Below are 144,179 nucleotides of genomic sequence, written 5' to 3' on the forward strand. Positions count from 1 at the left end.
AGGTGTGGACAGTCTCCATAGCAGGGCTGTTCTAAAGTCCCAAGATCCAGATCTGTAGTAGAGAACTTGAGAAAAAGTTTGGTGAGAGCCAGGACTTCCCAGACTCCCCGTTTCTCCTGGTCACAAACTGGGAAGCTCTGACATTGTTTGTTGCCTCAGAACCATTGATCTTGAGAGTGCTGGTATTCCTAGCAGCCTGCCAGGATACCAAACAGGGTCTGTGGGAACCTGCTTTTCACTCGCTGAAAGGTTGTCAAATCAGAGATTGTCTGGGGGAAAACATTTTTCAATTAATCATTTTTCTTTGAAACAGTTTTAAAGAAAATTTTCTATAGACTCTGATATAGATTGCAATAACAGATTCTAGTTTAGACTGTACAAACTAGAGAGTTTTATTTCCATTTTAGGTTTGCATGTTCCAATAGAGGACCTGTAATGTGGTGACAAGATAAAATCAATCTGGCTGATGGAAGATTTAAAAATCAAATGAACTTCTCAACCAAACGGAGTCATTCCAAGTTCCAGAGTTTAGAAGAGAGGGCTCAAACTTAGATGTAGAGTTAGCTTTCAAATAGAAATTATTTTTAATTTTATTAATGGTATATTGCTTGTTTAGAGTGCTTAAATTCACAAAGTGCAGTAACTAGAACATCATTTGCAGTCAAAGATTTCTGGGAGTACTATCAAACACTTTATTTTATCATGCTGTATATAGATATTTAGTAGATTAAAGTAAGTTATTGTAGTCTCTCTGTCTAAGATATGGTACTAATCTATTAATTCCAAAAGAACACAAGTGTGTTCTTTCCACAACTTTTGGTACAGGTCAGTGATTCCATTAATGTCACCTGATAAGCAAGTCAGGGCCTTTATAAATGAATGATCACATGCCCTTGGAAGCCTAGTCCTTGTTTTAATTTAAAACAGAAGTTCTTTATTTCTGGAATTTTTTTTTCTATTTGGAAGCAGTCAACTGTGTATTATCTTTATGCTATGGCAGTTCCTGAATGCATTCTGGAAAAGATCAAATTCTTATGTTAGTTATTATATATAATATATTTAATCATTTCATTTTTATTTAATGTGTGGAAATACATGGCAGACTCTTCCAAAATAGATAAAAGCTAACTAACATACTAAGTAGTAAAACACATTAAAACTTGCAACTTCTAAATGAGTGTTCCTAATGCTAAAATAGTGAAACTTCCCTGTTCCCCTTATTGTTCTAATATATCTGAAAGGAGTCAGTTGTTTGGATTGGAAAGAGAATTGCTGCCAATAATAGGGATGAGAATGTAAACATGGAGAGCTTGCTATTATACAAATCAAAACTGTTTTTATTGAACAAAGTGAGCAGCTTGGTTCATTCAGAATAATTAGCAGTTTCTGTAAGAGCTAACAATGTATTATAAGTTTAGTGTTTTTGACAGGGACACATTCATAGCTTTGACTTTTTCTTGCACATGGAAATGAACAGTAGCCATGTTATTCTTATCCCTTCTCAAAGGCAGAAAGTTTTAAAGCTGCTTTAAAAGAAAAATATAAGTAATAAGCATAATTTCATAAATCTGCAACCAAAGAACCTTAGCAATCAGGGGAATTACTTTTCATAGAAATAACTTTTGCATACAGAACAATTTAAGTCATGAGTTGGGTTCAATGGGATAGTAAGTGTCCTTATCAATAAATTTTGGACATGGAAAACTTTTCATTTTGGGTGGCATATAAATGGGATAGATTCATAATATAATGTTGCATACATACGCAAGAGACTTACAAACACTTCTGTAGTCCAAAGAACTAGCACAGTTGAATACATTTGTTTGAATACAGGGTCAAAATCAGTTATTTGATACTAATGTTCAGCACCTTTGATTTCAATGGCTATTGTGCACACCCAAAAGGTTAGATAGAACCTAGTCTTGAGAAGATCTTAGTATTCTGTTTTCTGTAAGGTCAGTGAACTTGAGGGTGCTTATCACCTCAATATTAAGCCCTTAATATTTGACAAGAATACTATATAGTGCCATTAAATAGTAGCACAATAGGTACCAACCTCTTAAATGAGAAGATTATCTGTTATTAATAGACATACTAAATACAGAGCATGAGAAGTAGACCTGTGTCAAGCAGCTAGCATTTGCTTTGGATTCAGATTTGGCCGACTCTGGGGACAGTGATTCAATTTGGCCATATCTGATTTGGAGATCCGGCTGCTGCCGAATCGCCAAATCGGCCAGGTCACATCCATCCCCTGCCTACTCTCCCAGCCTGACAAAGGCTGCCCTACTTGTCCCAGCTCCTGCCACTTGTTAAAAAAAATGCTCTGACTCAGTGCTGCCTCCCACTGCCCCATGTTGTGTGGGGGGCTCTGCATGAACCCCCCTGACCCCACCCTCACTCCCCCAGCCCCCCCATAGGTGCCCCACCTGGGCCAGCTCTGGCCCTTTAAGAAAAAACAAAATAACCCCCACCCAGATTCACCGTTCCTGCCAGTGGGGGAAAATCCCTGCTGCCTCCTACTACCCTGCTCCACCTGGGGGGGACTCTTCATGAGCCCCCAAAGCCCCAGGGCTGCTGCAGGAGAGGTGAGTCCTGGTGCTTCCCTCAGTTTTTTTTTCTTCAAGGGCTGGAGCTTGCCTGGGTGAGGAACCCATGGTGGGGGCCAAGAGAGCAGGGGGGGTTGGGAGGCTTGTGGCAGAGCCCTCCATACAGTGTGGGGCAGTGGGGATTGCCCCCTCCCTGGCAGCACCCAGTGAGCACTGTGCCTTTTTTTTAAAGTACTGAGCTGGGGTGGGTGGGGGCAGCCATTGGGGGGGTCAGGAGGGGTCAGGGGGTCCAACAGGGATCCCCCCCCCCCATGGTCCCCTCCCCCAGCTCCTCTCCCCTGCCCTTAGTACTTACCAGCATGGAGTCCAGCTGCAGCTCTTTTCCAAAGATTCAGGGAGCTTTGAATCAATTTAGACCTTTAAATTGGTCCCCTGATTTGATTCAGACTTCAAGATTTGGCCACCAAATTGGGCTGAATCTCCTCCGAATCAAATCAGCACCCAAAGCTTTGCACAGCCCTAATGAGAAGGATGACCACTATTGATCACTGAAATCCAAGCTAGCACCTGCTGAAGGCCAACTCTGTTTCTCCCCAAAAACTCTGCTCTGTGACAATTTGGTTAAGCTGGGCCCTGCAGAGGGTACACACCTTACCCTATCTCGTTAGGTAACCTGAGCTGGATACATTCCTGAGGGAGGGGGGAAACCTGCTCCCTCTGCCTATGTGACTGGCATCACATGCTTGGACTCCCTGGGGAGCTAGGAACTGTCATTCGGCTGAGCAACTAGTGATGCATTTCAAATTGGTTGGCTGATAGCCAACAGGTGTTGGCTGCCATTGGACCAGGTAAATGAGGTCATAAGTTAAGGACTGCCCAGGAGGAGGGGGCAGCAGCCATGGGGGGAGGGGGAGCGGAAGCGGAAGCTGGACTATCTGAAACTTGCTCTCTCTCTCAAAACTCATGATCGAGGAACTGTCCTGCCTCCAGAGGGAATCTCCACCTGCCTCTGGATGATACTTGTGAGTAAGCTACCTGAGATCTAACTAGATATATAGCTTGCAGTAACTCAGATGTGTGATCAAAAGCTACCCAGCCATACCAGTTTGCTCTATGGGATTTCTCTGATATTGCTCTACCCTGTACCCTATTGCAACCCTACCCCTTGTAAGCAATAAAGTTCTCTTTTGTACCTAGCATGGGAGACTTATTGGGTATGGGTCTAGGAGACCACTACTTGTGCTTCCGACTGAGAGAAGCACCCCCAAGTGCTTGAAGTGAGTCAAGTACCCTTGAGGGCTATTAGGCCAGTGTTTCCCAGGGTGCACTGAGCCAGAATAAAGCCCAGCCCTGGGTGGTGGCAGTTTTTACCCCAGGCTAGTGGGTGTGCTCCAGGAAAGGGCTCAACCAGATGTGAAGTGCCCCCAGTGAGGCACTCAGAGCCTCGAAGGTGGTTGGGCACAGTGAGGTGGGTGACTCAGCACAGGAAAGCACCCCCTATTGGCCCACCACATGCAGTTCCTGCATCTTTTCTGGAAGCACAATCTAGAAAACAACCTCTTTTTGTAGCTGCTGAAGGGATACATCTTTATGTGTGAAATTCTGGTCCCTGTAAACCAAAAATATTGCTCCCATTACCTTCAGTAGGGCTATGATTTTACCCTTTGTCTTCTTTCCTATCTGGTGCAAAGCTTCATGTTTCACAATTTTGTGGATGACACTAAATTAGGTGGAGTCACAAACACTGTGAAGGGTAGGGGTAGGATCCAGAATGACCTGGATACTTTGGAAAAATGGTGTGCAATCAACCAGATGAAATTCAACAAAGCAAAGCATCCACACCTGAAGGCAGGCGGGTGATCCAGGCTGACCTGGACAGGCTCAGCAAATGGGTGGATGAGAACCTGATGGTGTTTAACACCGATAAATGCAAGGTTCTCCACCTTTTTGAGGCAAAGCCGGCAGCACCCTTATAGGATCAGCAGTGCTACACTGGCTAGCACTATGAAAGAAAGACTTGGGGGTCATCATTGACCACAAGATGAACATGAGACTTCAATGTGATGCTGCAGCTAGTAAAGTGAGCAAAATGCTGGCTTGCATCCATAGATGCTTCTCAAGCAAATCCCGGGATGTCATTCTCCCCTTGTACTTGGCCTTGGTGAGGACGCATCTGGAGTACTGCGTCCAGTTTTGGGCTCCACAACTCAAAAAGGATGTAGAGAAGCTTAAGAGAGTACAGAGAAGAGCCACGTGCATGATCAGAGGTCAGGAAAACACCTTACAATGACAGGCTGAGAGCCATGGGGCTCTTTAGCCTGGAAAAACGCAGGCTCGGGGCGATCTGATGGCCACCTATAAGTTTATCGGGGTGACCACCAGTATCTGGGGGGGAATGTTTGTTCACCAGAGCACCCCAAGGGATGATGAGGTCGAATGGTTATAAACTACTGTAAGACCATTTCAGGCTGGACATAAGGAAGAATTTCTTTACTGTCCAAGCCCCCAGGGTCTGGAGCAGCCTGCCATTGGAGGTGGTTCAAGCGCCTACATTGAACGCCTTCAAGAGTAAATTGGATGTTTATCTTGCTGGGATCCTATGACCCCAGCTGACTTCCTGCCCTTCAGGCAGGGGGCTGGGCTCGATCTTCCAAGGTCCCTTCTAGCTCTAATGTCTATATCTATAAAAGACAAGTGTGAAGTCCTGCTCTTGGGACAGAATAATTGCATATGCAAATACAGATTAGAGAATGAGTAGCTAAGCTGCAGTCCTGTGGAAAAGGACCTGGGGGTTACAGTAGACCATAAGCTGAATATGAGCCAACAGAGTATTTGTGTTGCAAAAAAGGCTAACAGTATACTGGGGTATATTAACAGAAGTGTCAGTGACAAATCAAGGAAAGTGATTCTTCCACTGCATTGAGGACTGGTGTGGCCTCACCTCAAGTACTATGTCCAGTTTTGGGTCCCACACTTCAAGAAGAATATGAACAGACTGGAAAGGATCCAGAACAGAGAAACAGGTTTGTAACCAAACCCTCGGTGTGATGCCTAATTATGCCCCAGGCTAGAGCTTCTGACTCACTGTTAGGCCTGTGCGAGTAGGCAGCTATTCAATCCAGCTTTGGATCTGGCTGCTTCGGATACCAGGGATCTGTGGCAGGGCACTGTTGGTGCCTGCCGCTTTAAGATCTAAGCCAAGCAGCCAGCAGGTGCCTGATTGTGGCAGCCATTTTAGATTCAGGGCTGTCTATATAAGCAGAGCATTTTTGCTACTGGCAGGTCAGGCAGCAATGTCAACTGGCTGGAAGACTTCATGGAACATTCTGAAGGTAAGGGAGGGGCTGTAGAGGATGGCTAGGAGCCTCCTGGTCCTGGGCATGAACTAAAACTGTTGGGTGGCCTGGTGGGGCTCTCAGTGGTGTGGATGCCCCCAGGAAATGCCAGGCCAGTGATCACCCCAGTGAAAGGTGAGAAGGGGCACTTTAACCCTAGCCCTTAACTTCAGGTGGGTTTGTATAAAATCAGAGGTAGTGGGGGCCAGGAATGGCTGCAGCCACCTGACTCCTTGGGGTCTTGCACCCCAGAGGAGGGAGATTGAGGGCCAGACATGGCTGCAGCCACCTGAGCCTTGTGGGGGTGCAAGACCCTGAGGAAAGGTAGTTGCGGGGGGAAGGCATGGCTATGGGCACCTGAGCCCACTGGGAAGGGAAGCCCCATGGCCCCAAGTGAGGGGTTGATGTGGAGCCCTAAATGAGGGAGGCAGAGGAGGAGCCCTGAGTGAAGGGGGTGGTGTGGAGCCCTGAATGAAGGGGAGTAGGCCAAGGTATGTTTCTAGACACCTCAGGCTGTAATTTAGGCCAGAGGCCATATAAAGGGGGCTCAGCCTGAGAGAGAGGGGCAAGTCCTGAGCCCAGTAAATCCTCCACCACTGGGAGGCCGAGTGTGGGTCAAAAGCAAGATCTATAGTGAGCACAATGACATGCTTCTCCTGGGGTGGGGGGGGAGTGAGAGTCCCTGTGAGACCCTGGAACACCAGTCATGGTGTGAGTTACCTCAGCTTCCACAACAGGGTGGGTTAACCCCTAGTAGGGCCAGAAGGCAGACCCAGGGGCAAGAGTGAGGGGACTAGTGGCAGAAGACTGATAGAGAATACCCTTGACTGGTCAATGCTGGGGCCAGGACCAAAACAGTCAAAAGGGCCAGGGGCCCACCTTGAGGGACTCCCAGAGCTGACGGTCCAGAGTTCTGTCTGGCTTTGGAGGTGTCTGGCAAGTTTCCAGGAGAGAGGTGCAGGGGTTTGGGGGGAACTGCACCTCAAGCTGTGGACAAGCAAAACTCGTGACGTGTGTGTGTGTGTGTGTGTGTGTGTTAAGGCACAGCAGGGTGAAGGCTGCAGGAATGGTAGCCCCTGCTGCAGCCACAAAGCCTGCCAGCTTTCAAGGAGATAGGTGCAGGGCTTCTGGGTTCTGGGGCTCTGCACCTCTAGCTACTGACAGGCAAAACTCATGACATGGGTGCCTGTGCAACTGTGTCTGTCTTGGGGCATGGGAGGGGGGGGGAAAACTACTGCAGGCCTGGCTGCTAAGCTACTGTGTTACCAGTTAATCATGATTCACTGAGGGACCAGCTCAATACACATTGCCTAGCTATCACATAATGAGTTAACAAGCAAGGATTAACATCTACAAAACCACAGACTAAGGAGAGGAAATAATCAATACAGACAATCAACTGCCTGAAGATGGGCCCTTGTGCAACTGATTGTGTCCATGTCACAAGTTTTGTCTGTCAGCTGCTAGGGGTGTAGAGCCCCAGAACCCCTCTGCACCAATCTCCTTAACAGCTGGCAGGGTTCATGGTCTCAGCAGGGGCCACCACACCTGCAGTTTTCAGTCTGCTGCATCTTAACACACACAGGGTCATCTACGTCATGAGTATTGCCTGTCAGCAGCTTGAGGTGCAGTTCCCTCTGAAACCCCTGCACTGAACTTCTTGAAACTTGGCAGGATTTGTGGCCTCAACAAGGGCCACTATCTCTGCAGTTTTCACCCTCCCTTTGATATAACACATACATGTGACATGAGTTTTGCTTTCAAGAATTTGGGGTGACATTCCCCCCCCAAACCACTGCACTGATCTTTTTGAAACTTGGCAGGCTTCATGCTCTCAGCAGATGCTACCACCCAGCAAGTTTAATCCAAATCAGACAAAAAATCCCCAAAGTTATGGATATTTCATTGATTCCCCATTATACCCTATGGCCAGATCTCCAAAGTGGCTCTGAAGCTCTTCCGAAGAGGTTCAGAAGCTCCAAATCACTTTGGAAAGCTTATGAAACCAGCGCTTCAATCCAGACACGCTGCTTTGGATGCTGCAGTGTCCAAAGCTTCTCCAGATCCAAAGCACGGTTTGAAGCCTCGCACAGCCTTACTTGCTTTACTGGGGCCCAAAAGAAACTTGCACCTTGAAAGGGATTAGGGAGAAAAATGTACTGTATTTTAAATAATAACCCAAAGAATCTGTGAAAGAGCTGAGCATAAAAAAACCACTTCTTTTGTTTCTATGCCTAGGGTCAGCACCCTTTCACTAACAGTGGGATGAATTAAAACAGCTCAGTTCTAAGGCAGGACAGAGATGGCTACTGTAGATCCACCACTAGATGGCACATTCTAGTGAGAAATTTGCTAGCAGTAGGACACAAAAGGTCTGGTGACAAAACTGTATTTTTCTGGCTTGCTTGGCAAACCAGATAACCTATTCATGGGTCATAAGCAGCCCATGGACTGTAGGTTACTGACCCATGTTTTAGACCACTGCAGGCCTTTCTAAAAGAGAGCCTAAGTCTCCTTGTTCCTGAACTTTCAAATATCCTAAGGAAAATCTCACATAGAGCTGGTTTCCTGACTTGCCTTAACGTGTCCAGTCTTCCTAACCCCTCTTTGAATGAGACTTGCCTCTTTTCAGGAAAGCCTCTGTACTGCTGCTTCACAAGCTGTGGATGTCTGGCATCGAGTCAGATCATTCATCCTGCAGAAAGAACTTACAGGACCAATTTTGTTCCTATTGTCTTGGGTTCCTCTATAGTTGAGATGATCTCCTTCGGATTTGCTTTGTGGGTAATGATGCACTGCAGAACAGAAGTAGCCTTCTGGTGTAAGCCAGATCACTAAGCCTCATCTTGCAGCTCCTGGGTGAGTGTTTGTTTGTTTGTTTTTACATCCCATCTTGTATCCTTTAACACAAAAAGGAAGCAGTGGGGCATGTAGTGTGTTTTTGTTTTCATACCTGAAGGCTTTGGTTGTCTTAGTAGTAAGGAAGGGAGTTGGTATTTCTTTATTTTCAGAAGTGAGCAGATTTTCTTTTTCTTCCTTGTGTACATCTTGGACAAGGGAAAATATTTTGCTCCTCCTTGTAGAGACCAGGGAAGGAAAGGGAACACTGTCCCAGGAGTATTTGTTCTCCCTTGGCCTGTGTATCCAAGGTTCAGGAGGGATGCTTACCTGAGTTATTAACCCAGAAGTTGCTAAGTGGGATATGCATGGAGAGACTTAGGAGTGCTGCTTCATTCTCGGAGCTTTTCTCTGCTGAAGCAGGTATGACAAGTGAAGTGTACTCATTTGCTGAACATGTTTTAGATACACTTTCAGAAATATTTGGGATTTTAAACAGAAATAATTCAAGTGGTTTTTATTTGAGGAGATCCACTCTCATTCATATGTGTTGTTCAATGTGTCTGGCATTCATAGGCATTCCACATACGGGTTAGAGTTAAATTCAGGTCTTTATTACTAGCTGTCTGAGAAGCCAGGCAGAGGTGGACAACGTTAGGAAGCCCAAGTGGCTGCAGGAAAGTGCAACATAGTCAACCAGCTCTTATTATAAACTTGCTTAGGACCAAGTTGTCTCTGTTTTGCCTGGGAAAAATATATCTGCATTTCAGCCTATTTAGTAAGTTTATGATGAGTAGGAAGGAGCAAAATGTGACCTTCTGAAGATATTTTTGTGCAGACATGAATGTGTCAGAATACTTCCTTGGGGGTCTGAACAGTAATACACAAGTACATGTACCTTGTGACTTTATAATGGTCTTTCTGGAATTCGGCACATGACACCAGGGAATGCATTTCAATATATGTCGGAGGTAATGAGCATTCATCCTTAAGCTGGATTGTTCAAGGACTTAGTTCTAGAAGCATTCAGACTCTAGCCAATGAAAACATTATTTTTGGAATACGAAAATGCTTGCTGTTGCTGTTTACATGGGAGCAAGAATAAGCCTTACATTATTATGGTGAAATTCTGCTTTTTAAGCCAAATCTAAACTGCTTTTTCCTCTCTCAAATCTAATACAGATCAGATTGTAACATTGTTAAAGATGTAGTTAGCACTAACAAACTTTAGCGAATGCCTTGGAACTGTCCTGAATCTCTTTAGCCAAACAGAAGAAAGTTATTTTCCAGGATATTCAGTACCCTTCCAAAAAACCACCAATATTTCTAAGGAAATAAATTTCTTTTCTGGGGAAGTGTGTGTGTGTTTGGAGTTGGGGGTGGTGTGGAAGGCCAAGGAAGAGATGTTATTGTACTTTGAGCGGAAAGCTAAAAATATGCAGATTTGGGGAAGTGAACTAAAAATATAATGGGTGGATTAGCTTTAGCTGTCTGTCTGCATTTGTAACACAATGCTATCCACACACCATAATTGGAGTTGCATCCTTTATGAGCCACATGTGTTATCTCTTCAGCAGATTCGCTCTATTATGTGTCTACACAATGCAGTGTGCAGTTCAAGAATACACTGCAGATGTTCAGGGATTTAAATAAGAGGTGCAGAAAAAAAATTACAGTAACCCAGGAAAACCTCCAGTTGAAATTCCCACAATCTGAACTTTTTAGAAATGATCCTGGTTTCACAAGAAAGCTGTAAAGTTTGACCTTTTTAGTCAAAAAAGATTTATTCTGAGTGACAATAGAGAAACAGTAAATTTCACTTCGCTCAAAGAAAAATCCCATGTTCCCCATCAAAGTATCTGTGTCTGCAAATGGAGAAATTATTTTCAAAAGGAAAAACTTCCATGAAAGTGAGTCTCTGTAGAAGTGAGCTGAGATGGGAATGAAAATTTTTTTTTTCTTTAATAGGTTCAAAGCAGACTGGGAATTAGAATATAATATCATAGAGCTCTGTTTTATGCAATCCCATTCAATATGTCTTATTGTCATTCAGAAGGATAAATGGAGTAAACTCTTCTTGTGTTCAGCTGCTTCAGTGCACTTCCGCAGTTGGAGGGCACTGTTGTTCTTGTTTCTATCTTAGAAAAACTGCATTGCAGATGAAGGTACCCCAGAAAAAAGGGACTTCTGTTTCTTGTTTATTCTTATTTTGATTTTTTTTTTCTTTAAAGTTCTCTGGTGTGATTCTCCAGCAAACAGTGTGATCAGAGAATTGCAGTTACTAGTACTCAGATGATCAGTTTTGGCTGATAAGTGAAAGTCATTTGTATACTTTAAAGGTGAGATCCACAAAAAGACTTGGGTGCTGCAGCATCCAGTGTTTCAATGCCTAACTTTTAGGTTTCCTGCTGCCTATGGGACTCCTCAGTTCTGCATTCATCATGCATATTGCACTGGGGAGAACAGGGTACATAAGAATGTGATATTTAAAAGCCAGAACTTCAGGTAGGGACCTCTTCAAGCTAGTCAATGGAAAATGCTTGGGACAAGAATGTGACTTAGCCCCATCACTCATAGGAACACACACCTAGATCCCTCCACTCAGGATTCAAAGCCATGAACCCTCCCGGTTGTCCCCTGAATGTAGGTGCTTAAGCCACTTCTTTCCTTCAAAAATGCAGCTGGAGAAAGAAGAAGATGGCATCCTCATTTTATCCCCTTGGCTGGTGATGGAATTGAACCCAGCTCAGTCCAATCAGGTGTTGGGTAGCATAATGAACCTGGATTTTCTACTTTACAGATCATCTGTTCTAGCCATGGGGAAATAAGTTATGATCTGGAACTTCCTTAATTCCTTCTGTTGAAACCATTTCATTTTTGCTTGGAATTCAATACCCATCACACTAGAAAGAATATGAAGGAATGTAACTCTAGAGTCTAACTGTTAGGGCACATTTACTTGAATATTCACTGAAACTGGAACTTAACCACTGGGCCATAGTTATATTCTTGTTTTTGTCCATGAAAACTTGCATCATAAAACAGGGGCAGGCACAATACAGCCCATGGACTGCATCCAGCCTGCCAGGCCATTCTGTCCTGCTCAAGGGGACCTTGTAAAACTTTAGAAAATTATTGCCTGCTGGTGACTGCCTGTTTAAAAGCTGATGAGGTGCCAGCATCAGGAGTAGCCAGCTGTAGGAGGACCCAGTGATGGCATCAGCAAGGCCCTGCCTAGCAGAGGCTTCTGGTCTGGTAACTATGGGGCTGTTCCCTCACACTCCCTCCATCTGAGAGTGGAAACTCAGATAAGTAGAGAGGGGAGGTGAGAGGATCACTAGCTTAGCTGGAGGCAGCCCGGCCCAGCTGGCACCACAAGGTTCCCGGCTGCGTGGCCAGGACCACAGGATGCAGCAGGAGCCAGCCCAAGCCAACCCAGCCCAGCCCCTGTGGCTCCCAGCTGGCTCCTGCTGTGCCATGTGGTCCCAGCCGTACAGCTGGGAACTGTGTAGTGCCAGTTGGATTGGGCTGGTTCCAGTAACACGGAGCTTCTGGCAGCATGGCTGAGACTTTCTGGCTGGCTCCTGCTGTGCCAGGCACTATGTAGGGGGTGTCCCACATGCATTCGCACCCCCCACACCCACACCTATCCATCCCCACACAATCCACATACCCCTCCACACCCTTCCATGCCCCCCATATACAAAAATAAGACTTCTTTTTAAGCTATTATGCTTAGACTTCTATGTACACTATGCAAACATGTAAATCAGGACAAAAATAATTTTTAAAAATCAAATTAATGTATTGTAACAGGAGGGTGTCCTAGGGGTTGCTGTGATCTCCCCTGATACCCCTTACCATGTCTGGTTAGTCTACAAAGAGCCCTCAATTCTTGCCAGCCATGTCTTTGATGTCAAGTATATATAATAGGGAGGCTGCCTCTTAGTCTCCCTGGACACGGTTTTCCTCCTGTACTCTGGCCCCATTTCTGTAATGGGTGCTTCTGTGCACCCCAGTCTTATGGGCAATGTGTGGCTCCAAACACCCCTTTACCATGCCCCAAGCCTCACTGATGTAATGGATGTTCTTTGGTCTTGCACACTCTCTGGTGCTTGGGCTCTCCACAGCCCTGTCTCGCACTGCCCCCTCTCTGGGGCTCAGGGTCCATGCACCCCCAATGCAGTGACTTCTCTGGCATTCAGGGTCCGTGCACCCCCAATGCAGCGACTTCTCTGGCATTCAGGGTCCGTGCACCCCCAATGCAGCGACTTCTCTGGCATTCAGGGTCCGTGCACCCCCAATGCAGCGACTTCTCTGGCACTCAGGTCCCCACACTGCTGTGGACTCCCTATGAGGCCTCCTCCATCCCCTTGTAGCCTCACCCAAGCCACCAGTAAAACAGCAAACAAAACACCAGCCCCTAGGCTATAACATAATGCCATGCCACTCAGCTAAAACATCACTCGAGCCACCCCAAGGGTGCTCCATCCCTCACCTGTATCAAGCTGCTCATGCATTTAGGCCTCTTTTCTTTCCTCACTCGGGCAGAGCTCCTTCCCCCTTGGCTGCCAGCAGGGAACTGCCCACCTGACCTCAGCCTTGGTGTTTAAATGGGAGCCAGGCCCTGCCCCTTCTGGTCGGCTGACTGCTGGCAGGTGTGGGTCACTAGTTTCCTCCGATTGCCCTAGCAACCAACATCTGGGTACTTATCCTGCCTCTACAAGTACCCCAGCTCTACAAGTAGTGCCCTGCTACATGTATGTTGTAGTAAATGTTTGATTTTTAGGATATCATTTTTTTTTCTGGTTCCAAGGTGGCAAACTCCCTTGCTAAAAGAACTACTTCTGGAGGCAAAGGGGAGCACTTCCAGTGGCAAAGTTCAGGGATTAGGGGGCAAAACTTCTGATTCCAAGATGGTGGCAAAGGAGCAGGGCACCTATCAGGGGATGGGGCTAACCTTGCAGCCCTTGACAGCTTGCCAAAACTTGTTCCAGGTGAAATTATTGCCTGCCCCTGATAGAAAAGCATAACAGTTTCAAATAGATGGAGTGTGAGATCTTCACCCTAGTATAAACTATATAGCCTGGTACAGCACTTACCTGGAAATGCAGAGAAGCAGATCCTTCAAGGGAAAGAAGGGAATCTATATTAGGCATCCCACCTTCTGGCTTATGCTATAACCACTGGATAAAATGTAGGCACCACAACCCAGCTGGCCTGTGTTTCTGTGAAGGTTTACTTGAGAATGTCTATCAGAGGCTGGGGAATACCTAGTCCATGAATCTTGACTGCTCTGAAAGTTTCCTTGGCTCTGTCAGGATTTAGACAGTTCTGGGCATGCTCAGTAGCAGGCCTCTCTGTGCCTGAGGAAATTTATTGGTGACATTTTGGATATCTGTGAAGTTTAGATGCCTTTAGGTTTTGGTGTTGGCTAAGCAGGGTTCTTGAGGACTCTTTTTTGCATATACACATTGTAATAGGTGGTTAAGTGTGACATAACTGTTAAACACTCCTCTAAGTCTATCCCCAAATGCAATATTGAGTCCCTCTTGCAACAGAAATATTTGCTTGGTTCATTCTCTTTTTTAATTTGCTCTTCAGGATACCTTTTTTTTTATTTGAAATTCCCACTAGGTAAATAAGTTTACAAAACAAAGTGCTTCCAGAAAAGGTAGATTCTTGCCTTGCAAATTAAGCCTTCATTAAACAATGTCAACATTTTCCAATATGTGAAAATAATTTAATCAAATTTTTTTCAGGTGTACTTATCACAAGACTTATAATAATTAGTGAATTCAGCTGCCTAGGAGAGGGGGCCTTGAGCTGTGATCTTATCCACACCTAAGGTACTACACTACTTACAAACACTCTGCCATTACTGTACTTTCTGATATTCTGATTTGCATATGTGACATGAAATGGATGTACCATGGTTTCAATTGCACTGAAAGAGTATTCGCATTCCATGTGATCCATTAATGTTGCACAGAGAGCAAGGAATTATAGACGGCATCCTTCAAGGGGGAAAAATACTGCAAATGGTTTGATAATCGGGTCTCAGGAGATTCAAGTCCTTCAGGAAGAATTTGAGCTTATACCTTTTTCCTGTTGCTAAATAAAAATATCGGAAAGGGAAATTCTAATTCTGCTTTCTTCCCCTATTGGATTTGTGAGTCTGAAGTTCCCTAGGGAATAGCACATATCTACATAGTGTCCCTGTGTGCTGGATGTGCATTTGCAGCTCTGATTTAGCTGAAAGATGTGTAAAACAAAAAAGAAGAAGAAAGGCAAACAATTTCCTGTTAGCTACACATTTGCAGAAGCTCAAGAGCAGAAATTCATTATTTCCAAAGTTAGTTTTAAATTAATCTTTCTAACTTGTCTATAGATTAGGCTTTTTCAGGAAGCAGGATAGGAATAATAGGTTAAACTTGGCTAATCCACTTATTTTCTCTTAAACCACCTCTGCTTCTCCCTCAGTTTTCGAGATCTGCCATCATAAACATGGAAGATTAATCAAACATTTAGAATGGAATTTGATGTCCGTCCTATAAATACATGATTTGCTACAATATTCTGAGAATCATAGCAAGGATTTTGGAAAAGTGAAGAAACTTCCAACTAAAGATGCATAAGCCTTTGCCCAGAAAAACTTGAATGGTATTTTGAAATAGATCAAGTTTATATAATGAGAGAGAAACATCATCACATTTTCCTATGGGAAATGGCAGAAAAATATAGCTTGTTACAATGGAATAAGTTGTTAGTGCTATGAAATAAATATTAAGACAAGCACATGGCACTGAAAACAAAAGAGAAGGGAAGGAGGGGGAACATGCATAGGGGAATGAAGCTGGAATCTTCACTATACAAAAAGGGAATTACTGTCATATAGTACAGACACACATCCACACGAGATGTTTTCTGTAGTTGAGTTGTAACAGGGACTCAGGCAGGAGCCCTGTTACTTAGGCAAGGTTGGGCAGGACTGACCCAACAATGAACTCTGCTAGGTGGAGGAAATTACACACCCAAGACAGGCTTGGTGATTAGCCCACCAAAATCAGCATAAAGCCAGTGGTGGGGCATTGACTGATTGCCTTTGGGCACTAGAAGATGGACTAGGAATTACTGAGATTCCAGGGAGAATACAAGGAGTCAACCTGGGATCTAGAAAGACTCTGGGAGTGCGGAACTTCAGGAGACTCGGCAAGTCAGCTCCAAGGGAGATTACCTCTCCAAGGATCCCAGCTGCACTGCTGAGTGTGGGAAGATACTAAGGCACTGGGAGGCAGATCTACCGCGATCTTAGAGAGGGATAGTGTGCCTCAGATACGGTATGTGTGGTAGGAGTTAACCCCAAACCCTGACCCCACTGGGACAGTCGACGCTGAAAATGGTGAGGCAAACTGTGGGGGAGCAGCAGGGGGCCGCTTCCAGCACAAGACGCCTGCGAAGTATGATAGACCTGGAGCAGGTATCCCGCTAATGAGGCAATTAGTGGCAGAGACTATTCACAAAGTTTCTATAAGGTATCTAGTGCAGAGATCCCTTATCTGCAGTACAGTTGTCCCTCACAAATGAGTTAATTAGTGAGATTTCTGTTATTGTACCCTTTTTATTTTGGAAAATAAACTAACACTGTGAACACTTAACACCTGGGTGGCATTTATTTATCTTTGAACATCAAAGAGCTCTGATCTCCTCTCTTTTCTTCTCAATCCAAGTCATGACAGATAAGTACAGAGGAGAGACAAAGCTAAGATTGCCCAACCCACTCTCAAGTAATTAGCTCAGCAGTAAATGTCTCACATCTACACATGCAGTGCTATTAGGCTAGAGTAAACTAATTAACTCCATAGCCATGCATGTGTAGACACTGGAGTGGCTGGCTGGGGCACAAGAGTGCGTCAATGCAGGGAAAGTCTGCTGGCTAGCCCTGCACTGGAGGACCTATGTGTCCCATACTCTGCAGCAGTTGAGCCAGGCAGAAGCAGCCCTGGGCTTGCAGGCTGACTCCCCAAGGCCCTCTTCCAACTACGGCTGCTTTGACCCAGCTCAATGTGCTGCACTCCCAGTTGTATGTGTAAACGCAGCATCTGGGAAGCAATAAACTCCGGTGCAATAAGCACTGGAGTTTATTGTTTTGACTTACTAACACCTATAGACATGCCTCATGTCTGGTATTGCTTTCCCCAGTCCTACATATGACTTTTCTTGAGTGTTTTGGGGACAATAATTAGTTTGTGAGATGTTATAGAGGGTCCAGAGGCAGGCAACAAAGATAAAGGGCTTGAAAGGCAAGTCATACAAGAAGAGCCTGAGGGAGCACGTTCAGCTTGCAGAAAAGGCAGCTAAGAGGGGACGTGATGGTAGCCTTCAAGTACCTGAGAGGGAAAGCACCTTTTCTCTCTTGCTGCAGAGAGAAGGATGTAGACCAATGGCTTGTAGTTCCAAAGTAGATTTAGATTGGCTATCTGGAAAAGTTTCTTCATTGTTAGAACTGTGAGACAGTGGAATAGACTGCCTAGGAAAGTTGTGGATGCTCCATCACTGGAGGAGTTCAACATGAGGTTGGACAGCCGCTGGATAGGCATGATCTAGGCATAGCTATGCCTATTTTTTCTACTGTAGGTATTTCCCATGTTTCTGGGTTTTACTGGTTGCTTCCCTCCCTTTTATGTTACATGTCAGGGGTTTTTTAAATTACCCAGAGGCATTGGGTATTGGCTACAGACAAAGCTAGGGACTTCAATTGTGGTGCTGATTTTTCCTGCTTAGGAGCAAAGCCAGAGGGTCTTGCCCTGCCTGCTCAGGGTCAGACTGATCACCATATTTGGGTCACTAAGGAATTTTGCCCCGTAGTCAGATTGATATGGATGGGTGGGGGTTTTGCCTTCCTCTGTAACAGGAGGTGTGATTCTCTACCTGGGACCTCTCGAGCATATACTGACAACATTTTATAGAAACAAAACACTGATTACTGTGGTTTCACTGCTTTACCAGTGGCTGGTTAGCGTGTTAGGTCTTTGTTGTGTCAGGGTTGATGGTAGCTTTATGCAGAGTTTAGATTATGGCTGGGGTCAGGATGATCCTGCCTCACATAGAGGGTTAGATTAGATGGCCTCTGGAGGTCCCTTCCAGTCCTGTTTCTCTATGACCCATTATCTGTGGTATATGGATTTTATGGAAGTTGCTCTCCATTAATCCAGGTCTTCAGTCCACTTCTGAAGGAATAATGTTATGGAGCTTGTGCTTCCTCTATATATAGTTAGAGCTCACTTGTTCCTCACACTCATGTCATACCAGAAATATTCTCTCTAGAGCTTTAAGAGGTTTGTCCAGTTGAGTTAAAAATTATGCCTCCTCTGGAAATTATAATGCTATTTTGAGGACAGAGATTCCAAATAAAGCTATTTAAACAATTAATCAACAATCTATAGAAAATATTAATCTTGCCAACTAATAAGCAGTTTTATTTGCAGCCACTCATAACGTAAAATGTTTAGCTGTTCAGCAAACCCTCAGGAATAATTCACTAAGGAAATGGCCTGTTTGCTGTCTTCATGGTCACTGTTCATTCAGTGTCAATATAAATTTCCAATATGGCTATGGTAGAATCTATAAACTTTCCTGTAAATGCAGAAGAATGAATCACTAAATAATATTCTTTCATCCATCAATCTACTGTTTATGTTCAGAAGATGTACTGCTGGTATCTTAGGCATTGTTAGGGTGTTATTTTCATGAGAAAATCATTCCTGTCACGTCAAATATAAAAATACAGAGCGTCAGTATAAATGTGGTAGGGGGTTTTGTTATAAAAGATTTTAAAAAATCATACAGGGCTTAATAAGACTCTAATTATTTTGGTTCTCAGTCTAAACAAACCGGGTAAAGATGTAGACAGTTGCACTAGAATGTGGTTCAGAGGTGGCTTAAATTCCATAGAAGGAAGGTGATCCCTGATAAATTATCATGGGTGGCAAAATATTTTCTCTTTTTATCAGTTAACTGTCTTCAACTAAACTATTCCACTCCATTTTCAGAGGCCCCAAGACACTTTACAGAATGCTTTAGAGTGTTATTTTACCAACAACCACCTTTTCAGATCAGTTGTCACAGAAAGCAGAGTTTAGTTAAACATTTTAACAACAATTAATATTTAGTGATCTGATAAGGGTGGTGGCAGGGGACGGGTGAGGCAGAAGTAAATGAGCTGGATTCTAAGGTGGTGTAAACTGGCATAACTAGCTAATAGAGCTGTGCTGATTTGCACCAGCCAAAAATCTGTCCTGTAAAAGGGTTTGTTGCCTTTTAAGGGTCAAGTGGCTTAGGGCTGCCCAGGTAACTGGGAAGAATGAACACCAGACAAGTGTTGGAAAGTCCTTTCAAGAAGAAACCTGATAAGAAGCAGAGACTAATTGAAAGCTGGTTGTAGGTCTGTGCTTTATACAGGTAGACAAGGTTCTTTGTGTGAATATGATATCTTTTATTAGACCAACTTAAATAGCTGGAAAAAAGTTTTAGCAGTTTTTCAGGTTTAAAAACCCTTCCTCAGCCTGAGGAAGTCTCTGCAGTTGGTGTGTGCTCTTCCTTTCTGTATTATAAGGTTGGCTTTTTTTCAGTGTCCTGTCCCCTCCCTCTGCTTTTCCTTATGTCTTTCTTTCCTGAAATGTTGTTGCAGCAGGTGGTGCTTTTCTGCACCTGAAGCCTGCAAATCTATTCTGAGAAAGTTAACAGCAAAAGGAAAAGTCTGCATCTTTGCTTTCCCTACTGAGTATCTCACTGTGGTTGGAGTTTATTTTGACCACAGTTTCTTAGGCAGAAAAGGAGAGGCTACTATGGCAATCAAACTATGTTATCGAGTATGTTTTGAATATTCCCTTCAGCCATATGGTGGAGCATTTTCCTTGTATAAAAAGTTATAATATCCTTTCCTCTTAGTAGGGAGGAATTTGAGGTTGGCAAAACGTTCTGGAAGTACATGAGTACTGTGGAATTTAGCAGTTATTTCTAAGTAATACCAAACATTTTGAATTAAATGTTTTTAGATAAGATTTATTACTCTAAATTTACGACCTTTTAACATGATGCAAGAGTCTAGGCCTTTATAATCATTAAGGCAGAGTGTTAATGCTCGGATATTAAAAACATCTGCACCTCAACTATGAAAAAATAACATTAATATTATAACTTGGCTGTGGTCTTTTAAAATCTGTAGAAAAGCTGAATGTTCTCTGCTTCTTTTTGCTAATAATAAAAAGTAGGTTAGACCTGCTTGTTCAGTGAAAGGATTGTCGAGATGTGGTTTCACAGTGGTTTGCAGCCCAGTGCTAGAATTCAGTGTAGTTTTACCACATCTTGACTAAGAAATCTTCGTATGTATTTTTCATTCTGCCTTTCCACCTGGACTGCTCAGTTAGAGGGATCCCTGTGGAGCTAGTCATATTTCCTCTCTCCTTTCAGTCCCTATCAGTGGGGAAATGAGGGAAAGATTACAAACATAGGCTAGTGGGTTGTTGGCTTTTTTGGTTCTGATTGTTTGTCTGTCCCACATCCCCTGCAAACTGAAATTCTCAAGGAATTATAATAGTAGGACACCAAAATGGAAGTAGTGCAAGCAGTATGGGTAAGACTCCTGTCTGAGCAAGGTCCTGAATCCAATAATACTTCCAGCCATCTGCTCAACTCATTTAAGCAATTAACATATTATGCATTTATCTTCTATCTGTGTGCCTCTTGGGACTGACTGGTGCAGGCTTGGCCTGTCCCGAGCGGCACATGGCTCCGCTGCCACGTCTGCTGGCTGGTGCAGACCTGGCCAGGCTCCTTCCATCCCCAGCAGCACATGAGAAGCTGGTTTCAGCTGCATACTGCTGGGGATGGGAGAAGGCTGGCCAGGTCTGCACTGGCCAGCAGAAGTGGCAGCGGAGCCGTGTGCCGCTCAGGATTGTGTGGTGCACACTCGTCCCATCCTGAGTGGCGCATGGCTCCGCCGCAACTTCTGCTGGCTAGTGCAGACCCAGCTGGCCTCCTCCCATCCCCAGCAGCACATGAGAAGTGGCCTCCTTGGGGCCTCCATCCACCACACGTGCGGGCAGAGCTGGCCACGCACTGGGGCAAGGTGCAGAGACAAGGAACAAGCTGCACACGCTGTCTCCAGCAGCAGCAGGACCCAGCTCACTGATGAGCCGGCCCCACAGGGGTAAGCAGCCCTCACTGCTGGCTGGGGCCCGCAGGCCAGCCCTGCCCACCTCGCCTTGCCGCTGTCTTGCCGCTGCCACCATGGAGCAGGCAACTCAGGCCAGATAAAATGGCTTGGCAGCCCGCAGGCCATATGTTGGACAAGCCTGGTTTAAACCACTAGTGTATTGGTGAGATTAATACTAAAATCATCTAAAAAGGGTTGGGGGCGGAATTAATTTGTTAAGAATTTTCTTTCTTAAAACATTCACAAAATAGACTGATATTATTTAAAAATAAGTTGACATGTTGAAAAGAGAAATCTGTTCTCTTGCTCATGGTGACTAGCTTTTAAAGAAGCTTGGTGGTCTCTGGCTTTCCTTTATCATTGGGAAAGGCTATTTTGTTTATGTCTCTTACAGAATTGTTATGAAGTAAACAGAATGGAACAGAAAGGCATAATCTTTCCTGTGGAAATGTATAGAAGTTTGTTCCTTGGGAGTTGGATCAACTCCCCAGAGCACCCAAAATTCTTAACAAAATTTTAACAATTTAGTGCAAAATAAGTGAAGGACATTTCCAGTGTCCTTTTAGATAAGCAGCATCTCTTCTGGGAAGATTAGGAAGTTGGTTTAAAAGAAAGTTGGACATGTGGTGGTAGTCTGTTTCCTCAAGGTTGATGTGTCTACATCAGGTGGTTCCATCTGAATAAGATATATAGTAGTGCCCACTGAGTGCAGTCCCCTTCAGCACTTACTTTTCTTCAAGTCAGGGTGAGCCAGTACTCTGCATACATTTCAACTTCCTCTTTACTTGCACAGCTGAGCTGGTCTTTCTTTCCCATTTCCAATGATTCCTGTTTCTTTTACAGCTTTAAATATCTGGCAAGCATCACCACAAGGAGTCCCAAACAGTTCAACCAGAATTCTTCTGTTGGCACTTCTCTCAACCTGTCACATGATGAGTGTGGCTCTACCCTTCAGAAGGTGGAGCTGGACCAAGTTGCCCTGTGCATCATCTGCATAGAAATTTTTGGAGGATCCTAACACTCATGACCAAAACACCCAGTTCCAGTCATGAGTAGGAGCTAATTGGCACAAGGACCCTTTGTGTGGAGGGTATCTGGAGTATATGTACCTGCTGAGCTGTAAATGCTCTTGACTCTGCTGAGGCCCAGCCTAATGAATTATGTAGTAAATCATGTGCCTTTTGGCTTTGGACTAATATGTTTGAGTACCTGATCCTGGAAGCGGATTTCTGTAATGGGAAGGTTTAAAGGTTTTGTGATATAATAGGTAGAGTGTAGAGATATCGATATCTTATAGCCTTATATGTAGAGAGACATATATTTTTACCAAATATATATAGAAATAAGGTAACAAAAAGAAGATAAAATGTATCAATTCTGGATGAGGTAAGTATATGGACACTATATTCAAATGACTACAGTTATGTTTATTTCAAGGTCACCTATTTTAAATTTGTACCACACTTCCATGTACTTAGAGAGAGGTTAGAAGGGTCTGCATGGGGAAGAATTTGAGGTGGGGCAAAGGGGCTCTCATATCCCGCAGACTTATTTTCCCTGCGCTGAGATACTAGAGTGCAGAAGTACTGAGGTACAAGAGACATCTCCTAGCCCTGTACTTCTGCACTTTTGTACCTCAGCCAGTCCCTCTGCTGCCTGACTGCTGCTTGGGCCTTACCCCTGAGCCTACTGCCAGCCTGGGGCTACTCCATCCTGACTCAGAATGCTGCAGTCCCAGGTGCAAGTGTAGATGCTGTGCCTGGGAGGAGCTGACTCTGGCACAAACTGCACCGGAGGTTATTTCTTCGCCTTAATAGCACCCAGTTTCTTCCGGTTCATATTTCTTGTTTAGGGCTTACTCTCACAAGCTGCTTCTTGCATAACTGTATCAGTCTCTCTTTAGGTCTTGTCTGTATTTTTCTAAGTGCTTTGGGTGTATGGAAATCATTACTATGGATGATTAAAACAGTAACATGTGGACAGCAACTCAGCAAATACTTATGAGAATTTCAAATATTGGCACGTGGGAAGCAATTTGTTTCATTATATCAAAGTGTTTAAATTACAAAGGAGATTTTTTTTCAGTCTCTTAAAAATGCACATGGTTGTCACTCTTCAGGATGTCGGCTTTGATTAGGGGACAGCACACAAATATTGAAATGTCACTTGGCTTATTATCACACCCAAGGAATTGCTTATTTCAAAATAGCATAAAGAAACAATTTTCCCAGAATCAGACCGCCCCCCCGCCAGATTTTTCATGATTCCAGACTCAGTTACCTCAGATATGTGGCGAGTACATCCCTGTGCATGAATGACTGTCCTGCAAGGATGATAAAGGTGGGGATCTGATATTATACAGAATACCATCCTATCATTTCTAATCAGCAGTATAATTACCAGGACCTGTGTTCTAGGTGGCTGAGGCAGCGGTGATTGCTGTGGTTCATATACCCCCATTAAGTGGATGTCTGGTACCCTGAACTCCCCCACTCCTTCATTATGTTACTCTTTCTAATTATGAAGCATTTGAAAGGGAGATGGGAGGGGGGAAAGAGCACACTGCTTAATGTTCATATTAAGGAAAACCAGTCACTAGAGACATTGGTGTGTACCTCCCTTCCTGTTCAGTGGTTGGCATGGGCTACTTTTGGTGCAAAATGATACATTGCCTAATGGATAAGGCACTGGCCTCCTAAGCCAGGGATTGTGGATTCATGTCTCGTGTTAATTTTTCACTATGAGGGTAGTAAAACACTAGAATAGGTTTCCCAGAGAGGTGGTGGCATCTCCATCCTTGGAGGTTGTAACAGAGGGACCTACCGGGGCTGATCTCCGCATTGCCTGCCCACCTGTTCTTGAGCTAACCACCTGCCTTCTCACTTGCCATGCCTTGGTCTTAATTGATTAATTAATAGATGTAATTAGGTGGGAGGCTGCACACAGGTGGCTTTCTCTTCTACCCTGCCAGTGAGTGGACGTGGCAGATGGCATGAAACGTGCATTGTGGAGACCAACTGGCGGGTATGGGAATGGTGCTTCGAGGTGGGCTTTGGCTTTCTCAGCCATGACCGGTACATCACGACAAGAGACATGCTTGGATGGGATGGGCTCCACCTCTCCCCTAAAGGTAAGCGTGTGTTCTCTTCTAGGTTGGCAGACCTCCTCCAGTGGGCTTTAAACTAGGCTCATCAGGGGAAGGGGAAGTTGAGGGTGGAGGAAACATCAGACTGCCTGACCAAGCAACACCCACAACTACAGCCCAGCCTAGACTATCGAGCAAAATGAATAAACAGGTAAGCGACAGGGGCAAAGGCAATGCTGGGATTAGGGGGTCAGTACACACTTCCACAGGAGGCCTCAAATGCCTCTACACAAACGCTTGTAGCATGGGAAACGAGCAGGAGGAACTCACCCTCCTGCTGGCTGATGCCAGCCCAGACATAGTGGGGATCACTGAAACATGGTGGGACTCAATGCATGACTGGGTGGTGAATGTCAAGGGATATAGGCTGTACAGGAGGGACAGGACAGGAAGGAGAGGTGGGGGCATGGCACCCTATATTAAGGAGGAATACACATCCTTGTTAATTAGTAAGGAGTCAGAGGGAGGGCACTCTGAAGTGCTTTGGGTTAGAGTACAAGGCAGTCGAGGGGAAAGAGACTGAAAGGTGGGGGTCTACTACAGACCTCCCAACCAGGGAGAAGAGCTTGACCAGGAATTCTTGGGTCAGCTCACAGAGGTAGTGAAGGCTAAGGATGTGGTAGTCATGGGGGACCTGAACTTCCCAGACATCTGCCGGGAAGAACAGTCAGCCAGGTCTGAACGCTCACATAGGTTCTTGGCCAGAGTGCAGGACCTCCATCTAACCCAGGAGGTGCACAGCCCCACCAGGGGAGACACCTCATTGGACCTAGTGCTGGCCACGGGTGATGACCTGGTGAGGGGGCTGCGGGTGCTCGACCACCTGGGCGACAGTGATCATCACCTGCTGGAATTCACCATCCAGCACAAGGTGGCAAAGGCCTGCAGTAAGGCAGCAGCCCTAGATTTCAGGAGGGCAAACTTCAACAAGCTAAGGAGGATAGTTGGGGAAGTTTTTAAGAGGAGGTTAGCTGAACACCTTGCTGGAGTTGTTTGACCCCAGTACTCTTTTCTGCCGTGGCAGGGGGTCAGACTAGATGATCTACTCAGGTCCCTTCTGACCCTAGAAACTATGAAACTATTTTCTGCCCCGCTGCTAGAGGGCACTATCTGCAGCTCCATTCCTCCCCTACACCACAGCCCAAGCCTCACTGATGACATCAATGTTCTCATACACACCAGTCCCCCACGATGGGGCCCAGAATCCAAAATGTAGGACCCCCCAACTGAGCTCCTCCCTTCAGGCGGACTCTGCCGCTGTCATACTGGGCCACATATCTTCCTGCCACCAGTTCCCCTTTGGGTGTTGTCCTCTCACTAGGACCTTCGACTCAAACTAGCCCCAGCCCACCTCCAGGCCAGTCAGGACCTCAGGCTCCTGGCTCTTGGGCATTCCTCTCGGTGTGCTTCCTTGTCCTTCTGACCCTCCTGGTCCTGGCCCCTGCCTGGGCCAGTCAGGGGAAGCTCTGGCAGGCCTTGATGTACGACTCGTACTCTTTTCCCAGGGTCCCCCTCTCTGGGTCCTCCTTTACATACAGGGGGAGCTGGGGTACCTCACACCATGACTGGTGCCTCAGAGTCTCACAGGGGATTCTTACTCCCCCCTGGGCAGCAGGTGATGGTACTACTACTGGTGTTACATTTGACCCAAACTCTGCCTCCCCACATTGGAGGACTTACTGGGGTCAGGACTCGGCTCTCTCTCTGGCTGAGCCCACTTTCCCTTCACAGGGCTCCATACGCTGCCCCCCTCACACTGGGGGCTCCATACTGCTCATAATACCCGCTTTACTCAGGGTCTCTGTGCTCCCCTCCACAGGTGGGCTCAAGTGGCCATAGCCATGCCTGGCCCCAACTCTTGTCCTCAGGATCTCAAACCCCCACAGGGCTCAGGTAGCCTTGGCCACACCTGGCCTCCAGCTCTCCTCCTCGGGGCTTGCACCCCCACAACTACCTGTTAAGGCACCCCGACTCACTTTTCACTGGGATGATCACTGGCCTGGTATTTCCTGGGGGCTCCTGCGCCACTGGGAGCCCACCAGGCCACCCACTCCCGGCAGGGTGTAGTTTCCAGTTGTACCCAGGACCAGCAGCCTCCTACCATCCCCTACAGCTCCTCCTTTACCTCCAGAGGAAACTCGGTAGCCCTTAGGCCAGGCAACGTTGTTGCCTGCCTCAGCAGCCAAACTGTCCCGTTTATATAGGCAGATCTGAGCCCAAAATGGCTGCCCTCATCGGCACCTGGAGGTTGCCAGCTCCAGGAGCCTTAAAGTGGCAGGCACACCTAGCCCTGCTACAGAGGTTTTCAAGAACTGGCTAGACAAAGCTTTAGCTGGGATGGTCTAGTTGGGGCTAGTCCTGCTTTGAGCAGGAGGCTGGACTAGATAACCTCCTGAGGTCCTTTCCAACCCTGATTTTCTATGATTTTAATAACATAGAAAAACAGAGCTAGAAGGTATTTCAAAGGGCCTTCTAGCACAACCCCCTGCTCAAGGCATAGCCATGCCTTTTTAAACCATTCCAGACAAATATTTGTCTAGCCTGCTCTTAAACTTCTGAGGATGGGGGCTCCACAATTTCTCTTGATAAACTTGTAGCACCCCCCGCCCCACCCCAGGTGGTTTTTTTTTTTTTTTTTTTTTTAAACTTAAAAATGCATTCCCTTCCCCAAACATTTCTGACTTTCTCTCTGCCCTCTCTATCCCTACAAGTAGTACCAGGTAAACTAAGATAAGCTTTTATACTCCCTTATAGTAACAAGCCCCTTTTATATTGTAAATAGTGTTCTATTAGGTTTGTATTGATTTTTACTGTTTTATATTGCATTATATGATTTAGGCTGGTGTCTGTAATGTCAAGTAATGTTAAGTTTCCATTTTGTATGTCAAGCCTCCATCTTGTGTCCTCTGCCCAAATATAACCTATTGTATGTATGTTGTAACTGTGACTCTTGTCTAACCAGGGTCATGTAAATTAGTGCCTGGATGAATGGGAATGAATGAGCGTGCTTGAGGTACAATGGTAGCAGGCCTCTACTTAATGATCAATTCAACAAATGGACCATTGCCTTGCATTGACTCACCCAGGAACCACCGACCTCACCCAGGGACAGAGACAAGACCCAGCATTTGGAAGACAAAGACCCTACAGAAACCAGCCACCCCACCATTGTGTCCCATCAGACAATGAGGACATCTGGATCTGCATGTATACCTGGACATGTCCTTCCCATAGGAAACACAGTAGCTCACCCCTCTAAAAGGGGTGGTAGAGTGTGATCTCTTTGGGATGCCGTCTCCATCTGGACCAGTACTATACCACACCACCTAACTACCCAGAGGCCCTGCCAGTGACACCCTCAGGACAACACCTTGCTGGACAAAACCTCGACTGGCCAGCAAGGATCAAATCGCAGCCCAGGACAGGTAGCTATCACCCACCTTCCTTCCCCAAGCAAAGGACCTGGACTCTATCCCCACACACCTTGATTCCAATCCCTCCACAAGCCTTTCCTCTCCTGCTACCTGTGTGTGTGTGTGTGTGTGTGTGTGTGACAAAGAGAGTGTCTGTGTGGAAACCAGTAATTTCATGGGGCTGTATAGTGTGCTGCCTGAATAATAAAACAGTTGTTTTAAAACAGTTGGGTTTCTTGGTTCCTTCTGCCTCATTCCCAGCCCTGATCTCTCAGCGTTATGCCCCACATTTCAGCCCCAATCTCCCAGCTTTCTGCCTCTGTTTCCTAGCTGTCTGCCCCTTGTCACCACTTATCTGCCTCCTGATCTCCCAGCTTTTTACCTCTGTTTCCTGGTTGCCTCCTCCTTGCCACTGGGCTTTTTCATAGTTTCATAGTTTCTAGTGTCAGAAGGGACCTGAGCAGATCATCTAGTCTGACCCCCTGCCATGGCAGGAAAGAATACTGGGGTCAAATGACCCCAGCAAGATGTTCATCTTTCCCTTGCTTCCAGCCTGGCACCAGGTGACCCTGAGTAATCTGGGGGCACATTAACCCTAAGTGACCCCAAGTAACCCTAAAGGCACCTTGGCGTCAAGTAACCCTGAGCACCAAGTTACCTCAAACACCCCCTAGTGTTAACACACAGCCATGGAGGTGCATGTTTGTGTATGTGCATATAATTGTGTATGAACCCATAGAGTGTTTTTGTAGTTTGTGTGTGTATATAATTTTGTATCATGCCCTTCTGTCTAACAGCGCAATACTGAGATCTTGAGTGTTGATTTGGCATGTGTCAAATCAATAAACTATTCCAGTCTTAACCAGCTTCATAATTTGAAAGTTTTTCCTAATATCTAATCTACATCTCCCTTGTTGGAGTTTAAGCTCATTACTTCTGGGTGTGTTCCATATATCTATGCAATTCAGCCCAAATATTTCTCTTGTTTTCTGGTCTACTTCTGAGGTTTCCTTATCTCCCTTAAATTGCTTGCATGTTTTTGTTCTAAGTTTTGTTCATAATTTTAATTAATTAAAGGGCACATGATTTGGGAGGCTGGGTTCTGATGGGTGACCCAGTTTTTGTATGCTAGGGTCCAGCATGACCTGAATTACCAGATGATACAAAAGCCATGGTTGAAAGAGTTTGTCCTGATCTGGTAAGTGACTGTGTCTGAACAGTGGAGTCTCTTTAAGGGGGCTCCAATGTGGAATCAGGTGTCATTTGAGACCTCAGTCCTTCAACTACTTCATCAAATGGGAACCTTCTCCTGAAACACAACAATGCCTTGAATTTCCCATGTAGAGGAAAGCACTCACATTCTATGTTATTTAAGAAACACATGTTTTTATATATTGAATTTATGAGGTATGAGACTATGAAAATGTAGCCCTTCAGTATTGGAAGTATTGGATTTTAAATGTGTGGTATCATGTAATGTTTGAGAGAGACTGGATTACAGCGTGTGTGTGTGTGTGTACACACATTTGTGGTACAATATACACACGCGTGCAAGAGCGCATATGCATATGTAAATATGTTGGCACCTATGACCTTTCAAGCCTTTTACATATTGATGTCTTTGGAAATACATTGCAGTCATAGATACATAATGTCATAAGCTATTTTTCATGTGACTTTTTGCAATGATATCCTCTAAGAGGTATTTAGCCTCATTTAGGATGTGAGTGTACCTCTGCTCTTACCTCCCTATGCTTTGAATTCACCCTCAATCCTCTCTCCTACACAAGCTCTAGAGAAATCAAAATGTATAACTGATATTAACAGAGCAATACTACTTTTTCCTTCTTTCGATAATCCATGAAGCCATTACATTATAAAGCTGATAAAAAATTCAGTGTGGTTATATCTTTGTAACACTGAACACCTAATTCATTTGTTCGAATGCAAAGATTTGTTAATGTTAGGCTTTGCTGAGAGTGACGGAACTAAAATAAACAGCAGAAAAGCAGGGTCATAAGAGAAGAGCAACATGGACTGCTGTTAACACATCAGTGCCATCTAGTGGTTGCTTTTATTTTAAATAATTGAAGTAGGTACGGTACATATAAAGGACTTCTATTTTTTTTTTCCATTTTATTCCCCTTTACTCCTCCATTAATTTCCCGTCAAAGATTTTTTGGACCTATGAATAAAAGCTGTATCCACTTGTTCCTTGGACCATACTCAAAGGTATTTGGGGGCTCATCTAAAATCCTTCCCCAAAGTACATACACATCTGAAACCTTCTGAAAAAAACCTCTTGCTCCAGTTCTAAAACACTCTCTTCCCTCTTGCATACTCCATTAAAAAACCCTATCATTTCAGCAAGGAAGCTGGAGAATGATATGAGATGGATGCTCAAAAAGCTGGGAGAGAGTGTATATAGGATGGTTGGGAGCACTGCATATTCTGAAAAATGTCTTCAGTAGATGAAACAAATAACAAAGCAGAACAGTTTTTTCCCCCAATCACCAAGGAATCTTCTATAAAATCCTTTATATATCTCAGGCATATGTTTCAATTTTCACTTGGTGAGTATAAAATTTGTAACATAAGGTTGAGTCATTTTCATAACTTTGATCGAAACAAAAAAAATTGACTACAATCAGTGTTGAACAAATTGCAGCCAAGGCTCCTGCTTGGTCTTTATCACACTGCTTTTCAGCCTGGTCAGAACTCTCTAAAACCTATTAGACTTAAACCATGGGTAGTTTTTCTTCCTGCTAAAGTATTTGTAGATATCCTGGATCTAAGAGATTCAGGCCTATAACATAAAAATTGATGTCTAATTTTGTAACAACTAGCAATGAAATCTGTTTTAATAATAAATATTTTACTCTCAACCAACAATAAAAAATGTTTTCTATCTGGCCAGTACCATAATATTAAGAAAATAGATATTGTAACTGTGTCAACATAATCATATCTGTTGTTAATAATATAGAATTATTCAACAGTAAATAGCTATGGCCTTTCAAAAGCAGAAGGTCATAATATCTGGCTCCAGAGCAGAGGAAATTTCTGAGCCTGCAATGAAAGCCTGGAATTCCCCCATGTAAAAATCCTAGTGCTTCCAACAGAAGGTGGAGACTCCAGTTCCTACTTCTATGGCTCAATGTTGGTTTCCAGTATTATTCAAAGGTCTCTTCTGATCGATTCATCTAGGGTTAGCATGGCCTAGGGAAATTAATCCTCCTCTGATGGTTGGGATAGATTTAGTAGCCTATTATCTTATGTGATTTAAAAGAAGGAAAATAAAACCCCTCACCTGTTGTGAAGCAAGGTTATTCGCATGTTCAATGACAGTATCTCCACCCTAGTTAATCAGTTCTTGTATGAAGTTAGGTAGGAAGTGCACTCCTAACATTGATAAGAAAGTACAGCAAGTAGCTGGCATACATAATTTTTTCCAGCTTAACCTTTTGAACACACTGCCTGGATTAGTAGAGTGATGGAAAAGCTATAACCCAATATTGTTTCTTTCTCTGCTCTGCCTGGGAAGAACCTGCGCCCGCATCAGAATACCTGGATGATTCCCTGAATATGTTCACTGTAGTTGTCTGACCTAATTCTTGGGAAATTTAGCTGCCTTTTCTGACTAAGTAAATCGAATCAGACTATGCTGGAACTGGGGCATGATAATGAGTTCCTGGGTGCTAAGAAAAGAACATACCATATTACTTCTCATAGTTGCAGCTTAACTTTCTCAGCAGAAGAGCACAGTGTTGGAGAACTTTCATGGGCTAACAGCAGCTGAGATTAATTTGAACTAGACCAGGACCATAACTGAGAGTTGCAAGAAAATTTACAAACCTTTTGTTTGTTTTAAATAAATGAGTTTTTAAATGTATTTGTCATAAATCACTTGATTAACTTCAAATGTTTTTAGTTTTGCTCAGTGTTTCACAGGAGCTACCACTTTTTATTTTTAGCATATTTCATACGCTAAATATGTTGAAAGTTAGTTTCCCTAGCAAGCTCCTGGACTTAATGAGCAGTATAAATAAAGCAATTGTGTACCTTCATCTAAAAGCCATTTGTCTTCAGGTTATGGTCACCTAATTAAAAATGACATGGAGACAACCATGTGTCTGATTTTGAAGTATAAAAAAAGCTCTTGTGATTTTTTTTTTTTTCTTTAAAACAAAGTTTTGGAAAGAATAAAAGCAGTTTTGCCTCAAGATACAAGCCACTATCTTACTAAAAGATTTTGGGAAGTAAGTTTCTTTGCCAGCTTATTATCCTATAACTGTCTATTGCTGGATTTTATTCTATTGCACCTTCCTTTGGGGCAGATGGTAATGTCTATTGCTGGAGCAGGATCCTGGAGCCTGGCAATTATTAACTTTTCTGTTTCATTCACTGTATTCAGTAAAGCTCACAAACAAAATTAGACGTTAAACTCTGTTGTCCTGAGTGAGCAAATGCAGGATGGGTTTTCTCCAGTATTCATTCTTTCTGAAAAGCATTATGTGATTAACTTCTATCTGGAGAATTACCAGATGGCGGCAGAAATAGAATTTTGTTTTAACTTCCTGTCCAAATAATGACTTTCCTAACAGTAAAGTTACTACTATCCCATGCCAAAAATATTTGTATCATCTAGGATTTCAAGAGGCTGGCTGGCTGTTCACATACATTTATTCTGAACAGAACTGTCTTTGCACTGAATTATTATTTGGGCCAATTCATTTGCCAATGTAGAAATCACTGCTGGTTAGGGGACTCTAGAGCAAATGGAGTTTAACTCTGAAAACTTAAAATTATAGAGCCAGATTAAGCCGTTATATACACCAGGGTAAATATGGAATAATTTCACTGAGGGTGATGGAAAATTTTCAGATTACACTGTGATAACTAAGATCAATCTTGCCTTGCCCTATATAAGAGCTTCAGTCTTGTTTTGGAAAGAGCTGGCTTTGCTTACACAAAGGGAGCCACATTCTGCTCCTGGCATTGGCAAAAACTTTTTACTACCAGTGTTTGCAGAAACTTATCAAAGACCAATTAGATTAAATTAACTGTGCTAGAGACTGTGTTTAGGTTGATCTTATTTTTATACTGCAAAACTAATCACCACTAATCTCTCTTCCCCAACCTTCCTCTCCCCCACGTTTACTCATTATATTAAGATGCATATAAAACATATTCACTGGGATTCTGTTCAACAACATATGCAGTAACAGAATACCAGTAAAAGAGAACTATCTCCCTTCTTAAACTTTATTAATTGGTGGATAGGGTCTGTATGTATAGTTGTGCATTAGGAATTCAGCCTTGTGTAAAAGCATCATGTTATGGCAAAGTCAAATGTCAATTAGTTAAGTATAAGAACAGAAGGAAACTTACCTGTGACCCAAGCTTCTAGAAGTTGGCTGTGCAGTTCTGCCTTTCTCACCCTTGATTCACTGGTAGTTGTTGGCCTGGATTCCTTCTTGAATGAACCTCTGATTTCTAGCTCTGCTTCATTTTTTCCAGTCTGCATGTCTGCCTGAGTGCTGAGTTGTTAACAGCCTGCTTGCTGAACAGTAGCTAGGCCACTTGCTCTTGTCGCAGTTTGCTTTCAACTCAAGACCTATGGAACTAAAGACTGTAAATGTTCAAGTGCAAAAAGATGACCTTATATAACTACTAGTGGTGCTCTGGACTGCTTGGCAGGAGTGGTGAGCTCCATGTTAGCCATAATACCCTGTTGCTTCTGCCCTGGGGAGATTTATGGGCCATACTTTGCTTAGGGATGTCCTAAATATAAATATAACCCATAAGCATTTGGATTTGGAGTAATAACTTCAGGCAATGGCACTTACTCTAGTTGGAAGATAGCAAGCCAGAAGCAACTCTGCTGGTAATAAGACTCATTGCTTCAGTCCTACCTGTCAGTTGAATATTTTAAAGAAGCAAGTGGCTCAGGATGCTCCATATGAAGCAAATTCCCCAAAGGCAGAAGATCAATGTGCTGTGTGTGTGCACATGTGTGTCTCTGTGTGAAAAAAGGATACCAAGCTACCATGAAGATTATAGGGTGCTGTAGCTGTGTGATGGAGTAATTCCAGCCTAAAAGATTTGTTGTGTCAGCTGCATGAAGAAAACAGAATTCTGAGACAATTGAGAAGATGTTTCCATTCCTTTGTGGATTTCCGAAAAACCCAAGTGTGAAGGGGGAAAAAAAACAGTTAGAAGGTCAGATATGGAAACGTTATTTGTTGTCAAAGCCAGACCTTCCTTTTTCATGAATGGATCATACCAGAGGGACTATGCCAGGAGCCACTGAGATTTGAAACCCCGGATAGTGTGGGAGGGGGTTTCACGCATTCATTTGACTTTACTAGTTTCTGTCAAGTATAATCCAGAAAATTCCCTTCAAAAGGATCAATTTTTGTGGTACGACATATCATCCAAAAACACAACCTTAATTGCTCTTTTCTTTTTTCATGTCATGCACCCTGATTGATTGGAAGAGAAATGTTGTGTGTTAGCCTTCTCTCCCAGGAAGGAAGCTTATTCCTTAGGAGAATGAGTCATTGCAAAGGCTGTGGCCATCAGTGCCTTTTAGCAATGATACGCATTAGTTACTTCTTTTCTTTGAGAAGATATAGCAATTGAGTCTGGAATCATTTGAGTGCTGTTTTCAGAGTTTGCCAACATTGTATTTTACTGTACTTGTGAACAGAAGAGATCCTGTTTGTCTGAATGGAACAGGCAGCCTAGAACTTGTTCAGAAACATAAAGTTCAGATGAGAATGAAGGTTTTCATATCTGACACTTTTGAAGCATACATAACAAATATGGATAAATAATGCATTTCAGGATTTCTGTGTCTATCTGTATGCATACATACAAGGGAAGTGTTAGCCCTTTAAACTTTTTCTTGCGTAATGCAAAAATCAACATTCTAGGACCAAAGAGGAAGAATATGATTCTCTATGTGCATATGCATGCCTGGTATTGCCAAATATCTTCTGTGGGTTTGCCCTTGAGACATTAACAACAACAAAATTGGAGCTAAAATCTCAAATGCTCGTTTTGGTATGCATGTGTGCATTAAATATACTGATGGATTGGAGATAAAATATTTTACATTCAGGAGCTACAATAGTTTTGCTGTTTTTTTCAAAGTCAGACATTCATATTGGCATTGATTTGTTGTTAATTTATTTCATATCTACAGTATAACTAACAACAGTCATAGGGCATTGGTTGGAATTTGATAAACATGTGATCCAAGAGCACTCAGAGAAACACTGCCAATGTCTGAAATTGGATACACATCCTAGAGTTTGTAGCAGTTCTTATACAACAAATCCTACTATTTGTTTAGGAAGCCTTTACCAATAGGGGTGTGCGAAAAGGGCCATATTCGATTCGGATTTGATTGAATCACTGTCCCTGATTCAATTTGGCCGAATCTGAATCTGAAGATTTGATGCTGATTCAGAGAATCAGTGATTCAGCCATAGACACAACTTTAAAAGTTTTTTCTACATATCCTGAGCTACCAGGCATGGCTCGTGAACACTGCAATGGTGGGGTGGATGGAGCAGCTCACAGGAGCGCGGGGGGGGTCCTTTATTTGCTCAGCAACGAACCTGAAAGTGGATCAGAGGTACTTCTGGTCCACATCTGGGTCCGCTGGCAAGTGTGCAGGCCCAACCCCCCAACCCCTGGCTCAGCAATTGGCTGCGGGGGGACCCCAGGTGCCTACCCAGACCCAGGAGGCACCAATTGCTGAGCCGGTGGACTGGAAGTGCTTCTGGTCCACTTCAGGGTCTGTTGTCAAGCGTGCTGGGGAGCCCCCTGCTCTCCTGTGGGATGCTCCATCTGCCCCAGCATTGCAGTATTGATGAGCTGCCTGGTACCTAGACGTATGTAGAAAATACATTTAAAGGTGTCTCTATGTTTGAATTGCTGAATCTTTCTGAATCTCTCTGAATCGATTCAGAGGGTCCTGATTCAATTTGGAGACATTAAAGGGTCTCCTGATTCGATTCAGATTTAGCGATTCGGCCACTGAATGAGGCTAAATCTCCACTGAATCAAATCAGGGACTGAAGCTTTGCACAGCCCGACTTACCAATACTTAAGACTTAATTGGTTTTGCATGAAACACTGGTGTTTTAAAACTTCATTTTAAAATTAATTTCCTTCTATGGTTTATTTTTCAGTCCATTTCAATTATTCAATTGACACCACATTTTAGAAGCTCTCACACTGTAGGGTTTTAAGGCCTAGAGCAGCTTTCAGGTAGATGGATTTCAACCATAGGTGAACCAAGCTAACCCTGTCCCATTGAGTTATATGGAAAAATTCTCATTGACTTCACTGCTATTTGGGGTTACTCTGTATTCCTTTTCAGAGAACAGAAGATGAAAGGGAGAAGAAATAGATTTTCTGCAGGGGTTATCTAAGACTTTCTACTAATAGAGCATAGGATCTTTATTTTGAAACCTACATCTGAGCTGCTTGCCACTCTTTTCTTCAGCTCTTCCACTGTGTTCGGCTATCTCTCGTTTTCTTGTGGTAGCATGATTTTCTCAACATCCTCTTCCTCATGCAGCACTAGCCATGAGTAGGGCCTAGTTTAAATCATGGGCCCAGGTCACTAATATTGTGACCTGATTGTGGTGGCAGCTGCCAATTTCACACTATGGCACTGAAATCCTACTGCCCAATTGCTTCTGTTTGCTGATGGCTGCTGCAGGATGGAGAAAGCATTCTCCAGCAGGAGCAAAAGCCTAGTAGCCCAGGAGAGGGTAGAAGGGGTGGCAGAAGGGATAGGGTGAGGAGAGAACTTAGGAATGGATAGGGGAGGTGCTCCTCCAGGCAGGAAAACTGGGGCATGTGGGGGGAGGGGAGGGGATGGAGGTGCCTGGAGGCTGCCTTGGGAGATGGACCTGGCACTGGGTAGGGGAAAGACTGTTTGCTTTACCATGTGTGTGTTCTCATGGTGAAGCACCCCGGTTTTTTTGCCTGGAGAAGCAAATAGCACCTCCCCGCCCCATTCCCAAGCTCTCTCCTTCCCCATCTCTTTTGCAACCCTTTCTACCCTCCCCTAGGCTGCTAGGCTTTTTCTGCTGGCTGGGGAATGCTTTCCCCAGCCTGTAGCAGCCGTCTTGATGCAATGAAATGCCATGATATGGCTACTTGCGGGGAACTCCCCACAGTTGCATTTTGTTGCAAATCGCGTTTTTCATGAAAATCACTTAATTTGTCACGAAAAATGTGAAATTGCAATTTAAACCAGGCACTAGCCATAAATCACAAGTAGAAGTTAAAGCTGGAACTAGGCAGAAATTTTCCAGTGAAATGGATGGTCATTCCTCCAAATGGCTTTTTCCAAACAGAGATGTTTGATGGAACTTCTTGGTTCCATCAAACTGCCTAATTTCCTACCAAGTTTCTTATTAGGTGTTTGCTTGAGTGATCCACGTTGGAGCTTTCAATGCTTCTAAGCTTCCCATTCAGTGACAGTAAGCCTGGAAGGCTTTGGGGCTTGCCTATACCACTGTAGCAGGTGATCCTGCAGAAGATGAGGCTGAGTATACTGTGACCACACCTCATCCCTCTGAGAATTGACCCAGTATTTTGTCAGTACATAGGCCTGTTCCTGGCTTGTGCCTAGAAGCTGCTGTCAGATCTCTCAGGCTAAGGGCCCAAGTACCAAATCATGATGGAAGTTTCAGGACTACAGCAGGGGAACCCTTGAGTCTGGTAGATCTGTCCAAGGAGCTCCCAAAATGTAGGGCAGTTAGCTGCTCCATTTCTTAAAACACAGTCTCAAATGGGAGTATTTTGATTTCTTTGAAACAGATGTGTTCTGGAATTTTCTAGCCTGGGAAAAGCTGAAATGACTAAAGTTCCCACCTGAATGTGAATGAAAATTTCTTTGAAATATCGGGGGGTTTTTTTGCAAAAAGACAGTTCTGAGAATTGACCAGCTGTAGTACATTTTTCTTGGAGAAGTCATTTTTTGTAGCTAGGAAATAGTCTGTCTCTTATTCAAAGATCCCATGCTAACAATGAATGTATTACCTTCCAGCATAATTAAGGCTAGACACCTTACACAGAAGGTGAATAGAGGAATAAGAGAAGGCAAAGGAGTGATTTTTTTTTTTGAGATCATATTGAAAATTTAGAGAGTATCCAGTAGCCACTCTTATCTTGAGACAAAGTCTAATTGCTTACCTACCAAATCATACTATCTCTCTGAAACGGCTAATCCATGTAAAAAGCTATAAACATCTGGCTCTACTCTATATGTGTTTTCACATTTATGCTTTAGAGTTTCTGTTATGGACTCCATTTCCCCCTGTTTAAACCTCAAGATCTAACCAGTTCTGCAGTAGGCATTTGTGTCACACCCTTCTGCTTCCATCTCCATGGCAGTGGGAGGCAACCAGGCTAAGAAGAGTGAGAGAGCATCATTCTGCAACAAGTAGAGTATTTTAATGCAGAGTGTCTCTTCTCTTTATTGTATTCATAAAAATGTTCAAGAGAAGCAGTGATGAAGAGGAGTAGCTTTATTAAAAGAGAAATAATAAGTTTGTAATGTTGTTCCAAAGTCTCTGCCTGAGATTTCTCAACAAACCTGAAGACAGATGATTAAAATAAATATGGAAGTAGCTCTGATTCAGGTGTTATTTATAATACACAGGGAAAAATTGATCCTAGAGAACATATTTGTTTATGTTCATAGAATAAAATGTCATTTTGTGTTAAGAAGCGTGGTATGAGCTGATGTTTGGACTATATTCAGTTCTGTGCAATTGCTAAGGGGTAAATTGTGACACTAGGAATAGACCTGATCAAAGATTGCAGTTGTCCCAGAGACATTAATTCTTGAGAAACCCCAAGTCACATTTCCTTCTTTGCTTACCCTTCTTGGCAGTAGGCATGGGGTAAGTAATTTACTCTTGACTTGCATTACAGTAAATTAATATGATTCCCCATCCCCAGTATCCCCACATACGCATACTGGCTTAGTTTCTCTGGCCAGTGAGTAGGGTCAGGGAGCCAAGGCTCTGCCCATTCTTCCCCCACATTCCACGAACAGAGCCAGGGGTTTGTTGAGCAGAACTGTAGGAGTATCAGAAGCTTTTGTTCAATAGTTGAAGCAAAACATCAAATCAAGCAAAACGTTTTATTTGGAGTTGAGTTGAATTTTTGTTGCTTTAAAAAAACCCACCCAAAATATTTCATTTAATTTTTGCATGTTTTACATTTTGCTTGGGGGGGATTAGATTTTGGCATAAATTCATAAATAGATTCAGTAGACCTGAAACAACTTTATGAATAATTTAAAATCTTATCCCAGCCCAAGATATGGAATGGTTCTGAGATTTACGTAGCCAAAGTTGTCGTGTGAGGGCTGCCCACTCTTATTTCCTTTACTTACTGCTATGTAGCATTACTTAAAGTGAAGGTATAGTTCAAAGAGTCCTGCTTTTCTCAGCCTGGGGGAATGATAAAGAGACTGGAGGGCAAATGTGCAAGAGAAATGAACAATGCCTGATACTCATTTGCTTTCAAGCCTAATTCAAACCTATATAAATTTAATCTAGAAAGGAGCTGGATTTGTTGAATTATTCAGCAGTACAAAGAATGCAGTTAAAATATATGAGACCCTCTTTTTCGTTCCTTCATAATATCAAGACCAACAATCTGAAGGTATTAAGTGGAGTAAATATAAATCCAATGAAAGTAAATAGTACTGTACTTGGTGTTTAGTAAACCTGTTTAATTCTATGTCAGGAAAGGTTACCAAGACTAATACTGCAGCTGGATAATTTTAAAGAGCTAATAATTTTACAGCCAAGAATGCTTTTGACTTCTTAGCTTAAAGAGAAATAATGATTCAAGAAACTTGCTGATTTGGAAACTCCTTTATTCTCTGTCATACAGTATTACACCAATGGCTAAATGTGTTACACTGGATTCAAGGTGTATGAATATTGAAAAATAGTGGTCAAAGACAGAACACCAGTACATTGAATACAATGTGGAAATTCCTATGTTCCCACATCTTTTAAAGGAGTATATTAAAAAAAGTTCATGGATTTTGTTATATAGTATGAAATAGTTGTAGCATACAGGTTTCTTAATTTTAGATTTCTAATTTTTAACTACTTAAAGATATATCTTCCACACAGGGACAAGCTCAAGAGAGGCAGTTCAGAAAATCATCCACAAAGTGTAATGTTTTGGTCTAGGATGACAATTTTGCATGGCTTGATTTTGCCACAAGATTTCCTGTCTGCATTACCTGACACACGTTCTGGTCTGGCATTATAATATGATATATAATATAGAGAGTGGTTTTACTGCAGTGCCTTTGTACAGCTACTTCCAGTGAAACCAGGAAAAGAAATGCTTCATTTTTTACAAGAAAAATAGTTTGGTTTTTTTATGAACTCCAAATTGTTTTAGTTCAATTTGAGTCTTGAGCAATGAGTCATTCCTCATCCTATTCACATGAGGCCTCTGAATTGTTCATGTCATTTCAATTTAGATTTGTTAGGCTTCTATATCTTCTGAGTTCAGTGGGTTTTTTTGTTTGTGTGTTTGCAACTCCATTAATGTCAGTGCAATTGTGCTTCTGTAAGACTGTGGAAGAATTAGGCAATAATTTATGTATTGATTTTTATGACTGTCATGATGCTCTTGTGTGGGGATCATACTTTTAAATAGTACTAAAGTATTTTTATTGAGGTGGGGATAAAATTAAAAAAAAAAGTAGTGTATATACTTCCAAATTCAATCACTAAGGAAAACTTTACACTGGGACCTGAATTTATAGGCCTAGAAGGATTACTCAGAGACAAGCGAGGAAAAAAATGAGTGGGATATAGGTATGGGAAGACACCTGAGCTTTTCAGATGGGAGTCTTTTCCCTTTATTATGTAACATCTTGTACAGTCAGAGGTCTGGACCCAATGGCAACAAGGATATCAATGTGGGGAAAGCTCATGTCTAGTAGGCTCCCGGAACAGCTACTGTTTTCATTGTATTACAATAGTGTTCTGTTTAATGTCTCAAAAGGTTGTTTCAGTGTTTGTGTGCTCCTCACCCCTTTTCTTTCTTTTCAGGGGAGCTCCACACCTGGAGCAGCCATGACATATGGGGCAATGCCAGCCTGTTAATGATGGTGCTGCAGTCAGCAGTACCTATTTTTGCACCCTTCTTTCTGCCTCACTCCCCCCTACCCCAGTTACACTGCTGATTCAGAATATAACCAGCACTTGTGAGAGGGGTAATTGGAGCCTTTTGCTTCTTGTCCCTGTCCTAGGTTCTTGAGTAACCCACTGATTATCTCTGTTTAAGTTAGTATGGAAAAACAGTGAATCTGTTGAATATGCATAGATTCCTGCATCAGTGAGTAATATTGTTGATGCAAAATGGCTACATCAGATATGCTCTAGAGAGAACTGTACCTTAAGCTGTTCAAGTGATCTGGGAGAAAGCTCTCAGGTTTGTTCTTCTGGTAGAAAATTTTACTTAGAGACTCATGAAGAGACGTTCAAATGCTGAGCCTCTGAGGAGCAGCAAGCTTGCAATGATGACACTGGACAGCTAGGGAGCCTCTATGTATACATCTCAGTGCTCTGCAAACTCCTTCTGTCTGCCTGGAGACAGAATGGCAGTAGTGCAAAGGGCAGCCCTGACTGGTCAGAGTTAGCTTGTGTATCCCTACAGCACAATCAGGAGACCTTGAAAGGAGCATGTTTTGCTCTCTGCTTGGCTGGAGCAGTAGAGGTCAGCAAACAACACACAGGTACAATTGCCAACCCTGGAAATCTTTAAGAGGAGACTAGACAGTCACCTTGCTGGGGTCACCTGACCCCCAGCTGTCTTTTCTGCTTGGTGCACAGGGCTGGACCTGATGATCTTCTGAAGTCCCTTCCAGCCTTACAATCTGTGAGTCTTCCTGGGAGAGTGGGACAGGAGGACTGTGGTGTGGCTTCTTTCACAAGGGAATGCGTATAGACATTCACTCTTCCAAGAGCGATTTAACTTAGGTTGTTCCCAGGTTTTTTTTCTCTTGAAACAGCTATTTTTGCTCTTGGAGAAAAATCTTGAATACACATAGTTTCTCTTGGGATAGCAGCAACTCTCCCAGGAGAAACTGAATGTCTGTTCTTGACTTAGTAAAAAGAAATGAAAGAGTTAAAAATACTTCTGAAATTTTAAGTCCATCAGAAGGCCTAAAACTAAGGTATTTTGGTGGTTTGTAAAGCCATGCATCTCACAAATTCCAATTCTTTCCCCTTATTTCCAAAAAATGCTCTCAGAGTTGCAAAGCTGTTCCATATCTAGCTATATGCATGGTTAGACACCTGAAAATTATTACCAGAAATGTATGTGTTGTTATGAATTACTCTCCAGTTTAACAAGTTAGACAATATGGTGGGGGGAAGGGAAGAAACAATATGATTTGATGGTAAGTCATATAAACAAAATAGGAAATCATTAGAGCAAATAGTTTCCCAACAGCCCATAGTATAATGCTATTCATCTGTTTCTTTATAAACACTTATACATTCTAATCATTCTAAGATTAAGCTTAGTTAGTGATCGGTTTGCTAAATGGAAAAGGTCTATTTAATGATGGATCATGTTCACACGTGTGCTTAAAAATACAAGCATGTACCCACATGCATATTTATACACAAATATTCTTGTACAAAGTGGAGAAGCACACTTGGGGATTGGCCAGTGGGTTTGCTTTTCTGGGAAAAGGCAGGGAAGTGGGAGTGAGTGGGAATTGGACAAAGTATTCAGGCTTTAGGTTGTCATTTGGGGAATCTACTGCTCTTTCTCTGTGGGTTTTTAGTTATTCATGTTAAGCCTTTCTGGATAGGGTTATTTATGTTAAGCCTTTCTGGATATAAATTTAAATTAATAATTGATCAACCAGCATTGGGGATGGTGGTAGATGAAATGTTCAGCTGTTATATATAATCTAATCTTGTCTGTAAAGAACTTCAGGAGCTATCTAGATGGAAGAAGGAATACAGTGTTATTACTTTTGTTTCACAGGAAATTCAGTGAGCTTTACTTTTGTTAAAAGTAATTCAGGATTGAGTATGCTATGAAATTCACAAATAGTACTTGTGTTTGCACAAAGGAGCTAGGAAAATGGAACAAAAAAGTACAAGAGGGCTATAGCAATATGCAACATGCAGCACTTCAGTATGAAGTCGTGTATGGCATGTCATGTCATTTACTGTTGCTTTGAATGACTCAATCTAATGATCTAAAGTTTTCAAAGATGAAGGTAACCAGGAACCCCCAAATCTGAATACAGAAACATGCAGTTGAAGGTGCAGATTGGGTAAGTGGTAAATTAGGATCAGTGCTTCCCAGCCTGCCTTGCAAATGATACTTCCACACACAAGGGGGGGGAGGGGCAGGGATACTTGTGAGCATGGAGACTGAGAGTGCATTTTTTTGGGAGCTGCCATTTTGGCTCAGAAATATTAGTTTTAGCAAGTACTTTTTATATCACTACCTTAAAGCCATGGCACTGTTTTAAATAATTAAATAACAACGCAAGGACTAGAGGGAAGAGCTGTCACAGCCTAACTGAAAGCTCATTATAGTGCTTATACCATTATCCTAAAACTCTTTTATAGTGTGTCTGTAAATGTGCAAATTAGAAATGTGCAAATTAGAGGTAATTTTGTATTTTATCTGGATATAAAAAGATTTTGAAATTATCATCTCTTTCACAGTTAAATAACTTTAACCTGTACAGTGACCTTTTAATATGCAAATAGCAGAGTTTTGTTGGATAGAATATATTGTGTTAATTGTAAAACCATACGTGGAGAAAATCTGAAGAAAACAGGAATTCACTTTGAAGTAATCATAGTTGAAGTTTTATATGATAAGGAAAAAGGAAATGTTTTATATTTATGTGCAGGCTCTGAATAATGATTGTCTACTTCTGTTCAAATCTGTGACTCTGCAGCTGTAATCAAAACCAGCAGGAGAATTTCTAACTTACATCACCAGCAGCAAACTTGGTGAATACATAATGCATGCCCAGACACTTAAAGAATTTCAATAGGTTCTTAGGTAACAGCGGTTTTTTGGTTTCTTTTTTTTCCTTTTCTTTTTTTCCCTCTGCTTTTAAAATGTTTTGGAAAGAAAAATATAGACATAGCCAAATAATAGAACAATAATTGAACATTCTTTCTCAGTCCTAAACAACCATTTTAAAGTAAATAATAGAAGTGGAAATTTGCTGCACATGGAAGTAAACTAGGAAGCAAGGTTGGGTTGGGCAGGGTGGGGGGAGGAAAAAGGTGGAGTGGATTTTAGAAGGTGCATTACTTTGCTGCATTTTATATTTTATTTTGCCTGTATGCATATGTATAATACAAGCATGCAATGACTTGGCATATACATTCTTTTGTTAATGAGCCTCAATCCTGACCCATAACTTTTCTGCTGACTTAGGCCTAGGCTGCAGAGTGGAAACATGTGTAATTGTGAAGTGTTTTTGTGCTGTTTACAATGAGACAAGCTTGTTTTCCATGTTATGCTTGTGAGCTAACAAAGTTTAATTTCAGTTCCACAGACATGAATTAACTTGCTAAGATCCCCTGCCTGTATCAATTAACTTAATTTAGTTATCTTCCCAGTACAGACTCAGAACTGCTATCACTAAAGTTCATGCAAGTTACTATTGACTTTAGTGGAAACAGTTTCAATCTTAAATTAGAAATGCAGTGTTACTGTGTTACCTCTGCAAACAAAGGTTCTCAATATCAACTTAGGTTTTTAATGAGTTGCATAACATTAGCCACAAAACACCAGATTTTGGTTCTCAGTATTCAAGAGATACCCACTTGAAGGTGGATACTAACGATTAGTGTAGATGAAATCTTTTCTTTCTTTTTGTTCATGGCTCACTGCAGATGAAAGGTAAGGCAACTGCAGTTAAAATTCATGACTAAGCATGGTAAACTTCCATTGCAATAGCAAGTATTGGGTTTTTCAGATAGCATAAGCTCTGTGGGATCATATGTAAGAGGTGATTATAGAATGTTTCAAGCTGTATTTATACAACTCTAGTTGTTTGATGCATGCTAATGTATTTTATAGGTTTCTATTTCTTTTAACAAATTCTATATTTACATGAGTGAATCCCAAGCAAGCCCTTCATTTCTCATTTTTTTAGCAGAGAATAATTGTTCTCCACAGAGCTGTAATGTTACAAATACAAATTGGTTGTTATGAGGCTGCATTGGTTGTTGTTGTTGGGGGTGGTATTTATTTTTGGGGGGTTTTTGGTTGGATTTTGAGCTGGAGCATCATGAGATTGAATTCCCTCCCCTTCCTTCTCCTCCCTCCCCTCCCCTCCACTGAAGAAACCCCCTGCTACTTTTGTCTCACTGAATCCTATAACATTTAGCTTCTTTCAGCCATAGATCTTTCTGATTACTGCAAGCATGTTATATTTTGACTACTGCATATGGATATATTTAAAGGCTGCAAACCATGCTGTCAACCAGAAAACACATCATATGAGGAAACTGTTATTTTCTGGTGTGTTAAGAGTTCTATAGATGGGGACTGGCAGTTGTAAAGGGATCACCCCTAAAGACACAGTTAGGGTAAGTGACTCAAAAAAGCAGACAATAATGTAAATATTTCTTGAGGTTGTTTTGCTAGAGTGACTCTGTTACAGCACTTTTTATGGCATATAGCATACCAGTTACCATGTACAGTATTGTGTTCCTATGCTCTGAGAAGTGCCGTAGATTATAGAAAATAAATTAAAAGGCATTCTAACAAGCAGGGGAGTTTTAAAAATTATTCAAATATATGTAACCCAGGCAGTACTCCAAGAGGTAACTCCTCTCCAATTGAAGGGATCAGAGTAGGTTTACAAGCAATGTGGGAGGTGTAGGGACTCTCTTCCACCTATGGAGCAGAGCCAGAACACTAATGGAGACTTAACCATATACCTTTTAATGAGAGAACAGTAATGGGAACATAACCAGTATAAACCAGGGGGTAAAGGGGACACTACAACGCCCCAAGGGGGCAGGATTCAATAAAGGTTAGACACTTACAATCATAGACATATTCATCCAGTTGACAAAAGACAGGGTTAACAAAATATTAAACACAAACAGCAGAACAAACAATACTGGTTGGCGAAATATAAAAGGCACAAAATATCAAATAACAAGGAATATAGGGCCTAGGTACCTGGAGGGGGTGGGGTGGGAAAACACAGTGACCTCTTTCCACTGCAACAAGAATTTCTCCCTGTCACTTCACTCATCCTAAGTCACCCCAGCTGAGACTGGAACTCAGATCTCCCACATAGTGAGCAGAAATGCCACCAGTGCTGGTACTATGCCAAACTGCTAGGGGTCTTGACCTTCCTAGAGCTCCTGCCTCATGTTGAGCTTCATAGCCTCTTATGGGAGGAGCTGGAAGCAGAGCCTGGAACTTCTCAGGTCATTGCTCAAATCCTTGCTGGAGCTGGGGAGCCTCTCCTGTTGGCCACAGCCTCTCACTGGGGATCCTAGAGCCCAGTAGGGAGCCTCCCCTGCCGGCCGCACACCTCTCTGCTGAGGGTCCAACTGCTGCCTGCAGGTCCCACTCCTTCAGGTTCTTCTGGGGCAACTGCTCCCGCCTCGCTGGCCCAGGTCTTGCCAGCTCTTTGAAACTGCTTCCTTGTGGTCCCTCGCTGGTCTTTCCTGAGTCAGCTGCTCTGCCCCTTTTATCTGCCTCCAGGTGACCCAAGGGGCCAATCAGGGGACATGGAGGGTGAGTCTCTGGGGCCTGATCGGTGAAGAAAGGGAATCCCAAACCCTCCAATCATCTTTTACCCTTTCAAAACCCCTGGGCTAAATCACTACCAGCCAGCCTGTCACAATATGTTTTCCTACTTCTACTGAAGAAGAATAGGTCAGAGCAGAGGTGGCCAACCTGGGGGACACATGCCATAAATGGCACAGGCAGTCTCTGTGTGCGGTGCACAGCAGACTGGGGAGGGGGTAGGCAGAACAGAGGCAGATAGGGCTGGGAGCAGAAAGCAGAGCAGCAGACTGGGCAGGCAGCACTGAGCAGGGAGCAGAGAACAGAGCAGCAGATAAGGCAGGGGAAGGGGATTGAAGTGGTCCTCAGGGAGTGTATTGCACATAATTTGTGGCACAGCTGCCAAAAAGTTGGTCCCCACTGAGTAAGAAGATGAGCACAGGAGCTTAATTATGACTAGAAAACAATCCCAGTCAGGCTTCATCTCTGCCTTTGTTGTCTTCCTACACAGTTTAGCCAGATATATTCCCTTTACTATGAGATTCCCCTGCCCCTCAGCCATTTTTCTTAGGCTTGCCTCTCCTTAGGTTACATACAAGCATACAATGGAACTGGGGCAAATTACTTTCTGGGCCAGAATCTGCTACCATTACTCAAATGGAGTAGAAGAGCACCACAGGATCCGCAGGAAAGCTGACAAGACAAAGGTACCCATCAAACATGGCAAAATCTGGCTACACGTTGTCCTGACGTCTTACTCCTTGAGATGTTGTGCAGAGAGTGTCATTTGTAAACAGTCAGATTATTCTTTACAGAAGAGACTTCCTACATATCTTCATGTTACAGATGGAAAAGAAATATGGTGTTGGAAGATGACTTTGTTCCAGAGAGTAATATTGCACAGTAATAATAATAATATTATTATTAATAATAATAACAATAACAATAATAATATTGTACTGGGTCCTGGGTGACATACATAAGAATCTTTTATCACACTAAGAAAAATAGGCCTATCCCTACAGGAAAGTCCTAGACAGTAGGATTTCAAACATAAAACATTTGCATCAGGTACCCTTAGTAGCTTCTGTTTCTGCCATATTTCACACACTTGTAGGTGAAAAGTCAGTTGGGTTGGAGCCAAAGCCTGTCTTAGGGATGTAATTCAGTTTCCTGTAGCCTTCTCTTGCGTTTGGCTCCCACGTAACAGAAGCCAGAGACGAGGGGTTAAAAGTGGTGGTACTAAAGAATATTGAATATATAAAGAAGCTTTAAAGGGCACGAGTCTTTTAGAGAGGACTAGGAGAGAACAACTGAAGAAAATTATGTGTCCCCACTGCCTCTCTTTTTTCTAAAGAATATTACTCCTCACTGTTCATAACTTATTTGGATGACCTTTTCACTCTCTGCAAGGAGCAGGAAAGTGTGTTTACAGGAAATAAAGCTCAGAATTCAAAATTATTCAAATAAACTGAATTTTAGAAGAGAGTTCAAGTGCAGCATGAAAGTTTATTGTTAAAGATTTGAAACTGCACCTTTTTGCCATTATTGGCTATAAAAGGAAAGACATGTGCTAAGAGTTCATGTGATAGACTGACAAGAAAACACATTGCTTTTGTTTGAGAGTGGCTCTCTTAAAATGGGAATAGAATATTATAGAGCTGAATAGGAAAAATATGCTTTTCAGCACCATACGTTTGTGATATAACATGAGACGCTTTCCTGCCAAGGTATCGCATAACAGTGGCAGGCTGCCACTACCTTGTCTCCCCTTGTTAAAAAAGAAATTGAGAGAGAATTCTCTCTTATGAATCAGGTTACAGCTTTGTTATAAATATGCACATTCCACTTGGGGTCATTCAATAGGTTGGGTGCCTCTGGAAGGCAAATCCCTTTCACTGCAGCTTACTGGATAGAGTATTGGCTTGGCTTGTCCATCTGCTGTATCAGCTGCTGAGATCTTCCTCCTTCAATTTTGCGAACTCCCTTGGAAGGCCACAGCTCAATATTCCTGCACTACCCCACCCTGCTAAGCCATATTTTTGGCTTAATTTCATCCCATAATATGTAAAAACTCATTCTTCTTTTGGATTCTTCACCTATGTAAGGGCATCCCAAGAAGACCTAAGACCAGATGCTAGATTAATGGAAGATCTATGAATTCAACACAATTTAAGTATGAATCATGCCTACCTATTACTAAGTTACTTATTTCACAGGATTTTTTAATAGCATTTTCCTCTCCCCACCCCCACTTTTCCTTTTGTCCTACCATAATGCTAAGGTCAAATCACATCTCCCTGACAAAGTTTGATATACAGCCACATACTGTAACTTTGCATGGCCTTTTATACTTTGTATGAGCAAACTATACTCTTTCTAAACTACCAATATTGCAAGGTACCTTAGGAAAAATTACATGGATAACCTTGGGAGCAGATAGGAATGCAGCTCCCCAGTCTAACTCATGGCACTTCGTAGAAAGTGCCATGAGTTAGACCAGTGCTCCCAAGCCAACAAACATTAGGAGGGTGGAGGATTGGTTCCATCTCTGCAGTGTCCCTCCCCTAGCTTGGTCCCCCCTCTTGCAGCTTTAGTCCTGTGTCTTGATGGGAGGGGGGCCAAAGACAGGGAAGGGGACTCATTCTGTGGGTTCCCCAGCTGTGCTGGAGTGAGGGAGCAGGTGGATCAGAGCCCCCTCCCACCTTGGCAACTCCCAGAATGAGCTCCCTCTTCTCCCTTTCCTTCCTTCTATGCTGAAAGCAGTGCAGGGAGCAGACCTGGGCTTCCTCAGCAGAGCCCTGCTCCCAGCATGTGCAGACAGAAATGAATGAAGGCACTCTACTTTGAAGCACCTGCATCTAAATGCTCATGCAACCCTTACATAGGTGAAGAATCCAGAAAGAGTTTTAATGTTCAGATTATCACAGGATGGAGCCATTTGAAAGTGGTCTGCAGCTGTGTACTTGTGTTTGGTTATGGCTGTAGACCACTTTCTGGGGCCAGATTGGGTAAAACTTGTTATGTCTATGTTATGCCCCTTGTGTATCTGAGGAATCTTTATCTTGCTAATGCTGATCTTTAAGAAATTATGGCTGGTTGCAGAGGTTAACCTCTCCCTCCCCCAAATGGTGCTTTATTTTAAACTTGGTGCATTACAGCAGTGAGCCCCACACATGCCCAGAAGAGGAAAAGCCTTAGTTCGACCCAGCTTGTCCAATGTTTGTAAAGTCTGGCACTTTAGTGGGGTGTAAAAGAGTAGGGAGAATGGGAGGAGAAAAATCTATGCTCGCTCCCTTCCCCTTAGTATCTGGAAGTCAAGTGGCCCCAACAGTAAAGGAGCAGGCCACAGGAGCAGCTGAAACAGGGGAACTGCAGATCCAGCTCAGAGGCAGCAAACAGAAGAAGCTTCTAGCAAGATCTGGGAGCATGGAAAGGAGTAAACCCTTACCTGCAGAGCACTTTCAAGTGGAGGGGAGAAGTATCTTAGCAGGGAAAGTCTGTGTTGCAGAGAGCCCCAGGAGAACACAGAGATGGTTTGGCCTCCTTAAGGTTCCCACTGGGAAACAGAACCCCTGGAAAGGGAATTTCATATTTGGAAACACTAAGATGGGGCTGGAACAGCCCAAGCTGTTTATAAACTCAGGGATGGAGTCATTTGATGTTAACTCAGCCTAGGTGTCTCCCCTCAATACAGGACAGATGAGCTACAGCTGGGGACCAGAAACCAGATAGGTTGGGACTGCAGGGTAGAGAGCCCAAAATGACACAAACAGTAGTGAGAGGGGAAACCCTGCACTGGAAAGCAATGGAGGTCAGGGGTGAGGGATACCCCAGACCATATTTTTGCATTTTTTTTCTAATGGACTGCAGAGGCTTCCAGGGAGTCATCCAGGAAGGTACAGATTGCTACTCCTAGCTGCGATGCCTTAACAATAGGAGACTATACTTAAACCTGAAGGACTGTGATGTGGGTACTGGGGTTGGAGGAGCCCCATGTAAGGTCTGTGAGGCCCTGCTACAGGCCATAACTGATTATTTTTTAATATTAGACACAGCCCTGATGGTGGAGCCAGTTTTTCCTTCTCGTGGAGAGAATTCTCCAATTATTACCATCAAGTCTGCACTGGTCTGGACCTGCACGGAGTGAACCAGGAAAGCCAAGGCTGCGACTGAACTCCAACTAGCTACAAGTATCAAGGACAATAAAAAGTCTTTTTTTAGATATGTGGGGAGCTGGAGGAAAAGCAAGGGTAACATTGGACCCCTGCTAAACCAGATGGGACAACTGACAACCAACGCCTAGTAAAAAGCCAGGTTGCTAAATGGGTACTTTGCATCATTCTTTCACAGTACCATAAGATGCCCCTGTCCATTACAGGATGGGAAGGCCCGGGTGAGGGAGATTTCTTACCCTCCATCAATGCTAACCTTGTGAAGGCACACCTTGAGAGGCTGGATACCTTCAAGTCATCCGGCCCTAACAGTTTACAACCCAGGGTACTCAAGGAGCTGTCAAGTATCATAGCTCAGCCCCTAGCATGGATCTTTGAGAACTCCTGGTGCTCTGGTGAAGTGCCCGAAGATTGGAAGAAGGGCAAAGTGATGCCTACCTTCCAGAAAGGGAGGAAAGTAGATCCAGCAAACTGCAGGCCCATCAGCCTGACCTCTATCCCAGGTAAGGTCTTAGAAAAGGTTATCAAAGAGGCCATTCTTAATGGACTGGCCAATGGCAACATCCTGAGGGATAGCCAGCATGGGTTTGTTGGGGGTAGGTCTTGCTTTTACAACCAAGTGACCTATAACCAGGACAAGGGAGAAGAGATTGATGTCATATACCTTGATTTTAAAAAAGCCCTTGATCTGCTATCCCATGATCACCTCTTAGCAAAACTGGCCAACTGAGGCCTCAGCTTCACCATGATTTGCTGGCTAAGGAATTGGCTCTGTGGTTGGACCCAGAGGGCGGTGATTGACAGAAGTCAATCATTGTGGTATGTTGTGACCAGTGGGGTCCCTCAAGGCTCTGTCCTTTGGCCTATACTATTCAACATCTTCATTAATGGTGTGGACACTGGTGTCAGAAACGGACTGGCCAAGTTCACCGATGACACCAAACTTTGGGGTAAAGCATCCACACCTGAGGACAGGAGGGTGATCCAGGCTAACCTTGACAGGCGGATGAGAACCTGATGGTGTTTAACACCGAAAAATGCAAGGTTCTCCACGTTGGGAAGAAAAACCCTCAGCATGCTTATAGGCTTGGCAGTGCTATGCTGGCTAGCACTATGGAAGAAAGAGCCTTGTGGGTCATCACTGACCGTAGATGAACATGCACCTTCAATGTGATGCTGCAGTTAGTAAAGTGAGCAAAACACTGGCTTGCATCCATAGATGTTTCTCAAGCAAAATCTCAGGACAGCATTCTCCCATTGTACTCTGTCTTGGCGAGGCCACAGCTGGAGTACTGCATCCGGTTTTGGACTCCAAAATTCAAAAAGTATGTGGAGAAGCTTGAGAGAGTCCAGCAGAGAGCCACATGCATGATCAGAAGTCAGGAGAACAGACCTTATGATGAAAGGCTTTGAGCTATGGGACTCCTCAGCCTGGAAAAGCGCAGGCTGAGGGTTGATCTGGTGGCTGACAATAAGTTTATAAGGGGTGCTCACCAGGATCTGGGGGAATATTTCTTCATCAGAGCACCTCAAGGGATGACAAGGTTGAATGGTCACAAACTCCTCCATGACCATTTCAGGCTGGACATAAGGAAGAACTTCTTTATTGTCTGAGCCCCCAAGGTCTGGAATAGAGGTGGTTCAAGCACCTAATCTGAATGCCTTCAAGAGACATTTTGATGTTTATGTTGCTGGGATCCTATGACTTCCTGCGCCTGGGGCAGGGGGCTGTACTAGAAGATTGACCAGGAGTTCTCCTGGGAACTGACTGAGGCCGCTTGCTCCAGGACCTTGGTTGTCATGGGTGACTTCAATTACCCGGACATCTCGTGGGAAGATCGCTCAGCTAAATCTGAGCGGGCGCAAAGCTTTCTCTTGTGTGTGGATGACCTCTACCTGACTCAAGAAGTCTATGGGCCAACGAGAGGCAAAGCGCTGCTTGACCTGGTACTGGCTATGGGGGACGACCTAATCGGCGACCTAGTGATTGATGGGAAGTTGGGTGACAGCGACCACGAGCTGATCACCTTCACTATCCGCCGTAAAGCTGGCAAGTCAGTCAGCAACACAGAAGTCCTTGACTTCAGAAAAGCCGACTTTGACAAGCTCAAGAGGCTAGTCGGTCAGGCCCTCAGGGACCATGACCCCAGGGAGTTGGGAGTTCAAGAAGAGTGGTTGCTTCTCAAGGAAGCGATCCTCAGTGCACAAGCTAAATCTATTCCAACACGGAGGAAAGGCAGCAAGAAGGCACAGCAGCCCCCCTGGCTCTCCAGAGACCTAGCGGACCTCCTGTGGCTAAAAAGGAAAGCCTACAAAGGATGGAGGACGGGATTCATCTCCAAGGAGGATTACTCCGCACTGGTCCGGTCCTGCAGGGACCAAGCCAGGAAAGCCAAGGCTGCAACTGAACTCCAACTAGTTTCAGGCATCAAGGACAACAAAAAGTCCTTTTTCAGATATGTGGGGAGCCGGAGGAAAAGCAAGGGCAATGTTGGACCCCTGCAAAACCAGATGGGGCAACTGACGCCCAGGAAAAAGCCAACCTATTAAATGGGTACTTTGCATCAGTCTTTCATCAGTCACACAGGATGCCCATGCCTGCTATGGGACAGGGAAATCTGGGTGAGGGGAATCCCCTACCCTCCATCAATGCTGACCTCGTGAAGGAACACCTTGAGAAGCTGGATACCTTCAAGTCAGCTGGCCCTGACAACCTGCACCCCAGGATACTCAAGGAGCTGGCGAGCGTCATAGCCCAGCCCCTGGCACGGATCTTTGAAAACTCCTGGCGCTCTGGTGTAGTGCCCGAAGACTGGAAGAAGGCCAATGTGGTGCCGATCTTCAAGAAAGAGAGGAGAGTGGATCCGGCTAACTACAGGCCGATTGGCCTGACTTCTATCCTGGGGAAGATCTTAGAAAAGTTTATTAAGGAGGCCATCCTTGAGGGACTGGCCCAGGCTAACATTCTAAGGGACAGCCAGCATGGGTTTGTTGCGGGTAGGTCTTGTTTGACCAATCTTATTTCCTTCTATGACCAGGTGACCTATCACCTGGACAAGGGAGAAGAGATTGATGTCATATATCTTGACTTCAAAAAAGCTTTTGATCTGGTATCCCATGATCACCTCTTGGCCAAACTGGCCAGTTGTGGCCTTGGCTACACCACGATCCGCTGGCTGGGAAATTGGCTTCGTGGTCGGACCCAGAGGGTTGTGATTGATGGCAGTCACTCATCATGGTGCCCTGTGACCAGTGGGGTCCCTCAAGGCTCTGTCCTGGGACCCATACTGTTCAACATCTTCATTAACGATGTGGACATTGGAGTCAGGAGTGGACTGGCCAAGTTCGCCAATGACACCAAACTTTGGGGCAAAGCATCCACACCAGAAGATAGGCGGGTGATCCAGGCTGACCTGGACAAGCTCAGCAAATGGGCAGATGAGAACCTCATGGTGTTTAACACTGAAAAATGCAAGGTTCTCCACCTTGGGAGGAAAAACCTGCAGCACCCGTATAGGCTCGGCAGTGCTACGTTGGATAGCACTACAGAAGAAAGAGACTGGGGGATCATCATTGACCACAAGATGAACATGAGCCTGCAATGCGATGCTGCGGCTAGTAAAGCGACCAAAATGCTGGCGTGCATCCACAGATGCTTCTCGAGCAAATCCCGGGACATCATTCTCCCCTTGTACTCGGCCTTGGTGAGGCCGCAGCTGGAGTACTGCGTCCAGTTTTGGGCTCCACAATTCAAAAAGGATGTTGAGAGAGTCCAGAGGAGAGCCACGCGCATGATCAGAGGTCAGGAAAACAGATCTTACGATGACAGGCTGAGAGCCATGGGACTCTTTAGCCTGGAAAAGCGCAAGCTCAGGGGTGATCTGATGGCCACCTATAAGTTTATCAGGGTGACCACCAGGATCTGGGGGAACGTCTGTTCACCAGAGCGCCCCAAGGGATGACAAGGTCGAACGGTCACAAACTCCTGCAAGACCGTTTCAGGCTGGACATAAGGAAGAATTTCTTTACTGTCCGAGCCCCCAAGGTCTGGAACAGTCTGCCAGCGGAGGTGGTTCAAGCACCTACATTGAACACCTTCAAGAGTAAATTGGATGCTTATCTTGCTGGGATCCTATGACCCCAGCTGACTTCCTGCCCTTTGGGCAGGGGGCTGGACTCGATGATCTCCTGAGGTCCCTTCCAGCCGTAATGTCTATGAAATCTATGAAAAATATTCCGAAGTCCCTTCCAGCCCTAATGTCTATGTCTATGAAGTCACGGCAGGGGAGTGCCCCGAGGAAGTAGCATACCTGTTTAGGGGGGTGCAGCACAGGTTGAGCCATATACAAAGGGACTCATCTACATGGGGCTTTTTTGGCACTTTTATATAATAGCTGATTGAATCAACTTTAGCTAAAAGCACCAAAAAGCCCCTCTGAAGTGCCCAACCTATACAGATGCTGCAGAGCTGGGTCCAAGTAACACGCTGCTGCTTCAGTAAAGTGCATCTTTTTTTTAAACATATGCAAGCAGCCTATATGTACTGATCATATAAAAGTAAGCTTCATGACAGTGCTATTCTGTGATATACCAATTTCTTCTTGCCTTAAAGAATACAAAGAAAATATAGCCTCTCATATGAATTCCAAACACTTATGATCATGGGTTTGTCTTTTTTTTTCTCCTACAACTCCAGTGTTCTCCTCTTCATGCAAGGTCTTTGCCCAGTGCCTTTCCTAATTGTTGATAAGGAATGGCACATTGACCTCTCCCAAAATGTTTAATTAACGTATTGCTCATTTCAAAATTGAAGGTTATTCATTCTCAATTCCATAATTCAGTGTAGAAACCTGAATGCCATTTTATATCTGAAACCAGGGTATTTCTAAGTTGGAAGTCAACACTTCTCTGGTCAATCTTTGTTCTTTGTAAATGTAACACTTGCAAGAAATTGTTCTGTGATTTGCCATTCCTTAGCTAACCAGATTTTCCCTTGCCTTGATCTTGCAGGGCTGCTGATTCTGTTTACTTGTATTCTTGTAACTCATAGATGGCTAAATCAAAGACTGGAACCCTGTTATACTAGGTGCTGTACAAACACAAAACAAGCAAACACAACAACAATTAAACCAAGTTGTAACAAGCTTGTCAGTGTTTGCCTAAGTGCTGTACATAATGGTACACAATGCTGTATCTATGGCTTAAACTCAATCCAGAGGCACAGATCATTTTTACTAACCACAAGGAGTATATGTGTGTGGGGCAGGGAGTGTAGACAAATATGTGGATTTCAGAGAGCTTGTGTTATTATCAGTGAACTGAAGAAGGCAGCAAAAAATGGCTCTGTGCAGGAAGTCAACTGTAAAACTAATCTCAGTCAAAAACCAAGTAGTTTTTGGCCAACAAAGTTAACAAGGGGATCCAAAGAGCCATCAGAGTGTAGGGACAGCACCTCATCTTTCATATCACTAATTGCTTTAATTAGAGAAATTACCATCTGTCTTTAGCTGTTTGACAAGATGAATAGGACTCCTTCCATACACTTTGAACTAGGGCCTTGGAGAGCAAAACTGCCCCCTCTTGATTATGCAGGGACAATTGCCTTGAATACTATAATGACTCTGGAACAATCAAACGATTCAGTTTTTCTCATCCTCTCTGTATTTGTATTCTTCATATATGTGCCCATGGCTGGTCTTGGACCCTTGTCTTTTGGTTGCCCATCCTCTTCATGCAAAGGGTTTGACAAACTGATGAGGTTTGACAGACTGATGAGGTTGGATAGAATGTGGTAAATTGTAAGGTGAAGCTTGTAGTAAATATTAATTTTTCCATGTTACAAAAACAATTTTTTGTTGGACCATCTAGTAAAATTTCCTGGTTTGGAGGAAAAGATCCACATTTTCACACATGAGATGTGCACAACCTGGCAAAAGCTGTGCTTAGATAGAATGAGGTCTTTGTTGATATTTGCTATGGAACTGTGTTTTCAAAACCCTATTTAAATAAGGTCTAAATAAAACTGGCGAGTCTCATGTATAATGCAGGTGATTTTGCCTGTGTGGCTAGTATTACATCTCTATGGAAATACCACTTTTGAAAATAGGACTTCAGCTTCTAAGGCATTTAGACATTTTTGAAAACTTGTCTCCAGGTCTCAAACAGGCCTCTTTTAAGCACTGATTTATCATGGCTTGGCTCTGTTCACAGAAGAAGTGTTAGGAACCTTTCTTTTTATTAAATTGTGGCTCAGAGAGACCCATATGGCTGTGGCAAAGGGTCTATGAATAGAGTGGCAAAGGGTCTATGAACAGCAGTTGATTCTTTCAATAAAGAATCAGCCACCAGAATGTACCCGGCATGGCTGGATATATGTCATCTAACCACTGCAGCCTCTGGAACAGAAATACATTGGGAGGGTAGGTGGGGAGAAGGGGATATGCCAGGTTGTTGCAGCCAGTGCAAAGTTTAGTAGCTACCATCCTACCCAGAATTCAGGGGCAAAGTTAACTGTGTGTCAGCATATGGCTAGCTACCTCTGCTTTTCCTCTCCCAAGCCCTCTGCCCCTTTCATGTTCTCTCTCTGTAGCAGTATCTAGAAGTTACTTAAGATAGTAAATAATTTCCAACAAATTATGGGTACCCTCATGCCTCTGAGAAACATACATACTGGAGGCCCTCTGTGTGTCCTGACTAATGTCCTGCACCTTTTCAGGTGGACCAGAGTCCACTGCATCTACAGCACTGTTCTTCCCTCCTTCACCTCCTCTCCTGCCAGCTTTTACCTTATACTATATTGGTTGGGGCTCCACAGTAAGAAAGAAAGATGGAGGCATTTCCCCCTACTCCTATCACTCACCATCCCTGCACAAACTCCACGTGGAAAAGCTAATGCTGCTTGGACTGTAAAACACAAGAAGTTGGGGTAAGAGTTGATAATGCCCATCTTTTAGGAACTTCTGGGTTGACTGTAAGACTGATGGTTTTTGACAGTGAGATTCCTTAGAACAAGGTTTCAAAGGGAGAAGGATTCAAAAGTTGACTCCTTCCTTCTGGAGCCTGAAATGCCATGGAGGAAAAGCAACAGACTTCTCTTGTTGTCATTGTAACAATTTAGAAGGCCATTCCACAAAAAAAAATATCTGGCCTTTTAAAAAGTGTTCAGACTGTTCAGCCACCATCAGTGCACTAAACATCCCCTTTCATATTTCTGGTTTTGGTAAGTACTTAGTATTCTCTTTGCTCCTTCTCAGACCTGTAGTCTTTCAAGAGCCTTATAATAGCTGTTCTACTAAATCCTTCAGCACACTATGAAGGTGATTTTTTTTTTAAATCTGAAAGTAAAGAGATGCATTCCAAGCAATCACCACTGATGACAATAGTTGGCAAAGAGCCTGATTTCTATAAATAGAAGGATGTTGGCTCCTAACTCAGTAATAAGAAGCTGAGTTTAGTGATGTCAGGAAGTGTAACCTGTTTAAACTGGAAAATAAACCCTGTGGGGTTACATAACTTATATGAGTCATTTATGGAAATGACAATATGATCATGGAGATATGGGGGTGATTGATATGCCACAGTGCCTTTCCTTATAGTCAAACAATGAAGTGCTGCAAACACTATTTTTCCTTTCAAAGGTAGTTTTTAGGATCCAATAGGCTCTGATGGTCCTGTTTGTATAGCACAGTAAGTATGCTGCTTTTCCAAAAAAGTTTGCTTTTCATGTAATGAGAATCACTTGGGCAACTGAAAATCCATTCAAAGAGTACACTGACAGTCAGGGCCTTTAAATTATAAGATATAAATGCACTGGAGTGCCTTATTAGAAACACTCCCACAGGAAATGACTTAGACACATAATCAGCTCCTATTGTATTTACATTACAAGCCATACTTTCTGGTCTGCCTTCTCTTATTTTCAGTACTTTTATGGAAAGCCCCAAATTTTGATCTAATTAAATTGGCAGCTCAAACTTTACCATTTTTAAAGGCGTGTAAAGAACCTCTGTCCAGGAGCACACTTGTGTAGTGACATACCCTCTAACCCCACACCTAGGTGCAACAGAAAATGTGATTAGGTATATAAAATTTGGGTAGTAGTTATAAAGAATCTAGGCTGGAGTTTTGAAAATAGTTGTGAATGAGCACATGGCACTTCTGTGCAAGGAGAGCTTGATTTGTTGGCACTAGCTGGGACAGTCTTTCCTGAAAAAAAGCCTAAGTCTCCCCAGCAAAATTCCTGTGTGATGGGTAGGACTTCCTTTGTGTTACAAATGGCAGTCTGGGTGTGCTGAAGCAGGGGGTATGAGAACACAGTAAGTGAAAAGAAGTAGGTTCAGAGTGCTTTAAATAGGGTGGTGGCTACAGATTATGGTGTATCTATCAGAAAAGGTCAGGCACTATAGTACAACAAGAATTAACAAATAGAAAACATGCTTTAAAGACGTTTGTACAGTGATAAAGTACAACATCATTATAGTATATCATAATAACACTGTCTGATCATGGAGAGTGGCCTTCTCACCCTTGCTTGACTTCCAGAGCAAGGTGACAGCCTGAGCCCAGAGTATTAGAACAAAGGGAACTAAAGACTGAGTTAAGACTTCAGTTAAGGCTTAAAACGTTTTTTTAAGTCTACCTTTGTGATCCTGGCTACCTCAGAACCCTAACATTTTCTCTTTTCTTAATAGTAGAAAATCACTTGTCTTTAGAATATTCATTGAGGATGTGTCTAAAATCAAGAGTTAAAACCAAATGCAGGTCCCTTAGGCAAAAAAACTAATTAAAATAGAGCAAACCATTTCAATCTCATTTCTTCTCTCGAGATAACACAGCTTGTCACATTCCTCAAAGCAGGGTGCTAGTGGCTTCCTTTGCCAAACAATCCCTCCATTTTAGAGTCCTTCCTTTGTACAGTCAGAGCTATTGAGTTTTATTAGCATGTTTAGACATTACTTCATTCTTCAAATGGACCACAATAAACAAATATTATTTGATTTTCCAGTCTACAAAAGATTTGCCCAAGGAAATCATACTTTGATATATAACCTTTGCTTTTTCTTCCCCAATTGTATGAACATTTCAAAGTGTATTGGTCCATTTCAAAGAGCTCTTTTGAACCTGTGTACAGTTACTATATTTGTTATACTTTCAGAAGCCACCCTTTAGGTGTTTTTGTGCCCATTTTTAGTATTCCAAGGAAATCTCCGCCCACAGAGCTTTCCAAACTAGGAAACCTGTAGCTTCTTTACTGCATGCTTTTAGAACAGCTAAAACATTCAGTGAACTATAACTCCTATGGGCTGAAGTTTGATACTTTTAATCATATTATGTAGTACCTTTTTTTTTTTTTTTTATTAATGTTATTGATCTATTGCTTGGAATGTGATACCACTCAACTTGAGCAAAAAAAAATCAAACCAAATTAGACCTGCATTAGATGCATCTATTTGTCATATCCCCTTTTTATGATATCGGTTCACTGGTTGAAGGGTTGGAGTATTTTTGAGAAACAAGGGACAGGGTTGCTGACATCTTTGAAGAAGTCAGATAAGGGACGGACAATTCACATCATTAATAAAAAGACCAGGCCTGAGGAATGGCAGTTTATGCCCAAAGGCCTGTTTAATATCTCCTTCAACTAAACAGATGCCCCCACATCATTTTGATTCCATGGGAAAGGATACATGTACCGAAGATTTGTTCTATGAATCTATGTATACTGTGCATATATTTAATAGAGATACAGTGTGTTTTTGCTGTAGGGTTTTTTGGTGATGGTGGTAGTTGTTTTATAATTTCATAGTTGTCAGGGACTGGAAGAGAGTTTACAGATCATCGGGTCCAGCCCTCCTGCAGTTGGGCAGGAAAGACTGCTGGGATCAGATGACCCCAGCAAGATGGGTGTCAAGACGTTTTATGATGGCTACTCATATATTTAGTATAGGGTTCTGGATAACAAGTTAATACTTTTAAAATAACTTCAACAGTCACTTGTTTAAGATTTTCAGACACCATTAGGTAACATGGATGAATGAATGCAACAAACAGATATACCCTAGTGATCATTACAGCAGAGGCCCAGCCTGCACTTCACTATAATGTGTTGGTCAAATGATTCCAGATAGGGAAATATTAGGCCTGTGCGAGTCAGCAGCGATCCAATCTGGCTTCAGATCCGGCTACTTCAGGTGGCAGCGATCTGATCCGGAGCTCTGCTTCGATCCGGCTGAAGCAGCTCCAAAGCTTCAGAGCTGCCTTGGAAATCCAGCTATAGGGTATAATGGGGAATCAATTAAACGTCTATAACTTTGTTGTTTTTTGTTTGATTTGGATGAAACTTGCAGAGATGGTAGCCAGGGGGGTATGAAGCCTGCCAAGTTTCAAGATGATTGGTGCAGGGGTTTGGGGGGAACTGTACCCCAAATTCTTGAAAGCAAAACTCACGTCACGTGTACGTGTTACACAACAAGTGGGATGAAATCTGCAGAGGTGGTAGCCCCTGGTGAGGCCACGAAGCCTGACAAGTTTCAAGATGATTGGTGCAGGGGTTTGGGGGAACTGTACCCCAAATTCTTGAAAGCAAAACTCGCGTCACGTGTACGTGTTACACAACAAGTGGGATGAAATCTGCAGAGGTGGTAGCCCCTGGTGAGGCCACGAAGCCTGACAAGTTTCAAGAAGATAGGTGCAGGTGTTCGGGGGGAACAGCACTTCAAGCTGCAGACAAGCATAACTCATGACATAGGTGACACTGTGTGTTAAGGCGCAGCGGGATGAAAGCTACAGGGATGGTAGGCCCTGCTGCGGCCACGATGTTTGCCAAAGAGATAGGTGCAGGGGGGTTCTGGGGCCCTGCACCTCTGGCTGCTGACAGGCAAAACTAATGACATGGGTGTCTGTGCAAATGACTGTTTCTGTCTTGGGGCATTTGATTGTATTGATTATTTCCTCTTCTTAGTCTGGTTTTGTAGGTGTTAATTGATGGTAATTAACTGGCTACATTAGCTAGCAACTGTGTATTGAGCTGGTCTCTGAATGAATCATGATTGATTGGTAACTGGTAACACAGTAGCTTAGCAGCCAGGCCTGCAGTAGTGTCTCTCATGCCCCAAGACAGAGACAATCAGTTGCACAAGCACCCATGACATAAGGTTTGCCTGTCAGTAGCTAGGGGTGCAGGAGCCCTGCACCTATCTCCTTGACAGCTGGCAGGCTTGTGGCTTGAGCAGGGGCCACCACCCCTGCAGTTTTCACCCCTTAACACACATGGTGTTACCCATGTCATGAGTTTTGCTTGTCCACAGCTTGAGGTGCAGTTGCCCCTAAACCCCTGCACCAATCTTCTTGAAACTTGGCAGGCTTCATGGCCTCACCAAGGGCTACCATCCCTACAGTTTTGACCCCTCTGTGTTGTAATACATTCATATGACATGAGTTTTGCTTTCAAGAATTTGGGGTACAGTTTCCCCCAAACCCCTGCATCTATATTCTTGAAACTTGGCATGCTTTGTGGACTCATCAAAAGACACCATCCCTGTAGTTTTCACCCCCCTGTGGCGTAACACATAGACGTGACATGAGTTTTGCTTTCAAGAATTTGGGGTGAAGTTCCCCCAAAACTCCTGCACCAAACTTCTTGAAACATGACTGACATCATGGTCTCTGCAAAGTCTACCATTTCTGCAAATTTCATCCAAATCAGACAAAAACCGACAGTTATAGATATTGTGTTGTTTCCCCATTGTACTCTATGGCCGTATCTCTGAGGCAGTTCCGAAGCAGCTCCGAAGTGCTTCAGAAGCTCCGAGCCACTTTGGAAAGCCTAACGAAGCCAGCTCTTCAATCCAGACATGCTGCTTCAGATGCCAAAGTGTCTGAAGCTTCTCCGGATCTGAAGCATGGTCCAAAGCCTCGCACAGCCCTAATAAATATCTATCAGGCGAGGGCAATGGTCCTCAACCTTTTTAGGCTTAAGGCACCCCTCAGAAAAGGTCAGTTCTGATTTTTTGCTTGTTTCTTAACTACAGGAAAATAATAGAGGAATTCTTCTGTTGCAAAGAACTCAGAAAGACTGTAACAGGTCAGAATGTTTTTGGTTTTACGGACTCTTATTTGAAACCATTGAGTTTATCTTATAAATCACATGTACGTGTTTGCACATCTAACACTGCTAAAATTGCATAGTACCATGTGGCACCCTTAAATAGGATTTTGTGGCACCGTTCATGGGGTTTTCTTTTTTTTTTTTAATAGTTAACCATTTCTAGAAAAGGTACAACTATACTATGTATCCCAAGACATGTGGTCTGTTCTCATTGTTCATCTGAAACTCACAGGAGTCTCAAAAGAAATTACACAGCATGTCTAGATAATGTGCCAGACTGACCTCAGCAATACTTGATTTAATGTAGAGTTGATTCTGATTCTATGACAACCCTTTCTTATTGCTCTGGAAAATATTTATTTCCACTAAAATCTATTGATCTATCCACTGATTTCCACTGAAATCAATACAGTTTTCCTGAATTTGCTCTGTCTAGAATTGTCAAATTGATTTTGCCATTCAGGATTGGATTTCTGTATTACTGTAACCTGCCCTTTACTAACCTTTTAAGATTGCCAAAACAGTTTAACCTTTCCTTTGCCACCACAGCTAATTTCTGACTCGATATATTCTTTTACCTTTCCTCAAGTCTACCCACTGCACTGTAACACTGAAAAAGACCTACATTTTTACATGACAGAGTATTGAGTATATCATTCTTTCTAAGACTTGCTGTATTGCAGCACAACTGCCTTTGAATGTAGAAATTGCCATAGTAACTACTCATTTCTTATTGATTAGATGGATAAAAATTCTCATAATACACAATCACAGTAACTTTCTGGCATATGGCTTCAGGCTACCCCTGTGGCAGTCCTTTACTTATGCATTCTCTCCTTTTGCTATATGTAAAAGATTTTTTTTTAATGAATGATATTCCATGAATTAGACAAGGAAGCAGTCTTTTCATTTGTTTTAACCACAGTATGTCCTAATTTTAAGTTAAACTTGGAATGTAACACAAAGGAAAGCCTTTATTCTCTTATATTGGTTTATTATTGATTCTGAACAAATATTTCATACACACAATGAAATCTGCAAAGAAGAAGATTTTTTTACTTGTTTTGTGACAAGACCAACTATTCTGTACTCTGGCTTTTAATTAATAAATAGATCACCCCTAGAAGAAGTTCCCTACTTTGCCAGATACTCTAAGATGCGGAGATATTAATTTTGTTTTGGCATTTCTTTAATAATATAGAATCCAATGTTCTTGCACATCCCAAAAATTCTGACTGACTTCTGTGGCAGTGCTCTGCATGCTGACTAAGAGCAGGATTAGGCCTGTGGTGATTTATAACCACTGACAGCTGTCTCGGTTCATGTACAACTGATGAGCCTTCCATTGTCTATTCTTTCTCACACAAGACTGAAAGATGCTCCAGCTAGCTTATTTTGAAAGACAAGCTTTTTGAGACTTTTGTCAGGAAACTGAAATTGTCTTAAGCACATAGGCAGAATTCTGTATAAAATTAAGTATAATACATCTCTATAATAAGGAGTATTGGTTTATTCAGAACAGCACAAAAAATGACATAGCAGTACCATTCAATCGGTCCTCTGCATCATAAAGTCTGACTTGGACCTATCCCAATGACTTCAATAGGGCCAAGATTTCACACTCATTTCTATTGGAAACTTGTAGAGTAGACTGAGGTTTTGTTCAGCTCATTTCAGTTCATGCTTGTTTCTCAAACTATCATGATTCCACATTAGCCAGCCTTTTTTCATTCAATGTGCTTTCTCATTAAAAAGATATGTTTTGGAAGATATCTTGTAGTGGGCACTATACTATTCAGATACTCCTCATTTAATTCACAGCCCTATTCTGAAAGTTTATTGATAATAAAACCTAGTCAGTAATGGAAAAGGAAGATCAGCTATGGGAAACCAGCATGCTGGAGGGAGTGGGGCTGGTATTTTGTTTTGACATCCTACTAGCTAGAGAAATATTTTAACTATTCTTAGGAAAAATATTTCCTTCACTGAAGTTACAAATAAATAAAGAAAGTATTTTGGGAAACCGGAGAGACCTAAACATTAAAGTGGGGGAAGTTCATTCTGCTCTTTTTATCTAAATAGGCCTGGTTTCTAGTGTTCTCCTTGAGAGGCTCTTACGGCGGATAGCAGTAAAGTTTGTACTGAAGGTGGAGGAAGCCATTCCAAGTACCTTTGATCTACCTGTCAGTGTACCAAGAGATGGGACATGTGGGCCCAAATACACTGTCTGCAATGAGGACAGGAAGAGAGCAAAGGCAGGAAAAGAATAAAGTAAGGTGAAGGACTGAGTCTAAGTTAGTAGATAAAGTTCCTTAAACCACATTCAAAGACAGAAAGAGTGAGCCAGAATAAGGAAGCACAGGGAGTAGTGGAATGGGGTTCAAGGGCAGATGTGCATATTCAATTTTTAGGCTTCCTATCAAGGATTCCTTCTGTCTGCAAGTTCCAGTATAGGCTAAGTTGCTAGAGTAGCAGCGAGTGGGGGATTGAATCTGTTAGGAACCTGCCAACAAGAATCTATCTTGTTTAATATTATAATAATAAATTAATAGTACTTGAAAAGAGTACTTTTGTTGGGTTATCTCAGTCATCAATCCCTTATTAGATGTTTGTATCTCCTTTATCCCATTATTTCTTCAGCTCATCACTATAATTTCCTGCTGTGGGCACTTTTTTTTACTGAACTTCACACATTACAAGTATACATGTTTTTCTTCTTGCTAGACAGCAAACTCTTTTTGGCCATGTTTGTTTGAATTATTCTTGAGTGGTTTTCTGCCTCTTGCAAAGCCATGAAAGGAATGGCAGGATTTAAATAAGGGTGGATTTAAATAAAGTTCTCCAGTTCAAGGTAAGAGGCCACCTGCTTTCCCCTGAGCCAGACCTGAAGGAGGGACCTGATACAGTGTCTGGGGATGTGCTGTTATTTTGCTGTTTGAAAAGTGTGCCCGCTGGGCTTTAATCACTCCGCTGGGTACCACCCTTTTGAAGTTGCCCTGCCCCAGGACTCTGGAGGGTAGTGCAGGTGTTCTTACTTTGCCTCGCCGCCCCGTTCTTGCCTGCCACATCTTGCTGTACCGTCAATGGGGGGGGTGGGGTTGTCTAGCGAGTCCCTCGTAGCCCGGATCTGACCCGGTGGGTGTACATGGGGCTCCAACCAACCCTGCACCCTGGCCTCATGCCACCTTCAGAAGCGGACCCTAAGGAGGAGACACGTGGTTCCTCTCGCCAATCCACAGCCTTTCCTGTTACCAATCCCTTATACCTAAAGGGTCGAGCCTCTATAATTACAAGTTTGGCTCTGGACCTTCAGTCCCTCGGACCTTCATCCCTAATGGACACAGGCACCTGTGGTTCCGGCGGCGACCCTGCCTCGATTCAGTTCCTCCCTCGGGACCCCTGCCGTCCTGCCATGCCCAGTGTGCACCTGGTTCCTGTGATCCTCCGCAATGCCTCCTCTTCTCCGTCATCCCGTCCGGATGCCGTCTGTCCACTGCTGGCTCCTGGGAGTCGTTGCCGGTTCCCTCGCTCCCGCTCTTCCTGCTCCGGCGGTGACTGCTGTCGCCTGGCTTGCTCCTCCGACGATGCTGGCTGTAACCTGGCTTGCTTCCCCTGAATTGGGGGCCGTTCCGGGGCTTGACCCTGCTGTGTTCCCTGCAGCCACTCCACTCTCAGGCCATCCGCTGCCCCTTCTTCCGCCACCGCCGTTTTTATCCTCACCGGCCAGCGTCTGGTGCTGATGTCACCGACCGGCCACAGCTGTATAAAAAGCCGGCTCACGAGCTGCGCGAGTTTCGCTGGCGCGTCGTCCCCTGCTGCAGGTAAGTGTCTTCTTTCACCCCGGTCGCTGGGACAAAAAGTATTTAAAGATTCTTCCGAGTGAAAGATGTTCAACAAATCTACATGTTGTTAAAGTGATCAGACACAGAACGTGCAAAATGCCACAATATGACAGGGTCTGAAAAAGAAATCTCTTTCTAACCCATATCTTTTGTATATACTTTTTCCAGCAAAGTTTTTAAGCAAGGCAGAAATAAAAGCTTTATTGATTCCTGTACTTTCCACTAAAAGTTGACTTAAAAGCATACAGCAGTAGATACAAAATAACTGTAAAAGACAGGTCATGAAGTATATTGGAATAGAAAGTGCTTTTATGCAAGATACTAAAAAGAAAACACAACTGTATTTTTTTTCCAAGCAGACTATTTCCAAAGTGTTAAATTTCATGTAAATTTTAAGTTAGTTATTCCAGTGCTATTGCACATTCCTTAAGGAGGATGTAAGCAGAACTCTTTCCCACCCTGCTGTAAAAATCACTGCATAGAATCTAAACTTATTCTCGTCCTGGCACATGGCTATATAACAATAGTAATAAAGTTTGGCCTGAAGTTTCTGCTTTGACTAGGCTTCACCTAGGGTTATTTCTACTGTAGGACTGCTCAGTTTACACATGTGCTCTTTGCCTTACAGCCTAAATCTGTCTTGCCTGAAGGCCATTCCCACTTCCCTTACAGCCATGGCAGAATTTAATATGTCACTCATTAAACAACACACCTGTAAGAATAAATTAGAAACATTCATTTAGTACCTCTTTGTGGAGTCAACACCTGCTAGCAGGCTGAGGTCACAGGAGACTATTACTGAACTTGCCTCAGGTTTTACAAAATTGAATCGTGGGCTTCCACCAAGAAGTAACATACTGTTCAGGCAATGGACGTCTTCTGCACTCGCTTTCTTAACAACCTTTAATCTTTGATTTAAACACACTTTGGTTTGTTGTAGGTAAGAAACATTATTCTTTGCTCACATGTGGAAAAACAAGTGTTATTGTTTATCCAGCTGCACAGTGCTATCTATCACAGCACTTGAATACTGTAGGCATTGTCATACTGTATCTACCCCATCCAGTAGTTCCTGGTAGTGCCCAGCAGCAGCTATCTCAGGAAGCTGCAAGAAACCATGTAGTATGCACTTTTAAAGTAAGCAAGGGAAATATATTTGCTTCTCTGTTGACAAGGGAAACATATTTCTACCCCCTATCTCTGGCTTGTGCTATTTTCCATATGGTATAATGTAATTATAATTATTCACTTCCATAACTGCTTAATGCTTAAATTAATATCCTTAAATCCCATCTTTCTCTTTTTATGCCACCTAGCTCCCCTTCAAGGGGTGCCTCCAGATGAGCATGCATATGCTTCTTGCAGTGTCTCAAACCCCTTTGAGAGGCTGCAAGAGGCATGTGTGGAACCAAAAAACATTCCCCCTGGATGCAAAATTAGACCCTTGGATATCCAGGTGTCAAACAATACCCCAGGACAAAAAAGAGGGGTGAGGCATGGTCCCAGACCATGCCCTAAGGAACCGGAGGCTTGGTCCTCCGCAGAGATGCTCTGGTAAACAGCCAGAATGTTTCTATGGCTGGCCCTCACCCCAGTGCTGAAGCACGCTGCCTGCCTGTGTGGGACAGGTGGCCGTGCAAGCTGCAGGGACCTGGACCTAGCTTTGTGCCAGGTAAGCAGGGGGCTGGGAGGAGGGAGGAAGGGACCATGGGGGAGGCCCCGCCTGGACCCAACTCTCCGCTCATTTCCCCAGCTCTCCATTCTTTCCCACATTCCCTGTTCTTTCCCCCCACCCCTGTTCATTCCTCCAGCTCCCCGCTCACTCTCTCAGCCCCCTCACATGCACTGGCAGTAGCAGCAGCAGTCAGGGCCTCTTGGGGCTTCATGACACAGCCCCCATACATGGAGGGCAGCGGGGCTTGGCCCTGCTGCCTGGCACCCTGGCTGCCACATCGCACAGGTGTGGCCTAGCTCACTAGGGTACCACATGCTGTCTCAGAGCTCTAGCTGCTTGGGCTGAGCAGCACTGAGCCCTGAATGACAGCTGCAGCACCCCCCAGCTTACAGACAGCGCTGGGCTGGGCTATGCCTGCATAATGTGGCGGCAGGAGCACGGGTGCCAGGTGGCCAGGGCCAAGCCCCACTGCTCCCTGCTGCCCCATGCCATGTGGAGGGGCTGTGCCATGAGGCCCCGAGTGGCCCTGACTGCTGCTGCTACTGCTGGTAAGCTGTGGGCAGTGTGGGAGGCTGGAGCTGGGTGGAGGAGCGATAAGGAGCCTGGAGTCGACTGGGAAATCTCTGAATTATCTCCATCCTCCTGATTACTCCCCCGCTTGTGTCTAGCATCCTGCTCATTCTCCTGCTTGTCTCCAGCCTCCGGAGGACCAGAGACAGAGCAGAAGAATGAGCAGGGGGCTGGAAACAAGCAGGAGGCTGGAGATGAGTCCCTGAGGATGAGCTGGAGACGTTCTCCTGCTCCTCTCCAGCCTTCTGCTAATTCCCCTGATCATCTCTAGCCTCCCAAGGCTGGAGACAAGCAGGGGAATTAGCAGGGGGCTGGAGACCAAAGGGGAGGGGCTGGATAAAATTTATCTGGAAGTGACTACAAATCCGGGAGGAGCCAGGCAGGGTTATTTTGCCCCAAGTGGCACAATTTGCTCCACAACAAAGTGCATGTCCAGGCGCATGCGCTGAGGCAAAAATTCCGGGCTCAAATTTGTACTGCTTGAGGTAAAATATCCTAGTATTTCTTGTCTTTTCTGTCATAAGTGATTTTTCACCTTGTTTTCTCTTAACATCTTCTCTCAACTTCTATCAATGAATGAACTCCTGCATCTTTTGGTATTGATTTCTCTAGTTCTCCACTGCTTTTATATCTGTTTTGACTCCAGTGCTAAGCTTGTAAAAGCCACTTTGAAATGTCTGAGGGCGTTACTCACTAGAGAGAGATAGAAAATGTTAGAAAATGCAAGACAAAGATAATGGTTTGGGTTATCAAATGTGGGGAAATGGCACAGTGTACTGGAGCATCTGCTGTACAAATGTAGGCATATAAACAGAAGGTGCATGTCCATGAGCCTGGAGGCTGCTCTGACTTCTGTAATTACAGTTGGAACGTGCTAATTTCCATGGTCCAGCAGCCTCCTGTGTCTCATGTATCAGTGTCCCCATGCTGAAAAATGGTGGCAGGGGTGCTTGAAATAAAGTTCATTGAGTGCACTTTAGTTCAAGTGCCCTCACCACTGTTTTTAAGTGCAGGAATGCTGATACACAAGATGCAGAAGACAGCTGATATAAACCGTGTGAGTCCTGGCCTAGTCATAATATTGATTATGCATGCATACAATGGCTAGAGGTTAGAAGTTTCTGCCACATCTAAACCTCTGACTTTGATGACATTAGGATAGTACTTAGGAAACTGAGACATATGCAGTTGCAACCTTGCTATAATATAGCAACAGAGTGGGAAAATAATGTTAATAAAATTATGTGGTAATAATTAATGTGATTAGTCCAAGAAAGTGATGTTATTGATTGATTGGAATGAATGAGTTGTGATTGGACCACTGCCATGATTGGCAGGTGGCTTGAAGTGGCCATCATAACATAGGTCTTGACCATTGCCTTAGCGCGTGCATGCATGTGTGCAGGGGGAGTGCATGCATCGAGAGGCTGTGTGAGTTGTGTATATGCAGATATATGTGACTGATGGTGTATGACTGGCTGTATGCCTGGGTGTCTGTATGCGTTGGGCATTGTGGCTAATAGCCTAAGAGAGTTGTATGGTGTTGAATTACTGCAGTGTGGTAGAAGTGAGTGGTAGCCTTGTGTGAAAGGCTGAGGAAGATTGGGAGTGAGGGTACTGAGTGATGTGTGTGGGGACAAGGACAAGTCCACCAAGATGCATCTGAATTACACCTGAGATACTTACCTTCATTCCCCATTTGATGGGTAATGTATCACCCTTCCCCTCAGAAGTCTCTGAGTACTTCCTCATGGAGGGGAGGATAGAAATCCTCTGTGTGACAGGGACCTGACAGTAGGCCATGTAGCCTGTTTGTCAGTGCTCTTGGCTGCCAGTGCTGGTCACAGGCCACTATTGCTCTCTTTACATAGTGTTATTTCATAGATTTCATAGACATTAGGGCTGGAAGGGACCTCGGGAGATCATCGAGTCCAGCCCCCTGCCCAAAGGGCAGGAAGTCAGCTGGGGTCATAGGATCCCAGCAAGATAAGCATCCAATTTACTCTTGAAGGTGTTCAATGTAGGTGCTTGAACCACCTCCGTTGGCAGACTGTTCCAGACCTTGGGGGCTCGGACAGTAAAGAAATTCTTCCTTATGTCCAGCCTGAAACGGTCTTGCAGGAGTTTGTGACCGTTCGACCTCGTCATCCCTTGGGGCGCTCTGGTGAACAGACGTTCCCCCAGATCCTGGTGTTCACCCCTGATAAACTTATAGGTGGCCATCAGATCACCCCTGAGCCTGCGCTTTTCCAGGCTAAAGAGTCCCGTGGCTCTCAGCCTGTCATCGTAAGATCTGTTTTCCTGACCTCTGATCATGCGCGTGGCTCTCCTCTGGACTCTCTCAAGCTTCTCCACATCCTTTTTGAATTGTGGAGCCCAAAACTGGACGCAGTACTCCAGCTGCGGCCTCACCAAGGCCGAGTACAAGGGGAGAATGACATCCTGGGATTTGCTCGAGAAGCATCTATGGATGCACGCCAGCATTTTGGTCGCTTTACTAGCCGCAGCATCGCATTGCAGGCTCATGTTCATCTTGTGGTCAATGATGACCCCCAAGTCTCTTTCTTCTGTAGTGCTATCCAACGTAGCACTGCCGAGCCTATACGGGTGCTGCAGGTTTTTCCTCCCAAGGTGGAGAACCTTGCATTTATCGGTGTTAAACACCATCAGGTTCTCGTCTGCCCATTTGCTGAGCTTGTCCAGGTCAGCCTGGATCACCCGCCTATCTTCTGGCGTGGATGCTTTGCCCCAAAGTTTGGTGTCATTGGCGAACTTGGCCAGTCCACTCCTAACTCCAATGTCCACATCGTTAATGAAGATGTTGAACAGTATGGGTCCCAGGACAGAGCCTTGAGGGACCCCACTGGTCACAGGGCACCATGATGAGTGACTGCCATCAATCACAACATGTTCAATGGTTGTTGATTAGTTCATGTTGTTATGATTTTTGATACCTTTGGCTTATAATACAGATTTGCTTATTAATCCTTACCTTGGTGTTTGCTTTCATTAACAGTAGTGGGCCTCAGGTGGAATCAAATCATAGACCCCTGGCACTGTAAAGAAGCCTAACAAATCTCTGTCCACATAATTACCATAGCCCTTTTGCCAGGCCAGTCTTCACTGTAGCACAGTAATTACCATGTGGTGAGAACTGCTCTAATTAAACCAACACCCCTACCCCCCCAGGCCCTGGAGCACATGTAAAAGTGCCCAAAATGACTAAGGCTTGACTGACAGGACTAGAAAGGAAACCCACAAAAAGGAGGAGGAGGTGGTAGCAAGCACTAACACAGTGATTTCTGACTTGAATGTGAACTTGAGGTTGGGTCAGTTAGCTGGGCAGCCAAGAATGTACTCAATCAGAGAAATTCCAACCAATTTGCACATGATATTGTATGTATTTGAGATCCATTTATCACAAATGACCAAATATAATTTATCTGCTACTCAGAGAGTTCAAGGGACAGAGGGGTGTTTTTTAAACATAAGATTAAGAAATCAATAGTATATTGATTTCTTAACTGAATTGAGTGAGCATGTGTGAGGGCACAATATTCAGCATATAATTTTGTGTGGGGGAAAATTACTGCATCCCAGTCTATTACCTACTATGTGTCAACTAATAGCCAGTTGCAGAAAAATAAATGGCAAACTTTACTAATTTAATCATCTGATAAAACCAATATTTACAAAAATGTTAAGGTAGATATGAGAGATTAAATCATCTTTGCAATTATGTCATAATGTTAGATAAACTAGTTCTCTAATTTGGTTGGGGATGTGGGGAGATCTTTTTTTGATAAGATATCATTAAACTAAGCAAAACCACATGGAACCAATTAATTCCATAACTAACCAACAAAACATTTTTTCCCCAGCATTATAGTGTTTCAGTGGTAATTATGTGCATAGTATTTAAGATGACCTAAAACCTTTATACTTTCCTATAACTGTTCTGCAGACATACATAAAGAGTTGTTTCCACTGTAAACTTACATACCATAATAAAGTGAAATATAAGTTGGATCTGTCATGATTTTCCAGGTATAAATGTGTGCGCTTTTGTATGTATAGACTGGAAACCATATATAGACACATAGACACTTGCACAGATGTCTTGCTTCAGATGTGGGGGTGGTGGGTTGGGTGGTTGTTAGAGGGGTCACACCACCACCCTGCCACCCCGTAGGCCATGCCTGTGCTCTGACGGTGGCTAAAGCAGTCTGGGAACTGATAGTCATAACTGTACCATGTGATCTAGGGTGGTTTTTGCAGCATGAGGGGTTGGGCTTTGGGCTGTCCTTCTGATGTCATGGACCATGTGGTGGTGGTGTCACACACCACATGACTGGGGGTGTGGGCGGAGTTGCTGATGCCATGCACCATGTGACTGGGGTTAGGGGGTGGGACTGGTAATATCAAACACCATGTGACTGGAGTCAGGGGGCGTGGCTGATGTCACGTACCATACAAGGGGAAAGGGGGTGGAGCTAATCACCTGTCACATTTGCATTGAATAGTGGTGAGCCTATATTCTACTGCTACTTGTTGGTTAAAATTAATTTATCCTTTTGGTAAGGTAACAGTTCATCTTGGCAGATTTAATATGCTAGGCCAAGTATCTTAGGTAATGAGAAGACTATGACGTGGAAAGGACTGTTGTTTTGCATTCAGGGTCTCTGATTTGAAATTTATCCTGACCCTCTGTCAAAGTCTACTGTTATCACTATTTAAACTAACTGATTTTGTGGTACTTTGTTAAGGGGGCATATTGTTTTTAAGATTTGTTATTTTCTAATTTTGCCGCAACCTAACTTAATGTTAGAAGTTTTTTAAGATTTTCTAAAAGTTCTTTAAATATCAGGATTGTTTTCTCTAAATATCTCAGGGTCCTCAAAATAAAAAGGTTTCATTTCAGCCAAATTGGAATGACTGAAGTGTAAACAATTAAAAATAAGTGATAGAAACTATGGAGAGGAGTGTAGTAAAAGAACCTATGTGGAGTGGAACGGTGGAACAGAATTCACTGCTGTTGATTTGGATTTACTTTGGGCTGGATTTACTCTGGACTGAGTGAGATCAGAAACTGGGCTAAGTAATTAACAGACCATTGGTGGAAAGGGTGATGTGGTGTTGTGGTGATGTAATTAATGGGAACATTAATTACTTCAGCATGTGGTGATGTAATTACTGGGAACATATAATAAGTTGGCAGCTAAGCCTGAGGTAACTGCCTTTTATTTGCAAAAAAACACTTGGAATCTTTTAAGTAATCGCATATTTTCTTCCATTTCCATATGGTTCCAGAAAGTACAGTACACTACAAATACAAATATAAACAAGATAAAATCAGACTTCAGTATGTTCAACAGCTACAATTCGTCTAGAAGTTTAGGGGCTACAAACTCCTGAGCAAATGTCAAAAGCAAAATACATTTTAGTTGCAGAAGGAGCAGGAAGTAAGAATTGTAATGAAGATTAATACCAAATACCATATATAAAGCAACTAAAATAAATAACTGTAAATAGAAGAGGAAGCATTGTAATGTAATTCTGCTGACTATGGGGAGAACAGTTACTAAGGTGGATTTCCTAACCATTTCCCATTCTCCGAAGCTTCTTTTCCAAATCTGAAAGACAGTAAACATGGCTCAAACTGTTCTTAAGATATGTGACAGAGACCGGTGTATTTTGAAGAAAATACTTTCTCTCTCTTCCATGCTGCAAAAATCAGAAAGTCTTGTACTACTATGCAATTCTCTGCACTCAGCTGGCTGATTCAGATAGACACAAATTGATTCATAAAGGCTGTTGAAAACATACCTCATTTGTATAGTAAAAACATTTGAGAGGGTAGGTATAATGTTCCTGCAAATAAAATCTTCTGCCATGACTAAATGGACACAAACTAGTAGAATTTTTAGTCTGCTTCTCCATAGCTCCTTACTGAACTGTTTGTGACTCCAGGTGACCAGTCTGCTGTCCTCTAGGGTCCATTGTGTCCACACTTGAGGTTTCACAGGGGACAGACTTCTTGTCTTTAAGCATCTTGTTAATCTATCTGCTTGTCTTACCATGAGGAAGACATACATTTAGCCTATACCAAAGCTAGTATGAGAGGTGAATCTATAAGCCAAGTAAATTCAACAGGGCTGGGATCCAGTCAGAGGCCAATTTCTGTGGCTGGTCCTTCCCCCAGTGAAGATAATGCAAGTTTTCCCAATGTGTGAAAGAAGAGAGACTGAAGATCAGAGATTAATACTGCTATCAAGTCCTTCTGATGATGGATACAGAGACTAGTTACTAAGCCAGCAGCTTTAGTTGCACTTTGTCACTAAGATCAGCTTTTAAGTAGATTGTGAGGTAAAAACAATTCATGCAGCCTTTTTGTTGTGCTAATGAATCTGTGAGCATATTATAGTAAGATTATCACATTGCAGATTAATTAACAGATGCATTTAACACTGTTATACATGGTAATTAATATATTGATGAAGTGGAGAAAATTAAAAAAAAATGTGAATAGTTCAGAAAAAAGGAAAACTGTGCCGCAGCTTCAACAATTGATTCTAAATTTACCACAGTGGGGGGTTTTAGAGAGAACACCTGGTTAGCAGCCATGCTGTAGTGTTTTACCTATGGATCTGAATTAAAAACACAAACTAAGTTGCCTCCTAGTATCCATAAGGCCACATCACAAAATCACTGCAAATAATGGCTGGCACATTTTATTTAACAAGAAATCCAAAATTAAAAGAGCAGGAAGTGGTGAGAATTATTACTGTGGCTTTTAAAACCTGGACTTCCTGTATTTGAATGCAAGACAGCTTTTGGACTAGGTAGAAGGTATTTTAGGTGCTTTATAAAGTGAAAACCTAAAGCCAGAGTCTCCCACTGCATTCAGTGTGACTACATGCTTGAGTAAAGGCAAAAAATAGTGAAAAAAAGAGCAATTTAAAACATTGGTTTCATTTCAAACACTGTGAAATAGAAATTTTTCAAGCTTTTTTTTCTTGATTTTTCACTTTTTTGCTAGGTCTAGTTGTAACTGAAAGACAAATCCCTTTGCAGAGGATGCCTACATGACAGAAATACAAAAATAGCCTTCATTTAGTGAGCTACAGGGCTAAATTAAAAAATCTCCAGATTTGGAATCAAAGAAGCACCAGGAACACTCATTTTGAGAAAGGGTTCTCCTGGTCTTGAATGTTACTTCGTAGAGTGGCATAGTCTTCATGGAACCCAATCAAGTATGAGGTAACTTTAAAGAAATTGTTTTTGCATTCCCTGAATGTGCAACATGTAAATGTCATAGTGACCGCAGAAATGTATTATCTCTGTTCACATGCACTTTTATGCTTTGCTGAAATAACTTTTGTGATAGGCAAATATATCATTCACCATTCTGTATTTACAGACTGACAATAGAAGCAAAGTTAAATGCTTCTCAGTTTCAGGTAATTCTGTTGATCTTTGTCCTTAGACATAAATACATTTAAGTACATTAGCACAATGCCACCAAAGATGATAACAAGTTTGTTAATGTATCAAATGCAGCTTCATTTCTTTTATTTCTACAAACTACTGCTGCCTATTTCCACTGGATAAATATAGCAACTCACCAAAATCCAGTGAAAAAGTTAATGCTTTGGCAATATTGCTTCAACATCTTTCCTTGTTTTTCAGAGCCAAAAATCCAACTTATGGTGGAAGGGAGATGAGTCAGAACCATAAGGACTGAGGACTACTTGAGAACATAAACATGCCAAGCTCTTTCAAAGAATCCAAGGGAAACATCATTTATTGTAGTGAATTATGGATCAATTCACTGGCAATCTGTTGGTATAGAAGAATCATCCAGAGCAATAGCAGTGTGCTCTCCCATATCAGTAGCATCGTCACTGTGTGGGGGACTGGTGTCTTCAGGCTCACCTGGGCAACAGTTGACTCCTCCTTTCCAGCTGTTTGACTGATCCTGGAGGGAAGTACGGAAGTCTAACAATAACACTGTTAAACGGTACAGTTGTAATATCAAGATTAAGATATTCTTAGCCGTGAAAAACACCAGCGTTTGATTGATTACGCCATAATAGCTCATCAGGATCAAACGTACAACAAAGAAGGGACCATCTTGTATGAAAACACTTATTCCAATGTTCCACAGGTCTGCGCTGTGCTTGCAGAGCAGCAAATTGAGGATTCTCATAGATGACTCAGATGTTTTGCAGCCAATATGTTGCACTGTAAGTAAAGATATTCTGTGTTAATATAACTATCTAAGTCCAATAGGCAGATCAGAGGTAGATTGGATTATTAAAGTACTAAACTTCCAAATCTGGAGAAATGGATTTAAAAGAGCGCATCCAAGTCCTCGGTTTGATTCAACAAAACACTTTCTTAAGGACACATTCATCAAAATTAAGTATATACTTAAGGAGCTGCTGAGTAGGGCCTAAGAACAGGTTTTTATCTCACCTCAGTTTTTTTTTTCTGCATCATAAAAACGCCATAGAATCTAATCTTCATAGAGTTAAAGGCGACAATGGGCCATTAGATTGTGTAATTAGACTTCCTATACAATAGACCTCTAAAAGCATCCCCCAGTGCCTGCACCTGATAACTCATATTTAAAGGCATCTTATCTTGATCTGAAGACATTAAGGAATTCACCACATGTTTGGAAATATGCTCCTATAGTTACTATCATTGTTAAAAGTCTGCCTGCTTTCAGTGGTGGAAAATGACTTGCACAGTAGGTGTTAGAGGTCAGGTTTGATACATAGATTTCATAGATTTCATAGACATTAGGGCTGGAAGAGACCTTGGAAGATCTTCGAGTCTAGTCCCCTTCCCCGGGGGCAGAAAATCAACAGGGGTCATAGGATCCCAGCAAGATAAACATCACAATGTGTCTTGAAGGCATTCAAAGTAGGTGCTTGAACCACCTCTGGTGGCAGTCTATTCCAGACCTTGGAGGCTCAAACCGTAGAGAAGTTCTTCCTTATGTCCAGCCTGAAATGGTCATGGAGGAATTTGTGACCATTCAATCTTGTCATCCCTTGGGGCACTCTGGTGAAAAAACCTTCCCCCGATCCTGGTGAGCACCCCTTATAAACTTATAGGAAGCCACCAGATCACCCCTCAGCCTGCACTTTTCCAGGCTGAAGAGTCCCATGGCTCTCAGCTCTCATCATAAGGTCTGTTTTCCTGACCTCTGATCATTTGTGTGGCACTCCTCTGGACTCTCGCAAGCTTCTCCACATCCTTTTTGAATTGCGGAGCCCAAAACTGGATACAATACTCCAGCTGCAGCCTCACCAAGGCCGAGTACAAAGGGAGAATAATGTCCTGGGATTTGCTTGAGAAGTATCTATGGATGCAAGCCAGGGTTTGCTCGCTTTACTAGCTGCAGCATCACATTGATGGCTCATCTTAATCTTGTGGTCAATCATGACCTCCAAGTCCCTTTTGTCCGTAGTGCTAGCCAGCGTAGGACTGCCAAGCCTATAAGCATACCGAGGGTTTTTCTTCCCACGGTGGAGAACCTTCCATTTTTCAGTGTTAAACACCATCAGGTTCTCATCCACCCATTTCCTGAGCCTGTCAAGGTAATCCTGGATCACCCTCCTGTCTTCAGGTGTGGACGCTTTACCCCAAAGTTTGGTGTTGTCAGCGAACTTGGCTAGTCTACTTCTGACACCAATGTCCACATCATTAATGAAGACTTTGAATAGTATAGATCCAAGGACAGAGCCTTGAGGGACCCCACTGGTTACAGCACACCATGACGATTGATTTCCATCAACCACCACCCTCTGGGCCCGACCACAGAGCCAGTTCCCCAGCCAGTGGATCATCGTGAATCTGAGACTGCAGTTGGCCAGTTTTGCTATGAGGTGATCATGGGATACCAGATCAAGGGCTTTTTTAAAGTCAAGATATATGACATCAATCTCTTCTCCCTTGTCCAGGTGATAGGTCACCTGGTCATAAAAGGAAATAAGATTGGTGAAGCAAGACCTACTCGCAACAAACCCATGCTGGCTAACCCTCAGGATGTCGCTGTCAGCCAGTCTGTTAAGAATGGCCTCTAATAATTTTTTCCAAGACCTTCCCTGGGATAGAGGTCAGGCTGATGGGCCTGTAGTTTGCCAGATCCACTTTCCTCCATTTCTTGAAGATAGGTACCACATTGGCCTTCTTCCTCTTTGAACATTTTACCACAGCACCAGGAGTTCTTGAAGAACCATGCCAGGGGCTGAGCTATGATGCTAGCCAGCTCTTTAAGTACCCCGGGTTGTAATCTGTCAGGGCCGGCTGACTTGAAGGTATCCAGTCTCTCAAGGTATTCCTTCACAAGGTCAGCATTGATGAAAGCTCAAGCTCTTGATCCTGGGTAGGAGCTCTGTAGTAGACTCCCACCATTGTGTCCCCTGTACCGTATTCCCCATGGATTTTATCCCAGAGGGTCTCCAGTCATTCACTCAGGGTGCCTATGTTGGCTTGCAGGGATGCATAGCTTTCCTTGACATAAAGTGTTACACCCCAGCCCCTTTTGTCCACTTGATCTCTCCTGTACAGTGTATAGCCATCTATACCTGTGGCCCAGTCATGGGTGGAGTCCTGCCAGGTCTCCATTATCCCTATGACATCATAATTATTTGTGATAAGCAGGAGGACAAGTTCCTCCTTTTTATTCCCCAAGCCCCTGTCATTTGTGTATAGGCATGCAAGTGTCCCTTTGGGGGCCCTTGCCTTGCCTACAGATTGTTCCAGGGCTGGGGCAGGGGTGGGCTCCCTTAAGTGCCTTGGCTTGCTGGCTTTGCAAAGGTTGCTCAGTGAGCCAGTAGTGGCAGTAGTCCCCCCATCCCCCGACAGGCTTAGTTTAAAGCCTGGTGGAGCAGGTCAGCCAGCCTGGCTGAGAAGAGCCTCCTCCCCAGTGGAGAGAAGTGGAGGCCATCATTTCCCAGCAGCTCACTGCCTCTCTCACCAAAGAGCGGACTGTGGTCATGGAAGCTGAAGCCTTCATGGTGATACCAGTGCCACAGTCTTTGGTTTACTACCTCGATCCTCCTCTCCCTCCTCAGCCCGTAGCCTGAAACTGGAAGAAACTATATGCACCATAAGTAAAATTTGTATATTATCTTGTCCTACAGGCACAGTATCATTATAATCAATCATTTAAAGTCATCCAGGGCACATTTCTTATAGGATTAAGGGAGACTCATGCATACTAGTCCTGATATCCCTGTGTTTTTTGGTATCCATAAATTAACAAGACTGGAGTAATTCACATTTTTTGCAAGCACTGTACATGTCTCCTATCAATCATACCCTTATGTACTGTGCATTTAGCGTCTCATGTAGCTGTGCCCCCTGTCTGATCTCCAGCTCTGATTCCTGATTCCTGTCCAATATGCTGCTATGATACCATGATCTTCCTTAGTGGCTGCCAGCATAGTCCCAGGAGTGATTTAACTTCAGAGTTTGTCTAGTTAAGGTTCAGTCAGTGTGTTCCCATTCTAAGGAAGCCACCAGAGCAGATAGTCCTATTTGTTCCAATTCCAGCTTGCTTGGAAGCTTACTGTGTGTTGGAGAAATTGCAGCTCAATCTGAAAAAAAAAATCCTTCAAAATCTTATCATAGTCTTTTATGATATCAGTCTCTTTCCACCCAAAGCCTTTAGTATATTCTCTGATGGGATTTTTTTTGGGGGGGAGGGTTGCTTTTTTTCTTTGGGGGGGGTGTTTATTTGCTTGGAGCTGTAAGTGTTCAAAGCCCTGAGGTATGCAAGCAAAATAAGTTTTATTTTATCATCTACATGCACATACTAACCTGCAAGATCAAGTGGAAACTGCAACATACTCCAAGTCCAGACAGCAAGAATTGCATACACAAGAACATGGTTATTCCTTTAAAAAATTTAAAAAAATGTAAGGAGATAGCCTCTAGGTCTTTAGGACATCACCATTGTAAGGAATTTTCATGTAACTGTATAGCTGTTGGGAACTTGAAAGCTCTTGAGACACTCCAGAAGAATTATGGAGAAAAATGGGACAGTCCTTGCTAAGAACTTTTGCAGTTCTTGATGTGATTCAGCCATGTGTGTAAGAGGATTACCTCAAAGCTTAATATTCTAAACTGATCCGAGTAGGGAAACAAATTTTGTGGGAGGGACGGGGAGGGGAGGAGGAAGTAGATACTTCGCCCTTGTAGCTTTTTTTCTGTATCAGGCTGAACCATCTCTGTTTTGTGTTAGGGACCATTTCCCACTGTGAAGCAAATTTGATTGGTAGATGTAAAGCTTAGTAGAATAATGAAAAGCACCTGGTTTATACATATTTTCAGAGATGAAAACAGAGTTCAGCCCCCCATTATATTTCATAGTTTTGTAGTTAGTAGGGTCAGAAGGGACCTGAGCAGATCATCAAGTCCGACCCCCCTGCCATGGCAGGAAAGAGTACTGGGGTCAAAGGACCCCAGCAAGGTGATTGTCAAGCCTTGACTTAAAGACTCCCAGGGTAAGAGCCAGCACCACTTCGCTTGGAAGTTGGTTCCAGATCCTAGCCGCCCTGACAGTCAAGTAGTGCCTCCTGATGTCTAGTCTGAATCTACCCTCTCCAACTTGTGATCGTTATTTCTAGTCACTCCTGGTAGTGCTCAGGGAAACAGGGACTCCCCCAGTGCCTGCTGGTCCCCTCTGATTAGTTTGTAACAGGCCACTAGATCTCCCCTCAGCCTTCTCTTATGGAGGCTGAACAGGTTTAGGTCCCTGAGCCTGTCCTCATAGGGCCTGCCCTGCTGTCCCCTGATCATGCGAGTGGCCCTCTTCTGGACCCTCTCCATGTTGTCCATATCCCTCTTGAAGTGCAACACCCAGAACTAGATGCAGTACTCCAGCTGCGGCCTGACCAGTGCCGCATAGAGGGGGAGTATCACCTCCCTGGACCTCCCTGAGATGCATCTGTGGATGCATGACAAGGTGCGGTTGGCCTTCCTGACTGCATCCCCACACTGTCTGCCCATATTCATCTTGGCATCAGTAATGACTCCAAGATCCCTTTTTGCCTCTGCACTAATGAGAATGGAGTTCCCCAGCCTGTAGGTATGCTGCTGGTTCTTCCTCCCCAGTTGCAGTACCTCACACTTGTCAGTGTTGAATCCCATCCTGTTCTCATCCGCCCACCCCTGTAACCTTTCTAGGTCCGATTGTAGCCTATTCCTTCCTTCTAATGTGCCCACATCCCCCCACATCTTAGTGTCATCAGCAAATTTGAACAGGGTGCTTTTTACCTCCTCATCCAAGTCACTGATGAAGATGTTGAACAGTGCAGGCCCGAGGACTGAGCCCTGCAGAACCCCACTGCCCACATCCCTCCAGGTCAAAAATGACCCATCCACTACCACTCTCTGGATGCGGCCCTCCAGCCAGTTGGTGACCCATTTAACTGTGTAGCTTTCAACACCTTAGTCCCCCAGTTTCTTAATGAGAACAGGGTAAGAGACAGTGTCGAAGGCCTTCCGAAAGTCCAGAAAAACTATGTCCACTGCTACCCCTGCATCTAAGGATTTGGTGACCTGGTCGTAGAAGGCCATCAGGTTAGTCTGACAGGACCTGCCTGTAATGAACCCATGTTGGTTGCCCTTAAGCATAATCTCCCCTGCTGGCCCCTCATGGACATGTGCCAGGATAATTCTCTCAAAAAGCTTACCCAGGATTGAGGTAAGACTAACTGGCCTATAGTTTCCCGGGTCCTCCTTCCTCCTCTTTTTGAAGATGGGAACCACATTGGCCCTCTTCATATCCTCTAGCACCTCACCAGAGCACCTGAGTACTCATAAAGCCATGCCAGGTGTCCCGCAATGACCTCTGCTAATTCCCTCAGCGCTCTGGGGTGGAGATCATCAGGACCAGCTGATTTAAATACATCCAGTCCCTCCAGAAGTTCCCTAACTAGATTCTTCCTGACCCTTGGCCTAGGTGTGCGTCCCCTGGGGCCTGAGGGGGACCCGGTGGGGGGGCTGATCTTGTCCCTGCTCAGGAAAATGGATGCAAAGAAGTCATTAAATAGGTTAGCTTTGTTTTCTGGTGTGACGACCAAATTTCCTAGCGTGTCTTGCAGGGGCCCCACGTTACCTGGTACCTTCTTTTTACCCCCTATGTATTTAAAAAATGACTTCTTGTTGTCCTTGAGCCAGGAAGCTAGTCCCAGTTCCATCTCCGCCTTGGCCTTCCTGACTGCCTCCCTGCATCCCCAAGCAACCACAGTATAATCCTTCCTGGTGATGGCCCCTCCCTTCCATTGGATGGATGCCCCCCTTTTAGCTAGAAGACATTCCCGGATGCTTTTGGGGAGCCATGGGGGCTTTTGTGCCTTCCTGTGGGAGTTGCATTATTTGTGAGAAATCAGATGATGTGTATCTGTTAAAAGCTTCCAAAATTGTGCAAGTCCCTCATCATCTGCAAATTCACACTGGAAACATTCCCTGTTTTCTTGTTTTAAAACACCGTCACCCTATCAAGAAGGGAAAATCTACATAAAATAACCAACCACACAATTTACATAATAAATAGAGCAAACTATTTGATACAACATCACAGTCAGTAAGTATCTAATTTATGAAAAAGGATTAATTTAGGAACAATTTACTAACAAATTTGTGCAGACTTACTTTTCTGTTTTTGCATATTTGTACCAATAGTTGGACTAGCTCCAGCTGTAAGTACTGTAACACCATATTACACCATTTCTTCACTCAGCCCCATTATTTTATGGGATGTGGTAAGTTTCTATGTTTGTTATGTATAAATATCTCCAATAAAACTCATGGGAACTACTTGTGCCTCTTAGGAAGGGCTAGGGCAGGAATTTTCAATCTTTTTTTAACGAGTGCACTCTTTCTGCCTCAAAGTTTCAGCTCATGTACCCCTTTATATCTTTTCCTTGTTTTAAAAGAGTGGGGGGGGTGTTAAAATTGAGGCCCCCATAGTGAGGGAGGGCTGGGGCTGGGGCTGGGGCAGGAGGAGAAGCAGGCACTGCACAGCCAGGGTGGAGTGTGGGATGGAGCCACAAGGGCAGCTTGTCTGGGGGGGATGCGGGGAGGGGGGGGCAGGGAAATGTGGTCCCAGATTTTTGCATGGGGCAAGGCAGCTGCTGCTGCAAGCTGGACTCTACACCCTGCTGCTGCTGCCCCAAGAGCCATGCAATGCCATGTCCCTCCTACCACCAGGTGGGCAGGGGAAAGACACACACATACATACAAACACACAAAGATGCAGACACAACACACACAGATGCAGACACACACATGGACTCACTGCCCCCCAGCAGGTAAGTGTGTGGGAGAAGGGGTGGGGCAAGGGAAAGGGAAGTGGCTGCGGGGGGGGGGAGATGGACATCCCCACAGTGGGATGCCATGGTGAATGAGGCTCAGGCCAGGCTGGGTCCTGGGACAGTGGGAGCCTGGTGGCACATCCAGAGGCTGTCAAGGGAGTGGCTGGGGGCAGAGTGACTGCTAGAGTCAGGAATCACAGCTGGGGTCAGGGTGACTGCTGGAGCCCTGCTGCCTTGCAAGGATAGTGGTTGCAGTGCCAAAGGCACCCCACTGGGCTAGCAGGCCCAGGAGAAGATTAATCAGGCACTAATTCAATTTATAATAGCCACTTTCAGGCATCTGCACAAGCATTTGCCATCACTGTCACAGCCTTCACACACCACACTGCCATCTCCACCATGCCTTGTGCCACATTCCCATGGCCAGTTGCACATGCGGCTCCACCAGCTGTTGACTGGTCTTGCACCCAGGCAATCATGTGCTGCTGGGGGCAGGCAGAGGACACACTCCCTCTCCTCCTTCCCCTGCTATTCAGAGCCTCATGGCTCTGTTGTAAGGGGGTAGAGGCCAATCAGGAGAGTGAGCTGGGGTTTGGAGGTGGGGAGGCACTGCAGTGTGCTGTGTGTAGCTGGTGACACCCAGTGCATCCCTCCCCCTCCCCAGGGGAGACACCGCTGCTGCACCCCAGGGCACACTGCATGCTAACCCACCCATGCATACCCCCTACAACCTTTTAAAGTATCCCTGGGTGTATGTGTATCCACAGTTGACAGCCCTTGAGTTAGGGAAAGTTAGGAATATAATAGAGTCCACTGAATACAGTAGTTATCTCAGGTACAACAATTTAAAACAGTGGTTCCCAACTTTTTTTTGCTGTAACTCTAAATCTGGGTTGTGATTCCTGCCCCATGCCCCCGCCACCAACTCACTCATGCCCAGTGGTGCCAGCAGAGCCCAGGGCATGCTGGGATAATAGGGGGCAGCAGTGGTGAAAACCATGTGGACTGTGCACTGGGAGAGCCCCACAGGTGGGAGAGATAGAGCAAGGGGCTGATCTGGGACCCTTGCGTTGCAACCCAAGGTTGGGAGCCACTGACTTAAAATGCACAGAAAGTAACAAAATTTGATGTGAAACAAATATCTTTGAATAGTTATCTGCTGCATGCAAAGTATGTACTTCAGAAAATACTATTTACCTTATGTCTTTTATTTCCAAGGTCTCACTAGTGAATTCAAGTATATCTGCTGCAGTTCCCACAAACATAAGAAGCAGCTGCGACAACTGATCACGGGTGATTTCACCACCAATAGGAAGAAGCCATCTCCCAATTATTAGAAGTAGTAGAAAAGTCTGGTGAAGTCCTAGAATCCATGCACTTTCACACACTGTGGAGAGCTGACTGACAAGAACCTTAGCCTATTTAAAGAACAAAACAAAGAAAAAAATGCTTTAACTACAGGCAACCCCGCTTAATGCTCTTAATTGATTCTGGAAAAACTGAGTGTTAAGCAGAACCGAATGCTAAGTGAAAATCATTTCCCCATAGGAATGAATGTAACTAGACATAATTGGTTGCCATCTCTTCTCATTGCCACCAGCTCAGGCCTGGTGCTCCTGCTGCCCTGCCCTGGGCCCACCAGGGTAAGGAGCTCTTGCAGGAAAGAACTACCTAGAGGTGTTTGATGGTCTGGGCTGCTGCCTGCAAGATTAGTAGAGCTAGGGGGTACACAATAATAAAAGAGAACTTTACCTCCTTAAAGAGGCAGAGTGTGGCCAGCATTATTATTCTTATATTGCAGCCCATGCGGCTTGTTCTTCTGTTGTCTTTTATACTGGTGGACAAGAAAGAGGCTAATAGGGTAGGAGGAGGCCTCATTGGGGCACACACTTATGTCGGGCCCAGCACTAGGGGGGTGCAGTCACAGGGACTGCAGAGCCAAGTACCAGAGGGGTGCAGTTGCAGGAGCCAGGGGCCCAGTGACAACAGGAGGCCAAGTTAGGACAAAACTTTATCAGTGAGATAATATTTATATACCACCTGCAAGACATAGGGCATGGTAAAGGGGAAGTTTTGGAGCCACTCATCTAGCCCAAAAGGCTTGAGGTATTCCATGAAGCACCAACTTAGAGCCAGGGGTCCAAAATCTGACCACTCACGTAGGTTCCTAACTAAGATACAGGACCTCCATATAACCCAGGAGGTGCACAGCCCCACCAGGGGAGACTCCTTGTTGGGCCTGGGCCTGGCCAGGCCTGGTGAGGGGTCTGCTGGTGCTTGACCACCTGGGTGGCAGCGAATTCACCATCCAGCACGAGGTTGCAAAGGCCTGCAGCAAGGCAGCAGCCCTGGACTTCAGGAGGGTGGACTTCAATGAGGTAAGGAGAATATTTGGGAAGGCACTGAGGTCCTGGAGGGGTGGGGACCTGGATGTCCAAGAAGAGTGGTCATTCCTTAAGGAGATGATCCTCTAGGCCCAAAGGGAGGTAATCCCAAAACAGACCAAAGGGGTCAAGAGGGCACAAAAGCCCCCATGGTTCACCAAAAGCATACGGGAATGTCTCCTAGCTAAAAGGGAGGCATACACCCAATGGAAGGGAGGGGCCATCACCAGGGGGGACTATACTTCGGTTGCTTGGGGTGTAGGGTGGCGGTCAGGAAGACCAAGGCAGAGATGGAACTGGGACTAGCTACCCGGATCAAGGACAACAAGAAGTCCTTTTTTAAATACATAGGGGTAAAAACAAGGTACCGGGTAATGTGAGGCCTCTGCAAGACACGCTAGGAAATCTGATCATCACACCAGATGACAAAGCTAACCTATTTAACAATTTCTTTGCATCCATTTTCCTGAGTAGGCACCGGGTCACCCCTTCCCCGTCGGGTCCCCCGCAGGCCACAGGGGAGGTGCACCCAGGCCTAGGATTAGTGAGGATCTAGTCAGGGAACTTATGGAGGGAATGGATGTATTTAAATCAGCTGGTCCTGATGATCTCCATCCCAGAGTGCTGAGGGAATTAGCAGAGGTCATTGCGGGACACCTGGCATGGCTTTATGAGCATTCGTGGCACTCTGGTGAGGTGCCAGAGGACTGGAAAAGGGCCAATGTGGTTCCCATTTTCAAAAAAGGGAGGAAGGAGGACCCAGGAAACTATAGGCCAACTAGTCTTACCTCAATCCTGGGTAAGCTTTTTGAGAGAATTATCATGGTGCATGTCCATGAGGGGCCAGCAGAGGAGATTATGCTTAAGGGCAACCAACATGGGTTCATTAGAGGCAGGTTCTGTCAAACCAACCTGGTGGCCTTCTACGACCAGGTCACAAAATCCTTAAATGCAGGGGTAGCAGTGGAGGTAGTCTTTCTGGACTTTCGGAAGGCCTTCGACACTGTCTCTCACCCCATTCTCATTAAAAAACTAGGGGTCTGAGGCATCAACACCTACACAGTCGATTGGCTCACTAACTGGCTGGAGGGCTGCACCTAGAGAGTGGTGGTGGATGGATCTTTTTCGACCTGGAGGGATGTGAGGGTTCAGTCCTCGGGCCTGCACTGTTCAACATCTTCATCAGTGACTTGGAAGAGGGGGTAAAAAGCACCTTGTTCAAATTCGCAGATGACACTAAGATGTGGGGGGAAGTGGGATGCTAGAAGTGAGGAATAGGCTGCAATCAGACCTAGACAACTTACAGGGGTGGGAGGATGAGAACAGGATGGGTTTCAACACTGACACGTGTGAGGTACTGCAACTGGGGAGGAAGAACCAGCAGCATACCTACAGGCTGGGGAACTCCCTTCTTGTTAGGAGAGGCAGAGAAGGTTCTTGGAGTCATTATTGATGCCAAATTGAACATGGGCTGACAGTGTAGGGACGTGGTCAGGAAAGCCAACCGCACCTTGTCATGCATCCACAGATGCATCTCAAGCAGGTCCAAAGAGGTGATACTCCCCCTCTATGTGGCATTGGTCAGGCTGCAGCTGGAGTACTGCATCCAGTTCTGGACAACATGGAGAGGGTCCAGAGGAGGGCCACTTGCATGATCGGGGGCAGCAGGGCAGGCCCTATGAGGAGAGACTCAGGGACCTGAACCTGTTCAGCCTCCATAAGAGAAGGCTGAGGGGGGATCTAGTGGCCTGTTACAAACTAGTCAGAGGGGACAGGAGGCACTGGGGAAGTCCCTGTTCCCCTGTGCACTACCAGGAGTGACCAGGAATAATGGTCACAAGCTGGCAGAGGGTAGATTTAGACTAGATATCAGGAGGCACTACTTGACTGTCAGGGCTGCTAGGGTCTGGAACCAACTTCCAAGCGAAGTGGTGCTGGCTCCTACCCTGGGGGTCTTTAAGAGGAGGCTAGATGAACACCTTGCTGGGGTCATTTGACCCCAGTACTCTTTCCTGCCATGGCACGGGGGTCGGACTTGGTGATCTGCTCAGGTGCCTTCTGGCCCTGCCAACTAAGGAACTATGTAACTCGCAGGGTTCAGTGGAGTCCAAAGGACTGTGACCATGCAGAAACTTGTGGGCAGCCTCCCCATTATTTATTTATACCAAGAAGACATGGCGGGTGAGAAAAGAGATGCCAACAGGGCAGAACTGACACGGTCATGGAGCCCTTGGGGCTTCGTGGCCATCCCTGGGGACCCCGCACTGTGACAACTACTCTTTGCAGCTTAAAACCTATTGAACCGCATCTTGTCACATTTAGGGAAGAAAAAAATTCTGTCAAACTAAGATTTCTATCAACAAGTTTTATTGCCCAGCACTGTACATCAGTGTCTTTTGATAAGTGTGATTACTTGGAAAGATATCTTTTTTGTGTCCACTATGATAGAATTTACCAAATAGACCCAGTTATTTCTTATCATATGCCCCTTTCTAATCATAAGGGAGAGGATGGGGATATAAAATAGGGAAAAGTATTCCACCAGCTTCATTAGGTCATGATCTGCTGCGTCACTTCTGTTATTCTCTTTGGATTGATTGAAGTCTTCTCTGTGGCTGATATTCTGCAGCTTTTGTTCATATCCATTATTGCAAAACTGCAATAAAACAAAACATCAGACGTGAAATACACCATGTGGAGGTAGGTGATTTCTGGGCAGACACCTCTTCCTCCCTTCTGGCATTTTAACTCCAATCTTTCAGTCTTGTGCTTTAGCCACACTTGCAGTATATCCTTGCAGCAACTTCTTATTTACTGCTTGCTAGCTTGAATTTTACAATTTAAGAAAAAAACAGCTAATCTTAACAGCACCATCTATTTTTTTAAGCCTATTCAAGAAACACCACATCATTCCCAGAGGACTAAACATCTACAAGTCTCTGACTACAACTCCAAGTATGCTTCGCAACTATGCAGGAAAACTTCAGAAAAGCTTAGAAATCATCTCCTTCACATAAACTACTTCAAAAGTAATCAGCTGAAGAAGGAAAACAATATATGTTACAACAACCTAAAAGAGAGAAATCCGGATATCTTCCCAAACATTATACAATGCATACAAAAAGACTACCAAAATTTTTTACAACATCCATCCAACCAAAAAGAAGAAATGGAACCAAGTACTACAGAAACAACTTTCCAAGCCACAAAACAACCCTCAGAGAAACAACATCAATACCGTACAACAGTCCAACCTCATACTTGATGAAACAGAAGGAATTAATCAATCCTCAAATATTATCAATCTCTCCACACACACTTACCAAAACTGAAAAATCTGTCCCCTCTAAAGATCTTAATTTCTACCCTGAAAAATGCCTGAACAAGATACTACAATGTGGACAACTAGATTTTTTTCTAACACCTGTGTATGAAGGAATATTTCCACATCAACAAAAATATTAATGCCAAAAAAGCCCTCAGATTGTACACCTTAAGGTGAACAAAATCCAAACCTTGACCACTATATTGACTGCTTCAGAGAATGAATATAGAATTAAATATTCAACAACAAACACCACTATATCAACCTCTCCCTCCCAGAAACAAGGGCCATAAAATCTCTAAGATCCAACCACCATATAGAAATTAAACATAGGCACTAACCATGCAGCCAGGAACAGTCCAAATCACCTCATAAAGGACTACAAGGCTCTGGGGGCCAAGCTGAAGGAGACAGGGGCACAGGTGGTCTTCTCATCTGTCCTCCCAGTGAGCAGACGTGGACGACGCCATGAGACCTGCATCAGGGAGGTCAACTTGTGGCTTCAGAGCTGGTGTTATGAGATGGGCTTTGGCTTTTTGGACTATGACCCATACTTCCAAACAAGAGACATGCTTGGGTGGGATGGGCTTCATCTCTTCCGCAAAGGTAAGCATGTGTTCTCTTTCAGGTTGGCTGATCTCCTCTGGTGGGCTTTAAACTAGGTTCCTTGGGGGAAGGGGAGGACAAGGCCAGAGGGATCCATGGAATACTAAACAATGAGATACTTAACTAGGCTGATCTTGTGGGTATCAAAGAACCTATTAGACAGCAGTGTAAGGGCATTCCAGGGGCAGCCACCAGGGGAATTAAGTGTATGTATACAAATGCCAGGAGCATGGGAGATAAGCATAAGGATCTAGAACTCTTGCTTGAGAGCAATAACTTTGACCTAGTGGGACTAACTGAAACCTGGTGGGACTCTACTCATGACTGGGTGGTAGGAATAGAGGGCTATATGTTGTACAGGAGAGATAAAGGAGGGAAAAAGGAGGGGGTGTTTGCTCTCTATGTCAAAGAACAGTACACATCTTCCCTAATCAAATTGGGATCAGAGAATGGACAAGCAGAGACTCTGTGGGTTAGGATCCAAGGGGGCTGGGGGGAAAGGGACCTGGTGTGGGGGGGGGGGGTTACTACAGGCCTCTGCATCAGGAGGATGAGGTAGACGGGGAATTTTACAGGCAGTTCTCAGAGGCTGTGCAGTCTAGAGACATGGTAGTCATGGGGGATCTTAACTACCCAGACATATGCTGGGAGGAACAGTCAGCTAGATCTAACCACACATGCAGGTCCTTAACCTGTATTCAGGACCTCCACCTAACACAAGCGGTAAGGAGTCCCAGGAAGGGTAACACCTTGCTCGACCCAGTGTTGGCCACAGGGGATGACCTGGTGGGGGACCTACAGATTCAAGGTAACCTACAGGACAGCAATCACCAAATGATAAAATTCACTATCCAGAGAAAGACAGACACTATACCTAGCAGGACACAGGTGCTAAATTTGAAAAAGGTTGACTTTAATAGGCCCAGGGGATTGGTTGGCAGGGTACTAGGAAGCAAGAGCCTAGATGCTTTGGGGGTCCAGGATGGGTAGTCATTCCTCAAAGATACCATTCTTTGGGCTCAGAGTGAGACAATCCTGTGACAGAGGAAGGGGGGAAAAGGGGCCAGGAAGCCCCTTTGGCTAATCAGGGTAATCCAGGATACCTTAAGAGCAAAAAAAGAAGCACACAGGAAGTGGAAGCAGGAGGTAGCTAGCGAGGAGGAGTACACTTCCTTGGCCCGCCCCTGCAGGGAGTCAGTGAGGAAGGCCAAGGAAGCTCTAGAACTCAAGCTAGCGGCAGGGATTAAGAACAATTAAAAGTATTTCTTTAGGTACGTTGGGAGCAAAAAAAGGGCGAAGGATAGCATAGAACCCCTACAGGACAGCCAGGGAGGCTTAGTGATGGATAGCAGGGACAAGGCAGAGCTCTTCAATGGGTTTTTTGCCTCTGTCTTCTTAAATTGGAATCTAGAAGAACCCTCAATATGCTTCACGGACACCAACAAGGGGAACATCAGCTGACCAATGGTCAGTGCCAACAGGGTAAAAGGACACTTGGAGGGACTGGACATGTTCAAATAACTGGGACTGGGGGGACTCCACCCATGGGTATTGAAGGAATTTGCGAGTGTCATAGCAGAACCACTAGCAAGGATATATGAGCACTCATGGTGCTTGGGTCAGGTCTTGGAGGATTGGAAGAGGGACAATGTCATCCCAATCTTTAAGAAGGGGAGGAAGGAGGATCCAGGGAACTATAGACCAGTTAGCCTTACCTCTATCTCTGGGAAAATCCTTGAAAAAATTATCAAGGAACACATCTGTGGGAGCCTGCTGACTAATGTGATGTGGTGGGGTAACCAACATGGGTTTATAGTAGGCACCCTGACTAATCTAGTTTCTTTTTATGATAAGGCCACTAAATGTTTAGATGTAGGAGTTCAGGTGGATGTTATCAATCTGGACTTCAAAAAGGCCACTGACATGGTATCCCATACCATCCTTATAAATAACCTGAGGAGATTTGCCTTGGATGATTATATAGTACATTGGGTAGCAAACTGGCTCAAGGGTCACACTCAGAGAGTAGTGGCGGATGGGTCAGTGTCAACCTGGAAAGATGTGTGCAGTGGAGTTCCTCAGTGCTCAGTTCTGGGGCCGGCACTGTTCAACATCTTCATCAGAGATCTGGATTAAGGGGTGGGAAGCACCCTGTCCAAATTCATGTATGACACAAAAATATGGGGTGAAGCTAACACCCTGGAGAGGAGGAACCAGATCCAGGCTGACCTAGACAGGGTGGGGAAGTGGGAAGAGAGCAACAGGATGCAATTCAATAAGGACAAGTGCAAGGTGCTGCATCTAGAGATCTGCATCTAGAGAACTGCCATCATACCTATAGGCTGGGAGAAGACCTTCTCAGCACTACCGAGGCAGAAAGAAATCTTGGAGTCACTGCTGACTCCTGGATGAACATGAGTTGTCAATGTGATGAAGTAGCTGGCAGAGCCAATTGCACCATGTTGTGCATCCATAGGTTCTTCACAAACAGGTCCAGGGCAGTGATTCTTCCTCTCTATGCAGCACTGGTCAGGTCACAGCTGGAGTACTGTGTCCAGTTCTGGATGCCACAGTTCAAGCAGGAGGTGGACAGGATGTGCCTGGAGAGGGTCCAGAGAAGAGGCACTCATCTGATTGGAGGCCTGCAGGGAAGGCCCTGTGAGGGAAGGCTAAGGGACCTTAACCTCTTCAGCCTTGCCAACCTAGCCTGTTTGGCGGTGTACAAGTTCATAAGGGGAGAGCAACATGAAGTAGGCAATGTTTACCAGGGCCCCCCCTGGAACAACAGGGAACAATAACCATAAGCTACTGAAGTGCAGGTTTAGACTGGACATTAGAAAAAAGTTCTTCATGGTCAGGGTTGCCAGAATCTGGAATGGGCTTCCAAAGGAGGTGGTGCTTGCCCCATCCTTGTGGATCTTCAAGAGGAGACTGGATAGGCACCTGGCTGGGATTACATGATCCCAGGTTTGGTGACCCTTTTCTTGCCTGCCAGGGACAGGGGGTAGGACTAGATGGCCCACTGAAGTCCTTTCTGACCCTAGAATCTATGAATCTACAAAAAAACAGCAGATAAAGGAGGAGCTATAATTATTCTTCACCATGAAGACTCATAAAAGAAGTCAACAGACAACTCTCTGACACTACCTACTATGAAAAACTAGAGGAAGATTCTTTTCACCTCAAAAGTAAAACCCACCATTACATCACTTCCATCTGAACTACAAGAAAACCTTCAGACCCTAATCCCTCCACTACCCAATCCAGGTACATTTTACATGCTTTATAAGATCCACAAACAAGGGAACCCCAGTAAATCTATAATTTCCAACCATGGAACTCTAACTGAAGTTTTCATCAAATCCATCCTAAAGCCTCCTGTCACCCAAAGACCAAGTTTTATCCAAGATACAACAAACTTTCTGTGAAAACTCAAAAACACTGACCCCCTTCCCAACAATACCCTCCTAACCATCGTGGATGTCAACAGCTTATATACCAACATCCCAGACCAGATAGCATCTGAGCCTGGCTCATCTCTACAAGAGTAAGATTACAATTCAGAGTACAGATGTCAAGATATTACTGAACTTTTACATTTCGCCCTCACATACAACAACTTCAGTTTTAACTACCAACACTTCTTCCAGACCATGGGCACAGCAATGGGCACCAAAATGGCCTCACAATATGCCAACCTGAAAGAAGAATTCTTTAAGAACTGCACCATCAAATCCATGCTATACTTGAGATATATAGATGATGTCTTCATCATTTGGACTGAAAACCTAGTTTCTGAATGATTTCCATCACAATTTCAACAATCATCACCTCACCATCAGACTCTCTCTTGAATACTCTAACATCATGATCAATTTCTAAAATGGTAAAATACAAACCACCATATGCACAAAACCCATGGACCAACTCAGAACCCGCAATCTCCCTAAACCAGGGGCAGGCAATTATTTCAGGTGGAGGGACACTTACCTAGTTTTGGCAAGCTGTTGAAGGCCCCGTGGGTAGCCCAGCCCCTTAACAGGTGCCCCGTCCCCTGGTCACCATTTTGGGACCAATGTCCCAATGTCTTGGGACCAATGTCCCAGGGCCAGCACCAGTAGGATGCAGGCTGGCAGGGGTCTGTGGAGCCAGGCTGGGCTGCACCAGGAGGGAGAGGGGGGAGCTGGCTCAGCTCCATAAAGACCCTACTAGCAGGGACCTTTTACCCCTGTCATCCAGCTCTGGGCCCTGCTGGTGCTGCCCCTGAGATACTGGCGTGGGCCCCATGTTCCCATGCCCACTTATTCCCAGTGCCCCCCCAGCCCCGCAGTACAGGCAGGGGGCATTGCACAGCCGTGACCCCATTCTTCCTGGCAGGGAAGGAGCTGCTGCGGAGCATGGAGAAAAGCAACCCCTTGCCTGCCTCGTGGCCAGTGCTCCCTGCTGCAGCTGCTCGCAGCCCACGTAGGGCTGTCCTGAACAGGCACAGGCAGCCCTATGTGGGCGGGGAGCAGCAGCATTGTGGGGTGTGGCCATGGGGTGGGGGAGGGGCTGCTTTTCCCATGCTCAGCACCAGGTTGTAACCTGGCCCTGTGCCAGCTCTGGACTGTGCATGGAGGCAGAAGCTGAAGCCCCCACACTTGCCGCACCGGGCAGTGTTTGGTGCTGCTGCTGCTGTTGCTGCTGCTTGGCTGGGGCTCACACGCTGGACAGCCCAGAGGCAGCAGTGGCAGCCTCACGTCAGCACGAGCTCTGGGTGGACAACGGCAGCAAATGCTGCCCAGCACGGCAAGTGGGGGGGCTGCAGCTTCTGACACTGTGGCACAGCCCTGACAGGTGAGCCTGGAGCCAGTGCAGGGCCAGGTTACAAGCTGGTACTGAGCTCATGGGAAAAGTGGCCCCTCGCCTGCCCCATGGCTGGTGCCCCATACTGCAGCTGCTCACAACCTGCATGGGGCTGCCTGTGCCTGCTCAAGACAGCCCCGCATGGGTTGCAAGTGGCTGCAGCAGGGAGCACTGGCCACAGGGTGGGGGGTGGGGCCACTTTTCCCCATGCTCCATACCAACTCCTTCCCTGCCCTTCCCCCTCCCCCTTACCTGAGCTTCCTGTGCCGGGGCAGCCACTTGGTCCCAGGCCAGAAGCCCCTGCTGCAGCTTCCAGCTGGGGGGCGGGGCCAGGTGGGTCCTGCTGTTGCAGGAGCCTGTTGAGGATTCCCCTGGGTCCTACTGCTCCTGTATCCTGTCATTTTTGAGAGGAACCAAGGACAGATACATTTTAATTTTCAAAAAAATTTTAGGGGCCCCACAGGCTGGATAGAATGGCTTTGCAGGCTGGATCTGGCCCACAGGCCATATTTTGCCCACCCCTGCCCTAAACACACCAAAAAAGCTATAATTTACAGACAAGCTCTCCAATACCAGCAAATTTCCACTGAGAAGAATACCTGCAGTTGTCATTTCACAAATCTCAAAAGGGCTTTCACCCAGCAAGGACGCTCCTCCAGAGAGGTAGATTGCAATTTTGAAAGAGCCACCAAGGTAGCATGCAAAGAATTGCTGCAGTACAAAAAGAAAATCCCCACAAACTGCACACCATTAGTTATGACATACCATCCTTCCTTGGAACCTGTATAGAAAATCCTCAAACAACTGCCACCCATACTAGAAGAAGACCCAATTCTTAAAGAGATCTTTCTAGAACCACCCATCCTAGCCTGTAAAAAAGCAACAAACCTTGCTAATCTCATCACCAGAAGCAAACTTCCTATGACCCAGACCACACCAAATGGAACCAGACCATGCCAGGACAAGAAATGTAAAACCTGCCAAAACGTCTCCACCAATCCCACAATAATGACACCCCACAACAGAAACATCACCGTTCCTGGACCTTACACCTGCACCTACAGAAATGTAATGTATCTTGTCTAATGCATCAAATGCCCAGACAGAAAATACCTAGGAGAAATCAAGCAACAACTGCGTGCCAGAATTAATGTAGCTGTTCAGTGAACCGAAGAACTATTAAAGAAAATTATCCAACTACCTGTGAATCACTCCCTGTCTGATCTCTCAGTTATAATCCTCCAAGCGAACTTAAAATACCTTTTGTACATGTGCCTATGAAATTCGCTTCATAAATCTATTGGATACAAAAAATCATGGACTGAATATAGAGACTGGATTTATGACACATTACAAGCTGCATGACATCTAATACACCAGGTAATCTGTGTTTTAGCTGATGACCTGCATTCCTTCATGCTTTTCCCTCACTCCTCTCCCCCTGCCATCTCTACTCTGTCTTCCAAACTTCCACTCATTTACATCTTCACAGACATCTGTTTACCCTAGCTTTTTTCTACCTGGGAGACCTCAGAACAGCATCAGTGCCTGTTTTCCATACTGGGGAAGCCAACGCATGATGGCAGAATCTTAGAGGGAGTGGTGATTTATGGGTGTCTGCAGTCCTTTTCAGTAAAATGGAAGATTTTTCTAAGATACCTGCCCAATGAAATTTTCCCTAACCCTGGTCAGAGGCCTAACAGAAATATTCCCTTCTGTGGGGACCAATGTGATAGGTAGTCCATGTGCTGCTGTGAATTTCATCTACCATAGCAGCTCTTGCTTACTGAGTCCAGTTTTAGAGTGAAACATCTGCCAAGTTTTGATTTTACTCTGTATATCCAGTCTGTTTGCAGCTTCATAAAGCATTCTTGCAGACTTTCTCTGACCAAAACGTAATGGGTAGTGGGCCTGTACATGATCATGGTGACAACTATATTCTAATCTGGGGACAGACTTGACCTATATGTTTTAGAGGAGGGATTATTTCAAGGCACCTGTTTCTTATCTGGTACTATCTGGGAGAATTTTATTCTAAGTATTCTGGTCATTTTATTTCTCCTTTTCCTATCAGCTTCTTCAGAAAAATGAAAAAATAGACTATTTCTTTTTGTTGAGAGACCATTTTTATCTTATAAGCAAACTAAATGTAATATATGAGATGTCAGGAATAATTAAGATACACATATGCTGCCATTTATCTCCTTAGAGAAGAACAGCATATATTTGAACTCTCATTGAGTGCAAAAGATAAGAAAAGTAATGAAGGTAAAAACCATAAAGCCATTGAATGTCGGTGAACACATCTTCCTTGAATAGGGTAGCTTATATTTATATATTATTACAGAGCAGCAAACTAATGCTCAGTGGCTTTTATCCAGCACGGGCCCTGCAGCAGACTATTTTAAAATCTTCCTCACAGCTCCTGAGACTTTTTCCTGTTCCTGTTTCTGACAGACCAAATGATTTACATCCCATCTAGCCACTTCTCTCCCCAGTATCCCATTATTCTATAAATTAGTTCAAGGGACAATTTTCTGCACCTATTAGAATGTTTCTAGAGTGTGCTAAGAAACTGTATGCAGCACAATGGATACCAGCAAATAGACAATGCATTTGAGCAAATGCTTGTATTTCAGATTCTACTTTTTTACTTTAGAATGGAGAATAAGTGAAGTATCTCAGATACTACTGTGTGCAGCACCTGTGGAAAACGCTGACTTTTGATTGTAATTGCTGTAAATAAAAGGAACACCTTCCTCTATAATCTGGAATCTTGGGAAAAAGTGTGTTTGTGCATTTGTGAATGTATGTGTCTTAATAGTAGAGCCTTTTAGGTTAGATGCTGGAGTTACTAAGAGCTGTGTTTGTGTGGATGAATTATCTACTACTCTCGTTACAATTATGGAAGTAGCTAAAAATGTCCCCAACATCGACGAAATAGCCATTATAGCAGACATTGCTGAGCACCACACAAAAGGAAAACTTGGGAGCAAAGACATCATTTGGCAGGCAACAAAGAATATGTCTCTTCTCACATGGTGGGAGGGATACTGTAACACCTGGCTGTTGTCCAGGATTGCTCTAAGGAGCCTAAGTATTCCACCAACAGCACCTTCTTGTGAATGAAACTGGAAGGCTTTCAGCTCAACCAAGACAAAGAGGAATAGACTAACAGATTAATGCATTGTACTGCTAAACTTGCTTCTATTTCTCAAAATTTCTTACTTCTGGAGAATGAGTCAGAAGCACAATTCATGAAAAAGATGCTGTGTGATGACAAGTTGCCCTTGCCCATAGACTCATTGGTAAAAACATCCCTTTTCAAAAGAGAATGTGGTTCAAGTAGTTCTGAATCATGTTGTTCTCAAGTCGATTCTGAAATGGAACTAATAAGTCGTGCAAGTGATTCTATAGATACTGACAGTGAAACTGGAGGTGCTGCAATGACCTCAGTGGAAAAGAGTTAAACTCTGTTGGAAGTTGATGAGTGGGCAACCATGGCATATCATTCATAGTTCTTTGGGTGTGCTAAAATTAGTGTCAGCAGTTTTCAGTTCCTTCATTTTTTTCTTAAATTTAAACAAACAATGTAAGGTAAGTACATGCTATTGTGAATTGTCTTTACATTTTTACAAGTATTCTAATAAAAACAATTTATTTCCACATAAAGATTTGAATTTGTTTGAATATAACATTTAAACCACAGTGAGTGTGCTGTATTCAGTTTTTTTCCTAATCAAATATTTCAGGTCAAATACTTGTGGCTATTGGGACATTACTATATATAATTCAAATAAACATGCTAAATCAGATCACACTCTATTTAGGGCATTGGAAAATTTTCCAGAAAACCCACATCTCTGGGGACAAGACCCTGAAAAAACTGCAACAATGATAACCCCCCAAACTGGACCTCTTATATGGGAGTTATAATAGGAAAACCCCCACACAGCAGTTTGTCAGTTTAGCTGCACAGTTTTGCTTGCAGGACCCAGAACTGGCCATCAGCCTAATACCTGGCATCACCATTGTTCCACTAAGTAGATCAAAGAAGTAAGAAGAAGATAGAAATGGTAGCTATTGTTTCCCTAGCCTGTGGAGCAAACTGTATAAACTGTCCTCATGCTCCACCACCATCACACGGCACTTTGCACCTGGCCTTGTACCATCTACACCAGTCCAGAAGAGCAGCAACAGTCCCCCCCCACACTGATGGTGGGGGGGGGGGGGGGGGGGAGGGGGCCCTGGGCCCTGGCCTGGTGGGGTTGCCAGCCGGGCCCTTCAGAGTCCTTATCGCACATGTTACTAGGGCTGGCCTGTCCTTTCAGGGAGACCTGTGGTCGTTGATGGCAGCTGCGAGAGCTGGTGGTGGCAGCTGCATTTGTTGTGTTACCCTCCTACCTGCCCTGTGCGTTGGATGTTTAGTTACCTGTTCCAGCCAGAATTTTGGCTGCCACCCCTCCCTACCTGTCCGGTGTGCCGGGACTTTAATTTCTTTCTTGGCCAAAACAGGTAACCAAACAGGACCAGGGTGGGAAACTAAGTTTTGCTATGAGCAGGATGGGTGGGGGGGGATGGAGGGGGAGGGGGCACAAATACACACATTGGCCTCTGGTGCCAGACACCCACAGTACATCACTGCACAAGTCCCTAGGAGCCAGGCATAGATGCAGTATGAGACCTGGCCCTCTTATTTCTTGTTGCTTCCAGCATAAGATGTGGAAGAAAGAAGCAGCAGTCCCCACTAGTTGAAGGAAAGGGGAAGGGAATGTTTATAACCTTCTCAGTTGTCCCCAGTTAAGCTCTCTCTCCTCCAGGCTTAGAAGTTGTCTCTGTTGCTCCTTGATCCCATCAGAGCTGTACTATGGCTGGCAAGGAAGTCCACTGTTGTGCTAGGGCTGAATGCTTTCTGATTTGGGTTCCTTCTAAAGCTACTTGTGTTTTAATATAGGCTTTTCTCCTTCTGCTAGGCTGTTTCTTAAGCATTTGGTCTGAATTGCTCTCCTTAGGGTGGGGACAATGTCCTTTCTGACTATGTGGGCAAATAGCAGAAAACCATATTTGCAAACTTATTAATTTAATTAAAACTCTTGCTTAGATCTACTTCTGCTTGTACCTTGGTTTGGTTTGTTTCTCTTGAATATTTATTACACTTGAGTTTGTTCATTTGAAAGTCTTGAGGAGTGCCCTTAATTTTACACAGCACATATGCATGTGAATGGGTGTATTTGTGAAAGCTGTATTTTCCCAGCCAATCTATACATTATACACATGCAATTACTTAGTGGGAATATGACAAGAAAAACTGAATAAGTTTCTTAGGCTGCCAATAAATGAGGCTTACATGTTGCTTTGCTGTTCAGTCAAGAAGCAACTCGATAATTCTTGAATATTGGCTCTGTGAACACAGCTAAATAAAGTTCTTTGCTATGCAAAAAAAGGACAGGAAAAGACTTTAAGTATCCTAATAGTTTCTGTGCCAACTTGTGTTTTGTGTTTCTCTTCCTGAAGTGAGATTGGACTTCTCAATAATTGCTTCACATGTTCCTCATTAATCATTAAGGCTAAGGATTGAAGTTACACATAAACCAGTTTAAGTGATTGGAAACTGGTTGAAACTTTTAACAGAACAGAAGTTCAGTGTACATAAACCACTTTCAAAATGGCCAAAACCAGTTAAAAATAAACCTGGATAGATGTAGTATCAGATTTAACTAATTTAGATCAAACTGGTTTATGGAACTTCTGTCCCAGATCACTTCCTGGTTCAAATTTAACTCACAGTCCCCCAGCATCCCAGAATGCTCTGCAGTCCTGGGCTGTGCTGTCTGCTCCAGCAGAGCAGGGACTGCCCCACCCTTCTTCTCCCTAGCCTGCTTCTTGCCTGTGCCTGTTAGCCCATAGGGACAGGGGAGGGGTGGAACAGACCCCTAGACTGCCCTAGATTGGGTCTACATAGTGTGTGAGGGGGAGGGAAAGCTCCCATGGTGGGGGGTTTCACCCCTCCACAGCTCTCCTCTAGCCAGGGGCAACCCGTGGAGCTGAGGGAATTCCCTACCTCCCTCTCCCCTGCACAGCTCCTTTCCTTAGCTACTGCCACAGGAGAAAGGGCAAGCAGCTACACAACTTAGGCAAGCACCTGCATTGGAGGGAAAGAATTTCTCTCCTCTCCCTGAAACGGCCCTGGGCTATCTCTGAGCCTTACAATGGCTGAAGCAAGCAGCTGTGGGGTTTGGGAGGAGAAGAATTTCCCTCAGCTCCCTGGGGCTCCCCAGGCTGGAGGACCTTAGGCTGGGGTGGGAGGAAGCCTTCAGAGGTGAGGGCTCCCTGATACTTCCATGCTGGATTGTATGGGCAAGCATCCAGCCCGAAGGGCTCCTTCTCCCTCCATCCTGTGGCAGTGGCTGAAGCAATCAGCAGCTGGAGAGGGGGAAGGGGGGAATTATCCTCAGCATCCCAGGGCTGCCTGGGCTGGGAACCCAAGGTGGGGGAAACCCCCTTAGATGGAGGCTCCCTCAAGGTGGGTCAGCACCTGGACAGGTGCTCCTCAACCCCCTGTGGGGGGATAGCATGGGGTTGGGAGCATGTGCTGGGGAGCCAATCAGGGATGGCCCCACTTGGCTGGGTTTGCTATTGCCAGAGAGCTGGGGGATGTGCTCTAGCACCCCTCACCTAATGGCCTGGGTCAGTGCAAGCCTCCCCCTGCCTTTCCCAATTGAAAACTGAGTGGCAGTTCATTTAGTTATCAGTTCAATATATGCAGTTTAAAAGAAGCTGTGTAGATTTAATCAGTTCTGCCTTAGGCTTTTTGACTGTCTGTACTTAGCCCAAGTCATTCAATTAAGAAACAAAAACTATACCATTTGACTTATGTGACCATTTACACAGCTCAGATTACAGAGTTGAACACTCAAATGACCAATATTGTGAGAATTCCCATTTTGACTATGGATGTGCAAATAAAAATCAAGAATCAAATTCTGTATTTACTCAAATATAAGATGATCCTGAATATAAGATAATTAGATTCTATATATGGAAAAATATAAATGTTATAGAATCTAATTAATGGAGCTTTGCCTTGAAATTGTTTCTCTCCCACTGCCACAGCAAGGAAAATAAATCTGGTGGGGGGCAGGACAGGTGATCCCTTCTCCCCCCTAACTTCTTTCCCCTGCAGCCCTCCCCGACTTCTAACTGTCAGACCCTGCTCTTTCTGAGCACATGTAATGGAGGGGTAAATCTGAAAATGCTACCTTTAAAATAGACATGCCTGTAATAATTTGCATATAGACAAATTACTACGGGTACCCATAAACTTAGTTCATCTAGAATTGATGCATTTTACCTTTTTTTTGGAAACAGCTTCAGGTTTTTGCACAGGTGCACCATAAAAGACTTTTATGCAGCACTTCTATACCTACTTATATACAGCACAAACTTAAAAAAAAAAAACTTTTAAGGAAAATTTTTCATGCCCCAGGTCAAACTAGTCAGATCAGTTCTGAATCCTTTGAATCATTTAAAAACTTCATGTGGCCCTACTACTGGCAGGTATCCTCCACCCCAGACTTTTCATCCTGGGATTTCAGATACTTCCAGATCTTTTGGCAGTGTCACAGGAGCACTGAGGTGCCCTGTTCCTAAGTAGTGGAGAAAGGTAGCTGCCAATCTCCAGGGCAGCTCAGGTGCTGGTTGCTGTGGCAACCAGGTGGGTCATGTGACCATAAGGGGGCAGGGCTGGGCCTTTATAAACAGCCCAGGCCGGAGCCTAGAGGGTAGTTCCCTTCTGGCAGGAGCAGGAGCAGGAGCAGGAGCAGGAGCAGGAGCAGGAGCAGGAGCAGGAGCAGGAGCAGGAGCAGGAGCAGGAGCAGGAGCAGGAGCAGGAGCAGGAGCAGATAGTTGCAGCATGACCACCTGAGTGGCTACGGCATGGTTAGAGAGCCAGGGAAGCATAGGCTGTATGTTATAAGCCAGAAGGCTTCTGGTTGTTATGTTGCGGCCGTTTGGCTCATGGTTTAGTTATCGTTAGACCGGAGGACCGGGTGAGGCTGTAGGGGCATGAGGAGGCCTCACGGGATCTCCCCAGTTATGTGGGGGTTCCCGGTGCCCTGTGTGGGCAACAGAGTGGTGCCTAGGGTGGTACAGCTATTCAGTGCTGAGGCGGCACAGCAGGTAGCCCTGGGTGAATGATAGTGAGAAGCCCGAGCAGGGCCGAGGACCCCGCTCAAGGGGCCGAGCACTAGAGTGAAGCCTGTAGGGACTCATGTTGGGCTCCAGGTGTGGGAGCCACATGAGTGGAAGCCTAGGGTGGGTGCTGTAAAGACGATTAGCCTGGTGAGGGCAATCCAGGGGCTATTTAGGGCCCGGAGAAGGTGCCGAGAAGCCATAGGAGTGGGTACGTGTTGAAGAGAGGCCCCAGGCAGGGCTCGTACAGTATAAAGCCACCCCAAGGGGGGGCATGTATTATTGACAGTCACCCCAAGATGGGTGGGTTCTAAAAGGTGTTCCAGAGGGCTTCTACAACAATAGGAATCCCAAGGAAGCAGAGGGGCCAGGCAAGGCTCCGGCCGCCTGAGCCGAACTGGACTCACATGATTGATGGGACCCAGTGGGCCTAGAGGGGCCAGGTAAGGCTTAGGTTGCCTGAGCCTAATTGATACAGATAATGAATACAAATAACTAATACAGATTGCGGAGGGGCACCAGAGAAGGGCTCTAGTTGTAGTCCAAGCCCAGGGGCGCCAGGTAGAGTGCAGAAGGTTAAGGACCGGATAACGTCTAGGAAGAGCTGTGAGGCTTGGGGCGTGCTAAAGGAGGCACGCATTGCCCATAAGGCAGGGGTGCATTGAGGCACTGCACTCGGAACGGGGAATAGTATTAGTGAGGTGTCCAGGGCGATAAGAGGCAGCCTCCCATATTGAACCTTATAACATCAAAGATGTGGTGGGTGAGTAGAGGGTGCTGGATTGCCTGATTGACACAGCAGGGGGCGCTAGTGAGATCATGGCCGCTCCTAGGCCCCACCCGTGACAGGCAGGCATCCTATGTGCAGGCCCAGAAGTTTGGGGTTCAGATGCCCCCAAATTTCACTTGCCCTCAGCTGTATGGCAGCAGGAGCAAGTTAGGGAGATGTCTCCCATTTCCATAAGGTCACATCTAGCTGAGATCCTCCCACTGGAAGCTGGCCAGTGGGAAGCTCTCATAGGAAGGCTCTCATAGGGAGTCCTGACTGCAAATAGACAAGGGGTGAAGTCTCCACTTCACAAAGCCATTTTTAAGGCACCTACTTGGTCAGGGTACTTCCCCCTGCCACCTTCATGATCATGGCATTTCCCCTGCCAGGTAGTACAAACTTTTTTCTTTTTTTCCTTTGAAGGAAACATATTTGTGTTCCAAGTCAAATAAGGCAAATCATTTCCAAAGCTGTGAGTCATTCAAGAACCAAATGTAGCCTTACTACCAGCAAACATCTTCCACCCCTGCCTGGGGCTTCAGATGCTTCCAGATCCTTTGGTGGGCATCCCACATGCAGATCCAAGACCAGAAGCTTGGGGTTCAGATGGCTCCGAGTTTTGCTTGCCCACAGCGGTATGGCCACAGGAGCAAGCTAGGGAGGAGTCTCCCATTTCCATGAAGTGGGCATAAAGCCAAGATCTTCCCACTGGAAGTGGAAGTGGGAGACTAAATATGTATTACCTCCACCTGGGTACTACTTCTTGCCAGAAAAATGGTTATCCTCTGCCAGTAGGAAAACCACCTTATCAGTCACAGCGTTTCCCCTGCCTGGTAGTACAAACTATTCATGATATTAGTCTAAAGCCAAAAGCTTGTGATTTACTACATAATTCATTGAGCTGGGCCCCACCAGAGTACACAGCATTTCAAACCATGACAACACCACAGTTCATCACTGCTCAGTATGTGTGCATACTCCAGATTACCCCCCCCCAAAATAATCCATATGCTAATTAGTCACCAATCATGACTGGAACTTGTCATGAGTCCTGGGAACCTCCAAAAATGTACATGCAGTTGAGGTGCAGAGCAACCTGGTCTGGCTTTACCTCATGGGGTAGGGGCGAGAAGAGGGCACACAAATCATGCACAACAGGCTGAGGGATAAGGGTGAAACAGAGGGATTCTGGGTGAACTGTTTGGGGTCCCATTTGGTGATGTTTGCCACACATTCAAGGCTGGTGAAGAAACAGGAATCACTATATATGAGGAAGAATTACACAGCTTAGTTGTAGGAGTGAAGAGGAAATAAAAATGTATTGCCAGTGTTGTGGCTCACCATGACTTGAAAAACCATAAATGCTGAGGGGGACTGAGCACAATGGGTACTGCCATATATATTGTTCATATGAGTAGTTTTGGTCCCAAGCAGAGAGGGGCATGGCTGGTTCTGGCTGGTGTTGACCATGTTTTGCAGTATCTTCAGGCTCATTGTCAGTTCCCTGTGAAGGGAACACCTGCCCATTTTTAATGGACCCCCAAAATGGTTTCCAACTGTATGTTTGCCCAATATGAGCCATGTGTTTTATAGTCTTTCTCAGCAGTGTTGGCTGCATTTAATCAACTTCATGTTGGTTTCTATTACTGAGCACATGCTGCTTTTGGCAGAAGTTTAATGATAGACAATAAACTTAATGAGGTTTCTTTGTATGCAGACCTACTACAGACCTCCTATCCAGAAACAAGAGCTGGACCAGGAATTTACTAGGGAACTGGCTGAGGCTGCATGCTCTTGGTGCATGGTTGTCATGGGAGACTTCAACTACCCAGACAGCCCATGGGAAGAGCACTTGGCAAAATCCGATTCATCGCAAAGCTTCCTTACATGCATGGATGAGCTCTACCTGACTCAAGAAGTCTATGGCTGACAAGAGGCAAAGTGTTGTTAGACCTGGTACTGGCCAAAGGGAATGACATAGTCAGTGACCTAAGAATCGATGGAAAGCTGAGTGATAGTGACCACGAGTTGATCACCTTTACTATCCATTGCAAAGCTGGCAAGTCAGTCAGCAAAGCAGAAGTCCTTCCGGAAAGCTGACTTTGACAAGCTCAGGAGGTTCATTGTTGAGGTCCTAAGGGACACGACTTGACTGAAAGAGGAGTCAAAGAGGAGTGCTTACTCCTCAAGGGAGTGATCCTGACAGCACAAGGCATAGCTATCCCATCTCGGAGCAAGCGTAGCAAAAGGATGCAGCAATCCCCTTAGCTCAGGGGGGAACTCGAGGACCTCCTACTCCTCAAAAGAGATACTTATAAAGGATGGAAGGTTGGAATTATCACCAAGGTGGAGTACTCAGCACTGGTCTGTACATGCAGGGAGTGGATCAGGAAAGCCAAGGCTGCAACCGAGCTCCATCTGGCTTCACGTATCAAGGATAACCAAAAAATCCTTTTTCAGATATGTAGGGAGTCAGAAAAAAATCATGGGTAACATTGGACCCCTGCTGAACCAAACAAGACAGCTGATAACTGACACCCAGTAAAAGGCCAACCTGCTTAATGGGTGCTTCACGTCAGTCTTTCATCAGTCCAATGGGACCACCCTGCCTAACAAGATGCGGGACAGCCAGGGTGAAGGTATATTTATACTCAGCATCGGTGTTGATCTAGTAAAGGATCACCTTGAGTGGCTGGACACCTTCAAGTCAGCTGGTCCTGACAGATTACACCTTAGGGTACTCAAGGAGCTGGCAAGTGTCATAGTTCAACCATTGGCAAAAATATTTGAAAATTCATGGTGCTCAAGTGAAGTACCTGAAGACTGGAATAAGGCCAATGTGGTACCCATCTTCAAGAAAGGGCAGAAAGTAGATCTCAGGAATTACAGGCCAATCAGCATGACCTCAATCCCTGGTAAGATTCTCAAGAAAATTATCAAGGAGGCCCTTCTGGACAAGCAGGCTGAGGGCAACATCCTGAGAGATAGCCAGCATGGGTTGCTTGATTAATCTCATCTTCTTCTATGACCTGGTGACATATCACCTGGACAAGGGAGAAGAGATTGATGTCATATACATGGACTTTAAAAAAGCCTTTGATCTGGTGTCCCATGACCTCCTCATGGAAAAATTGGCCAACTGTGGCCTTGGCTACACCACAGTCCGATGGCTGGGAAATTGGCTCTGAGGTCAGACCCAGAGAGTCGTGGTTGATGGCAGCAAATCATTATGTCACTCTGTAACCAGTGGCATCCCTCAAGGCTCTGTCCTTGGACCGGCTCTCTTCAACATCTTTATCAATGATGTGGATACTGGTGTCAGAAGTGCACTGGCTAAGATCGCCAATGATCCTGAACTTTGGGGCATAGTGTCCATACCCAAGGACGGGCTAGTGATCCAGATTGACTTGGATAAGCTTAGTAAGTGGGTGAACACAAATCTGATGATGTTCAATACTGATAAATGCAAGATACTCCACCTCAGGAAAAAGAACCCTCAGCATACTTATAGGCTCAGCAGTGCTACAGCACCACTGCTGAAAGAGACTTGGGGCTCATGATTGATGCGAAGCCGCAGCTGGTAAGGCAAACAAAACCCTGGCTTGCATCTATAGATGCTTCTCAAGTAAATCTCAGGATGTCATCCTCCCACTGTACTTGGCTTTGGTGAGGCTGCAGCTGGAGTACTGCATCCAGTTTTGAGCTCCACAATTCAGGAAGGATGTCAAGAAGTTTGAGAGAGCCTAGAAGAGTGCCATGTGCATGATTAGAGGGCAAGAGAATAGGCCCTATGAAGAGAGGCTGAGAGCCATGGGACTCTTCAGTCTGGAAAAGCAGAGGCTCAGAGGGGACCTGGCGGCTACCTATACATACACAAGGGGTGTTCATCAGGATCTGGGAGAACACCTGTTTACCAGAGTGCCCCAAGGAAAAATTCTGACAAGACCATTTTAGGCTGGACATAAGAAAAAATTTCTTTACTGTCAGAGCCCAGAAGACCTGGAATAGACTCCTTCCAGATGTGGTGCAGGTACCTACTCTGGACTTATTCAAGAAATGCTTGGATGATCTTATTGGGGTCCTTTGACCCTAGCTGACTTCCTGCCCCTGGGGCAGGGGGCTGGACTTCATGATTTTCAAGGTCCCTTCCAGCCCTAACGTCTATGAAGTCTATAAAAAAAATGTAAGATGAGGAGTATTTCCCCATGCTGACTGGGGAGGAACCTCATCTTATAATCAAGTAAATATGGTAATAAAGTTTCCACATGGAGTCATTTAACTAGCTGTATTCTAGACCCAATAATACAAAAATCAGAGTATCCTCCATTCCCACTGACAGCTGAAAGTTATGAGAATTTGGAGATCTTAGCAATTTCCTGGATTGTGGGATATATATCGGTGGCTACAGGAATGAAATTTCTTTTGGTGATGTCAGGATCTGTTGCTATAAAAATAAATGTGATGTAATTAATGCATTTTGCACTATGATTTCCTTATAGGATTAAACATAAAGACAAGCTGGGGTGTATGGTAGGGAGAGGACATTTATTTAAGTATAGTTTTTTGTACTATGCAAAAAAGGTGGAGAAAGTCATGAAAAATGTGCTTTATTGGCAGTCTGAAGTACAAGATTTTGATTAGAAAATTCTAACTTAAAACAAAGAGCAGTGGTTGTCTGTATGAGACTGACTGGATTCTTCTTAGTGTTCAGTTTAGAATAGTTTTAAATATTTTGGGGATAATTTTGTAATTTTTTTGTTTTTTTACTACATTAGAAGTTTACCTCTCACACAGAAAAGCAGTCTGGTAACCTATGCTAATATGGTCTCCATGTGCATATTTTGTGGCTACTCTTCTCCCAGTCAGATGTACTCTCAGGAATAAGTTAGACTGTTCATTTGATATACTCCCTCTTTAATTCAGAGTAGCAGTATATCAATAAGGTACAAAATATGCCATGTTTTAACATCATTTTGGGAAATAAACTGCTGCCTTTGACTACAGAATTAGCTTGTTTTCCTGGAGCAGAGTTAACTATGACAAATGTTCTCAATATCTGTTTTACCTGTCCATGAACATTTAGGAAGATTTGGCAAAACATAAAGTCAATGAATTCCTGCTGCTGTATTTAGAAAGAGCCTGAGGCATTTTCAGTGTAAACACAATTTTGAATATTTGATACTGCTTCTGTGTGATCTAACAATGTTTCAAAGTAGAAAATAAGGCAGCTAGATTGCTTTAATCTAATTTAAGTCTTTTTTTTCTATTGCTTTCAGTTAATGTGCCTCTCAGGTTCCTTTGAAGAAAGTTTTAATGCAACTCATAGGGCCAAATCCTGATCTGAGCTAAGTCCTCTTACTGTCATTCTGAAAGCATTATGGAGATCTAAAGATGCGCTTTGTAGGGAGATGACAGCATCACCAGGTAATGAAGATCTAGGTTACCTGGTTCTTCCATGTTCTGCTCTCATAAAGGGGATGCCAGGGGAGAAGGAACAGTAAGGCTGCTTTAAACTCTGTTGGCAGAGGCTGGGGCTCATGCAGAATTGGCTCTAGGACTGGGGACTAATCTCTACCTGGTGCTGCAGACAGTAGTCATGATTCAGTCCTTTACATCTAATATTACATCTAATAATGCCCTCTTTCTGGCCTAACAGATCTCAAATTCTCTTCTGCATGGTACAGCAGCTTCAACTGAAGAATATTCCCATCCCAGAGTAAACTAGTGATTACAGTACTCTCCAGGGAGATGTGTCTGAATCACCTCATGCAGAGGGGATAAATGACCATGGATCTTCCTCATCCTAGGCAAGTGCTCTAAACCCCAGGCTATGGTATAGAAGGGGGCAAACACCTCTTCATCTGGTTGAAAAGAAAGTGGTAGCCACCACTGTATGTTACACTCAGGCACGATCTATTAACACCTTCCAGATTTAGCATCTCAAGGCAGAGCAACTCCTATATTTCAGGAATTCAACTGGAATGAACTGGGCACTAAGCTGCTCAGCTCTGTTAAGAATGTGGTGTTTTGGGGCATGAGAAAAAGCAGAATTTTAGGTACTGGGTCTAGTTTATGGTAAAATAGTCGAGAACTCGTGGACTTCAAGCACCTTCAAGTTAGGTAGTAGCAGTGCAGAGGATTGCAGTTTTAGGTTTAGGTTGCATCTGACCCTTTGCCTTTATTTACACTCTTATTTCAGGGATTTCAAACTGTTTCACAAAGGATAGTAAGTGTCCAGTACCCTTTTCCAGGCAAACAGAGGCAAAGACAACATTACTTGCTTAAAGTTAAAAAGTGACTCCATGGTAGAGCTAGAAACAGAATCGAGTTCTAGTTCTATTATGTCCCAGTCCCATCTCTATATATTTATTTAGGTGAGTAGTAGATCTGGATACTGAGGACCTCTATTTATTTACAAAGGGCAAGAGTAAATTAATCTCTGGCTGGTGCAAGGGCTGCAAACCATTAATTTCCTACTTAAAACCCTTAAAATAAGGCTGAAGTGGTGGCCCTGTATAAAGGGGCAAATGTCATTCATTCCTAAGTAGAATGATGTTGGCAGCAACCTAACAATATTGAGCAGGTGTTTCAATTTTTGACTTGCTTGTGGCCATGATACCTGTCTATTACTGTACTGAAACCAACATCTTATTTCATATGCTTATGATAAAGTACCTCTCTGACTGTAATGCCTTTTCTCAGCCTGAGCTTGATTCAGACCAGTTACCCAGAGTGAAAACCTGGAACTGTAACCTTGAGATTTCCTGTCCCAACTCCATAAGCTGAATAGAAATGTGACTGGCTTTGGTCTAGTTAGTAAGGAGGTTCATTAAGCCAAAATTAGCAAAACTAATTAAGTATTAAAAAGTGTATTACTAGAGTTGGAATTATATTAGTAGACCCAGAAAGTAAAATGAATAGTAGAGACTTCTGAAACCACGAGTGAATGAACCAAGAAGCATATCAGTTTTCAGCTATGTAAACATAAGAAATACCTGATTCTCATGATGAGTTTCTAGTAGCCACAGTGATGGAACTATACTAATCAGGTATAAAAATATTGCTGGTGAAAACCTGTGAAAGAAAAGAAAAGATGGCTTAGTTACAACATTTCTTCAAGCATCACATATCATCCTATTTTAGGAGCAGGGCCTTGAGTATATTACGTTCCAATGTGAACTGTGTTTTAAGTGTTTTGTGGCTTCTGCCATATTTAATATTGCAGAGTAGCTGCAAACGACTTCTCTAATGGATGTAACTCTCACTGAATTTCTAATGCAATCAATGCATACAAGTCTTAATTCGACCATCTATACTGACTTCTTTGAACACCTTTCTCAAAAGCAAAATGATGCTGTTTTCTAATTTATAATTCACCTATGGAATTCTGTGTGGAATGAGTGTTTAAAAATCTCTAGCCAAAACCATCCTTCTTATCTCAAGTTAGTGTAAATTTGGAGTTGCTCTATTGTGGCTTTTATACCAGTGGCATACTATAAAAGTAATTTGAGAGCAGTATATGTAAATGCAGCCAGGGTAACCAGAACAAACGTTTCCTCGTCAAAGATCTTTCAAAAAGGAATAAAACTGCCTATAAGAATATGGGGTTCAATATACGCATGTGCAATTCTGTAATCTTGTTCACTGTGAATCTGATTCTCTGGTTCTCTTTCACCTTATGTATTACTTCTCATTGGTTCAAAGATCTTTGTAATACTTTAGACTCTCTTCCTGACACTACTGATATTCATCTTCCAGAGCAGGGCTTGTTTTCCAGGAACATTGTCATACCTTCTGCATACATTTTCCTCACCCATTCTCACACCGTGGAATGCTGCTGTCTCTTTTACATGGGATTTTATTGTGAGAGTTGTTTACATTTTTCAATTAAATCCCTGCCAACAGTTTCTTTATATTATACTTGGTTTTGGACTAAGAGTGAGGTCTGATGTAACTTGTTTAGTTTATAAACATAATTGAAATTCTTTTGAAATCTAGGGGAATCTTTCCATTGGCTTCAATGGGATTGTGATCAACTCCTAGTTTCCTAACCCTACACCCATTTCAAATCAATGGCAAAATTCCCATCAATTTCAGTGATGTAGAATCAAGTCTTCTGAGGAATTTTACTTGGTTCTCATGAGAGTCATTAGTAAATACTTCAGTCAAATGAAACTGCTTGAAGCAGCCTAACCATTTGGGCTAGGGTGATGTTTCAGCAAAATCAAAGCATTTTAGGGATATTATGGAAAATATTAGCCTCATTATTAAATTAATGTTGTGAATTACTTCCATAGCCTGTTTGCATTTTTTTAAAGCAGGACTTTTCTCATAAACTGATCTTCTGATGATCACAGCTTCCCTGTTGCTGAGACTGCAGTCATTCCAGTTGTTCCAGCTAATGTAAGTTCTATCCATTCCTAATATCAGAAACTATATACATCTTCTCAACGTGATCAGTTCCTTCTCTTTCCTGGATTTGAAAATGATTAAATGCTTCCTGTTAAAATCTGCATTATTATTATTAGGCTCTGTAATTAATACCCACTGGGTGCATCTACATGTACAACTAGCACATAGCAGTAAACTCTGGCACAGTTTATTGCTTCTAGGTGCAGCATTTATATGTGTGCTCGGGACCACAGTATGTTGAGCCAGGGCAGAGCAGTCCTAGCTGGCAGAGGGCCCAGGAGGTCAGTCTGCCAGCCTGGGGCTGCTGCACCCTGGCTCCACAGTCAAACTCTACAGTAAAGTGCACATGTATATGCACCCACTGCAACAAACTGATAAATCTCATTTCACATTATCTGCAGATGGGTGCAGACATGGCTACATTTCAATTCCGTTCACGTTTTGAATGTTGCAAGGACTATTTTTCCAAACATAGGGGGTAAAAGCTTGTCCTCTCTTAAATTAAAGCTTAGAAACTGGAGTGCAATGTGATTGGCACAAGGGAAAATTACTGGTATCAGCTTGCTAAACTGACATAAAATGTCCTAATCAAACACCTGATGCAACTGCCCTCAGAAATACTTAGTTGTGCCTGTTTTTATTTTTATTCATTTATTTTACTTCATTCTTTTGCTACTGACTTTTGGCCAGATTATTTAGGAAGGGAACATGCAAACCTTAATTTCCACCCAGAAACATGAAGCAGGTGTAGAGCAGAAGACTGCCATATTTTACCTTGAACAAAGGTAGGAAAAACATTCCAGCTGGCAGACCAGCAGCACTGATCTAATAATGCCGTCTCTAGCCAGCTGAGCTCGGGAATTTTAGCCTTGACTTCCTTTTCAGAAAAAGCTACCCAGAGGAACTATTCTTTGTCCAAGTTTGGCTGCCACTGTTAATTGCTTGTGCTAAAGCAACCATAAACTATATCTACAATTTATGGATGTAATACTTGGCTATTCTGGAGATACAGTTTTCGATGTGATGTAAACAGATCAATGGCACAAACATGCAGTGACCATGGGTATTTCTATGAATTTAAGTTGTTGATATTGGATTTTGGAATTTATTCTATCCCTAACATCCAAAAGTAATTTCTTTGAAACTCTAAGTACCCCAAATTTTTGGCTATTCTCTGACATATTTGGATAACTTCAGTTTACTTTTAGGAGGATTTAAAGCAGTCTATCCATATAAACTAAAGGAAGATTTGTACCCTGACTTCTTCAAATGTTTCCATATTTCCAGAAGATCCTACGGGGTACATCTACACAAGATGCTTACTGTGTAGTTGACTAATTAGCTGCACAGTAAATGCAGCAAGCCCTGGCTCAACATACTGCAATCCCAGGTTGACATGGAAGTTTATGCTGTGCATTAATAGGTGGTGTAGACATGCCTATAGTATGCCACTATCAGAGGATCATGGTGCATTAATGACCCCAGTCCATAGTTGAACCAGTGATCATCTTTAATAATCAAGTATTTACTGACTGTTATAGCACAGTGATGTGTGAACCTGCTAGAGCTTATCCTAGAAGCTCTAGGATAGGGGTGAAAAATGTTAGAATCTCAGAATCTGAATCAGATCAGAGGACCCTTTAATCTCTTCGATCAAATCGGAACCCTCCGAATTGATTCAGAGAGATTTGGAAAGATTCAGAGATTTGGACATAGAAACAGCTTTACATGTTTTTTCTACATACCTCTAGGTAGCAGGGGCTCATGATCGCTGCAATGTTGGGGCGCATGGAGTGTGCCACCGAAGCATGGGGGGCCCCCAGTGTGCTCAGCAGCAGATCCAGAAGTGGACCAGAAGCATTTCCAGTTCACTTCCGGTTCTTCCAGGGAGTGCTCAGGGATGTCCCCCCAGCTCAGTGACTGATGCCTCCTGGGTCAGGGGGGCGGACCTGGGGTTCCCCTGCAGCCAGCATGCTCCCCAGAAAACCAGGAAGTGGACTGGAAGTACTTCTGGCCTACTTTTGGGTTTGCTGCCGAGCACATGGTGGGCCCCCCTGCACTCCTGTGGGATGTTCCATGCACCCCAGCATTTCAGTGATCACAAGCTATGCCTGCTACCTCAAGGTATGTAGAAAAAACTTTTAAAACTGTCTGTGTCTGAATTGCTGATTCTCTGAATCAGCATTTAATCTTCAGATTCGAATTCAGCTGAATCAAATTAGGCACAGTGATACAAATCAATGAATCAAATCACTGTCACTGATTCTGGCTGAATCCAAATCCGAATTGAATAGGGACCACTTCACACACCCCTAAATTCTTCTGGAAAGTCAAGCATGCTGCTTTCTGTAGGTTTAATTGCACTGTAGGAATTCACAATTGTAAACTCAAGTAGCAGGTATCTAGTTTCATTTTAGGGATGAACTACCCAAAGCAGAGGCGATGGTGTATCATTGTTGGTACTAATCTGGGTTCTGTGCAAATGCACATGTTCATCCCTGAGCTATGAATTGTAGGACTGTGGCCCTAGTCATCAAATTTTTATATGCTAGGTAAACATCCTTGACAGCAGAATGCTTGAATTTACTTGCTCAAATAAATCTGTTTTCTTCCACCATAACATGTAGTGGGTATTAAGTATTCAGGCTTGAAATCTGTACCAGTTTCAGTGGAGGCTTCATACTGGTCTTCATACCTGTGCAAGGTTCTGTTCTAGTGCTATATATTGTTGAATCTTCACCTATATTTGTGTGGGAATCCTTTGTTCATTTTGAAGTTAGTGGCTAGTTTGCATGGCATTGTTCGAGAGAGGTTACACACTACCTGACATAAGCCAGGTTTTTCCTTACAGAGCTTTCAGAATAAAGATGAACCCCAGTTAAGAAACAATACTGCATCAGCAAGGGGTTAGACTGGGGAACCTGATTGTTATCATTAGTATATGGTGAATTTAGTGGCTTCTGATTTTTGTATTTTTAAGGAAATGTCAAGGGTTTCTCAAGTCTGGGACAATCCTTAAATTTTTACATATGCAGATAGGTTGACACGAATTCAGTCTTCTCCTCCTTCCTAATTGTGTTCTGGGTTTTTCAGAATTTCATGTGAAAGGTGTGACAGTACTGGAGAAGAAGGTCCCTTATTTAGTCATAGGCTGGCGTAGAGGATATAACCAATGGAACTGTGCATTTCATCCAGTGACATCCATTTTGTGCCTTAACCCTGACCTAGAACGATGCCCTCCAGCAGTGAGAACTGTTCATTTAGTGACTATTCCATCCTTTTCTCTGCTGAAAATGACAAAGTACCAGTTACCTTTGCATGGTATATTAATAACAGCATATTGTAATGGGGGAAAAAGCACTATGCCAACTATATATTTTTCAAAAAAGTTCTCCTTAAATATCTCCCATAATTATTCATCACCAATACATAACAACTCAACTTTGCAACCATGCTTCAAATTAAAATGTTGGATAAGATAGATTTTTCAAAGTCTCTAATCCTCACTTTCAGTAGTACCTTGGGGATTAGAAACCTAGGTCTCATTGATTCTCAATGTCCTTAAGGCCCCCTCTACACATTACAGGTATTGCACAATAAACTGGTTAGTTGTACAATTACCTTGAGAACAGCTACATGTGCTTCCTCAAGGGTGGCGGGGTTCTCCTCCCAGAGAACCGGGTTGACCTGGTGTCTGGCATGGGACTTAGAAAAATTTCGCTCTGCTGTGTGGCAAGCAGTTGACATGGGCCCCCTGGCATGGCCTGGAAGTCTGTATGGGGTCATTTTTGAGCACGCTGCCTGGCTAGTCAATCCAGGCGGGCGGACACTTTTGGTGGCTTGCCCCAGTGGTGCAGCCGGGTGCCACGTTCATAAAACTTTGAGGAAACGTTCACGGAGATTTTCAGGGACATGTTTTTCAGGACCCTAAATGGCCATCTTTTGTTCCAGAAGGGTAGTGAGAGAAAGCTCTGGGGCAGAACCGTGCTGCATCCAAGGACCAAACCTGAGTTGTGTCCCATTGCTGAGAGGGGGGATGGCGGACACTTTGGCACATGAGGTCCTGGTCCGAGTCTGGTTGTCACACCTGGCCTGAACCCCCCGGGCCATGTCTCTCACAGGCCCAGACGCCGCTGCTGCACTCCATTCACCACTCAATGCGGCAAACCTTTTGGAAGGGCTCTTTGCTGGCTGGCGGTCCTCCACTGGTGTTCAGGCAAGGCAGTTACTTCCCCCCCACTTCTCTTTTCCTCCCTACCGATCGCTACTGCCTGTCCCATCCCCTGCCTCTCAGTGCTTCCTTGATGCTCTTAACTGAGTGTCCTGGGGGTCTGAAGCATTTATAAAATTAGAGTGTTCAGAACAGGCTGATCGCTGGAATACTCCAACTAGGAATAATGGAATAGGACTCCAGTTCTATTGTGTTGGTTTTCAGAACTGGGGCCATGATTAAGAGGGATGGCCGGGGGCATTCGTATTGTGCTGCTAGAGGTGAAATTCTTGGACTGGCGCAAGACAAACCAAAGCGAAAGCATTTGCCAAGAATGTTTTCATTAATCAAGAATGAAAGTCAGAGGTTCGAAGATGATCAGATACCATCATAGTTCCAACCATAAACGATGCCGACTATCATGATAAAAAGCTTCAACTAGCTATAAAGTTAAACCTCAAAAATGTGTACTGACTTTATACCTGCTTGCTATCGAGCTTTAATTTGCATATGTACAGGGTCATTCCTGTGGCTGGGAGCCCTATCAGCTGTGGGCACCCAGCCACAGGGGTACACTTTGCCCATTGGCATTGCAAGTCCTACAACTGCTGAGGACTCTAGGTGCTTCCAGGACCCACAGTCCCAAAGCTGGGGATGCTGGGTGCCCACAGCGTACCTGACCTCCTGGTGCTTGGAGGAGGGGGGTGAAAACTGCAGGGATGGTAGCTCCTGCTGAGGCCACAAAGCATGCCAAGTTTCAAGAAGATAGGTGCAGGGGTTTCAGGGAAACTGCACCCCAAATTCTTGAAAGCAAAACTCATGTCACATGTATGTGTTAAGCCACAGTAGGGTCAAAACTGCAGGGATGGTAGCCTCTGTGGAGGCCACAAATCCTGCCAAGTTTTGCACCCATGGCATGAGTTTTGCTTGTCAGAAGCCAGAGGTACAGGGCCCCAGAACCCAGAAGCCCCTGCACCTATCTCTTTGACAGCTGGCAGGCTTCATGGCCTCAGTAGGGGCTAGCACCCTGCTGCGCCTTAACACACACAGTGTGACCCATGTCATGAGTTTTGCTTGTCCACAGCTTGAGGAGCAGTTTCCCCCAAACCCCTATACCTATCTCCTTGAAACTTGTCAGGCTTTGTGGCGTCCACAGGGGCTACCATCCCTGCCATTTTGACCCCACTGTGGCTTAACACGTACACGTGACGTGAGTCTTGCTTTCAAGAATTTGGGGTGCAGTTTCCCACAAACCCCTGCACCCATCTCCTTGAAACTTGGCAGGATTTGTGGCCTCAATAGGGGCTACCATCCTTGAAGTTTTCACCCCTTTGTACCTTAACACACGCAGTGTCACCTATGACATGAGTTTTGCTTGTCAGCAGTTTGAGGTGCAGTTTCTCAGAAACCCCTCCACCTATCTCCTTGAAACTTGGCAAGATTTGTGGCCTCAGCAAGAGATACCACTCCTATAGTTTTCACCCAACTGTGGCCTAACAAACACAAGTGACATGAGTTTTGCTTTCAGAACTTTGAGTGCAGTTTCCCAGGAACTCCTGCATCTAGAACCATGAAATCATGAATCATGCACTCAGCAGAGGCTACCATCTTTGACAGTTTCATCCTAATCAGCCAAAAGACAACAAAGTTATAGATATTTAATTGATTCTTCATCATACCCTATGGCTGAATCTCCGAATCTTTTCGGAATCGATTTAGAAGCTCTGAATCAATTCAGAAAGCCTAAAGCTTCCAGAGATTTGATTCAGATTCATAGATTCAGCCTCCAAATCATCTAAATCATCTCTGAATCTGAATTGTGATCTGAAGCTTTGCACAGCCCTACTGTCTTATCTTTTCACACTTCCTGGGGCACCCTTCAAAGGATCTAATGGTATCACAGGGTACCCTGGCACCCTGGTTGAGAACTACTGTCTTAAACGCATCTACTTTATATTTTTTAGAATTTTCTGAAAATTGGTATAACAACTGCTTGCATAGCTGCTGTTGCTAACAGCAGGATGTTCTCTTCTTGCTCCTATATAACAAATACTTTGACACTTATAAACATTAGGTATTACTGTATTATTAAAATGTACAAGGGAAATTAGTGCTGTAAGAATATTCAAGTTTAGGTTGCGAAATGTTTGTATGTTTTGTTTCACCATAGTACTCTGAACTTTTATAATACATTTGCAAGATGGTGTTAGCATTCGTGACCCTTTGAGTACCTTACCTTTTACCTATGGATTTGTCTTTCAAAATTTTTTTAAAAAATGGATGAGCACAATATTATGGCAGTTACAAATATCTTATCTCTATTTTTACAGAGCATTTGGCTTGCCTGCTTTATGTTAATGAATTGCAAATGATGAGGATTAAAGCTAAATTATCCTCTCTGGATAGATGCTGTCCAGACACCTGTAATGGTCTTGTACTTAGGTGAACTATGGTACACATTTTAAGAATTCTCTTACAATTCATTTTTACCAACGCATTTACAACTCAGTGGCTTCTCAATGAAACACTCTCTAAATTCACATCCAATTAGATTAGAAATACTTAGTAGAATATACACCATGCTGTGCCAATGCCTTGTACACATCTTATGTCTGTTGATACTGTTCTAGAGTTAGCTCAGGGCTGTCACTCCTACAAGCACTACTGCTGAGGAAAAATGCCCAGGAAAGCTGAGGATATTAGTGAGGTTATCAGAGGAGGTGTGGGATTGCCTTGGCACTGAGCAGTCTGCTTTCTCCACAGTCCACTACTTGGGCTGTGGTCAAGATATCTGTTCCATGTACAGGCTTGCTACTTCATGAAGTGTCACTCAAAAAGAGCCCAAAGCCTCTGTGTCTGTGTAGATGGAGCACCAACACAAAGGAAAAAATGTGCTTTGTCTTGCAGCATAAGAACAAAAAGTCTCTGGCAGGAGACTCTCACAGTTCCACAAAGTTTGATTTCCAAACATCCTTATTCATAAGTTACCTATTTTAAAAGCCCTTTGGATTTGGCATTGCTGTTGCCAAAGCTCCCCAAGCCCCCGAAATCCCAGAGGCAAACCTGCTGCAGCAGCTGATGCAGAAATCCCTCAATGCTTGACAAAGACAAAGCAGGAGTAACTCCTGGGGCAGAGCTGAAGAAAGAGTCAGCCCTGCTATAAAATAGCAGCCCAGTTCAAGTGAGCCTAAGATCTGCAATAACGTACATGCAAAGAACTAAGAGACCCTCTGGAGGACTTGAGGGAATATGCTCACCATTTGTAGCCTTTACCATGCTTAAACTTGAGGGTAAGCCCTGTTTCCAGGCACAGGAGAAGGTTGAGCAGTGCCAGCAGCCAGTACACGGGTTCCTTCTTCACTTCAGTCACTCTCCAAACCCCGATCAGAGAGTGTAAAATGAAGAGCAGCCGTGTAACCAGGGCACTGAGCAGCACTAGCAGCTCCATTCTCAGCTGGCTCCCCTCCTCCTCCTCTCTGTTATTCTCCACTGCAGGGGCCCAGTGCCTCTTAGGAGCGATAGGAAGTTGCCCTGCTAATAACTGATATGTGTAAGCGGGACAAGCAGAAAGATCTTTTCTCTTGTTCTATCTCAACAAAGGGGCCCGTTATAATAAAAAGAAACTGCATTGCCCCTCCCCCAGACTTCCTGAAAACTCCTTTTTTTTTTTTTTAAATCAGGCTTCCAAAATATAGTGATTTCCAGTACAGGACTCAGCAGCACAGCTCTGCTTCAGCACACTGAGCCATAGGCATAAAGGATTTCATTTTGCCTCATTCACGTCCTTCTCTCAGAGGCTAGAAAAGTTGTGGGAATTTACTTCTGTGGTAATTTCCATCTCTACTCTTCATGACTTGCTGCTTCTGTTTCATTTCTATCAAAGGGCAAACAAATCAGAATATTTACCAGTGAAATCTTCTTCTGAAATTAATTGTGCAACTCACTTCCATCATATATGGTTAGGACTCTGAATTCCCAAAAGGCAGAAATAAGTCTTTTAAATAATGGTTACATTTGAATAAATAAAGCAACAACTAAAATGTCATTAAGAACTCAGAGGTTTAATTCCTGTGTGGAGGAATTTTTTTTTTGGTGGTGTTGAGGTTGTACAATTGCACAAATTTCACTTCTGGGTAGATTTGCTATCTTCCCTGGTAAATATTGTACTGGGTAAAAAATGTAATTCCTGCAACTGATTTAAGGTCTGAAAGCACATCTGATGCAAAACAACAAAGAACTCAAGTTGGAATCTGGTCAGCTGCTCTGCCTTTCCTTGATCATCAGAGAAAAAAGAAAAATACACAAAAGTCTGTTTTATACCATTTATATCTGAATTGCTTGCTTTCATGTGTTCTTTCCATTTCCAAGGAAATAATTTATAACAAATAATATTCATTGAAGCCACTTCAGCTTTTCCTATTGTGATGATAACCAATATTTATATTTACACTGTGTAACAAACAAGTTAAGTCTCCAAATTAAAATTAAATATATGGACTGTAACACTCAAGTTTTATACATGTGCAATCTTAAGGTAGCAAAGTGGAGAATCAGTCCCAGTGTGGTTTATTTTGGTCCCCAAATGATCTAACCCATGAGCTTGATTTTAGGCAAACTGCTGAACTAAACAAAGGACTCAGCATTGCTCAGGAGCTGTAGTTTTGAAATTATTCCGTCTCTGTTCATTTACTGAAGCATTTTTACAGTAACAGAAGGAAATCCTTTCAGGACATCCTAACTGACCATTTTTTTTTGAGAGAAAACATGATTTAGTTTAGAACCAGTTTTATAGTTTATATAAGCTACCCAAAGTTTCCAAAATATTCATCCTTTTAATTGTAGGATTAACTGCCCATCCTGTATCATAGTGAAAAAAAAATTCCTGATTGGGCAAGAAAGAAAGGTTAATGATGCTTAACTAGTAAACAAAAAAAAATCCTTCCCTGGGGAAAGACAAAAGAATCCACTTCCACCACTTAGAGCACCCACTCAGGAAATGCCTGAGTAAATAAATGGGTTTCAAAATTTGCCTTTTGAAGTCAACAAAAGTTGAGTGTCAGACTGGAAGGGAAGTGAGTATGCGTCAGGGGTCTATCACTGATTATAGCCTTGCTTATAGCCGTTCTACTCTACACTTTAAAATCTCAGGGTCCATGGTTTATATTACAAAGGATCTTAACACAAGCAGACCCAAACTCTAAATTAGCAGACCCAAACTCTAAATTAGTTATTACTGAAACCATAAAAGGCACTTTAGTGACTGTAACAGCACACCAGGTAGGTAGAAAAACAAAATTATAATAATTGAAGTATAAAAATAGTGTTATCACATATTTATTGAAGCTTATTAAATAATCTGTAAGCAAATAATTGTATTCAATATTAGAGACGAGAAGTGTAATATATAATGTTTGATATTTTAGGTGTACATGCTGTGTTTATAGTTCTTCAGTTTATAGTTTTTTAGAGAAAGAGCTATTCTTGTTCAAACTTTTATGAATTCAGTGCCACTACCTTCCAATCCTCCCCCAACCCCAAACCCAGGCAGAGTGCAGGCTAGCACCTGGCCTTGCCCGTTCCACTCCAGCAGATAGGGGGAAAAAGTCTTCAAGGGTTTTTTCTGTTCCCTCCCCTTTGGCAGTGACTAGCAGGTGCCCTCTAGCATCCCCTGGCTTCTGGCTTGAGCCACTGCAGGCATATGGCTGCATTTCCTGAATTAAACGTGAACGTGTCTTCTTTTGCTTATCAATTCAGTCTCTGCAGCTTAGATTAACCTGCAAAGACTTAATCAATTTAGCTTTAGGTTTTTTGACAGTCTGTACTTAGCCAAATAGTGACTTCATGCTAGAAGTACCCAAGCATTATGGGGAACCCTGTGCAATTTGGGGTAACTACTTTTTCAAAATATAAGATCTTCATATCATTTTGTACATGCCTTGGAACCATTTGTCGTAAGACACTCAGTGTTCTGAGCTTGTGCTATGTAATTAAGCAGCAGAGTTGGATATTTAACAACCATGCTTTGTGAAGTGCTACAAAGCAGGACCTTGCATTATGCTACATATAAGGTTTATTTCCCTCTGGATTTTTCACAAACATGTTCACTTCTTCTTTCTGTAAAGGGACAGCTCTCTCCTTAAAAAGACAACCCTAGTGTTTCATAAGCTATTTTATTTTAAAACACTAAAGGTATCCACCATTTTTGTGGAAGGCCTACATACTTCCAATAACAGTAACATAGATAGGCACACAAGTCCTTTTTTAAAATGGCTTCATGTAGTACTACCAAGCCATGATTATGTTCCATAACTGATATGTGTCCCCACACCATACTCTTACTTAAGGATTCTAGATTTTATTGCAATCAGCTCTTTTCTTAACTATAGTTTTATCAGTTCTGGTGCCCAGCAGGCATTCACTATAGGTGAAAACACTGTTCACTGTATGCACCAAAGGTGCATATCCCCTCTTTGCTTAATACTTGCTTGACACCCCAAGATCTTCTTTTTTGAGTGAAAATGCAGACATTGCATGGCATACCCTAATGCAACAAGTATTTCATATACTTCCCAAACACAGATCAGCACAGACATACCAAAACTTCTGATTTATATCCTCTAAAGACCAATTCCCCCTGTTGTGGCTCTCCCAATGCTTAAGGATATTGTAAAATAACAAATTGTAGTATAACTAAGGACAACTGGAAAAGCAGTCCCTGGTGCTGACTTGGACAGTTGGAGAAGAGGGTGCAGAAAAATAACAGCTGCTTCTACAGCCACTTTGGTAGCTAGAAGTTGCCACCCTCCTGGGTGCTCACCTGCCCTGCAATACCTCTGCAAAACAATGCACAATAATAGTTCACATAACACCTTCTTTTACTCAGTGGGTATGTCTACACATGCCCCATGGTACTGTTGTCACTGTGCTAATACTTTTCAGAAGTACTAAATGATGGCACAAGTACAGCCCATACTGTGCTGTTTGCGCGACACATAGTTATGTTTAGCTGCTACATCACTGTAGCAATGCACTATACTGCTATGGCAGTGCTGCTGTAGCATCACAATTTTTGCCCATGGATGCTATGTTGCCGTAGCACATTGCTATGGTGACATAATGTCACATGTAGACATGCCCAGTGTGAAACAGGCTTAGCTAACTCTATGCCCAATACCCTTCAAATGTCATACGGTTCTCTTTACTATCATGGTCCAAGTTTGTCTTGAACACTATATTTCAGATACAAGATAAAATAGCTTGGATCCTGTGACAGGGGTCCTACTCTCAGAGCCTCTCTGGAAGTGTGGCTCCGCCCTCCTGTAATGGGCCAACTGCCTGCTTACTCTCCTGCCACACCTTGCTCTTATTTTGATTAATAGATGATTGTAATCAGCGGGAGGCTGCCCATTTGTACGCACCCCGATGACAGGGGGTGCTGCCTGTGGCTCCTTTTCCTCCCCTACACTGCAGCCCAAGCCTCGCAGATGGTGCTGGTGTGATCTGACTTGGGACCTGTTATGTCTTGGCCCCCCTTTTGCTCTCAGGGCTCCTCGCTGCCCCTCCTTACTCTCTCACAGGGCTCCTCGCTGCCCCTCCTCATTCTCTCATGGGGCTTCTCACTGCCCTTCCTTATTCTCTCACGGGGCTAGGCCAATGTACCCTGCAAAATACTGCACCTTCTCCGGCACCAGGAACCCCCATGCTACTGGGGAGTCCCTATGAGGCCTCCTCCAACCGCTAATAGCCTCACCCGGTCCTCTGGTAAAGTAGTGAACATAAAACACAAAGCCCCTCGGCTACAACATAAAAGCTAAACCATCCTGGTGAGAAGAAAACAACAGTACCTCCCTACCAGAGACAGCGAGCACACCAATCCCCTCAGCAGGACCTAGGGTATGTTTCTACCATCCGGGTTCACCTCTTTGTGCTGGCCAAGTTCCTCCTCCCTCAGCCGCCAGAGGGAAACTGCCCTCCTGGCCTCCTGCCTGGGCTTAAGAAGGGCCAAGTTCCACCCCTTCCTGTCTCTGTGTTTACCCTGGTTTCCCTAGCAACCAGCACCTGCACAGTCCTAGTGACTGGCAGCTGAGCTTCCCTCTTTCCGCCACCAGGTGTCTCCCCCGAGCCGTTTCTGCGCTCAGTCACAGGGCACCTGCAAGCTCTGCGACAGACCCCAATCATTTTTTCCCACAGAACTTCTAGCATACAGGCTCTTGGGCATCTCTAAACAGGTGTAATCTGGGTGTTGGTAGGCTTTAAGGAAAAAACACCAATTTCTAGATTTTTTTTATTGTTTTATATATTCCCTCTCTCTGACCACCAAGCCCTGCCTTCCCCCTTCCTTTGGCATGTTAACATGTTTATTTGAGCCTGCCTCCTTAGTTCAAACTACACTTCAGTGCCTCTGCATCTTTCCAGACACCCTCCTTCAACATCAGTGGCCCTCTAAGGTCTCAGTGTTTATTCCAAAAACTAAGACATCAGGTTCATATCTACTTGCTTGGAATTCATAATTGGATTTTGGCATGTCAGACAATGACTGGGCCAACAGGCAACTGTCTTCCATTTCCTCTTCCTCAAAACAGTCTGCTGAAATAGTGTTTCCTCTTAAAGGGTTAAAACACCCTTAAAGGTAAAATGAATTCTTGAAGTATTGCCCGGGTGGCAAAGAAATCCATGTGGCCTTTCCACATTTCCTCCAAATTAAAAAAAAAAAGTCTCTAACAGGTGGCCCTCTTTCATACCTGGAGGGTGCTTTCAAGTCAGAGCTGAATTAATAACTAGCTTATGGTTAAGCATACTTCTGGACAGTCAGGGTTGGGAGGTGTCCCTGGCCCTGTCTCAAATGATTGGTGGACACATGCATGGACCATGGTTGATGCCATGTTCTCAAAGCCAACTGGATGACAGGCAAGGCTAAATAAAGTCCCTGAGCCCAGTCTGTTTCACGTTCTTAATGCTGGTTTGTTGGTAGAGGATGCAGAGAGTGTTCAGGTTGTTTATTGGTGTTATGAGTATTAATAATGAATATAAAACCATCTATAAATATTAATCACAATTATTTATCTATTGAATATATTGATAAATGTGCTTAAACATACATAATTTATATAGGTTTATATTGATTATTGTAACATACAGATTATTTTATATATTCATAACATTTCTAATTATTCTGTGATCAGGTGGTAATTAAATTTTGACATGACTGATTATCATTTCAAATACTCATCCTCATAATGTACCACTAAATGATCTGTGGCTCTCTAGATAAATTTTAAGCATACAGTGGGCAAAGCTGAAGTAGGAACCTTGGGAACATCCAAGCCAGTGAGGAAGCTTGCTATGAACCTTAGTTTATTGCCAAACACTTTGTTATAAAAACATCCTCTAGAGATGGGGGATGAATTTTGGTCTACTAAACAGTGGACACATCTACATGAGATACACAAATGTGCATTAGTGTAGTTTACTGTGCAGTAAGCATTTACATCTACACGTGCGAGTGCTTACTATACATTAAAAACCCTTGGTCCCACATAAATTTTCTACCTGCAAATGCAAGTAGCAAATTTACATGAGATTAAGGGTTGTTACTGCTCAGTAAGTGTCCACACTTGCAGATGCAACTCACGAGTGAGTTTACTCCTGGGTCTGCCCTGCCACTAGGGGGCCAGCTCCAGGGCTCTGGGCTGGGAGCCTCTCTTGCCTCAGGGCTGGGCTGTCTGTATGGCAGCCCCTGGCTACAGGCTTTAACAGCTTGCAGGCATTTTGAGCCCTGGGGCACTCCAGGCCCTGTATCCCCCTGGGCAGGTCACAGACTAGCTGTGCCTGCCTGCCTGCATCTCAATGCTGCTACTTGGCACTGCACTGCCACATGGTTATGAGGCATTGCCTCTGCCATGCAGCTGCCAGTGCCTTGCTGTACCTCTGTGCTGAGCACTGCAGGCAGCTGCCCAGGGCCAGCAATGCAGGGATAGCCACACAGTGGCCCAGAGAGCTAGGTAGGACCCCCCATGACATCCTCCTTGCCCAGTCCTGTGTCCTCCACCTGGGACCCCCACTAGGCCACAACTTTGTGGTGCTGTGGGGCATGGCTGAAGTGCCGTGCCAGGTACAAGTGGGGTGGGCGCTCCAACACCTACGTCTATGAGGCCTGTCAAGCTGGATTTGGAAGCACAGGCACAACCAGTTGATGCAGCAGTGCTGCATAAAGATCAAGGCTTTGCAGGCACACTGGGTAACAATCACTGGAGCCCATAAGTTTATGCCTCTTTATGCGGCAACTGATGGCCCACCCTGCACCCCGGGACCTGGGCCACAGCTGGGCATCCTGTCTAAGCTCTGGCCCTATCCTGGCACCTTCAGTAATACATCACCAGAGGAGGGCCCCTTGGATGTGCAGCACCCTATCCTTCCAAGTTCCCCAGATGTAGTTTCCACCAGCAGCTCAGGGAGCCCTGGCCACCACCTGCCTTGCAAGCTCCACAGCCCCAGACCCAGCCATAAGGCATGGCTAGCCACGACACTGCTAGTCTCCAGCAGTGCCAGCTCTTCCCAGCAGGGGCAAGGGCCATCAGGGAGCTTGCACAGTGTGCCCCCCCTGACCATTGGAGGACACCGGCTGGAGCTGAGTGCTATCACTGCCAGCCAGGTCTGAGTGGAGCCACTGGACATGCCAAACCCAGCCATGTGGTAAGGCCTGCACTGGGGAGAGGGCCCCTGCTCCCCACCTGGCCTATGTGCACTTCCCTGGCCCCAAGTTCACCCATCCCCACCATAGCATGCAGGGAGGCAGGAGACAGTGCCAAACTTTATTGAGCAGACCCTGCCCTGACAGCTAGGCAGCCATGCGCCTCTCACATGCTGAGGAACATATTGATGCCAGTGGCAGTGTCCTCTTCACCTGCAGGGGGCAGGGAGATATAGCATAAATACAGGTAGTCCTCCAGGCAGTCCTCCAGAAGGTTGTGGGGCAGCCTGGGCCTGCACCCCATGCTGTCATATACACACTCTTTGGCAGCAACCCACCACCCTGCAGCAGGTGCTTCTCACCACCCCAGCCCTGGGAGGAAGTTCTGTGGTGTCTCCACTAGCCAGGAGCCCCTGGCCCGCACCCCACCCTTGGTGCCCTACCACCCATCCCTCCAACCTGGCCCATCCCTGCTTGCCCCAGCTCTATGAGGGTGCAGAGGCACAGCTGCCTGCAGTGGTGCCAGGACTGCTCACTGGCCCTACTAGGCCTGGACTCCACTTGCCAGAGGGGGAGCCACCTGCACTGGGGAACACCACCTGCCATCACCCCTGGGTGAGCTCTCCCTACCCACTGCACTTGCCACATGTCTGCACCTGCAAGGAAACAGCCAGAGGCCAGGGTGCTCTGCTCCCATGGCCCTCCCCACCCCATGACTCCTGTAATAGGGTTCCTGACTGAAACCCTGTTACCTGAAAGATCTTGCAGCTGGAAGTGATTATGGCCTGGTGGGGCAAGAAGATGCCCCATGCCTGCCAAAAGCCAGTGGGATGCAGTGCCTAGGGATATGAAGAGGAGGAAGTCTGGGGAAGGGCACCTGTGGGCACCACGAGAGAAGAGAGGAGTTGCTGGGGACTCTCAGGAGGAAGGATCTGAAGGAGGGATCTGCAACACAGGGCCAGCACGGGCTGAAGGACTCTGGAGCCTGGGGCCGGCAAACCACGCTCACAGGAGTGGCGATGAGTCCAGGGAGAACTGAGTCGCTGAGCTGGGAGAAGCCGCGGTTCTACAAAGGACGTGATGAGACAACACAAAAGTAAAAGGGGGTCACCAGCCTAAATCCCAGAAGAGACCTTTCCCATCGCCCAGAACTTGAGGGGAGAGGGGAATTGGGTCCAAGGTCTGAGAACCCAACCACAAGGAGATACCTGGATCTGCGTCGGCACAGCACATGGTGAAAGAGACTGGGCAGTGCCTGTAACAAGCCACCCTGCACAGGACAGTTGATTTAGTGCTGGGAACCCCACTGGGACTGATTACAGGCACAGCCAGCCGTAAGCTGGTGAAATGTCTGCTGGCACTTACTGTATAGATTGAGTCACCAGGGATCCTCTTCAGAGCTCCGGGGTGATCCCAAGAACAGTCTGGATGAGCTGCTTCCTCCCATTTGGTTACCTGTACAAGACAGAATAATAAAGCACCTGGATTGTAAATTAGACCAAGCGTGGTCCTTCCACAGGTACTAAACATGGTAATATCTCTTCCCTCCCTATTTATTTAACAAGATCAAAGTTGTGGCAGGAGAGAACCAGGGAATTAGGCAGTACCTTGCACGGACACACTAACAACCCCCTACATTGGGATGGTGCACAAAGGACATTGTACATAGTTTTCACAGGGAAGAAGCTTTTTATTGTTGATGGATGGGTTGGGTAGTGGAGGGGCTCTGTTTGTTGAGGAGGGAGTGGGGCTCTGGTTAATGTGAGGAAATAAAATCTTGTTCTTGTGAGATGTGTGTGCAGTGAGCATGGTGCTGGGATTTGGGAGGTGGGGGTTGGGGTGCATGCTTGGTGAGCTAAAGCAGGGATTTTTGTAGGAGGTGGCTGGCCACGGCTTCCTGCACCTGATGTCCCAGTCCCTGCTGGCAGGTGCAAGGCTCTGGATGCATGACAAGGTATGGTTGGCCTTCCTGACTGCATCCCCACACTGCCGGCCCATGTTCATCTTGGAATCAATGATGGCTCCAAGATCCTTTTCTGACTCTGTACTGACAAGAAGGGAGTTCCCCAACCTGTAAGTATGGTGCCAGTTGTTCCTCCCCAGGTGCATTACTTTGCACTTATCAGTGTTGAATCCCATACTATTCTCATCCACCCACCTCTGTAACCTGTCTAGGTCTGATTGCAGCCTATTCCTCCCTTCTAGCTTGCCCACATCCCCCCACATCTTAGTGTCATCAGCAACTTAGACGAGGGGGTGCTATTTACCCCCTCGTCCAAGTCACTGATGAAGATGTTGAACAGTGCGGGCCCGAGGACCGAGCCCTGCGGAACCCCACTGCTCACATCCCTCCAAGTCAAAAATGACCCATTCACCACCACTCTCTGGGTGCAGCCCTCCAGCCAGCTGGTGACCCATTTGACTGTGTGGGTGTCGATACCACAGTCCCTCAGTTTCTTAATGAGCACGGGGTGAGAGACAGTGTCGAAGGCCTTCCGAAAATCCAGGAAGACTATGTCCACTGCTACCCCTGCATCTAAGGATTTGGTGATCTGGTCATAGAAGGCCACTAAGTTGCTCTGACAGGACCTGCTGCTAATGAACCCGTGTTGATTGACCCTAAGCATGATCTCCCCTGATGGCCCCTTGTGGATATGCTCCAGAATAATTTTCTCAAAAAGCTTGCCCAGGATCGAGGTAAGACTAACTGGCCTATAGTTTCCCGGGTCCTCCTTCCTTCCCTTTTTGAAGATGGGAACCACACTGGCCCTCTTCCAGTCCTCTGGCACCACACCAGAGCACCATGAGTGCTCGTAAAGCCGTGCCAGGGGTCCCGCAATGACCTCAGCCAATTCCCTCAGTACTCTAGGGTGGAGATCTTCTGGACCAGCTGATTTGAATACATCCAGTCCTTCCAGAAGTTCCCTAACTAGTTCCTCACTAACCCTTGGCCTAGGTGCGCCTCCCCTGAGGTGTAAGGGGGAGCCGGGGGGGTGACTGTTTCCCTGCTCAGGAAAATGGAGGCAAAGAAATTGTTAAATATATTTCCTTTTTTAATATTTTAAAAACCACTTAATGCCCCACTCTAAGAGCTGGATGCAGCACTCATGGCATCACCAGCCAGGAAGGGAAGAACATCTCTCTGCTGAGCTCCCATGCCAAGATGAACTTGGAGTTATGGGCTGGGACTATGGGGAAGGAGGAGGGACCAGGTCCTGGACATGACCTAAAATTGTACCCTGCCAAGGTTGGGAGGCCTGGTGGGACTGCAGTAGCTGCCAAGAAATGCCAGGACCGAGGACCTCCCTGGTGAAAGGCAGATACGAGGTGCCTTATATCCTCCAGCCACCACACACACCCACAGTCCTGGCTATGGAAATCCCAGACTTGTAAGTTCTTTGAGAGGCCTGAGCTTGCTGGTTGCAGTGGAGTTGTGACTCTTCATGTGAGCTTAGCTATCTGGGATGCCATCTGCGAGGCATGGGCTTTTGGGTTTAAAACCCTTTGTCAGGCTGAGGAAGAATCTGCAGTTCTGTGTGTGCTTTTCCTGGATGGGAGGAATAGTAAAGAAACTAGAGGCTGGCATGCAATACAGGCAAGAAAGCCTATCAGTGAAAATGTATATTGAGGTATCAGGGGGTGAGAGACAGGCTGCAGGCGGGGGGACGGGGGGGGAAAGAAACTCATGAACTCAGTATAAACATTGGATTTATGATACAATACAACCTGTCTGACCTCTGACACTCCAGGTAACAGGTACGTTTCCACTTTTACCTGCTACAACCCCCTTCCATCCCGCCCCCCCAGCCTGTATCTTACCCCTTAACACCTCAATTTACATTTTCACTGACTAACTTTCTTGCTTGCACTGCATGCAGGCCTCTGGCTTCTTTACTATTCCTTCCATGCAGGAAGAGCACACACACAAACTGCGGATGCTTCCTTAGCCTGACAAAGGGTTTTTAAACTTGAAAGCTTGCAAAGAAGAATTTCTCCAACTATTCAGTTGGTCTAATAAAAGATATCAGATTGACCCTAAGAACCTTGTCTGGGCTATGTTTTTAGACCAACATGGCTACAACCTACACCCCTTAACATACACAAGTGACATGAGTTTTGCTTTCAGCAGTTTGAGATGCAGTTTCACAGAAAGCCCTGCACCAATCTGCCTGAAACCTATCAGGCCTCATGCCCACATGAGGAGATATTTATGTGCCAGGACAGGTGATACTGAGGGTTGCCATTTAATGCCCTGCTCTCAGAGCTGGAGACATCAGTGTAGTTTCTCACCAGCCAGCAAGGGAAGAACATCTTCCTGCTGAGCTCCCTTGCCAGGAGGAACTTAGAAGTATAAGGGCCGGGGCTATATAGGGAATGGGAGGCCCCACATCATGCTGGGCATGACCTAAAACTGCACCCTGCCATGGTAGGGAGGCCTGAGTGGGACTGCCAATGGTGCAGCAGCCCCAGGAAATGCCGGGACAGTGAACCTCCCTGGTGAAAGGCAGGGAGGAGGCACCTGATAACCTCCAGCCACTGCACAGTCCTGGCTGGGGAAAGCCCAGACCTGTAAAATCTTTGAGAGACCTGAGGTTTACTGGTTGCAGTGGAGTTATGAGGGTGAGAACAGAGGCTACCCTCCCTGCAATTTCCATCCTGCTGCGCTTTAAGACACATACAAAGTTACAATCCCACTGTGCTTTAAGACACGCACAAAGTTACACAACATGAGTTTTGCTTTCAGCAGCTTGAGGTGCAGTTTCCCAGAAACCCCTGCACCTATCTCCTTGAAACTTGGCAGGCTTCATGGACTCAGAAGGGGCTACCTTCCCTGCATTTTTTATCCTACTCTGCTTACACATGCAAAAGTGACATGAGTTTTGCTTTGAACGGTTTGAGGTGCATTTTCCCAGAACCCCCTGCACCTATCTCCTTGAAACTCCCCATTATAGCCTATGGCTGAAACACTGAAACAATGTCAACATTTCAAAACAGTTTTGAAACAGTCTTGGCTGAAACGAAATGGGACAGCGATCTGAAACACCGAAATGAAGCACTGTCCCTCCAAAATACTAAATCTGAACTGAAATGAAACAGTCATTTCACACAGCCCTACAAAACTGAAACAAAACACTGTCCCTCTGAAACACTGAATCCAAAACCAAAATGAAACACAGCCATTTCAGACAGCCCTAGGCAGGTTCCCCAATGAGGAGGGGTGGGACAGCTGTGGCTTCCTCTTCATATATTCTTTTTCTTTTGTAGGAAAAAAACTTCTTTTGTAGGACTTCTCTGGTTCACAATTAAAAACTGTATTTGCATGCTTATATGTGTGGTAAGTGGTTCATAACCAATGACATAATATTTGAATGGCCTAGCCTCAAAATTCCCATAGCATTTTTTCAGCATTAATCTCACATTTGCGTCCTTTTTTTTGCTGTAGCAAAAAAAGGCATCTGTAGCATCATTAAGAAGTAACATAGAGCTTTTCCAGTTTCGCTAAACTGAATGTTTACCTAAGGACATATTGGAGAAATGCTTTCTGTTAGTTGTGGCTTAATGCTTTTTCAGAAGTTGAGCAGATAATCAGCTAAGATGGCTCTTCGTGTGTGTCTAACTGGAATTGCTGCATTGCGGTGTACAGGATATATGAACATGGAAATAAAAATATTTCATAGCAGTGAAATATTATAATGCCTATTTTGCAATACTTCATGTCAACATAACCTGTCCCATTACATGGATACATCTTGAAAGGGTAATACTAGAAGACACTAGAAGATTGGAGGATTAAAATATACTACTACAGTCATCTGGCATTAGAACTTGGTTCCTTTTGGTTGCCCTGCTTCACAATGTCTTCCAACATGACAGCAAGGTAATCTTTTACCAGCACACATTAGGCTATTTTTCAAAGCATTAACTTCAACTAAATATATGCTATAGTTTGCTTGTCCTTTTCTTTAATCATCTATCTGCTGAGATACCTAACAATATCTTTAATGAAGCCAATGATGGACAATTACTTGGCTAGCCTCATATTGCCCAATAAATTATGTGTTATCAGCAACAGGTAGGTATCATCAACTGTCTCTTGATTTACAGTAGTTCATTTAAAAATGCACAGAACCTTCTGTTCTTGGAATTAAGTTTTCTTGGAGAAACTCATGGGCTTTCAGAAATTTTAATGATTCCTTTCTTGTATCATTGCATTCAATTCTCTTTATCATCTTCTCATTGTCCTTAGCCACTCTGGAAGCTGTTTATTTAAATGACATTCGTAAATATTCTTGTTCAAAAGGATTCTTAAAAATAAGAGAAAATTAGTCTGTTTTCTGGATGCTTAGCTGCAAACTGTGAACAGTTATGTCAGCTCTAGCAAAAAACAAATGGGTAGTTAACTTATATATTTAAGTGATTAAATGAGTCAGTTTTATACAAGAAAAACAAAAATCAATCTAATTTTTAAGTAAGAAAAAGCTTGACTCCGACTGATCAAATATGAGAAGAAAGAAAGCCAAATATTTCAAAACAGGGTATAGAGTAGAATATACTAGCTAGCAAAATCAAAGAGTGAGGGAAATGGATAAAGGAGTGAAAAAACAGACAATCAAAAGATTAGCTCTCCAGTTAAGAGCCAATATGATTGCAGAAGCATTAAAATCCCTGTCAGAGATTTACTGAGGACTCTGCCCTGGATTAGAATTTGATATAAAATAACTTAACTGTAGTCATACAATTTCTGTGCCATTTGTAGCAGAGTTAATAGCATATGTTCCTGGAGGATTACAGTCAGTGATTAAGGAAATTAGGTTTTGTTTGAATTTAATTTAGTTATATAAAGCTGTTACAATAATTTACGGCTTTGCTATTTAATATTTAATAACCTAGATCTTAAAAGAATCCTAGATATAGCAGTGTCATTATACATTGAAATATTATCCCCATAAGTCATTTATATTTGCTAGTTGATAAGAATGTTCATCAACTAGATGGGCTCAACAGGAGCTATCTGATAAAGCCAGTGCAGTTTTACAGGTGTTGGTGAGAAGGGAGGCTTTCTATGTTATCGATTAAGCCATAATTCACTGAAAGGAACTTCACATTCTCAGCTGTAGTAAACAGTCCCTGCAGTGAGGCTCCTCTAATGTTTTTCTGCCTTTAATTTTAAGCATGTGGCTTTGTAAGGATTAAAATGCTGCCCTGTTTCTTATGAATACTCCACTTGTCCCATGCTTTCTCTTCTCCCTTTTCATGTCTTTTGTTTTGCCAGTTCTCTCTAGTTCCCTCATTCTTCCTCCCTCCACTCATTCCCCTCACCCTTTTTTCTTTCCATAATGTTGTCCAAACATTTCATTCCATCCCTCTCTCTCATTGCCACTCCACAGTCTCTCCCACTTATCTATTGTCTCTATTGTCTGGAGCTATGCTTCTCGAAATAGTGACCTCAGGAAGCTGCTGTCTGTCTTGGGCCAGTTCCCCAAAATCCATGCTGAACTGAGGAGAACAGGGTTGTCCTGACACCAATTCCAAATAACACCATATTTTGGGGTGGTGAAAGTACTTGTTCTGCAGTGTTCTCAACTGTAAAGTGTTCTCAGTTATTAGTGGTGAGGAGCTAAACCTAGCTATAAGCATCCAGCCAGATGTTTGGTGGGTGTAAATTGGCATAGTTCCAGTGACGACAAAATCTGGGCACCTCCAAAATGATGCATGTCAGGAAACTTTTTTGATCATATTAAAGAAAAGTTAGTTGGAAGCATGTGCATAATGTAAGACTTTTTGTGAGGAGACATCCTTCCTGTTAGCTTATAGTTGCGACAGAAAAATGCTCCAGAGGGACTATTGTTTTTTTTCTGAGAACCGTACAACAAAACAGTCACTCTTCATTTCCCCTTATAGTTGCTTCATTTCCCCATTTTTGAAAAAAAATGGCTCCAGGCTTATTCAATGTTATATGCATCAAATAAGATTTTTGTCACGGTTGGAAGCACCCCAGTGCCATAACCCTTTTGTTTGGTCATTACTTCACTCACTAACTGGGTAGAAGGTATAGAGTATATCAGTGTACGAAAAATTGTGGAATTAATACTACATAGGGATGAGATTGTGTCACTTCATCTAGCTTTTTGGGAGACTGTAGAGATTAATAGTCTGCTTGCCATTTACATCCTTTTTAGGTTAGGAATCCTATTTAGCCTTTCTACACCATTACAAAATCCTCTGGTCCCCCTCCCCCCCACACCCCCTATTTCTATTTTTTCTTTGTCCTATTATATAAACATTAACATCATCTGGTGGTCATGTCAGAAAATTTTGTTGAATGTTATGACAATGAAACAATAGATTCCTAATTTTCACAGGACTCAGCCACTAAACTTCTATTTCAGAAAGTTACAGATATAATGAGACAAGAAAAGTTAATAAGCTAAAGACCAGAACAGTTTAGGTTTTCATTTACAGTAGCTCTTCTGACAGAGCAGTGTTAGTGGAGAGTCAGTGAAAATGAGATTCTGGAGTGCAATTTCTTTACAATACTATACTGCATCACCCAGGAAAATGAATAGGAATTACATGGCTATACTGAGCTCTAAGCACAGCTTGGTAAAGATCAAACAAAAAATCAGCAAAGAATACATTTAGCTCCTGGATATGGAGGCCAGCTTTATGGCATCCCAAACATGGTTCAGAGCAACCTCAGGGCATCTCTAAACAATGCCAAATGGCTTTAACTCCAAGAGATTGGTTTACTTCTGGAGACCATTAAAGCTCAATTACGCTCATTCACCCAGTTATGTCCCAATGCTCTCATGTGCACACAGGGTTAATGAGGATAATAGTATATTCCCCTCATATAGTCTGCCCATGTTGCTTCTTTTTTATCCATGGGCTTCTGCATGCTAGAAGACTCTCCAGACAGCTTTTTTGTTTCCCCTGGGACTGGAGTTTGAAGAGGGGCAAGAAAAGGCAAGAGATCTGGCCAACCAAGAGAAAGACATGCCTCAAAATGAATTAAGTCATTGCCCAGATTGCTTGCATATAGGTTTAAAAAAGAATGCAAGTTACTTGGTTTGTTAATGTGATTCATTATTACTTGCAGCAGAAAAATAAGATGAGTGTTTTTGCTCAAAGCAAGGCCTCCATGACTGTCAAGATGCTTAATTATGTTCTTCTATTGCATCTTAGCTGCCACTGTCCTGATAAACAGAACAGAAAGGAATACAGTTTGCCAAAGCTTCTTTGAAGCTAAACATACTAGCTTTCTCCTTGCACTCTTATACAGCTGCAAAACCTTTCCAATGGCAGAAATCTCCACGTTTGTTGGATTCAAAATATATTAAATTTTGCAAATAAGCTCCCAAAAGCTGTAGTTTCTTAACAAACTATCTGCTTAAACATTCTGTATCAGGAAAAAGAGAGGCTGAGAGCCAGAACAGTTTTTGAATGTTTACTTCCAAGTTATTATTACCTGATCTGCCATCCAGAGATTTAGAACATTTTTTCTAAGTAAAACAATATTGTTGAGTTGTCTGACAGTATCAAAAAATGAGTGATCACTAACAATTTTGTTTTTGATAACACCCTCCATGTGGCTAACAATGGCAGCTTGTTTATAAATAATTTCATCTGTGCCCCCTCTTGAGTACTTTATCCTATTGACTACACTTGCTTCATTCTTTATCTGAGACATCTGTCTATCCTGTTCCTGGTGTAGGTAATGACTTGAGAGGTAAGAATAAAAGGGACTGTACAGTGTAATAGGCACCTACAAATATCTTCCAGAGCTAGACTCAGCAATGTCACAACCTGATTCTAATGGTCTTTAAGCTGCCTTGAAGTCAAATGTCAAGGATGAATGTTTCTGAAGGGAAAAGTCACATAAGGAAAAAAACAGTATGGAAACCACTAATGATTCCAGAGTCCTTTATGGAATTTGCTGAGTCTGATAAACATTATTTGAATTAGACATTACATTCTTATTTGACAAGGAAATATTCAGCACCTGAGTAGAGAAAGAAAAAGTAATGACTGAATTTGTATAATTTCATGCTGAATTTTTCATATTTAATATATAATCCAGTGTCAATACTAAAGAAATGCAATAGTGGGGAGAAGAAGATGATCTCATTAAGAGTTCTGCTCCTACATTAAAACAGTACAAATGAGGTAGATTAGCACTATTGCCTCCAAACTTTATGGGAAATAAATTTAGAATTGCATTGGCTTTAGGGTTCTACCATAGAAGAGGAAGAGGACAAAACTCATACTATCTGATTAATATTTTTTTATTAACAAACAGGACCTATTTCGTTGGAAAGTTTCCATGTGCATGCTCAATAAGAGCATCTCTTAACTTCTGGAGCATGAACAAAAAGCTTAATCATTCTTTTTTAGCATCCTGAATAATTACCACTCTCTAATACATCCTTTCACAGAAAACCTTGTATTTTCTGTTTTAGAAACATATGGGTGGGGTTTTCAGAAGCTCCCTTTATAGCATTAATGCTGGTCCTAGAATTTTACTATTGCCTTCATAGTGAGGAAAGTTAACCAAAGCCAATCACTTTTGAAAATCCCACATCATAAATGTTATGTTGTATATTTTAATCAAGGAATGTTGGCTCCTTTACTATGGAATATAGGATTTGTTGTCAACAGATTATTAATTGGAGGGTACAAATAATTCAGGAGGCTAAAAAGACAAAGCACACTTTTGGTGACTGTTTGGAGTATGGTATATAAACTATACTGCTGATAGTCTTTTTCACAGCAGTGATGGCAGTATTGTGTAGGCCTCTGATGCATGTTACATTTAAGGAGCACACAGGTCCACTCATTTCCCTTTTGTTGCATTGTGATCACCAGGACCTCTGCCTCATCTGCTTTCCCTCTTCTCTGCTATGTCTTGATCTTACTATTCTTTGGGAGTATGGATGGTGTCTAGAGGGATAGTTCTACTGATGAGGGTCGGTCTTCTGCAGGGCTTCACCACCTACATCCTGCCCCTTTCCTCTCAGGTAATGAGTCATCCTTCTCCACTGACAGTGAGTATGAGTCACTGGGTTTCAGCTTCTCTCAGTCTAATTTCGTTGCTGACACCACGAAGGGTTGGTAGCCAGCTCTTCTAGACAGGTCTCTCTCTTGAATGTTATAGCCTAGCTTCCAGTGGTCTTTCTCCTCACAGTGACTGGCAGATCCTGAAGGCTGAGATCTCTACCTGCCAGTCTCTGAAATTCTCAGTTAGGTGGCACTAGATCCCAGGTGTATGTCCTCTAACTTAATGAACTGTAACTTAGGTGCCATGGGGATATAACTTGCCCCTGCTAATTCTCCCTGGCCTGGGAGTACTGGATGATAAATAAAAGGAAAAGAGGTTCTCCTCCCCTTGTTTGTATTACTTTCTCAGGGGAAAACTCAGAACTTGGGTTCAAAGATTCAGCTCAGCTCCCTGTAGCTGGCTCAAACCTGGTAAACATTTATTCAATCCCTTTGGGTAAATCTCTCATTTGCCCATGCTACCTAGGGTTCCATGAGGTTAACACTGCCTCTAGCATTGGTTCATACCTCTCCTGTTGGGCTTGATAATCTGTCACTGGACACTCTCTCCAGATATCACAGTATTTTTGTGTCCCACAAGGATTTGGTTGGCTGAGTCTCTTTTGTGGCAGAGCCCCCTACCCACTCCTGCTGCACTGTCCCTTTTTCTTGGAGACTGAACCTCTCTCAGCATCCTCCTTTAAACTCCCCGGGCTTCCTTTCACCCAATCAGCACCAGCTTCCAGGGCATGTGTTCTCCAGACCTGAAGTGTGGTTCCAGTTCCCCCGCTGGAGCTTGTTCTTAGTGTACAGGGGAAATGGGGCTTGCCCAGGTCCTGCCAGGTGAGTTCCCCATGCCCGGTATCTTTCTCCAGCATGCTGGATGGAAAGCCCAGACCCTGCTGGGTAAGTTATCCCCCCAAGGGCTTGCGGCCAGCATGCTGAGAAGGCATGGCTCATACAGGCCCCACTGGGTGAGTTTATTGGCAGCATGGCCCCTCTTTCAGGAGTCTAACAGGGGCTATGTAGTAAACAGTAACAGGGTTACACATGCAGCTGTTTTAACACCATAAAGTGGAAAACCAATGACAAAGATATTTCACAAAATATGTGGAACATCTTTGTGACTCATTTCTATGGCACCATAATTTTCATGTTGAGCAACCCTCCATTGCTGATGCTCAGAATCAGCTGATTCATTGAATCATAGAAAATTAGGGTTGGAAGGGATCTCAGGAGGTCATCTAGTGCAACCCTTGCTCCAAGCAGAATCATCTCTACCTAGATTATCCCACCTAAGGCTTTGTCTAGCTGGGTCTTAAAAACCTCCAAGGATGGAGAGTCCACAACCTCTCTGGGTAACCTGTTCCAGTGTTTTACTACCATTCTAGTGAGACAGATTTTACTACTATTTAACCTGAACTTCCCTTGCAGCAACTTGAGACCAGTGTTCCTTGTTCTGTCATTTGCCACCACTAAAAACAGTCCAGCTTCATCCTCTATGGAACCACCCTTTAGGTAGTTGAAGGCTGCTATTAAATTCTTACCCTAGTCTTCTTTTCTCTAGACTAAATAAGCCCAGTTCCCTCAGCCTATTCTTATAAGACATTTAGCCCATCCCCCTAACTATTTTCATTGTCCTCCTCTGGACTCTGTCCAATTTGTCCACATCCTTTCTGTAGTGGTAGGCCCCAAACTGGACACAATACTCCAGAGGTGGCCTCACCAGTGTTGAATAGAGGAGAATAATTGCTTCCCTTGATCTTCTGGCAAAACTCCTACCAGTTCAGCCCAGCCTATTTAGCATGCCATTTGCCTTCTTGGAAACAAGGGCATGCTGTTGGCTCATATTCAGCTTATTGTCCACTATAACCCACAGGTCCTTTTCTGCAGAGCTGTTGCCTAGCCAGTCAGTACCAATCCTATGCAGGATTGTTTCATCCAAAGAGCAACAATATGAGCTGGGCTACATATTGAACCTCATGAGAGTTCTTTTGGTCAAATCCTCCAATTTGTCTAAGTCTCTCTGAATCCTAGCCCTACCATCCAGTGTATTTATTACTCCTTCAGCTTGGTGTCATCTGCAAACTTGCTGAGGGTGCACTTGCTGATTGTCAGCATTGAATGGAGGCTGCCATCAGAACTGGGACAACCTTTATTCCAATGCTGAAAGTAGGGACTCAGCAAATCCCCTGGTCAGCAGCTTTTCCTGCTTTGCCCAACAGCCCCTATGGGGGATGCCAGACAGATAACTTCAATATTCTGGGTCACAGGGATCCCTTGAGCTCTCTACAACCCAGCAGGTTGACTGCTTTCTCCTTCAGCTCCCATGGAGATGTGGAGCAAGGCACTTTAAGTATCCTGGCCACAGAGACCCTAGTATCAGGCAGAGGGTCCCCAATCCTGGGATCTTCATGCACCAAGGCCCTGGAATCAGGGGGATGGGCTACACATGCAGTTTTTAAAGGTCCCAGAAAATGGGGACCTCAGGATCAGAGAGTCTTTCCCCTATCCCAGGGTCCCCGTGTACTAGAAACTTCAAAAACTTCATGTACAGTACAGCTGTATACACGGTTTTATGACATGCAACATGCTCCAGGATCTCAGAGTTCTGTCAGGGACCCATGGGTTTTCAGGTGCCAGGTTGGGGGGACTCATTTGACTCCCCCCAACCTGGCACCTGCAAACCCATGGCCCAGGCTTCCTATTGGTATGTGTGGCATGGCAGGAGGCAGGATTATTCAAATCAGGGATTAGATGGTATCATATCACTAAATGAATTTCTGCCAGCCCCCACAAAGATATCTAAGCTAGCATTAAATTACCTAGCTCAGGTATCAGTAGCAATCTAGGCACAGCAGAATGAAGCCCAATACTGATTGATTTACCTTGATTTTCAGCAGTGTAGACAAGTGATTGGAAGGGATTTCTGATTCTTGTACCTTTTGTGTTGTACGCAAAGTGCTTAAAGTTACAATGTGATCAAAATTAACAGATGTTTGGCATTTGTTGGTGGAGGCATGGATCCTCCATACACTGGCTGAGGCCAAGGGGCAGGAGGTGCTGTCACACAACTCATGGCATTGCCTGCCCCAGGTTCTGTGAGAGTGGGGAGAAGGGCTAGCCATAGCCCTACCCCCAGGCTGTCAGTGACAGCCTTTCATCCCAGCCCTACCTCCTCCCTCTGGCCAGCAAAGTGCCTGATGGTGTGGGAGAGGGAGGTGGAGGCAGGATCTCTCTACCTGCTAGTGGAAAACCACTCTCTGAGGTGGGGGGATCCCTCATCAGGCACCAGGAACAATTTCTGCAGCTGGGAATACTGGGCAGGGCTCCCATCCCTTTCTCCCTTTGCTGCACTGCCAGGAGCTGGCCGGCAGCACCACTGTACTCCCTTCCTCACCTGCCCAGCATGGCCCTGTGTGGGAGGGTGGGAGAAGGGCTTGGGGAGTGTTCCTGCTCCCTGCCAGTGCCATGGGGCACCAACAACATTTTTCTTCTGTGGGCATCCCAGCCAGACCCTCTGTGCCCAGCTGTGCCCCCTGTGCTCAGAGGCTGCTTTGAAGTGGTGGCAGCTGAGGCAGGGGGTTCAATCTAAGCCCCAGTGCTGCATGGGCTTGGCTACCCCAGATCCCACCCTGCATGCCACCCTTACCTGCCTTATAATCAGGGTAATTTTATATTCAAGTAAATATGGTATAACTTAGAGATGCTCCCTAACAGGAGATGTTGGGAGTTTGGATATGGTCCCTCAGTGATCGAGCAGCTACTTGTTTTGTGAGAAAGCAACAAAGAATCTGTAGAGGTTACCTACTGCTCCACAATAAAGTTAATTGTTTAGTTCTTATTCATGTATGGTAGTGTTTACTGAACCCAATGGTCACTGCACAGAAGACGTATGTGGAAAATCTTCTAAATCCTACTTGCATGCATATTTCAAAAGAAAGATATAGGTGTTTTAAAAGAACAAAATATTAGTCACTGCTACCCATGCATTATAATCTAATAAAAATGTTAAGAGTAGAGATGTCATGGTAAAGCAGATTAAGTAAGGGATGTCTTGCAGGGTCTGGAATATGCCATCATAATTCAAAATAATTAGGCTTGGAAAAACTGACAACTACTTTTCCTATAAATATGGCTATGCCAGGGAGGTTAGAAAAGATGTCTCCATGGGGGCATTTAAAAGTATTTTAATACATCTGTCTGTACAGTATCTGCATAGCATCCATGGGTGTAGCAATAAAACTATGTTCATATGTAGCTGGAAAAGAACCAAAAATGAAGAATCTATTCAGAGCATGTAGTTGACTAATCAAGTATAATTTGCATATCTTTTACTTTTTTTTTTTTCCGGCCAGGCATTAATAATACAGAAGAGGAACGTTTCTTAAAATATAGGATAAATGTCACTAAGTCAGTTCCACTGGCTTCACAGATGATGAATCCAACTATCTGTATTCCATTTTTTGTGTATATCCAGGCCCAAATATTTCATGAGGCCTAAACCTACCTTACATCTGCACTCACACAAATGTGAGTAAACACAACAGCTATGGTAACCTGTGTTTGGATATATTGTAGTTTTACATGCACAGAATCTATAATTTGAGTTGCTCACATGAGGGAATCCATCACCAGCATTGCAGGTAACACTGTTTAAAAAAAAGAACACTCAAGTGTTTTCATGCACAGAGCTGTATATGCAAAATGGTAGGCATGTTTCAGACTTTGGCACTTTAAATATTGTTATGCTGGTAAAAAAAACAACAAAACAGTTCAAATGAAAAATTCATGCATTCATTCTAATGAATTATTGTGCAGCAGCACTGAAATGATCAAGGAAGGAAAATAAAGCTTATGTCAAACAAATTGATTTACATCAATATTATTTTGAGCAGATGTACATCGGGAAATCCCTTGTATCCATTTGTAACTCGCAGAAAATGGAGCAGGTCTAAAGGCTCAGCACACACTTCTAACATTTAACAAAATGTGATGTCATTTTCAAGGCCAATACTTTGCCTCTGGCATTCATCATCTGGATATCAAACCAAATACCTAGTACAGTTTTTTTTCTGTGATATCATTTTGTGACATACCTCTTTGCAGCAGTATGATGAGACAGAAACATCACACCACATGTGTATTTATAGTGACATTGCTGAAAGCCTCAATCTGTGACCAATACCTAGATGGGGAGTCCCACTGAACTTTGCTTGTACCAATTAGTAGGGCTGTGCTAAATGCCTGTTTCATTTCAGTTTTGGATTTGGCATTTCCATGGGACAGCGATTTGTTTCATCATTTTGAATTGCTGTTTTGTTTTGTTTCAGCTGAAACTGTTTCCAGTTTCAATGCTGTTTCAACAGTGTTTCAGTGTTTTGGCCATGGGCTATAATGGGGAATGACTAAAATGCCTATAACTTTGTCATTTCTTGCCTGATTCTGATGAAAATTGTAGGAATGCTAGCCCATCCTGAGGGCATGAAGCCTGCCAAGCTTCAAGGATATATGTTTAGGAATTTCTGGGAAAATGCACTTAAGGTGCTGAGAGCAAAACTCATGTCACATGTGTGTTAAGTCAGAGTGGGGTGAGAACAGCTGGCATGGTAGCCCCTGCTGAGGCCATGTTTCAAGAAGGTAGGTACAGGGATTTCTGGGAAACTGCACCGCAAGCTGCTGACAAGCA

The 144,179-nt window shown here is 44.1% G+C and overlaps 1 protein-coding gene and 1 long non-coding RNA gene across 2 annotated transcripts; one reads left to right on the forward strand and one right to left on the reverse strand.

Annotated features, from left to right (window-relative positions):
- Positions 1-3,514: 3,514 nt before the first annotated feature.
- Positions 3,515-27,783, forward strand: LOC149859758 (uncharacterized). The gene is made up of 6 exons (XR_016443631.1): positions 3,515-3,571; positions 5,427-5,572; positions 8,637-8,743; positions 14,485-14,571; positions 21,783-24,235; positions 27,171-27,783. It is a non-coding gene; the product is annotated as an uncharacterized LOC149859758 (long non-coding RNA).
- Positions 27,784-73,890: 46,107 nt separating this feature from the next.
- On the reverse strand, positions 73,891-120,357 carry TMEM26 (transmembrane protein 26). The gene is made up of 6 exons (XM_090058058.1): positions 120,021-120,357; positions 111,137-111,215; positions 88,949-89,062; positions 85,220-85,440; positions 80,523-80,599; positions 73,891-76,928 (listed from the first exon to the last, which is right to left on the reverse strand). Exons 1-6 carry the CDS (start codon positions 120,209-120,211, stop codon positions 76,513-76,515), a joined length of 1,098 nt encoding a protein of 365 aa, XP_089914184.1. The 5' UTR covers positions 120,212-120,357; the 3' UTR covers positions 73,891-76,512.
- Between the last annotated feature and the right edge of the window lie 23,822 nt (positions 120,358-144,179).

Source organism: Crocodylus siamensis, chromosome 7 (genome assembly GCF_052110815.1).
Source record: "Crocodylus siamensis isolate JL-2025a chromosome 7, ASM5211081v1, whole genome shotgun sequence".
In the NCBI taxonomy this organism is placed as follows: domain Eukaryota; kingdom Metazoa; phylum Chordata; order Crocodylia; family Crocodylidae; genus Crocodylus; species Crocodylus siamensis.

Bases quoted from the DNA above. Each gene is read 5' to 3' on its own strand.
- TMEM26 (XM_090058058.1), bottom strand. From the start codon at position 120,211: ATGGAGCTGCTAGTGCTGCTCAGTGCCCTGGTTACACGGCTGCTCTTC. The intron at 111,216-120,020 runs GTGAGCATATTC...TTTCTTTCACAG, and splicing joins CATGGTAAAGGCTACAAATG to GTTTTCACCAGCAATATTTT. The intron at 80,600-85,219 runs GTAAATAGTATT...AATTTTTTAAAG, and splicing joins TTGGAAATAAAAGACATAAG to GAATAACCATGTTCTTGTGT.